Source organism: Pogona vitticeps, chromosome 2 (genome assembly GCF_051106095.1).
Source record: "Pogona vitticeps strain Pit_001003342236 chromosome 2, PviZW2.1, whole genome shotgun sequence".
In the NCBI taxonomy this organism is placed as follows: domain Eukaryota; kingdom Metazoa; phylum Chordata; class Lepidosauria; order Squamata; family Agamidae; genus Pogona; species Pogona vitticeps.
In genome coordinates, this window is record NC_135784.1 from 172144175 (window position 1) to 172259226 (window position 115052).

At 42.5% G+C, this 115052-nt stretch overlaps 2 protein-coding genes across 2 annotated transcripts; both read left to right on the top strand.

The window, feature by feature from the left end:
- Positions 1–4477: 4477 nt before the first annotated feature.
- TESPA1 (thymocyte expressed, positive selection associated 1) lies at positions 4478–31893 on the top strand. Its single transcript, XM_020778978.3, has 9 exons — positions 4478–4792; positions 5605–5789; positions 8955–8997; positions 18400–18449; positions 23486–23539; positions 24999–25035; positions 28130–28228; positions 28977–29185; positions 30174–31893. Exons 1-9 carry the CDS (start codon positions 4737–4739, stop codon positions 30869–30871), a joined length of 1431 nt encoding a protein of 476 aa, XP_020634637.3. The 5' UTR covers positions 4478–4736; the 3' UTR covers positions 30872–31893.
- Positions 31894–61081: 29188 nt separating this feature from the next.
- NEUROD4 (neuronal differentiation 4) lies at positions 61082–79972 on the top strand. The gene is made up of 2 exons (XM_072991246.2): positions 61082–63374; positions 72957–79972. The coding sequence occupies exon 2, from the start codon at positions 72966–72968 to the stop codon at positions 73959–73961; it is 996 nt and encodes a 331-aa protein (XP_072847347.2). The 5' UTR covers positions 61082–63374; positions 72957–72965; the 3' UTR covers positions 73962–79972.
- The last annotated feature ends 35080 nt before the right edge of the window (positions 79973–115052 follow it).

Here is a 115052-nt window from a genome sequence, read left to right on the forward strand (position 1 = left end):
TACCGTGGGACTTTATTATGGCCTGGAGCATTGTTATGTGGAAATATCAGTGTCTCTGCTAAGCTCAGCATGTGAATCAAGGCACAATATGTTGTTTTTAATGGCTGCAGGATAGGAAGAAAGCTACATGCAAAGCTATGCCTTGCATGGATGTAACAACAAAACCAAGTCTGGTTCCAGTCAAAAAATTAATACAGGATAGGAAGCATTGTAAAGATCCCAAAGGAGAGAAACTGCACACAACATAATTGCAGATCCTACTGTATAAAGGTAGCAATTCTTAAAGGAAACAATAATGAGCATTATTATAAAGCTGTCTGTGGTTTGGAACCACATGACTTCTCAGAGCATCTCCCCCCCCCCATGTCATCTGCCCTCGCCACCAGATCTTCCTAGGCCAGGCTTCTCTGTTTTGCCACCCTGAGGGAAGCTCTGTAATCTTCTACAAGGGGCGAAGCCTTCTCTGTGGTGGCCCCAACCTTCCTGAATTAGCTGCAGGAGGAGCTACACTGGCTACTTCCCTGTTGTCATTTAGGAGGCAACTCACAACGTTTCTTTTTTCATGGAGGCCTTTCATACCGATGCTGGTTGATGGATTACTTACCTCCTGTCCTGCTATCATTGGGAAATTGTTTATGGCACCATTGGTTTTTATGCTCTGATGTGTTTTAATTGTACTGTTTACTGTTTATATGTTTTAATTTGCTGTTAAACTGCCTAGAATAGTGCTCTTGGACTAATGGGGCAGCATTAACAAGCAAGCAAGCAAACAAACAAACAAACTAGTGGTGGCAATGCTAGGCATGCTCTGCACATGTTTCTAAGGAAATCATAGGAAGTAACACATGGCCAGAGCTACATGAAGGATCCATGCCTAGGCGCCACTGAATTAAAGATGTGGTGGCAACATATTGGCTGTGCTTGGTGAGTGATGTCCTGACTAATATCACCACTCTTTCTGGGTTATTGGTGTTCCTTATGGAGTGGTGGGATGACTTCTGGCCTGATTTTCATTTTAACCTGCTATGCTGCTCCATATCTGTATCTCCACAGAAAGGAAACCAGTTAATCGGTGGGAGCAGTGGAAGTAGAAGACAGCAGGCCAAGAAAATGGCCATGGCCATAAAGGAATAAGGAATGACCTGTTTGGAAAAGGACACCGAGGAAGGGGTTGGCCAGGAAGGAGGCATTACGATCCCCAAAGTGGTAAACAACATAAGGCCCACCGTGATGTGGGAAGCATCGGAACACCCGCTGATCCAATAATCCGAGACAGCTTTGCCCACTAGAACCATGGAACAACTTTTATCTCTCAAAAACCAACAGTACATTCGAGGCAGGAAACCCCCAAGGAAACGAGGTTGCCTTTGGGCTGCTCTGGTGTGTCATGTGAAATGCTGATAGCGGATGCTAAGCAACCTTGGTGTACGTCCTTGATGTAGATCTGGCCAAGATGTGATAAGCAGAGGCAGCCAACTAGGCAACGTCTGTCTTGGACACTTCCTTCAGCAGAGACCCTGCTGCTACACAGCATGTGGTTAGGATAATTTTGGGGACTTTTCTCTTTCTTCCCCCAGCCCCTTAAAACTCTGCAGTGCCTAGTCTGGACAAGCTTGACTGTTTTTAAGCATTGCAGTGGTCTGATAAAGGTGTTCCCTGCCCTTCTTTTGGGATCTTACAGGGTAAGTCTCTCTTCTTCCCATTTTATAAAGGGACAACCGAGGCTGAGCATGACATGCACAAAACCAAGCAAGAGGACCATGGCAGAGAAGAAATTCTGAGAGTCAAGTTGGAGTTCAGCCTTTTGCCATGTTCCTAGCCTTTCGGGTGTAAGTAATAGAAAACAAGAATCAAAAAGGCATAAACACTTCTGGTTGGCTGACTGCAATAGCATAGAAATATAGAAAACATTAGTCCAATGTTAGGCTATCTGGCACATTCCAGACCTTTTGGACTGCAGCATTTGTAGTCCTGCCTAGGGTTGTGAAGTCTTAGGCTTAGGCCCTGTGACTCATGTGTTGAGATTTAGTTGCTGGATCTTGGGCTTTAAATGTACCAGGAAGCTATGCTGCTGACCTGGCAACCCTGAGCTGTGAGGATTCATCTAAATATCCTGCAAATCACTTAGGAATCCATCAGTAGATCCAGATCACCCTCCTTATGTTTTATCCTCTTGCCCCACCAATGGTTTAGAAAATTTCTTTTGGTAATGCCCTTGCTTCCCAATGTCATTTGTAGCCTTCAGCATCCAAGGCTGGGAGGCTAAACTTTGCTAAATAATATTTTAAGGTAAAGGCAAAGGTTCCCCTTGACAATTTGTCTAGTTGTGTCTGACTCTAAGGGGTGGTGCTTATCCCCGTTTCCAAGCCGTAGAGCCAGTGTTTGTCTGAAGACAGTTTCCGTGGTCATGTAGCCAGTGCGACTAGACACAGATTGCTGTTACTTTCCCACCGTGGTGGTAACTACATATTTATCCACTTGCATTTTTACATGCTTTCGAACTGCTAAGTTGGCGAGGAGCTGGGACAAGCAACGGGGGCTCGCTCCGTCGCTTGGATTCAATCTTACGACTGCTGGTCTTCTGGCCTTGCAGCACAGAGGCTTCTGCGGTTTAACCCGCAATGCCACCATGTCCTGATAAAATAATATTTTACTGGATGCTAAATTCATTCTTGCATTCCATTCTCATCATTCTGCAGTTGTTCCTGAAGGATTAAACCTTTCTGACATCACAAGGGCATGCCCAGTTTTGGCCCTGAAATCTCAGGGAATGAAATGCAGCTGATTTGGTGACTCTACTTCCACCCAGCATAGCTGATAGTCAGGGATGGCGGAATATGTAATCTAAATTATCTGAAAGGTGTCAGGATGCTTGTCCCCAGCCTGAAGCTGTGAAAAATGGGTTTGGCCAACAGTTGTTAGTGGCAAGCCTCTAAGGTGCACTCTATCTACTACCTAGTGTGTTGTAGTAGATAGATTGAATGCTAGGACTCTGAAGAACAGGGTTCGAATCCCCACTCAGCCACAGAAACTCACTGGGAGTGTGAAGCTGGTCAAGCCTCTCCTTAAATATCTCACTTGCCTTGAAAGTCCTATTGGGCTTGCTATAAGTCAGTTCCAGCTTGGTGCCACAGATCACACACAACAAAGGGGAGGGCTGGAAACTTCATGTCTCTCCAGATGTTTTTTCCAACTGACCTACTTGGCACTCCCATCGGAGCCCACATCACCAGGTAGTATACCTTCGGTGCTGGGGTGGTTGACACAATCGCTCCGAAGTGCCCTCTCCATTCACACACCCTGGTTAATGGGTGAGTAACAAGGCATGAAACAATTGAGAGCAACTGGAGGAAAGCTCCCTTGCTGGATCATTTTCAATCTCTGATGCCTGCTGACATGGACAAGGTGCTGGCATGTTGCAAAGCCACATCTTGTCTTTGGGACCCGTGCCCCTCTTGGCTCCTGAAGTTTGCCAGGGATGTAACAGTGGAATGGGCCACTGAGACTGTAAATTCATCATTGCAAGAGCTTTAGGCCTTCATGCGCAAAAGAAACAATAGTTCATCCCATTCTGGAAAAAAATCATCTTAGCGTTTGATAATACCTATAGACCTATCACTAATATTCTGTTTACAGGAAACTGGGAGAGAGAGGATTGTGGTGGATAAGTTGCAGGCATCCTTGGAAAATACTGATGGTCTGGACCCATTTCATTCATTGTTCAGACTACACCATGAGACTGAGACAGTTCTGGTCACTTGCTCGACAACCTGTTAAGAGAGGCTGACTTAGAGAAGTGTAACCTTGTTGGTCCTCCTTGATCTCTCAGCAGCTTGAATTTGGACAAGATGGAGATCATGATGTTGGGAGGGGAGCCTGGCTGGCTAGGAGGTATTTTGCCTGGTTTGAATAAGGTCACATGCCCTCTGAATGCCCAGGGCTGCAGCTTAGGGGTGCTTCTGAACCTGGCACTATTCAGGGACAAGCCCATTTCTGCCATGGCCAGGTTTGCCTTTTTCCATCTTCAGCACATTGCACAGTTGTGGCCCTTCCTGGACAGAAAATCCCTGACCACACTGGTTTCTGCGCTGGTCATCTCTCGGTTCGATTACAAGAACTGAACCAGCAGCTAGAGGTGTGGAGAGTTCTGTTTTTGGACTACATCTCCCAGAATGCTGTGGACCAAAGAACACAAATCCCCCCACACACACATACATCCACAGCAACTTCTTGTATGCAGAATTTGTGCTTACCATTGAGTAGCGGTTGGAGATCCTGGCTGTCGGGTTCAGGGAGTTGTAGCCCAAAAATGGACCTTTTCTAATCACTAACTCTACTCCTTCCCAAGAGAAACGTGTTAACGCAGAGCTAGAAGAGGTGTAGGAAAGGGGTGTGTGTGTTCATGATTGTGTGTATATACTGTATGTATATGTTTTAGAATGAATAAAACAGTACCAGGCAGAAAAAAAACAGTACACAGGGTCTCTCCTCGACTGCCATTGCTCAACAGCTCATTAAGCTTTCTCTCCCTGGGGCAGATGAGCACCGGATGTGGGCCACCGGTTTGAGGTTTGACAAGAAAAGGAAAAGGAAAAAAAAAAAGCACAGATGAATACGAATGTTTCCTCTTGAAAACAGATCAGCTTCCTCTGTTCTCTGCTGACGCAGATAGGAACAGAGGCGATCGTTAGTGCCATGCTGGATTGGCAAGATGAACAGGTCCTTTTCGGAAAGAGATGCCATCTCTGCAAGCAGGTCTTCCTAGGACCCTCGGCGCTCTGCAGAGAGTTGGGTAAGTAAGGGTCCCTGATGAGTCAAAGCATGGCCTGCTGTTGTTTACCGAAACACTGGCTTTGCGAACTGGGATGGGGCCCCTTAAATTTGATAGCACAAGGAGGCAGGAGCTGTGCAGAGCGGGTCTGGAGTCATAACAGCTGGAAATATGAGAAGAAAACATGAAAGGTGAGGTCAAATAGGATGGGTTTGGGGGTCCAGGGTGGACAGTTTTCAGGGTAGTAGGACCAGGTTTGTTTGCTTTCGCTAGAATGCTGAGATCCACTAAAAAGAACCTAGTGCAACGTAGTGATCCCGGTAGTGAGTGAACATGTGCTAAAAATGAAAAAACTAGCTGCTTCCCAGGGATTTGGTATCAGATCCAAGACCTTCCATAAGTTCCATTAAAAAATCTGCTCCAGATTCCCCCCTTCTCTGATACTCTTTTTCAACTCCTTAATGTGTGTGTGTGGCAAGGAAGCTTTTTAGCTGTTGATCTTGATAGACAATTAGGAGTTAGAAGCCTTGGTGGTCCACCCAGAGGGATCATTTGACAGATCAGAATCAACCTCCAGTGTGATCTTCTAACTCTTAGGTTCCATTAGTTGCCTTTTTCAGTGGCCCTAAGAGAGGATAGTTGACCAGCAACCACAAAGTTTCCTTCCTAAGTGGCAAGTGAGGTGTGTCTCCAGTTTTGATTTTCGGTGTGGGAGATTGTGCTCCATATACTTAGAGGACTGATCTATAATATTCCCAAGGGACCAAATCAGAAAAAGTCCTGAGATCTCAGCTCCACAATGTATTTTTTTTCCATTCTCTCTTTCTCACTAGGTTCTCCTTAGCAATGGACAATGAGAACTCATGGCTGAACCAGGCCTCCTGGGAGCGGAGGCATGCTTGGGCCAAGCAGGGCTGTACACATCACAGCACAACTGCCAAAGCAGAGGGGTCCCCTTCTGGAGCACAGGAGGTGTGTGATCTGCAGCTTCCATTCTTGGAGAATGGTCTCTTCCAAGGTGGGGCATCTGCATGTAAACATGGATTTTTTTTACTTCCCCCACAGCCTTATTAATATGTGTCGTAATGTATATCCCCACACTGTTATGTTACAGAAGTAATTAGTTGGAGCAAAAGTCCAAAAAACTCCCCAAATAAAAAGTTAGCAATATAGTTACAATTGTCCCTATCCTGTAGTCTGAAAAGCATGCTAAAGGATGCCCATCTTTTTTTTTTTTTTTTAACAACAGTAGGGCAATTTCTAGCACTGCCCGGAGGGTCACCTGCTCCCCATCCTTGACTTAGCCTTTGCTAACCAAGATCTCTGATATGGAACTAGGCATGCAAGCGATATGCTGTCCCCAAACTAGACAAAAGTTACTTGTATTGGACTACAACTGCCAGACTCCCCCATTCCAGCACAGCTAGTGGCCATGTTGGGTGGAGGAAATTGGATGATGTACCCTGCAAATGGAGATTTCCTAACTTTTGGCTCTGTCACTGTGCTATGTGCCTTCTCCACGCAGTCGGCTACCCGTAGTTTCTCTTAGTTTGTTTTGCTTTCTCCTCTGCTCACTTGCCTCTCTCTCTCTCTCTCTCTCTCTCTCATATTATCTCTCTTCCTCTTTCTGTATTGCAACTGTGCGTAAATGGGCAGAGGGGGGATTTTGTTGTGTGTGAAATAACACTTGTATCACACCATCCAACCAATGAATAAAGACTGCACTACGGAGAAGCCCGGGTGTTACTTCAAGCAGAAAGTCCACCTTGAAGAAGGGGCCGTTGCATCCTTGTCCTGGGCAGTCCTGTCCAAACGGTTTCTCTGTCTGCTTTTCCCCCTTCAGTGAAGGCAATTGCTTCAGGTAGAGCAGGGAAGCGCCTGGCTTGGCCTGGCCAGGTTAGCCTGCTGGGCTTCATTTGTGAAGGAGGAGAGTATCACTTCCCCAGTATTGAGGCAGGTTTCAACTCCCTGTCCTCTGCACTTATGGATGTGGAAACTGAGAAGGCACCACCTGGTATTCTACCTCAGGTAGCAAAATGCCTCAGTCTGCTCGGAGCCTAATAGATAAAGGCTACTGAGGGAAGGAGGAAAAAAGGGACCAGGCAAAAGGTCAGCATCACTTGCCCAGATATTGGTTTTCTTCCTTTGGTATGGTGGTGGTGGTGGTCCTTTCCCCATTCATTTCTTTCCCCCTGCCACTCCTCCTCTCTAGGTGCTTTTTATCAATTGTTCAGCCAAAGCCTAGGAGAATCCCAAATGGGGGAGAGTTGGAGGAGAGACCAGTGGATGGAAAAGGGTTCAGTGTCCTCTTTCTGTTCACTGCTTCTCATGCCCGCACAGAGCATTTCGCATGCCGGCAGCTCACACTGTGTTTTCAGCCTATAAACCTTTGCTTTGCTTTGTGCAAGAGGCTGGGCTTTGCTATTCTAAAAAAATCCACAATCACTCGTATAAGGGGCAAATGATGCCTCATCTGCTGAGTGAGGAGAAAAGGGGTCCAAAGAAGGAGTCCAGTTCATCTACTGCTCTTAAATTGGCTGGTATCCATTCCTGCAAATGAATGAACAAAGCCAGGCCGGCACCCTTCATGCTTCTGCATATGGAGACTTTTCTGGCTCGTCTTTGAAGACAGAGAAGTGGTAAATCAAAACCTCTTCTCTGCCGTGTAAAGAGTTGCTGTTCCTCTGTCAGGGTTAGAAACGTGATGGTTGTCACACAGTTTGGTCCCACATTGTCGCCTCCTCTTTCACAGCTGGCTGGCAAAAGGTTAACAGGATTGGAGGCTTGGTGTGTAGAGAAAGGGTCTTTATCTCTTCTGCCTTGCCTGATGGGAATCATGCCCTCACCTCATGGGTGCTGTGTGCAATGAGAAGAAAGCCCCCATTGGTGCTCATGGGAATTTCTTACCATTGTAAAGAAAACGAGCGGTGGAGGGTGGGAAAAGACGGTTCAAGTTCCATCAAAGCCATGGATGGAAGACCCCTTCCTTCCATCCTACGGTTCCAATATAGCTCTTACCCCTACCAGAAAAGAAAAAGCAAGTTGAGCTCAGCCAAACATCCTGTGTAATTTAGCCTTTAGGTCAATGGGAAGTGAGAGCCTTGGAGTAATTCATCCAGGAGAAGCAGCAGTTTAGGGTAACGGATGCTCAACCCTTCCCTACACCGCTCTCCCACAATCTCCCTCCCTTGTCTACCCGCCCCTACAACACAGAAAACATACATATGAACATTTCAGACTGAGGAAAAGCTGCTGGAAGGAAGGACATATAAGTGGCTGGCAACAGGCAGAGGAAGGATTTAGCATTTCCTCCCAATATCTCCCACATCTTCCTTGAAGATTGCATCTTTACGTCTCAATGATGCAGCTGCTTAGCAGCAAGCAGGTTGATGCATTAGCTACCATTCTAATAAATTAAAGAACTGTTTTTCTGCTTATTGAAAACTGGGCAAACATCATTTCAAGTGTACATTTGGTATTCTGCTCTCCTTGTTCCATTGAAAACTTAACTTCTTTCCGTATATTATTGTTGTGTATTGAATATTGTAGAGCAGGCTGGATAGCGCAGTGATTTAAGTATTTGGCTGCCATCAAGTCAGAACTGACTTTATGGTAGATTATTTTTAATATTACAAAAAATACCAAATAGAGTCAATCAAGATCATAAAAATATTGACTGGTATTACATAACAGATACAAGTTTGAACCAAAAATTTAAGTATCTGTTAAATATGGGCATAGTACATATGCTGTTCCTATTGTTGTTGTTGTTGTTGTTGCTGCTGCTGCTGCTGCTGCTTTTCATTTTAAAAAAAATTGCATTCCTTCTTTTACCTCATATTCATGTTCAACCTGTTATTTTTCTTGCAAATACCATCATAGGTGTACAAATCTGTCACCTCTGGTGGAGGCACCAGCATGTATCATCTCAGCAAGGATTTCCTGGCAACTGCCATTTTCTTTTCCCAGAAAAAAAAGTTCCTCAGCTTTCTCAGGAATTCTGAGGCAAAGGGCTGCCATCACAAGACTGGTCACTGGTCATGTGACATACTTTTCTCCAGGGCGCTCTCATAGGAAAGGCAGATCAGCCCAGTCACCTCTCTGAGTCTTTCACGGTAGTATAGGATAAACCCTCAAAAGAAGGCTGAAATTAAAATGGTCTCTTTTTTTTGGTTCCAAACAGAGACCTCATCTGATAAGATTGAAAGCTGGCTGGCAGAATGCAGGTGAGTCCATTTGGTGGAAGTCATGAATCATGTAGGCATGGTGTGTTAGTGTAGACTAATCTGGGTATTTATGGCACTCCTAAAACTGCTCAACTGATAAAATGGACATTACGACATTGGCTGGAATCCTGCTGTTTTTTGTGTAAGATTTGCAACTAATTGATGAGGTGTTGGGTCATATTTTGGTTGTGTAGTCAGGCACATGACAAGACAATTGACTGAGACATGAGCCAGCACCTCATCAATTAGCTGCAATTATCCCTGGGAAGCTATACAAGCCTTACATAAGCACGAATGAGAGGCTTAGTTTATATAGAATCATAGAAAAGTGAAGTTGGAAGGGGCCTATAAGGCCATCAAATTAAACCCCCTGCTCAATGCAGGAATACAATCAAAGCATATGTGCCAGGTGATTATCTAAGTTTTTCTTGAAGACCTCCAGTATTGGAGCACTCACCAACTCCAAAGGTAACTGGTTCCACTGTTGTATTGTTCTAACAGGACGTTTTTCCTGATATTCACCCGATATCTGGCTTCCTTTAACTTGAGCCCATTGTTGCATGCCCTGCACTCTGGGATGATGGAGAACAGATCCTGCCCCTCCTCTGTATGACAGCCTTTCAAATATTTGAAAAGTGCTATCACATCACCCCTCAGTCTTCTTTTCTCAAGGTTAAACATGCCCAGTTCGTTCAGCCTTTTCTCATAAGGCTTGGCTTCCTGCTCCCTGATCATCCTTGTTGCCCTCCTCTGAACTTGTTCCAATTTGTTAGCATCCTTCTTGAAGTGTGGTGTCCAGAACTGGACACAATACTCAAGGTGAGGCCTAACCAGTGCTGAATAGAATATCTCCCATCTTGTAACAGTGCAATTAGTTTCTTTTTCCAAGGTGCACTAATATTTGCATTGTTGAATATTGTCAGACTAATTTTGAACTTCTCTGTGGAGAAGCATTGTACTTGAGATAATGAGAAACAGGAAATTTCCTTATGTACTGTTTAACTAGAGATGGCTCTAGTTAAACATACTCATATCTGAACCAAGCTCCAGGCAGCTTTGATTCCTAGTAGCTTATGCCTAGTGTGCAATTCACTGAAAAAGGACTGGAGTGAATTTTTTTTTTTTTTAAAAAAAGGAAGAGGAAGAGAGCAATTTGCTTCTATCAGTGTATTCGAATATAGAGTGGCAAAAAGCAATTTTCCAGTTGAGTATTATGGTTGAGTTAGGGCCTGGTTACATTGACAATATCTCATAATATGCTGCAGTGTTTACAAAATTAATTTATAGTCATATGGTAGTCATGTGGTCTTAGAATTGCTGTACGTGCCTCCTGGGACAACTGCTCATCCATTTGTTCATTTGTTTTAAAAAAGGAGCCAGCACTTAGTGCTTTACGGGCAGTAGTGCTTTTCCCAGCAGCTCTGATGGGTAGAGTCGGCACCGACCAGTCATGCACTTGGGTGGTGGCAGCAGCGGCAGCAGTTGCTGCTCCTGTTCTATCCCCCACTGGCTCCTCTGGTTGCAGCTGGCTCTTGGTACGACGGAGCCCTGCCACACATCCATAGAAAGTGCAGCGGCAGCTGCTGCCACCGCTGCTGCCGCTGTTTGGAGGATCACTGTTGCCTCTGCCACTGCTGCCACCACCTTGCCTCTGCCTTTCACAGCTGGGCCACTTTGGAGGCAATGAGCCAGGAGGTGATGGTGAAACCCAGAACCAAGAGAACTGCTGCAGAGAGAAGGCAAGTGCCCATCTGGCTGAAGTTTATTACATACTCATTTTTCTTAAAAAGAAATTGCTATCTGGTATAGCACTTTCTCAGATAGCGGATTTTTTAAAAAAAATAACAGGGGCAAGTGAGAGTCAGCCAGTGGGAGGACTACTTAAAATTTAATGCAGAGGTGATCATATGGGAAGAATTAGTTTCAATGAATCAATTCCCCTTCCACATTAATATAAATGGGTCTCTTGCAGAGGAGTAAAAAAAACATTCCTGCCTCTCCAAAAACCCAGATTCCCTGTCAATTAATCCAGGCTTGCACATGCATCATTGTATATTCACCTAAATTTAAATTGATCTAAACCACACGAAAACTGAGTCAAATAGAGGGTTTGTGGGGGTTTTTTTTTTAGTAATGGGATCAGCCTCTAAGCAAGGAACAAATCAAAATATGAGACAGATAATATGGACCTATAGATAGTGATGGACCATAACAGATATGTATTTAAGTTCCATTTACAAGGCAGACTCATTAGGTCAAATGGCGATCAGCTATTTGTTACCGAAAAGTCACCATGGGGGGATTTTCCCTTTAATGTTTATGTGGACCAGGGACTCTCTGAGGGATGTCTAGCATAGTGGGGTGAAAAGCCCCTACCTGAAAAACTCACCACTATGTTTTTTTTTTTATGACCACCCAGCCACACACATGTGAAAGGAAAATCTTTTCATGCCTAAACACAGAGGAGTTGATCTGCAGTTGATCACAAAACTCTCCCGTCTCGCTGAGCTATTGTGAAGCTCTGTTATCTGCAACAAATAGATGACAATTGTGAATGACTCTATACTTAGGCAGGATAGAGGAAAGACATATTGTAAAACCCTAACTGTGTGACCTATTCACTGAACAATTATGCAACCATCATCATGCCACAGTCATGTACACCACCAATCCTAATGGTGTAATAATGGTAAAATCTACTTGCAGGGTGCCGCTAGCGTAGACTCATTAATCAGTGGAACTGATGGAAGAGTTAAATCATCAAATCCTCACTGATTCAATGGACCTTGTTGTCCCTTGAGCACTGGATTTCAGCCAATATTTCAGCAAAGTTCAAGAAACTGAGCTGAGTCAGAGAGCAGAGAATGAATGTTTCATGGTACAAAAATGATAGGTATAGAGTGAGACCACTCTTTATCAGCCTGAACATTCCTTAGCACATCAGTGGTCTAAGGCAATGGTTCTTAACCTTTTTGAAAGAAACGCCCCCTTGAGCCTTTGAGGAAGTTATCATCGCCCCCCCTCCACGCGGTGATGATATCTATTTATTTATTTATTTATTTATTTATTTATTTATTTATTTATTTATTTATTTATTTATTTATTTATTTATTTATTTATTTATTTATTTATTTATTTAAGACACTTAAATCCAATGACCCATGAAAACAAAATTCAATTCCAAGAAAATGAAATGCCCCCCAAAAGTAACATTTAATGATTTAGTTGCAAGCGAATTTTAAGACACAAAAAAGAAATATAAAAAGGGCATAAAAACAAACTGCAATGCAGGAACTAAAAATTTCAAGACGAAAACTTTGAAACTAAATTAAGATTGGAGGAAAATATATATTCATGCACATTGTAAAAAGGCTGCAGCCATCTTCACAGGTTTGGTTTGCTCCAGCACCCCCCTACCACCCCCCTTCTGCTCCAGCGCCCCCACGCCACCCCTTTTCGTTCTACCGCCCCCCTGAAAAATGAAATTGCCCCCTGGGAGGCATTATCGCCCACGTTAAGAACCACTGGTCTAAGGGAGAGCTTGGGCTTCCTTGGTGGGTTCAGATGTCACTTACCTTCTCCTCTGGGATCAGCAACTTAGTCTGCTATATTACTGTCAATTTCCTCTTCCTCAGTTCAAGGTGCTGCCCATTTTTTAACCCAATGAATGCTGAATGTGATATGAATGATCTGTTGTTGCTCTGCCTTAGAAGTGAACAGCGGATCCCTACTCTGCCCCACAGTTAGCCCCTGATTTGTTCTGGTTTGGCACTTTCATCCCCCAAAGTGCACATACCTAGTCAATACCTCCCCATCCCACTAAAAAGTCATGACTAGCAAGTATTGTATGTATGTGAGAATGAGGACACAGCTAAGAGTTTTGTATCAAGGGACAAAAGGTCATATGCCATCTCTATTGATTTAGAAAAATTGTAAAGTGGATGAACCTTTCAGAAAACCTTGCAAATCAAACAATAATAATAATATTTAAGACATACATGCATACACATGGCAGAACAAAATTAAACTTGTGTTAGATATACACATAGGGTGAGGGGTGGGAGAGACAGAGAGATTAAATTTTAAAAATTACATATTTAAGCAAATAAAAAGGTTTTTCACTTGGTGCTGGAAAGAAAATAAGGAAGTGACAAACCTTATGTGCTAAAAGTAGCTGTTGAGAGTTATCAGCTCATCATTTTTATTTGCCACCTGTTTTTAAATGTAATGTCAATTTAAATTTTAACTCACTTTTAATTATGTTTATTTTTTTGTTATTATCACTGTTGTCTGATAATCAGTCAGATGGGTGGTATAGAAATTGAATAAATAAATAGTAAATAATTAAAAGTAGAACACTTATAACTCCACTTGCTACTGTTCCTACTCCATGTGATGGAAGGACCTGGAGAAATGCTTCTGAGGCTGAAATGAAAGCTTTGGTAGGTTCGCGCTGGAAAATGTGGCACAACGGTCCATTTAGAAACAGACTGAAATCTTTGGTGCAGATATTCCCAGTCAGATACTGACAGAACATCTCATTAATTAAAAGTTGAAATGCTACACTATTTTTAAAACATTGGAACACCCAATTCTCAGGCTCTTGTATGTCCTGCAAAAATTATCAGAGCCAAGGATAGTTTGCCAGAGAAAAGTTTATGGTAATGTAGGGAAACTATACATCATATGAGTGTCACCAGCGATACAAAAACAGACAGCAGCATATCACATCCTCTCTCTCCTCTCTCTCTCTCTCTCTCTCTCTCTGTGTAATGGATGAATGAATAAGCATAGAACTCAAAATTCTGCCACCCTCAATGGAAAATTGTCACACTGGGATACCTGGATGAAAACAGAGGCAGGAGATTTTCACTCCTGCTCAGCAGGAAAAAAACAGGAACAAGTGTTTTTTTCATCTGTGGTGGCGTCAGGGAAAAAGAGAGTTTTCTGTTTAAAACCTCTTGCATTCTTTGCAAAGAAACAAATATTTGTACAAAATGCCACCAGTTGGGTTTTTTTTTGGGGGGGGGGAGTGTACATAAATCCACTTTGGTGATTTCCCCCACACAAAGCCCTGAATTTAAAAAAAAAATAAAAATAAAAAATATGGACAAGAAGTCTCATAATTTAACCCAGAGAGAAGGAGGAGGGGGAAAAAGAGAGAATTTTCATTCTTACCTCTGAGAATGAAATAAATGAAGACCTATGTTCCTTGGCCAGTGCTGCTTTGGCAATGCGTTAAGAGAGGAAGTTCCAAAAGAATGGCTTGTTTCCAACATCACAATTGTTTCAATAACATAAAGAGAGAACAGTGGCAAGAGGATAATGGAGCTCAGCGTGTTCTTGCTGTTGCTGCTGTTTATAATAAAGGTGCTTCTGTTACTGGTAAATTTTCAAAGTGATGCTTTAGCAAATGTTTCTTCTTTGGTTTCTTTCTTATAATTACAGTACTATTTAAAAGAAATAAACATTAAAAATAGAGGGGAATTTTAAAAAAAGAATCCCCAAATGCCCTGAGACAATGTACTGTATAAAGATGATACACATTACCAGTCATTTTGTCTGGAAAAATAAGAATCATTATGTCCTCCTTACCCAGAAGAGTAATAGGTGAAAGGTGATGTTGCTGTAACTTGTTACATTCACACTCTAGATCAGCGGTGTCGAACTGTGGCCCTCCAGATGTTCTTGGCCTTCAACTCCCAGAAATCCTGGCCAGCAGAAGTGGTGGTGAAGGCTTCTGGGAGTTGAAGTCCAAGAACATCTGGAGGGCCACAGTTCGACACCACTGCTCTAGATCATTGCTTCCCAACTTTGGGTCCCCAGATGTTCTTGGACTAAAACTCCCAAAAGTCTTCAACATTAGCTGTGCTACCCAGGATTTCTGAGAGTTGTAGTTCAAGAACATCTGGGGACCCAAGGTTGGGAACCACTGGTCCAGATGCAATACATTTGAATGACTTTTGGAGTATGCAACAAGAACTCAGAGGAATATTGAAACTTGGAAGGGCAGCCATAAAATACATCCCAAAGAGTAAGCTTATCTTACTGGAGATGAAAGGCTAGATCATCCATACTATGAAAGTGGGACAGTAAAGAATGCTGACGGGGGGGGGGGGGAACTTAATCATTTGAAAAGTTGAATTGGAAGAGAGCTCTACTAAAGGGTTCTAGATCAAATCGAGCCTGGACCCTGTCTCGAAACGAAAATAATGAAACTGAAGAAAGCATAGTTTGGGCATGTTGTGAGAAGACAGCTCACTGAAACAAACAAGAGTGCTGGAAAAAGTCGAAAGCAGCAGGAAAATACAAAGACCAAACATGAGAGAGATTGCTTGAATGAAGGAAAGTGTGGTCTTGAGTTTGTGAGACCTGGGCAGGGCTTCTAATGACAGGACCTTTTGGAAGTTATTAATTCACAGGGTCACCATAAGTTGGAAGTGACTTTATGGCACAGAAAAATGACATGGGATTTGCATTCTGACTGGACTGGATCCCACCATGAGAGTACCATCTCAAATTGCCCCGGAGTGAAATGAGAACATACTTCCTCCTCTGACTTAACATTCTTTTATGAAGTTGAGTTGCAGGATCTAATTTCAGTAATCCAGAGCATTTGAAGACATAGTAAATATTTGCAGTTAGGATCTGTGGAAAACTCTGCAGGGTATGTCTAGCATTGGCAGCATTTCTGCCAGTTGTTCATCTCAACTTGAGTCATTCCAGGGGAGTCAGAAATGGACTTGAGTCTAAGGCTGTTTTGTTCCCCAAGAAGTCATGAGGAGTTGGTCCGTGTACTGTGCCAGTCTGGAGCTTAATTCTAGAGTACTGAAAAGTTACTTTTTTAAAACAATATCTCATGCAATCTATCAGCTTGCTTGGTCACTGAAAATGGTTTGAAGTCTCAACATTTGCCCCCATTTCTCTCTCTCTCTCTCTCTCTCTCTCTGTCACCCTCTTTCTCTGTCACCCTCTCTCTCTGTCACCGTACCCAGTTAAAGTTACTCTGCTTGTGCTTGTATTCTTGCTGGAGTGAACATTACAATCTCTCAATGTTTTTGATGACAAAATATCAGAGCAATTTTATACATATTTATTTGGATGCAAGTCCCACTGAATTCCCTGGGACAACATTGCAGTCTCTATTGACATGAAATACAGAAGATGAGAGATAGCATTTATATTAACTACTGGGGGGAAAGAGAGTATTTGTAGGATCTAAATGTTAGATGCTTTCCAGGGAAATAGGTCTTGAAGCTATTATATCTAGGATTTTGGAATGCTATACATGAAACTGTCTCAATATTCATGCTAGGCATCTCCATAGACATTCCACAAGAGGGAGTAATTGCTTAATTCAAAGCAGAAACCAGCTCCATTTTGAGGAGGTTCCTTTGCAGGCAGACAAAATTGTATAAATAGACTAGTACATGCCAAAATATACATGCTTTCGGGAACATTTCCCCTTCATCAGGTGAGATGTTAAACACAAGCAGCACTACTCAAGGAGGTGGAGGTGGGGAACTAGAATTGGGCAGAAAAGTCTGGCTTTAAGTCGTTTTCATCCACACATTGTTCCAAGGTGTGAAGATGTTACTCCACAGTGAAAGTAGTGCACTGTAGAACCTTTCTTCCCTGTCCGATTGAAGCAGGATTAAGTTCTTCAAAACAACAACAACCCCCCCTCTTATTTATGAATGTGGGATATTGTACGTCTGTACCCATGGTTCAAAAAGCCAAGGAATGACTTGATATCACTGCAAAATATGGTATCTGCATTGCCATCAGGAAAAAAGGATGTCAATATTTACGTTACAAAGGGTAGCCTGAATGTTGACAACGATAATGGCAGCAGTCAAGATGATCTACAGGATACCCTCTTGGGCTCACTACCCTTCACAAAGGGACATCAAGCAAGGGAAAATCCCAGAAGTTGACTCCTTTTTCCATCAGTCAACCACTTCTCACCCAAACACAAAGCAATTGTCAGGGCTGTGTTTCAATAAGTGTGAATAGTAGTGAGTAGAAGAGGGTATACTGTGGCCATCCTATTGACTGGAGTGGAGAGACTTACAGTGAGAACAGAAATCCCCATGCTAGCAGCACTGTTGATAGGCATAGATTTGTGGTGAGTGATAATGTCCTAAATGCCTTGGGTCTACATGGTCTGAAGAACCGTATCTCCCTATGTGAACCTCCCCAGAGGCTTTTCTCTGTGTTCCATCATTTTCACAGGCATCTTTGGTGAGGACAACCAAAAGGACTTCCTCAGTGGCTGCTCCCAAGCTCTGGAACTCCATTCTGTGGGAGGCTAGGCTGGAACCTCCCCTTGCTGTACTTCTTGGAAAGCTGTGAAAAATCAAAGGATAGGCGCATCCCAAACTGTCTATTACTCTCTAGGAAATGGAACTTATTTATTTAAATTTTATACTGCCTCTTTACAACCCTCTTTAATGGAAACACTATGGGCAGTTTATAAATTACATATCCCAGTGGCCCATGAAGATTTTTTTTTAATTAACCAAGCTTCAAGTCAATGGTCATAACTTTTTAATTATGGGTGTTTTGCTGTTGTTATTGTGCTGTTTTTAACAAGTTGAATTGATTTTAAATGGTAAACTGTATTGCCTGTACATTTCTAGTCTGTTTACTTAGTACAGTTTTAAGTATTTCATTTATTGAGGGTTTTAGCTGGGTCTTTTTAAAAATGTATCTTGTACGTCATCTTTTAAGCAAGATATTTAGTTAACTGATTCACTAATTAACTTTTGGTTGATGTGCTTGTAAACTTCGGGCACATGAGACATGCCAGAACTCTCTAGATATGGATTTATTTATTTATTGTGTGCTGTGAACTGGTGTTGTTTACTTGCTTAAACAATTTGCCAGTGTTGTGCAGGTCTCATGGTGTATAAATCTTTTCCCTCTCTGAAATGAACTCTTGCAATTCTTTTTAAAAACTATTACCCACACTGTCCCTCAGCCATGTTAATTGTGTCTGAGTTTGACAACTTCCCCTGCTCTATAAAGAGTGCTTCTCTCTGTTTAGTTGACTTCTTTTGCTCATTTTAAAATATTGATTTTCACACTTCAAGCAGGATGTAGTGTAAACCCAAGGGCAAAGAAAACAAGCCTAAAGCTTGTTAATTCTTATGTGGAAAAAGGAATTTCAGCAGGGGTGGTGTGTAAGTGATTCCTATTTCTACACAACTTTCTAGACAACTTTTAAAAGGGCTGTACCAAATTCAGAAAAATGTAGTAGCAAATTCTTCACACACTGTAGAAATTATCTAGGGTTGCTATATGGAGCTTGGTTGCCTTCAGTTTTCCAGCTGTCAGGAAAAGGTGGAATAGTAGAGATCATCTTACTCTAATGATGGAGCTTTCTATTTTGACTTTCAGCTCTTCAGCAGATCCCTTCTCTGAGAGCATCTCTGGTCCTGCAGCCTGTGGTAAGTGGGTTCTACTCTTACATTTTGCATGGGAGGTAGGCAGCCTGCTTTGGCATCCCCAGTCCGTCAAGGACAAGCCCGCACACTGCAAGCAAATGTTGCTAAGTTCCTCTAAACAGAACAAGGCCAAATGATGGTGGTGGAAGTCTATGTCTCCCAGAATTCTCCCAGAATTCCCCAAGCAGAGTTCTGAGAGCCCATGGAACCATATGTACAGACATCTACATTTCGCTCACCTGGACTAGAGACTATGTCCAAGGCTACATGGCTGTCTCTATCTTGCTTTCATTGTTAATATATATACACACAAAAGAAGCTGTTGCAGTGCTTCCTGGGAGCCATCATTTCCCTGCCCTTTAGCCTCTGTAGACAGCACCTCCAAAGAACTCTGACCCAGAGGAAGCACCATGACAGCATCCTTTTGTGACCCAGAAGGTTGATTCCTGCAGCCTGTATAAATTAGACACGTGAAAAAGATTTGTTTGGTTCCTTCTGTTTTATATACTTTATTCTGCTTAACATTGTGGGAGATAAGAAGGAACTATTCACAACTCTGCCCTGGCTCCCCAAACTCTTAGATTAACCCATTTCCCCTCACACCATGGGATTTCCTCAGAGATATGGACCTGGGCAGTCACACTTGCAAATTAAGCCTGTCTTTACCTTTCGAACATCCATCAAAAAAATAAAGCATGCCAAATGCAACATTCATAGGTAAGAAAAATCATACAGTGACAGGCCTTTTGGCACTTGGGAAAGCACCTCTGTTGAAAACAAGATAAACATGCCATTTAGTTGGGCTCTTATTCATAAGTTCACGTTGACTTCTGGAATTTCACCAGGTATTGACTGCAATGCTAGAATCCTATTAACACAAGCTGGGTGCAATTAGACTGGGTTTTTGGGTTTTTTTGTTTTTTAATCGTTGGTCCTTGGTAATGGTCACAAGATCTCCCTCTTTGAGGAGTTGTGGAACGTACAACACAACTCATAATTTCCATAGAAGTAATCATGTTTCAGCAAAAACAAGAAGAAAACAAGAGTGTTGTGGAACCTTTAAGATGAACACATTTGTTTCAGTATGAGTTTTAGAGGAGGTAGCCCTGTTAGTCTGTGCTAGCATATCTGGCAAAAACACAATGGAAAAAAAGACAAAAAATGTTGTGGCAAGTTAAAGACTAACTCACATTAAAATTTAGCAGTTCAGCATTGGCGTTAGTCTTTTTATTATTTATTATTTATTTTTAACAACTAGGGATAAGATAAGGAGTACAAAAGGTAGAAGGGGATATGGGGGGGAGAGGGAGAAGGAGAACAGAAAATGTACTGTCATCCAATCTGTTCATGTGATATCAAGTCAACTTTTCACCTTTCTACAATTTGATTGCCCTCCAAGTTTCAACTTAACAGTTACATCTTAGTTTAAGTATTGAGCTTCCAATTAAATTCTCTTGATTTGCTACCCAGTTGTAATGAAATGGGACTATGGTCTGCAAATGTGTTAGGTACAATATTTATTTGCTCCAATTCTTTCATTAGGCTCGTTGAGATCCAACATGCATCAATTCTTGACCATGATTTATTTCTGTTAGAATAAAAAGTATAGTTTTTTGTCTTTGGGTAACACATCCTCCAGGCATCTATAATACTTACTTCTTCTGCCAATTGTAGAAAATTTCTTGAAATCATTCCTCTCTCTGTTTTTGGTTATTTTATCTGATTTTGTGTCTAGCTCTTTATCAAAAACAGCATTAAAATCTCCTACCCATAATAGTGATCATAATCTTTGTTTGTTAGTTCTAGTTGTAATTGTTTAAAGGAATTATCTTGATTTCCAATTGGAACATAAATATTAATAATTAGCATTTTCGTTGATTCTCTTTGGATTTCCACCATTAATATCCTTTTGTTATCTGAGGCAAAAATTAGTTTTGGTTCCAGTTCTTTCTTTATATACATAGCCATACCTTTCTTCTTTTTACTTATGTCGAAAGCTGCAAACAATTTTCCTAACCTTGAACATTCCAACAGTTTCTGATCTACTCTTTTTATATGGGTTTCTTGTATACAAATTACATTAGATTTCTGTTTCTGCAGTTGTAGAATGGTCTTTTTCCGTTTTTGAGGTGAATTCAGGCCATTTATATTGACTGAAAAGATCTTCATTTGTTTTTTAGCCATCTTGTTGTTGGTTACTACCTTTTTGTTTTTTCCTCATCGTGCCTCTGGTATGTCTTGGCTCAGCTACTTCCTGTTTTTCTGGCTCTATGTCTGATTCTGGTTGTGATGAGTGGTCTGATTTCTTCTGATTTCCCCTCCTTTCTTTCTCCCTGTTTTGTCAGTTTCTTCTCATTTTTTCCATAAAGTCTTGCGCTTTCATCAATGAAGTTATATTGTATCTCTGTGTATCAATTCAAAAGAATAAACCTTCCGGTGTCAGCCATCTATATGAAATTGGATTTTGTTGAAGTAAAGATATAAGGGAGGAGTATTGCTTCCTTCTCTGCCTCATTTGCCAGGGAATTAATGTCTTCTATTAGCAATTGTTTATCTTGTGAGCCTCTTAAAACCTTGTCTCTAATTGATTTCTTCGTAAATCTCACGTGAATTTCTATGGGGAGATTATTTCTTCTTGCATATGCTGAATTCTCCATGAAAGTTGCTTCCATATAATGATGGAAGTCAGTTGTTTCCATCCCTATTTCCACAGCCAAAGCTTTACTCATTAAAATCTCTAGATCCTCCCCTTCTTTTTTCTGGCACATTTTGAAATCTAAGCATCTTCGATGCTCTCTCCATCACTAGCATTATTAATCTCTCATCATTTTGTTCTTGATCCTTCTGTACTGCCTCTAATGTTTTTTCAGTTTGTTTTACTCTAGCATCTGTTCCTCTCACTTTTTCCTTGCGATCTTGTGTCTTAGTTTTGTTTTCAGCTATCTGATGTTTGGCATCTGAAATCTCTAACATCATCTCTTTCATCTGATCTGCTATTTGGTTGAGACGCTCATTTACTTGTTGAAATGTTGCTTTTAGTATATTTTGCATGGTAGTCTACCATTCTTTGTCTGGTGCTTGTGACACTAGTTTTCGCAAACTTTGAGACTGGGCAGGAGAGGTTCCAGACGTTTGTGGCTTTGGTTTTTTGTAGGCCATTTCAATCTTTTCAGTACCAATATCTCAATTTTTCCTCCTACTGTATCTGAATGGACTTCGTATAAGTTATACATTCACCAGAATGTCCAACCCTCAAATATACCACATGCTCTTTCAGATGTTTCTATTGTTTTAACCAACAACCAAAACCCTTCCCCAGGTTCTTCCTCCAATTCTTACACAGTTATTATGATATGTAAATCAACTTTTAGCCCAGCAGTTTAAAATACAACTGTGGCAACAATTATCCTTTATCTCAAGAAGCCTAGCAGAGTTATCTTGTCTCTTGACCTCTATTACCAGAGTCCTATGCAATCCAAAGAGAAAATCCAAGCTAACAACAATCACAGGCTTTCAGACCTCAATATTTGTACAGTTCCAACCTCCATACGATTTTCCAGAATCCCAAACAGCTTTCCACATATCAAATCAAATCTAGGAAAAATCTCAGGCTTTCCCGTCTCAATATTTGTACAGTTCCAACTTCAGTGCAATGTTCCAGAGTCCCAAAAGGCTTTCCACATTACAAACCAGATATATTTGTAATCCAACCTGCTCCTTAGGCAATATAAGAGGTGTGTTGCAGCTGTCATTCAGCTTTTCCTCCAGTAGGTGTCCTCATAATCCATCGTATGTTCTTTCCATTAATCCATAAATCCAATCAACAACTCCAGTCCTGGTTTTCCCAGTTCCACAGTCCACCCTCAGCAACAATATCTCTCTCCCCTTGGAATGAGTTAACTTCTCCCAGTATATAATATAGCACTTTATAGCCATAACCATTTTGACAGCACTCTGTCTATATGTTGAGAAATCTGGCAGCACGATATTATGTTTTTCACTCTTTCCTGACTGATAACAGTTTTGTCCAGTCCGTAGTTGTATTATGTCAAATTATGGGATTATTTCCAGAATCAGTTTTTTCTCTCAGTCTCTCAGGGTTCGGCCTTGACCAGCCTGCAAACTAGAAGTTAGTTTTGCTTTCTAAGGCAGCAGTTACTGGTAAGCAAGCAGCCACTTCTTCCCTACTTTTGATCAAAGATTCTGCACTCTAGTTTCTCTTTCCACTTTATGGGGCTGTTCATAAATCAAAGCCTTCAACATATTTTATTGTTGTCAGTTTTCAATGCAGTATCTGTTTGTTTTTTCTTTAGGGGGTGGGTTACTCACAGCTTAATTGCCCAAGATGGCTCCTGCATCCAATCTGAGCTCAGGTGATTTCTTCAGAGGGAAGAAATACCAGGTTGCTGACCAACTTCCTTTGTTGCTCACCAACTACTTCAGGGAGACTTCTCGTAGTCTCCCCTTTCGCCCTTCATCTTCTGAAGGATCCCCAGACCAGGCGGTTCCTGCTTTCCCCGGGAGCTTCTCCAGGAGCTGCTGGCAGCACTGCGACTAGCCCCGCCTCCAGAATAGGTGTTAGTCTTTAAGGTGCCACAATGTTTTTGTCTTCTCTAATTTTTATTTTTCTTGTGCCTTTGCCTAATATATCCGTAGGAGTGTCCAACCTGCTCCTTCAGACATGCATGCTGCCCATGCTTTTATTCATAGCTGTACACATGGCTTTGAAAGTGTGCTGTGGAGAAGGTCCTCTCCTTAACAGCTTTCTTCATGATTTCAGTTAAAAGCAGAGAAGCACCTCATACTAATTTTTGGGGCAGGGCAGTTTGCAACTCTGACACACACACACACACACACACACAGAGAGAGAGAGAGAGAGAGAGAGAGAGAGAGCGCTACATCTCTGTCTGTGAAGCATCACATGGAGTCAGCTCTTCAGTAAAGCTTCACAGAGAAATCCACTTGACCTAACAGATATTCAGCTGTTCCCTCTGAGAGACCTGGGTTAACTGTGTTTCTGCTGTGCTTCTGTTTCATAGGATCCTGTAGCAACAGAACCAGCTTTGAAGATGACCTTAGCTTGGGAGCAGAAGGTAAGGGATGACAGCTGCTGGACACTAACAGGGAACCTCAGTGGATGTGCGGCAGGAGAATTAATTTTGCTGAGTGACCAGCAGAGAAGAAGTGCAAGGAATTACCATAGTTTCATTTCAAACAGTGGCTGTTCCAGTCCAGACCTATCTGGAGATGTCACATACCGAATTAGAGATTTTCTGCAGGTCCAGCAGGTCCTGCTGTTCAGCCAAATTACAGCATTTTCCATCTTTACAAGCATCTGTATAGTCTGTATATGCCTTGGTTACTCTTAGGTGTATTCCTTTATCAGTGACTCATGCAGAGGCCCAGCATGTGTCCTAGTCTGCAGTTAGTTCTGCTGTTCCTTTATATGAGCTGAAAATGACAATCCAGTCCCATGAAATAGAATTGCCCTGTTCCAGGGAAAGTCAACCGGAAAGAGGCCAGCACAGAACAAAATTTTGTGCCATGGTGGAGAAACAGTAATACTCTGGCCACGAGAGAGAGCCTTTAACTATTTCATTAATTTACTTCTCTTGTCACACCTGTAGTTCTCTTGTGGCACACTAATGAACTTCAGTACAATAGCTGGCAATTACTGAGTGTAGATAGATTTGTGTGTACAGTGGAGTCTTGACTTAAGAACGGCTTGAGTTAAGAACATTTTGACTTAAGAACCGCTCTCTTAGGAAAATATTGACTTCACTTAAGTACTTAGATTTGAGTTAAGAACTGAAAAAAAACCCACGTGGGAGGCAGGGAAAGTGCAAAATTTGAACTTTCAGTTAACTGTTGGCCAGTGAAAAGGGTGCCTGTCTGCTTCCTCACTCCTCCCAGCGTTTAGAGAGTGGATCGGGAGACAGTCTTCAGACTGCCTGGTCCTGTCCTGCCTGGACTGTATTTTCCCTGCCTTCCCTGAACCTTTCTTGACCTAAGAAAAAAAAAAGAAACAAAATATCTCCCTCTAGTGGTCGAAGGCGGAATAGCAGCTTCCCATTAGTTTCTATGGACGGAAAAGAGCAGATACGGATCAAATGGTTTTCAATGCATTCCTATGGGAAATGCAGATTTGACTTGAGAACTTTTTGACTTGAGAACCGCCTTCCAATACGGATTAAGTTCTCAAGTCAAGACCCCACTGTACTTTGTTCCTGTGGGATCCCTCTGTGCACGTGTGGCTTTTGGTCATGGATAAAGGATTCAGCATTCACAAACTGTTGCCACTAGATGGAAAGCATGTTTCTAGACTTTATGGTGGCAGTAAGATTGCTTAGTGAAAGTCAATAAAGGTCAAAGTGCCTAGAAAAAAGTTAGACAATTGGCATTCAATTAACATTCAAGGTGCATAAGTAAGAAATCAATTCTCAGATCAGACCTTCGCCATTCAAACTGGAGTTGTTTTTATTAGTGCGATGCTCTTGGCTTATGTGCAATATATTCCTCAATGACAAGAGTCTTTCTTTTTCGTTTTTGCAGCCCCATTGCTGCTGCACAAAGACAGATCTGAATCCAGGTATGCTGCACGAGATGGATGCTTAGTTTTGCATATGACTGATGTTCAGCAATATTTTGAGATTTAAAAGTGATTCGTACATTATGTTTTCAAAAAGACTTGTGTGAAAATTTCATATTAAAATTGCAATGCTTAAAAAGAAATCAAACTTAAGTACTTAGAAGTAGTATTTAAGATTTAAGAACAACCCTAACAGTCAAATCCTAGGCAAATCTACTGAGAAAAAGGGTGTGGTTAAACTAGGAATAACCCATGTTTGAATTGGGTCAGCATGTTTTAAAAAGGAACTACACAACTGCATGGAAGTGCAGGTTTTTCTTCCGGGGAAGGGTTTTTTTTGGAGTTAAAGAGCGAGGTATTTTACTGGGCAGCAAGAGGATGATTTATTTTAATTTGCCTGTGAAATCAATTTAGTTTGAATAATTTTGATCTATGTAAATGCCTCTGGTGTATGTAAACATCTCCAATTTCTGGTTTTATATCAATTTAAACATCATGCCTCCTGCAAGGAATCCTGGAGAGTCTAGTTGAATAAGAGTGCCATTGTTAGAGGTCCCTCAGAAAATGGCAGTTCACAAGATTCTGTAGGAGGAGGTAACAACTATTAGGCCACTGTTTCTCTCCCCGCCCATGCCAAAATATTATTATTATAAAAATTACATCTTCCTGTAGCAATTCATATAAAGCAAACGGGTATGTCAATTTCTTACTTTTTCATTTCAACATATAAAAATATAGCCGACTACCCCTTAAATTTATGTGTACTTTGCAAATAAATTGCTTGCAGCCACTGATAATACGCTGACTGAGGCCGCAACTACACTGGCAAGCTAAATTGTAGCGATTCAGCATTGCTGGAGCTTGCTTCACAGACTATTTTATGCTTCTAAACAAATGCTGTGATCACAGGGAGACTGTGGATTGGTTTGGTGCCAATGTCCACACTGGCCCTCAATCGAACGTGGTTCATTCTTCCCCACAGGGCACAGCCCCGCTTCTTTTATTGCACTTCTACTGCCGATATTTCCATAAGAGGGGATGAGAGTTTGGCTCTCCACAGTGCTATATCTTCATCTTTTTCTCCTGGAGGTTTAATATAAAATTGTCTGCCTCTGTTTGTGGTTCTAAAAAGCTAATTTCCTGTCACAGTTCTGTTTTTCCCCCCTGTTCACTATAAATTCCATTTGTGTCCCTATGTCTTTAATTTGTTCAAATAGCTCAGTGGTTCTTAACCTTTGTTACTCGGATGCTTTTGAACTGCAACTCCCAGAAACCCCAGTCAGGACAGCTGGTGGTGAAGGCTTCTGGGAGTTGCAGTCCAAAACTCCTGAGTAACCCAAGGTTAAGAACCAGTGAAATAGCTGACCCATCTCTGCTTTTATCTGGTGTATTCCATTAAATATGATGTTTTGAATATTCTTGAGAATATCTTGTTCCATTGTTGAAAGTATTGTCTGGACTTCTTTCCAGCAGATAGTAAACACAGTAGATATTCACAGTAGCAGCTTATGTTTTGGGGCAGAAAAGGTTTACAGTTCAATCTCTCTCTCTCCAGCCTCCATAATTAATAATGGTTTCCTAAGACTCTTTCTGGCTGTTTCACCAATATAAACCCATCAGTAGTTTAGTTATATTGTCTTGTGGAAGCAAATTTTATTGCTGCAATTCAAGCAAAGTCATTTTCTCCCCTCCCTTTTCTCCTTCCTTCTCTTTCTCTTTTTCTGTCAAGCCTCAGATGACGGGGGTGGGTGAATGCTTGCCGGTCTGGCCAGATATAGATCTAGCCACTTTCTGTGACAGATTGCACCCACTTTCTTCATTGTTTAGATCCTCAAAAGTTCCATATGTAAAACAAGCTGCTTACTTTAAGTTTTGGTCAAGATTATTTTCCAAAATCCTTCTGTACTTTTCTGCTCCCTGTCTTTGGATCATTCACAGCTTTGTGCCAAAGATGGTGGCCAGTTGGTTTCTGCTTTCAGATATGACTCCAGAGAGAGGCAAATCCAGGAATCCCCTGGACCTCCTCCCTTCTCAGTCAGATTCTCTTGCTTCAGACTTTCACTTCTCCTAGTAAAAGCCCTTTCCCCCCAAGTTTGGAGTGGTCTCCGTCAGTTTCAGGAACCCTCCTGAAATCTGACTAGTCTTGGTGTGACGAAGCCCTGACTCCACATATCATTAATTAAGTTAATGACATCATGCCCCAAAATTCTTTTTTTTTCGAGCAAGACCTAAATACATGCAATATATCTGCATGGTGTGAATTCTCTCTCTAGCATGTATCCAACAATGTTTTTAAATTTATAATTGTTAATTTATGATATGTAATATACCAATGAAAGAGTATTTTGCAAAAATTCTGTCTCAAACCCATTGAAATTAATTTTGAATATATGGCTTGCCAAATCCATTGACACCATTCTCACAATACAGAACTTATTACCACATTGTCTGCTATAAATCCACTTTTATGAAACTGTATCAGATCTCCAAGCCTTCAATTTGCATTTAGAGTAGACTCTGATAGTGGTATATCTTTCCAGTACCGCACCTTTATTTTTACTAGTTTAATTGCTCTACAATATAGTTTAATGTTTGGTTCTCCCATGTTAAATAAATAATTTCATGCTGTCAGTCATCTAGATAGACATGATTTTCTAGGTATAGAGTACACAGAAGTAGTTTACTAGTCCCTTTTTCTGGGGGTGCTCCAGGACTGTGTGGCTTGTTCAAGGCTACGCAGGCTGTCTATACGCTTGGAAGGCACAGTGGGGAATCAAACTCTGAACCTCCAGGTTTGTAGTTAGGTACCTAACTAACTGAGCTATCCAGCCAACTGATGCCCCTAGGCCATCTTTGATGCAGATCTGCACTTGCTAGAGGGATGGGGAAAGTGTGTCCTTCCAGAAGATGTTGAACCACAACTCCCATCATCCTTCACTACTGATTGTGCTGCCTAAGGCTGATGGGAGATGTCATCTAGCAGTATCTGAAGAGCCACAGGTTTCCCACCCTGACCTTAGAGAGCATTTTCTTCTGAGCATGAAGAGTCAGGGCAAAGAACAACCAGCTCACGGTGTTCACTTTTCCATGACAGGTTCCAAAAAGGCACCTGCTGGCCTTCCCAGCCTATCAACCTGGACCATAGCATGGCTTACAGTGCCATCTCGGGAAGCACAAACAAGACCAGCTCCAGGTAAGCAGGGTCCAGGACAACCTCCATTCAAGTCACAACAGCCTCCATTAAGCTTAACACAAGCGTTTCAGCTAATCACTAACTTTCAGGATCAAGTAGAGTAAGGAGGGAATCCCATGTATGTTTCCTGTGGTTCTTTGAAGCAAGCAAGAGTGGGAAGAGAAGACAATAAATTCTTCCATTGCCAAATGAGTGCCATGACAGAAGCAAAAGCCTATGTGTGCAATCTCAATGAGCGTGTAGCTACAGATGAAGGGCAGATTAGTGCAGGAATGAAGTTTGAGGCGGCAATCCTGTACAGTATCTCAAAGTAGAATAATTCCAGCCACCACCACCCACATGGATGCCAAAAACCAGTGGATAGTGAACCCTATACATAACATGGTCTCTGGCTCCCTCTAGTGGCCAGTTCTGGGAAGAGTATCACGAAAGTCCACATTTCTGGGTTTTTTTCCTTGCAATATTTTTAATAAGTGAAACTGTGGATACAAATCCCACAGAGATGGGGGTCCTATTATAACTTAGTGAACTCAGTGGGACTGTGTATGTCTACTTATAAATATGTAGGTCACAGGTTTGTGCTGTTACTGTGTTCTGAGTATGTCAACCTTCAGTCTCCCTCTACATGTCACTATTGTGTGTGTAGTTGTTCCCTGTAACAGTAGCAGCAGCAACTGAATAAAAGTAAAGTGTTATAATGAGTTGGGACCCCCTTGCATCCACACATTCCTGTATTTCTCTCCATTAGTATCTCAGAGGTCTTGGACCTCTGTGAAGTTGATGCCGAGACCATCCTCTACAATTTGGGCTTCATCCAAGAGGAGACACAGGACACCTCTTGGATTCCACCTCGGTTCTTCTTGGTTCCATCCCAAGCTGAGGGCATCGACTTTCAAGCCTTCCTGAGAGCCCAAGTGCGACGGATAGAGATGGAGGATCCCTGCCTGATGTTAGCAAGTGAGTACTGGGCACTGACTGTTTTAGGGATGTGCTCTCCAAGGCAAGGATCACCTCTTACAGCCTTTGTGATACATGAACACTGCATTCAACTGGAGCCCATTAGAGTTCTTTGTTATAACAGCTAAGTGTTACACCTCAAGGTGCAGTTCAACATGGTGGCTATGATCTACAAAGCCCCGTATAGCTTAGATCCAGGACATGAGAAGGACTAGATCTCCCGATATGAGCTTGCTTTTTAGATCTTTTGGGAAGGACTTTTCTTCTGTCTGAGCGCATTTAATTGTGTTTTTTTAAAAGCTTAATTACTATACTTTTATAGTACTTTGTTAAATGCTTAATGCTTCATTTTGAAACACTTCAGTAAGTTTACATTATGTGACATCAAGTCAATTTTGACTTAAGCTGACCCTTTTCAGGGTTTTCCAGGTAGAGAATACTCTACAGTGAATTCCCTACCTGGAAAATACTCCCTTCTTCTGAGAGTGACCTGCATCTGTGCAGCTTGCCAAGGGTCACTCAGGCTGGCTCTTCTCCCAGGAGGCCCAATGGGGAATCAAACTTCCAACCTCTAGCTTCACAACCAGATGCGTAAGTCACTGAGCTATCCAGCTGAAGTCAATAAAGGTGCATCTTCCCTTAGGGAAGATGCTCAAGCATCAGGCCTTCTAACCTGACAGGTTGACTCATGGCAAGCATTTGAGTCAAGTAGGGTGTAGTAGGATGGTTTGAAACGTTCCTTCTGACCAATACGGAATTGAGGTAGGGCTTTCTGCTTAGCAGAACTTTTCCTTCCATATTTTTCTTGACATGCCTGGTTGCTGAATAAAGTTGTTGTTTATTAAAAGGGATGTGTACAAATGAGGCCTAGGATTCTGGCATGTCTTCAATCCTCATCATGAAGGTTTGAGACCACGAAGGTGTGGATATTTGAATCAACCTTGAGTCAACAATTTTCCTCAGGTATTTCCTATCCTTCCTTTCACAGATCGGTTCAAGCAAGTCCAGAATCTGGCTGTCACAGCAGATGCTTTCTTCTGTCTGTATTCGTATGTCTCTAAGATGCCCGTGCAGAAGATTTCACCTACACCCTTGTTCTGGAATCTTCCAGAAACACTACATTCCTGGAATCTTTCCTCTAGCCCCAACAGTCTTTCATTAATCCAGCGTTTGCAACAAGCTGTTTCCAGGATGTGCTTGTACACTGCACCCAGAGAAGGAAGTCCCTCAGGGGCAACCGGCGTGCTATCTCCTACGAGATGCCTGGAAAAGGTTGTATGGGAAGTGATGGAAAAGATGTTGAAAGAAAGGAGCCTCACAGAAGTAGGGGATATGAAAGATGAGGCACACACAGTACCTTCTGGAGACCTCAGCAAAATGGCAAATGCCTCTTCAGACTCTACAGCAGTGGCGGTAGCTCCTGAGACATCTTCCTGCTTGAGCCACAAACCTCCATCTCATTCAGAGGAAACAACAGATCTTATCATGCCAGGACCGGAATCCTGGTTTTCTCACTGCACCGGTGAGGCAAGAGAGGATAAAACAGACCATCCTGGCTATCCAGAACATTCCCATTCTCCAAAAGCAGCTTCATCTCCAGATGAAAGCAGCGAAGAACCCGATGGAGAATGGTCAACAGAAAAGGTCTCTACCACCGAGGAGGAGGATTATATGGATTTGCCTTGACAGAACTGGGGTAGGGCTGTGGGTAAAAATGTGGTCAGCAATGAGCCAGATGTATGGCCAACCAAATACTGCTTGGACTGTGTGCCTCAGCTTCATTCCCACATCTGCACTAGGAGGGCAAATAATATAGGCCTAATTTTACAGGGTTTTTGTAACACATGTAAGGTGGGTTTGTCCACTGAAAAGAGCTATTTAAATGCTGGATGTTTTTCCTGTTATTATTATTGTTATCACCATTGCTATTATTTATACGATCTGTTTCAGGGACACAGATCCGTTGGGATCCACAGATCCACACTGAGTGTCAGGAAAGCTTAATAATGCCTCTGAGAGGAACCATGTGATTAATGACCATCAGAGCCTTCTGTTGTTGACTCTAATGGACAGTTTGGATTTCAGGCAGATAACATTTCTAGCTTTGCCTCTAAGATCTTTTGAACTGGCAATGTTAGTGGGGAATCAAAGACTGGACATAAAGAGCCTGTTCTGCCACTGAGCTAAGATCCCACCAGCACATAAGCAAATCACTAAGCTTCCTGGACTCTCCTTCCAAGGCTTTAGAGGGCACAGTGTGAAATTTCCAACAACACTTTCTTGCTTTATCTGGGTATAGAGTAGGGAACAAACTACTCAGCCTGCTAGTCTTTTCAAGACAACAAAACAGATCTCCATGTGTTGAAGGTTAGGAAATGTTTTTGTGGTGGAGCAATGTGAGGAGAGAGGCTGTTGAATGTTCTTCATTGCACTTTTCCAAGGAATGGTGCCTCTTCGTGATACTTTGGTGTGCTCTAGTCTTCTACTAGTTTCAGGTTTGCAAATATATTTCAAAGCATCCGGTATGCTTTGTTAGGTTTTCGTTTTCGCTTTGGTGATGCTTCACATTTCTTGGGAGCGTGGGGGAAGGAGCTTCCTTGTTGGTTGCCACTGGGGTCTGCCTCTCTTCCAAGTGTTCTGATTGGTGGTGCCATCATGTAACATGATAGCTTGCAACATGTATTTATTAAAGTCTGGTGATGTCATCACGTGTGACCCAGTGTGCCGATGTCATTTCCACTCAGTATGTTCTCCCTGATGGAAGGGATCACGTATCAGACTAATTTGGGGGAGCGTATTAAAAACAGCCTAAGAAGGAATAGTTTTTATCCCAGAGCTATAATTGCAATTAATAATGAGCTTAAAGACCACCAGTAGTGAATAATTAGTTGGACTGTGTTACTTGGCCTGCGGTGTAGATGTTTGTATTTTTAGTGGGGGACTTTTAGTGGGTGGGGAGTGTTTGGGGAATTTTATGTGTGTGCATGTGTCTGGTCTCTGGGTGTCTGTGAATTTCGTTGTATGTGTATATACTTACAATGACAATAAATTATTATTATTATTATTATTATTATTATTATTATTATTATTATTATTATTATTATTATTATTATTATTATTATTAAGGGATTAGTACCAGAGAGAATGAATGAATAAGAATCATGCTGTCTAATAGTGTCTCCATGTGCATTTCTTTTAGGAAATGACTCCCATAATGTTTATAGGGCCTGTTCTCAAGGTCGTTGATCCACAGTTGCAGCAAAAGAAGCTGCAACCCTAGACACAATGCTACTGCAGCCTTCTACTGGCAGAATGGTGGTGTTTGTTTGTTTGCTGGTTTGCCCTGTGTGCAATTGTCCCATGTAAGCAGGGTTGTTTCTCTCTCTCTCTCTCTCTCTCTCTCTCTCTCTCTCTCTCTCTCTCTCTCTCTCTCTCTCTCTCTGTGTGTGTGTGTGTGTGTGTGTGTGTGTGTGTCCAGGAGACTTTGTGTCCAGTCTGTGTCAAGAAAAAATTGAACTCGCAACCTCTGGCTCTTCAATCAGATACCTAAACCACCCAGCTATCTAGCAGTTCTTTTTAGCCTCAGCAATGCTGGGTTTAACAGGATGGCTTGTGCAAAGTACATTTCCACTCTATGAGAGAGTCTGAGCTTTTCGCTCCACCCTGTGGTCACCACAGAAATCCACAAATAAACCTGATTCAGTTAGTGTTTCAGCATGTGTCCAAATGCAGTATGCAACCTATATTTGTAATCCCATAAATGTTAAGCACCCGCAAATGTATCCTACAGAATGGCGATGAAAATCAATGTCAGCTTTATGGCATAAGTCAGTGGTTCCCAACTTTGGTTCTTGGACTAAAATTCCTAGAATCCTTCACCACCCGGTGTGCTGGCCAGCTTTTTGGGAGTTGCAGTCCAAGAACACCTGGGTTACCCAAGGTTGGAAACCACTGCCCTAAGCCATTGGAAAGTTGTTTCTGTTTGCTGGAATTGAAGTCATCATCCCAACCTAGGCTGTTGTGAAAAGATTTGTAAGTTATGTATAGAACACTCTGCAACTGCCATTTATGCATCTGTAGGAGTTTATGAGTTTTTTTAAAATTGCATTTATTTATTTAGTTCTCCATTTAATTAGCCATTATTGCCATCTAAGCCACAAAGAGATAGGAAAGGCCAAATGCTTATGACCAGTACTTTATTGATAATCACAAAGTTTATGGCAGTATATTGGAATATCTTGATGCCAAGGCTTTCATCCTTCTCCATTCCACCCAATATAGGAAAGTGCAGTCATAAAGCTATTGTGCTACAAGTCTGAAATGGGACTACAGATAAAAGTCAGCATGCTTGTCACAGGGAGATTGATCAAAGAAAGGTCAATGAAAGTAAGGATGAGACAATTCTAAAGAAATTCTGGCAAGCTCATATTGATGTTTAGGTCATGTCCATTTCAGCAGAATTCTCATCCAGGCTATTCCACCCACTCAAGCAAATAGAGGTGGGTGGGCAGTAGTGCAGTATTCTTTTTAAGGGTGATACTTGTGATATTTTGGAAATGAAGAGGCTGATTATTCCATTAGATGGCAGCAAAGGATAGCAAATATTCTTGTAGTGCCTCTTCCTCCTCCTCTCCCTCATCTTTGCATTAGTAGTAATAATCTTAGCAGTAATTACTGCAGAGCTAGAAGGGACCTTATGGATCATCAAATCCAACCCCTGCCAAGGAGGACAGTGGGGAATCGAACTCTGCCTAAACTACTGAACTGACCAGCAGTGAGCTAGAAAAACTGCTGAAGTGTGCCTATATTTTAAAAGTTTGTAGACCCTAATAGAATACAGTATTGTCAGTTTAGAATGGAGCACTGATATCAATGATGGGACAGTGAGATAGCAGCTACCTGTTTAGATCTACATCAAGCAGGATAAGTGTATTTTTATTAAGCTATGATTTCAAGCAGGATAACAATATGTTTAGAATTAATGCCATGCAATCCATGTTTATACAAGTATGCACTTAGAAGGAAAGGTAAAGGTAAAGGTTCCCCTTGACATTTTTAGTCCAGTCATATCCGACTCTAGGGGGTGGTGCTCATCCCGTTTTCAAGCCGTGTAGTTATAGCTTTACAGCTAATCCTTGGTGTGTTATCAATAGCATGGTAACTGCTTGTGCCTATGGGTCTTGAAAATAAGATCTCTTTTCAACACAAATGTGGCTGGGATAGTTACCAGGAATTTGGAGGGTTTGGAGGGAAGAGAGGGGGATTGTGGCTTTCAGAATTCCACATGCTGGCTAGAGATTTCAAATGAGTATCATCCAGAACAGTAAGTTTTCTGAGCTCTGTTAGCTTTCTGAACCAGATTATAACTTCATTTGGGAAATGATGCCAGGTTTGTAAATACAACTAAGCATTCTGGGCTAGTGAAATGTGTACTCCAAATCTGAATCAAATAATCATACACCACTTGTAAGATCAGGTTGTTCTTTTCAATGGATGCGCTCTATGGGGCATCCATAAACATACGGGGTTATCACGCCAGGACAGAAGCCATTCCATCTGGAAAACAGTTCAGGAGGAGACCATTGCTTCCTTACCTCCAAAGTCTAAAGCCCAGGTGGCAGCTGCCAGCATGAGCAGCATCCAAGGAGCCTTCAGCTCCAAAGCACAGAGATCAACCTGCAAGCTTCCTGACACACAGGGTAATGAGATGGACCTGAGAATCTGGATGATACGGAGCACTACACTCTTATATAAGCAACAAGCACTAATGATTCCAGGATGAAAATTTTATCTACAGATGATTGGCCAGGATTACGATTGACCAGGATATGAGGCTCTGGGACTGGCTGTTGTCTAAACACCAGGCACCTGAATGAAGGTAACAAGTCATTTCGGTGTGCCCCCAGCTTGATTCTATATCCAACCTTGTGTTCCTCTTTACCAGTATCTCCATTTTCAGCAGACTCTCTTACAAGGAATGAAGAAAAAAAATCTCTATTAATTTAGGCTGTCAAGGAATCACATGCCAAGAAATCACAATGAAAAAGATTCTATGCCAAGAAAAAGTGAACTCACCATGGAAAAAGAAATAGAGGGCCAACTCCCATTCTTAGATGTGATGGTCCTACACAAAACTGACCTCCGACTGGGACACAAGGTCTACAGAAAACCCACCCACATAGACTGGTACCTACACAAAAACTCCAATCACCACCCACAGCAAAAAAGAGGCATAATCAAAACACTGGTAGGCCGTGCAAATTGGAACTGTGAAACTCAATTTCTCAGCACTGAACTTAACCATCTGAATTGGGCCCTACAGGCAAATGGCTACTCCAAGAATGAAATCAAAAGAGCCATCAAACCAAGAAAACAATAACAAACTGAAGAAGAAAAATAGCCACCCACAAATAAAGTATTTCTGCCATACATCAAAGGGGTCACGGACTGCATGGGGAAACTTTTGAAAAAACACAACCTACAAACAGTATTCAAGCCCACCACAAAAGTACAACAAATCTTACTGTCAGCAAAGGACAGAAGGGACCCCCTCACCACTGCAGGAGTATACTGGATACCTTGCAGTTGTGGCCAGGTATACATTGGAACCGCAAAATGAAGCATCCATGCCAGAATCAAAGAACATGAGAGACACTGCAGACTAAAACAACCAGAAAAATCTGCAGTAGCTGAACATGCCCTGAAACAAACTGGACATGAAGTTCTATTTCAAAATACTGAAATACTGGACAACACCAGCAATCATTACATCAAACTACACAGGGAAGCCACTGAAATCCACAAGCACCAGCAGAACTTCAACAAAAAAGAGGAAAGTTTGAAACTCAACAAAACTTGGCTCCCAGCTCTGAAAAATACAGTGTGCAAAAGGTCAACAAACTCTACCCAGCCACAAGGACCGGGGATCACTACACACAAAGGACCAGCTAATGACACCCATCAATCACAGTGACAGATAATCTCTCCTCCTTATCACAACAATACACCCACAACAAGACACACTAATCACCCATCTCCTGAAAAGGGCAAAAGCCTATCTCAGAGCCATAAATACTCAACTCCCAAGCAAACTACACCAGAGCACAGAGTGCTGTCCTCTGAAGATGCCGGCCACAGAGACTGGTGAAACATTAGGAACAACAACCTTCGGAACACAGCCAAAGAGCCCGAAAAACCCATAACACCCAAAAAATGAATTCTTCAATCTATATGTATTAAGTACACTTGCATCATATTTGAATTTGTTGCTTAGTTTAGTCTCCTTCTGTTTGTGATAAAGAGAGGAAGATACCAAAGTGCACAGGAAGAAAGACAGGAAACTGGCAATGATTTATTCATAGCATTGGACCATCTAGCAGTTGTCCAGTGTTCATTATCCAATAGCTTTTCAGGTCTTGGACAGAGGTTTCTTCCAGTCCTATCTTGAGATAACAAACATTCCTAAACACTGAGTTAGAGGCTTCAGCTTTGGCCGTTTCCTTTTTTGTAGTATCAAAGCCCTTTTGCTCCATCTCTCTTTTAAGCAACTACTGAACAAGTAAGTACACCACCACTGGTAAATTCCTGGTTCATCAGCCTGAGAAAATATACTGAATCACAATGGGTCTTTTGTGACATGGCACTATGTTAATAGACAAGGAGTCAAACAATTTTTTAAAAAAATGTCTCAGGTGCATGTACAACAGCCTGGACTCATCCTACTGTGAGTACTTACAAGGAATCAGGCAGATGGAGATATTTGTCTTTATGTTTTCTCTGTTGTTGAACTTGTGTCTGTGTTCTGTGGTTTCAGCATTTGGATGGGAATCGAAACATGGCTCGGCCAGTTCAAGTCAGGGTTTCAGCTCCTCAGTTTTATATAGACTGCGTATTTTGCTTTCCCAACTAGTCAGCATCCCTGGTAGATGCTGCTGTTATGCAGTCTTAATTTTATACTTTAGTTATGGTCAGTTGTAGATAACAAAAATGTTTAAATTAGATTATTGATTATGATGATGATATGAAGGGGCAACCGAGGACTGGCTCTTGCAGAAATAATATTCCTCAGGTTTCAGACTGGTGCTTGAAAGAAGCCGCTCTGAATTTTATTTTCCTGTGGGAGGGGGAGAGCTGAAAGAAAGAAAGAAAGAAAGAAAGAAAGAAAGAAAGAAAGAAAGAAAGAAAGAAAGAAAGAAAGAAAGAAAGAAAGAAAGAAAAGTCTTGATGACAAATTGTAGCACACTCTACCACTGTTTACAATGTGGCTGTAAAGGTTTATAAATATCTATAGCGCCACCAATATTTCTTTTAAAAGGCTACAAACAAATGGTTGCTCATGGTTTCTGAATGACAACCTACTACTTTGAACTTACCCTTATCAACCTCACTCCAGCAGGATCAATGGGCATAAATAAATCCCATTTCTCGACATCATTGCCTGCTGTATTTCACCAGGTATGCTGCACAAGATTTAAAATGTCATGGCAATATGAATATTGGTGAATCAAGCTCACCCCAGAGAATGGCTTTTCTTTATCTGCCTGGCACTGCCTCTTATAAACCAACCAACCAACCAACCAACCAACCAACAAACACACACACACACACACACATACATACCTATTTCTCTGTATTAGCATGATTTTACCGGCAGATGGTAGTGCTAGCCTACAAAAAGGGCCATACCAGCTCAATGCTAAGTTTCTCAGTTGCTAACAGTACACATGTTCGAACAGTGTTGGTGAACCTTTTTGAGCCCAAGTGCCCAAACGGCAACACAAAACCAAATTATTTACTTTGAAGTGCCTACACTGCAATCAAACCTGAATACTGAGGTTTTAGTTTAGAAAAAACAACTCATGTCATTTCCACATTTTGTCTGTCTGGTTCTTTATTGATTCCTCCAATTGACAGCTCTTTTAGAAAAAAGTCCATTGCAAAATGCTACACTGAATTAAATGCATTTTATTTATAAAGCTTATTAAGTACATTGAAACCTTGAACTTGCTTCCTCCAAAGTAAGCTACCCTCAAAAAAGCAGCTATATATAGGAGTGCACATTTTTAAAGTGTATAGCTACATTTTATACACTACATAAATAGTATATACACATTTCATTTATTTGAAATGTAGTGTTGGAAAAGAGATTTACAGATATCATGACTTGACAGAAAGATAAGTAAAGCAAATTAAGTGTGAACTTCCACTAGAAGCTAAAATAACCAAGCAAAGGGTACTGTACTACATTGGCACCATGAGAAGACAAACTCACTGGAAAAGGCAGCAATGCAGGATAAAGTGCAATGCAGTAGAAAAAGAGGAAGACTGCACATGAGATGGATTGACTCAATAAAGAAAGCCACAGTCTTTTGTTTGTAAGACCTTTTGTTTGGAAAGCAAAGCAGGACCAGGAGCAGAGAGACTGGGATTCAGATTTGGGGAATAAACTATGATACTTTTGCCTGCTCTGGGGATGAGAAACAGAGAAACGCGATTGCTACACACTTCAGAAATCTAGTCCCAGGTGTGTTGGTTGTCTTCTACTAGGTGTTTACTTTTAGTGAGACCCTGCTAAATATTCCAGTTCTGCCCAGTTCAATTTAGAGTCTAAACAGAATCTTGAAACACTGTACTTGCTGAGCTAAATGCAGTGGAGATGAACTTTGGAAGGTTTATTTTTTTCATGGTTTCATTTATATTTATTTATATTTAAATTATATACCACCCCATTAGTCCCAAGGCACTATTCTGGGCGGCTTACAGACAATTACAAAAGAGGACAAACAAACTATGGACACTAAAATGCAACAGAAACAGCAATGACAAATCAAAACCATAAAAGCCAATGATACCAACAAATTTTCACAATAAAGAGGACCAGATGAAAGGCGTTCAGACAGGGATGGATTGAAAAGTCTCCCTAAAGAGAAGTGTTTTTTAAAGCTCAACCTCCATCTCTGTTGTATGCTTTTCTTAGAAAAGCTACTTTTGTTTTCACTTCACCAGTTTGTTTTGCAAAGTACCCCGTGACTGGTCACATCCATCATGGCAGTGTTTCTCAATGTTCCCAGTTTGGGGACCCTGGAAATCAAAAACAGAGTCTGGGGACTTTGCTGAAGCCTCAGATGAATAGTATCTAACCAGTATCTTAACGAAGATCACCTAAGGAACCTGATAAATGGCATAACTGAATTCAATTAAAGATAGGTGGAGGCATTCTGAATGTTATACTTAACCAATGAATGGATGAAGTACTCATACTGTTACTTCATCCTTTAAAAATCCAGAAAGATTAATGAATAATCATTGATCAAGCCTGTCTTTCTATATAAACACCCTGGAAATAAGCACCATTGACTACAAGGGACTTGCGCTTGTATAAACATGGATAGCATTGCATTTTTGAAGTGTTACATCATAGGATTGCAGAACTCCATCCCATAACGTATGCATTTCTGATATATTTCTATAGTACAGTGGTGCCTCGCAAGACGAAATTAATCCATTCTACGGTTAATGCCATCTTGTGAAAAACTGCAGCATGTTTTCCCATAGGAATGCATTGAAATTTAATTGATATGTTCTTATGGGGGGGGGAAGTCAGAAAAACGTCACTTACCAGGTAGTACGACCAAGTAGACTGAGCCCTGCTCCTCCTTGGTAGCCCCAGAACAGCCTCACACAACTCACATTGTGTGTGAGCTCACAGAGCGCCAAACAGCTGACTGTCGGAATCATCAGAGAGGCGGCAGCCATTTTGGAGAGGCAGCAGCCATTTTGAGAGGCAACAGCCATGTGGTCGCATGTCAAAATGGCTGCTGCCTCTCCAAAATGGCTGCCGCCTCTCTGCTGGTTCCCGACGGTCAGCTGATCAGTGCTAGAGTCCTGCTGTTCCAGGGCTACCAAGGAGGAGTGTGGCTTGGTCTACTTGGTCTTACTACCAAGTAAGTGACTTTTTCTGTCTTTTTTTCCCCATAGAAACGCATGAATTAAATTTCAATGCATTCCTATGGGAAACCTGCCTCACAAGACGAAAAATAGTGCAAGACGGCCCGTCTTGCGAGGCACCAAAAAACTCGCAAGACCTCTTCGTCTTGTGATATTTTTGTCCAGCGAAGCATTCGTCTTGCGAGGCACAACTGTATTATAATTTTTCAAACCTTAACCTATTGCTGCCAAGTTAAAAGTCTTTCTTTCTTTCTTTCTTTCTTTCTTTCTTTCTTTCTTTCTTTCTTTCTTTCTTTCTTTCTTTCTTTCTTTCTTTCTTTCTTTCTTTCTTTCTTTCTTTCTTTCTTTCTTATATATATATATATATAAACATTTGGTATGCTGGGGGATGCTGTATTTTGAGCTGCTGGGCAGACCACATGCAACTTTTAGGGTTCATGTAGCAGGGATAGGGGGTCTTGCTGCCAAATCGGACAAGTTGCACTGGTGATTTGACTCAGACTCGACTCAGTTTTTTAAATATATATATTAAATTGGCCCAGAAAGTCCCTTTCTGCCCTGTAGTGAGTGTGTGGGCTATGTTCTTAGGGCAGCCCATCCACCCGAAAATGTTTTAACATTTTTTAAAAAAATTACCACTAGAGGGCACACAGAGGCCTTCCCTAGTTTGTTTCTTATTTAATTTAATTTTTAATAAAGTACTTCAGGGAGTATGTGCAGCCCTCCAAGCTCTAGGGATGGTCTGGTCTGGACCCTGGAATTCTAAAAGTTGCCCATCCCTTAGCTAGGCAGTGACAGTGGTAGGGCTTCCCCATTTAACATCAGGGAGACCCACAGCCTTTCTGCTAATAAACCTCCCTTTTTGTCTATGAAAAGGGCAGCCTCAACTCCCACCCTCCTTTCAGGTACATGTAGCCCGTTAGTCCAGACATTTCCATGTAATCTGGAGCATCTAGGATTTTTCAGATATACTGTATAAACCTTTTTCACTTCCTCTTCCTTTTCTACAACATACCACCTGCCTTCAGTGAAAAGCTCAGTTTTTCTTACTGGTCTTAATCTGTAGTATTTCACCTCAATATCACGGTTGCTCAACCTATATTGAGTGTACCTTATGGATTAGTGGATTTAAGAATCTCTGCACAGGTCACCCAGTCCAACCACAAAATCTATATTTGAAATCAAGAAGTGTGCTTAATGTAGATGTTTCAAGTAAATAAAAAACAAAAAAACAAAAAAACACAGATCCTCTCTTTTCCCAAAAAGTCAAGTGAAACAGAGTAATGATATATGGGCATTTTGGTGATACAAAGTTGTATATTTTCCATTACAGAATTTGGATAAAATAAATTTAAGCTTTAAAAACTTTGTATCAATGTTTTTAGGGGTGTACAGTGTATGTGTGTTACTTGATGTGTTGCACACATTTCAGTAATGTTGTTCATGCCATTATATCCCTTTCTGCTTATTGGTGATCCTATGAATTAATAACTTTCAAAAGAGCCTGTCATTACTAGCCCTGCTTAGGTCTTGCAAAGGAAAGGTTGTGGTTCTGTTGTTTCAATCCATCTCATGTTCGGTCTTCCCCTCTTCCTACAGCTCTCAGCTTTTCCTAGCGTTATTGCCTTTTCAGTGATGCACAACATGAAAGACATCCATCTTCAAAAAGCACATTCTTTAGTCAGTACAAAAATGTGTACTCAGTGGCTAAAATCTTGCTGCTTAGCACAGAGAATTGCACTAGAGAAAGCCCATTGAATCAGTGGGTATTTGATGAGTCGACTCCTTAAGTACTATTGATGCAAATGGATCTACTTTAACTTACGCTGCTAAGCACCAGGATTTCAGCCAATATGTACCGTAAGAACATGCATGCAGTCATATTGCATGTACTTGGAATTTGTGTGCAAAATGCACATGCATTTTAGGGTGGGATGGGAGAAGTATTACAACCCGACAGGAAATTAAAACAGAAGAAGAGTATTCATGAGGAAATGAGAGACTCTGCAAGAACGACGCTGACAGATTTGCCTGTCTCTGTTCACAAGTCAGAAGGGCCTTTGTGCCTTGGGTGACTCTGCTTCTCACTCTCACCCATTAAAATCTGAAAAAGCCGATCCTGCCCAAGTGAAACCTAGCCAAGTAGAAGAAGGGAGATGGCAGCAAGGGACTCTGCCTCTTTTCCACGGTGTGCCAAAAGCAACAGAAACAGTCACTTATGGCATCTAGGCATCTATGCCACGCGAGCCCATGGGAAATGCCAAAGCAGCTGCCAGAAAAGCATGCCAAGTATCCAGATAGTGGCTAAACTATGCCCACAGCTCAACATCTGGGGCCTATGGTTCATGTGGGGTTGTTGTGAAGAGGGATGGGTTGAAATGAGGCAAAACATTCCTTGCCAGCTCCCTGGCCTTTCTAGTTCTAGTCACCTTTCATCTAATCTGCTGGCAGTAAAACAAACAAATTAATGCTCTATCTATCTATCTATCTATCTATCTATCTATCTATCTATCTATCTATCTATCTATCTATCTATCTATCTATCTATCTGTCTGTCTGTCTGTCTGTCTGTCTGTCTGTCTGTCTGTCTGTCTGTCTGTCTGTCTGTCTGTCTGTCTGTCTCTTTGATTTTCTAATAATCATGGTTTCTAAAAAGCTGAAATGCCAACCCTTAGATGTATAACTCATTTGCTTCAAATAATCTGATCAATGTTCAGTTCTTAAGCATGTATATACTGTCCATCCTGCTAACACAAACCTTGTGTTTTTTTCAGGGCAGTATCCGTCTACTATACGTTTTACACAATTCATGCCTTGACATAGCTCAGTGAATTGGAGTGTCTGGCTGCAGAGCTAAGAGCTGGGGGGGGGGGATCCCACTGTGCCTCCCATGAAAGGGCCAGCCAAAATCATTTAGAATCGTGGTGCTCAACCTTGGGAAATCCAGGTGTTCTTGGATGTCATCTCCCAGAAACTCTAGTCAGCATAGCTAGTGGCAAAGGCTTTTGGAAACGGCAGTCCAAGAATTCCAGGGATACCCAAGGTTGGGAACCGCTGATCAAGAGCATGTATGGCTGATGGGGTTACATGCCCTGCCACATGTGCAACCATGGGCAAGCTACATGGTCCCAGATTGTGATCAGGAGGAAGAACTGGGTCATGATGTCTGAGTACTTTAGACCTTGAAAACTCTAGAAGGGGTCCTCAACGTGAGGACTCATCGTCATCATCACACCTGCAATGACAACAATGACTATCCCATTTCCTAATGGGAACACTAAATCTAAAATTTATTGTACACTGCTTGTTCTTACCAGTGGAGGTGACCACTACCAAAAGCAATGTCCTTAAGTCTCCTCCTCCTTTCTCTGCTGTAAATATCTGCCGTGTCTGTGGTATTAGATACAGTAGGACCACCTTATCTTCAGGATCAGTCTCAAAAATATGGCCTTATAAGACCCTTAATGGAATCTGAACAACACTGTATACAAAAATATAAAAATAAAAGGATACAATTGACCTTATTAGTATATAAAGGTATTATTGAGAAAGAACAATGGTAAGGACCGAGGAGCCAAAGCATCCTGGGAAACAAATTTAAATATTAATATACCTGGACACGAATATGGAATAAATATCCATATAAATCAGTATCAGCTAAAATGAAATAAAAGTTTCTGAAAGTTGTTCACAGATCATTCACACAGAAATCGCTCCTCAATTAGTGAGCCACTTCAGGATATTGGCAAATTAATCACTTCCTCTGCTCCTTGCCAGTGGGGCAGGGGAAATGGTTTTTTTGTTTTGACTGTATATGAACTACTTCTGATGTGCTGCCCCAGTTATTTAATTAAAACTTCTTTTCATTGCCTTCTCTTAAAAGGTGAGTCAAGAAACTGCCTGCAGCTGAAGCTACCACCATAGATTTGACTATCCATGGTTTCTCAGCTTGCCCTTTAAGATGAGGCAAAGAAAAAAATGTAACTGATGTAGCGCATCTACAATAGTCTGTTGTACAGTCAAAACAAAAATTTCACATCTGCTACCCCTTTCCTAAGGAACAGAGGAAGTGACTAATTTGCCAATATCCTGAAGTGGCTCGCTTATTAAGCCACTTCATGATATAGGGAAATTCAAACTGGAAGGCTTGCTTTATATCAGTTCCAGCAATCAGAAGTGATGGAACTAATCCATACCACAGTGATTCTGCCCACATTAAAAATGTAGACACTTAGAAAGATACGGATAGGACTGTTCTGACAGAGGGCTGGTTCTTTCCAACAGAGATGTCATCTGCTCGCCATCTTTAAGAGCAAACCAGTCCATTCCCTCAGTGGACCAAACAGCGGGCTAAACACCCATGTAGTCAGCCTCTTAGTTGCCTGGGCAAGGAACACAAAGCAGGAGAAAAAAACCAAAATTTTCTTTCCAGCAGAGTAAAGCAAATTCCAGTTTCCTTAAAAGCCAAAGAAAATTCAGCAGAATATGAGGTGAACTCTATTAGGAAGGAAGGATTAAAAAAAGTCAGTTCTACTCTTCACAGTAACTTTTATTCTAGGTGAACTGTCCAAAGTCCATTCTTTTAAAACTCATCATTTTATGGATGGCATTTGTTTTTGGTTTTTTTTTATTTAAAAACTCTTTTTAAACTGCCCAGTGTAAGCTACTGAAATCAAATTGTATCAGGTGCCCTTACAAATGTCAAATATTGAGCAAGTATTTGAAAAATATCCAGATGATATTCAATGTTAACATTCATAGTGGGGAGTTTCAGATCACAAATGCATTCTACTAGAGTACAGTGGGGTCTCTACTTAAGAGCGTCCCTACTTAAGAACAATTCCACTTAAGAACAGCTCCATTTGCTAAATTTTGCTTCTACTTGAGAACAAAAATCCAGATAAGAACAGGAAAAAAAAACTTTTCTGCTCTTTTTTTAACCTTAGGTCATCTTAGGTTAAAAAAAAGTTCTCCCCTTAGTGGTAGAGTACGTATTAACCAGCTTTGCATTAGTTCCTATGGGAACTAATGCTTCAATGTACGAACGCACCTCTACATAAAAAAAACAGCCAGAACGGATTAATTGGTTTTCAGTCCATTGCTTCAAAATTAGCTTTGTCAGAAGTGCTTTTAACACTGTTCCCTGACCTAAGGGAAAAAAAGAGAAAAAAATCCCCCTCTAGTGGTAGAAGGCGGAATAGCAGCTTCCCATTAGTTTCTATGGACGGAAAAGAGCAGATACGGATTAAATGGTTTTTAGTGCATTCCTATGGGAAATGCAGATTCTACATAAGAACTTTTCCACTTGAGAACCACCTTCCAATACGGATTAAGTTCTTAAGTAGAGACCCCACTGTACGATCCTATGCAGATTTGTTTGAAATTAAATCCTGTTGCACTAAGTTTTATTTATTTCTGGATAAATGCATCAAATGAAAAATGAAGTGTATTTAAAAGGCAATTTCTCCACAGTGAACCAATTTACAGGCTATATCAGTACTTTGAACATGACACTGAATCATAACATATACAGACTATGAAGCTTCAAAACTTAGGAATTCTGTTCCACATTTTATAGCTAATTTTGAATTTCTGGGGGAAAATACATATGATTCATAGAGTTAAGGATTGCTGCCCTCCCAAAGTGCACACACAACAGGGTTGATTCCCACTACGCTCCTCTTGGCCACTCATCCGATGGTGTGTCATTCGTCTCCTACTTAGTGCGCCTTACGTAAGAATCATGCCAGCTTGCAGAGCCCCCAGGGACCAATCCCAGGACACAATGCACAACCATTTGCAGATGGGAACAATTAAACCTCAGTGAACTGCTCTGTGCTCAGAACAGCCCTTGGACTCAAGGCAGGTGGAGTTAAGGTTATCTAAGGGCTTCGGCCTCATTGAAAACTTGAGGGTGAAGGCCAACTGCATCTGGACATGGGAATCCTCATCTGAGGCTGCTGGAAGAAGACTGGCCGTGAACTCCAATTCTTTTGTAAATCAGTCAGCTCTGCAAGGTGGATTTAGGTGTCTCAAACTCAAACCCAGAGGAACTCATCTGACCATTATCACCTAGGCCCAGTTCTCTGAGGAGAACATAAATATGTTTCACACAGCATTTCTGCTGTGTCTTACTACACTTCAGATTATCTCTGCTTTTCAGGAGGAGTATACATTATTTGTTTGTTTTTTTAACTTACAAGTCTTTTTATTAAATTATTTTGTCTATTTATAACCTTCATTTTTTAAAAAACAGCAGCGCAAGTATCTGTGAAGATTCTCAGTCATCCAGGTTAGATTACCAGGAAGTTGAGTCATGGCAACTGGACTTCTTTCTTGTTTTACTACTCATCCAGGAAGCTTCTTCAGTCTGAGGAGAGTGACCTCCTGTCCTTTGTCTTTCTAACGAGGCTATTCAGACCAGAGAAAAAGTGAAACCAACCTGGAGGATATATCAGGGGTCTCCTACCAACTCTCTTCAGACTGAAGAAGCTACTGAGATGAGTAGCGAAACGTTTCAAACCTAATAAGAAAGATGTCCAGTTGCCATGACTCAACTTCCAGATCAGTGCAAGTAGCCATATTGAAACAACAAAATGCAATCAATAATATTACAAAATTAAGTGACAAGATATCTAATAATACAGTACATATGAATAGAATTAGCCCTTGCTGGCATTGTTCAGACAGCCGATTTACAGGCTACATCAGGGGGTTATTAATTTGCTTCATGGAAAAAGAATTGTCAAGTTTCATGTGTCATTGCTGGTTGGTAGAATGTCTGACTGACCCAAGAGGAATATTTAATAAATCTTAAAGCAGAACATCTCAGCTTCCACCTCCTTTGCTACATTTTATTTTAATAGATAGAAATCCAATCACTCACTCACTCACTCACTCACTCAATCAATCAATCAATCAATCAATCAGTCAAAGATCCTGTTCTATCTGTTATTGTTATAAATGATGTGTTGGAAATAATTAGCTCTATGTTTCTAGGGATCCAGGAGAAATGTGTCTGAAGTGCTGTAAAAACCAGATCAGTAAATAGATACAGACGGGCACACACACACAAACTCATGCAGGGTACACCCATTGGATTGTTCTACCATAAATCATGGAGGAACGACTCCGAGCTTTTGCCTTGTATTTAGTGATGGATCATGTGACCCTTTGCAAAGAGTGAAAAGAGAGGCCCTCTTGTGAATCAGCTCCTTAAGGCCCATGGGACTTCCTGCCTGTGAGAGAACATTGTTTCGGCTATTGAAGCCCTTAAATCAAATCATGTTAAATTTCTAAAGCTCTTTCAGATGCTAAACAGGCTGTCCCGCCTGGTGCTGGGCCATTGGACACTTGCCAACTGATGAAGCCCTGCGGATGTGTGTTGGACAGCCGCAGCAAACATGAAAGAGCTTCAGGAAAAGCAGGTTGGCTGCAGCTTCTGTCTTCCTCAGCTGCTTAGCTTGCTCATAGACCATGGCAAGAATGGAACACCATGTTCCACCTATGCTGTAAAACAGTCTTTAACACAATTCCCAACAGAGGAACACCAGAACATGCAAAAAAATATCATTTTTCAGCTACACCTCCCAGAATCCCCCAGCTGGAAAATGGGGTTTGAGATTGCTAATCTGAAGAATAACTTTTCAGAAGTCTGATGATTGCCAAACTTAATCTTGAAAAAACTTGGACATTCCAGAGGTGTTATACCAGATAACATATCTCATCATGTAAAATCAGTGGCTCCCCCTGTTAGGAAGGTCCTTGCCGTAAGGCATGCACAAATGTTCCAGCTAAAGAATTTCACTTTTTCTGGGGGGTGGGGGGAAGACTTTGGGTATCTTTTGTAGTCAGATCATTTGCTTCTTTGTGAACTCAAATCTCAGGAGATATAAGGAGGCAATTCCACATGTCTTCCCTACATGTCAACTAAGTGTAGGAGCTTCCGTCCGCATGTGGTATTTCACATATGGCTTTGGGCTCATCCCAGTTGTTCTGGGGTTCTAGTATTTTTGTTTCAAGTGTGAGTCAATCATCTTGGTATTTACTTCCTCATTCGAAGAGAGTATTTATCACTTGGATGCACAGGGTCCTCCCAGTGCCACCTGTCCACAGGCATTCAGTGTTGCTCCCCGAGATCTCATTCCCGACACAGGTTGCTCTCCCCTTTTGTCTGTCTTTCCCACTCTCCCCCTGCCTCCTTCCCTCTGTCCTCTCTTTCCTCCCCTATTTTACCCACCCGCAAGGCATGTGAGGCATAGAGACTGACCCATAATTGTGTCTTTTCCTTTTACAATGGCCAAAACTAGTTGGCTTGTCTGTTTTGTGAGTAATCTATTTCATCACTTGGAAATCATGGGAGACACAGGGCAGAAGGAGGAAGTCTTTAATAATTTTTTAAAAAAATATTTCTTCCTACATGGTGTCACAGGCAGGGAGAGATTTTTGGTCTGCACACACAGACATGCTCAGTAGTATAGCTAAGATTTTAAAAAGAAGTTGGGAGGCAAACTCCAGTGTCCCTCCCTTCACAGATGGAAAGAGTGACTGCTTATAGCCTTGTGACTTTACTTAGAAACTTGCCCTAGTGCCTCAGCATTTGGAGTGTCCAAAGAAAAATAAATCTTAAGCTTTACTGCTGGATAGCTCAGAGGCTGAGGTCTCTGGCTGTGGAGCCAGAGGTTGGGAGTTTGATTCCCCACTGGGCCTCCTTGACAGGGGCTGGCGTCAATGATCCATAGGGTCCCTTCCAACTCTGCAGTTCTGAGACTAAGATAAGGGGTGTGCAGCTGTCACTCTTTTACCACCAGTTCAGCGTTCCTGATACTATATGTGTTAGGTTCACTTTTCCCTATTGCCGCACAACAGATCCTTATAGTTTTCTTTCCCATTTTAACCACCAACATAATAGGCTGACAGGAGGGATGGGGAGGCACTTAGTCCCCTGGGCAACTAGGGGGCTACTTGTCCTGCTCCATGATCCCCATGGGACCAAACAACCCTGATTTGGTCACTCTTTACATGTGAAAGCAATCTACATTTGTATCTTTACACGTGAAAGCAATCTACACTCAGCTTCAACACTGAGTTGGCATGGGTGCTCTTGTTTTAGTGGAAAGACCAGGTATACATTTGATCAATGCAATGCAATGCAACACAATACGAAAGAAAGAAAGAAAGAAAGAAAGAAAGAAAGAAAGAAAGAAAGAAAGAAAGAAAGAAAGAAAGAAAGAAAGAAAGAAAGAAAAAATAACTCTGATGATTCTCCAGTGAGCTGCCACTTCTCAGCTTCCCCTCTAGCCTTTCATATTACCATTAGGTAATATGAAAATTTATTGATAAAGCAGACACTGGGGTTAATGGGGGAGAGGTCGTCTGTCACTCTTGTCTCTTTCTGTTTTAGGATTTCAGTTCAAAAACTTTCCCAGCCAGCATGGGCAGTGGCACTCTGGATAGCTGAGGCTGTGGTCTGATTCTGCACAGCCCTGTATATGCTTTTGTGATACATAAACTGCCCCTATTCTGTAGCAGATCCTGTTCAATAAAGTGTCCCCTTTGAGTGCAAATCTTGCCGGTCTCTCTTGTCTCATCCTTCTGCCTTAGTCAAGGCACAACTGTGTAATCTTCTCATGGGGCCTCCAGCATCAGGGCTACTCCCTTGAAAGCTCAGCCTCCTCTTGATCCTTCCTGGCCCTGAGGCTAGGAAATATAATAAGCGTTGGACAAGGGACTGTGCAGGGTATTTTGTGCTCCTTTGAGCCTCCTGTTTCTTTAAAAGCTGTAAGTCTCCCTTCCATATGACAAGACGCACCTGCAATGTTTCTTCTTCTTCTTCTTCCCAGCTACTAAAACCACAGGGGGACCCTGTGCTCCTTGGCCATCAGGTCACCCCTATAAATCAAGTCCATAGCGCTGGTTTCTTCCAAAGATTTCTGCAATGTAGTTTTCATGCAGACTGGTCCCTCTCTCTTTCCCTACAATTTCACCCCAGCAGAGGCTAATCCAATTTCCTACCAAGCCTCCAAATGGAACCAAATTACACAAGCAAATATTGGGAAAAGGAATTTCTACCATGGGCCTCTTTTGAGCTTTCGCCCACCCCCTGCAACCCTACGCAGGAGAAGCCCTGAGACTCAGCATAGAAATAGAATTACCCAGTATTATGTGACACTCCTAATTGAATCTAGGCAGCTGCCACAAATGGGCTCCCATTAGCATGACACTGGGGTGGGGAGATGGGGGGAAAATACAATTAAAGAGGGGAATCAGGTGGGAGCTGATCAGAGTGAGGGGGGATGATGGTCTCCCCACATCTTGGCTAGTGATCATTCACCAACCTGCCTTGGCCCTGGCTTGTCAAGTTGAGTGATTATCCTGCCACATGAGGGGATGGGGTAGGGAGAGAGGCAGGGATGTGTGGCCTCTTCTGCATGACAAAGGGCAATGTCCGGAGGGGTCCTTCCTGATAGATAAAGGTGCCAACGCTCTCAGCTGCATTCCATGTGGCAATAACAGTGGACAATGCAGCAGTGTGCAGGGTGGCTCACGGAAGCACTGGGAGGAGGGAGGCGGGCAAAAGGTTTTCAACAAAAAACACAAAACAAAAGCAAAAAAAAAAAAAAAGACCCTGTGGCACCTTTAAGACCTAACTGTCATATTTTAATGTAAGCTTTCATGGAACATTGTCCACTTCTTCAGACAAAAGAGTAGCTTCAAGGCATCATAAACAGAGGAAGTGGAGCTCAAAGACAACTATGGAAGTGATAATGGATGAGGGTGAATTTAAAGTTGCAATTATGTTTTCTTCCCTTTTACATGCACATGAATTGTGACTAGACCAGGGGACTACCACCGCCCCTAAAATTTGAAGAGATAGCCCCCCTCTCTCAGCCTATGAGCTACTCCAGCCTGTAGCAACCAATGATGACAACATTCTGGAACAATCTCTGAGGAACAATAATTATAGGAAGAGGGCCACTCAATAGACCTCTAAGTACATTGTGTGTATTTATGGAGAATGTCTAGCATAAATCACATATTTTTGCAGACTGCACCTTGATCTTGATGTTTTGGCATCTCAAGGACATGTTAGATAGGGCGACACTGCTTGTTACTGGATCAGAATCATAAGGGCTGCCCTCTATGTTGGAGCCCTTGCTCCTGCCCCTCACAGAAGATTTATCTTCCTACAGACAATAGGAAATGATAAACCGCTTTCCCAGTCCCAGTGACAGGCTTCACCTGCTGATCCCTGCAGGCAGCATGCCTGTGAGAGGAGCAGGAAAAGGTCCGGCCAGTTCCTCTTGATCAGGTGGAAAACATCAAGATGCTGTTAGAGTTGGCATCCTCTAGATCTGTGTCCACACATTCTGAGAAAGTATAAGAGCTCTTGGAAGCTTGGTAGGTATATCTCTAGGAGGTTTGGCCCCGGGAACTCACAGACACACAGCTAACAGGGCAGGAGAATTCTGGGAATTGTCTGAGGAAGTTCCCCCCCCCCCCCATATGTCAGGAAGCCACATGTATATTGGTGGCATTTCTTAGAAATGTCTTGCTTCATATTTCTTTATTTTTTTAATATTGAACAGAATAAGTGCATTAATTAAATCAATTAAAAACATGGATGTTTCGGCAGGCCTTCCTTCCAGTCAATTCCTGATGCCCTTTTTCCTCCCTCTCCCATTGTTTGCTCCCATCTTGTTCAAATGTTTTCTACTATGTAAAAACTGTTTTTAGATATATTTATTGTGTTATTTTATGTTATTAGTCACCTAGAGTGGTCTTAACCGACCAGATAGGTGGGATATAACTAAAATAAATTAATTAAATAAATAAAAATAAATTAATTAATTACCTTGTAGAACTTTATTGTACAAGCTTGTAACAGTTACAGCATATAAAATGTCTGATATCTCCTAAGCAAATGATCTCTGTATGTAGAACTGTGGTTCCCAACCTTGGGTCCCCAGATGTTCTTGGACTGCAACTCCCAGAATTCTTCACCATCACCTCTGCTGGCCAGTTGCAGACCAAGATCAGCTGAGTTAATCAAGACGGAGAGCCACTGGTGTTGAGAAATAAAAACCCAGCCCCATAAACTATTTGTTGCTATGTGTGGGGGAAATCAGCTTGATGAACACAATGGCAGCAAGAAGACAGTGGCACCTGGAAAGGTTTCAAAGCAGCTGATGTTGACTGCAAGGCCAGTCCAGGCTAGAGGGGTCAAATTTCAGTTCCACAAACTAGGGGTTAAAGCCAAGCAAATTCTGGATCTTCTAGGAGAAGGGAAAGAGGACCCATGGATGCCCTCCCCTCCTTGCCGGTCTTGTTCAAAAAGAGGAGTTTCCTCTAAAGCAAGATGCATGACCTCCATATGGTGTGTGGGTATGGATGGTTAGGGGGAGTGGGGGATCAAATCTGGAAATAAATTCCTGATTGCTTTCATTTTCAAAACACCCTGACATTTCTGAGCAACAAAGCTGGTCCCCTCAAATGCCAGAGTTGGTGCCTTTCGACTCAGGACATCAAAGATGACTTTGTAGGAATTTTATTGGGTCATTTTTTTGAGGGGGGGGGAAGCTGGAGAGTGGAACTTTGGTTACTTCTGTTTACATTTTGATAGAAATGCTCCTGTATTCGGGATGTAACTTAACATTCTTTTTAAAATATTTTATTGCATTTATGTTCTTATATTTTTCACTTCTGTATATCAACACTGCTTTGTTTTATGTTCAAGTGCAACTTACGTTGCCTTTTCATATTTTTAAGTATTTGTACCCACTGCTTTGTTTATAGCTGTCAGGATGACTTATGAAAGATAAAGCAACGTACCTTTGACTTCTCAAAAGTTACACATCTTGAATACTTTTGGATTTTATGTTTTACATGTGGAACCTAGGAACCTTCAGCCGTGCGTCTCAGCGAACGAGGAAGAGAGACCAGCGGACTGTATGGCCTTGCCAGGGAAGGTGCCCAGGCCTCCCGCCTGCAAAGGCAAGGAATGATCTGCATCCAGGACCCTGGCTGTGGTGGTGGCATCTCTTGCCTAGCTCATCTGAGGGGTGTGTTGAGGAGAAAGGTTTCTGCTTCCCACTGTAAATCCCCCTCTCGGAGACCTATGTAGAACTGGACAAGAGTGAACTGAGCTCTCAGGCACCCTATTGGCCTGTAGTTAAGCCAGGCCCACTCGTCCTTTAAGTATTGTTTGTTTACATAAAACGTTGTAGTTGGAGCAACTTGTGGTGTTGTCATGGAGGGGGGCCAGGGGGCTGCTTCTTGTTCTGCTGTGTACTGTAGCATTCTGAGACCAAAGAAATACTCCTGAATTGGCCCATTTTGCTCTTTCCACCCAAACTGACTGCACATTCCTCTTGTCAATCCGTGCCTGCTTCCATTTTGGATCTTCAATCACATTTCTTGGGCTGCTTGCTTTTTAGTAATTCTCTGGTGATGATTCATTCCTTGGCGTTCTGGCTTTACAAACCACCTAAGTTATCAGCTAGCAGTACTGTGTCATCTGCATAGTGGCTGCTGTTGTTTGCCTTAAATGATAGTGTCATTTGAGCCAAATGCTTCCCAAAAGTTGTTCTCAATGTGCAAACAGAAAACTAGTGGCAATAAGAGATATTTGTGTCACACTTCCTATTCCTTTGTCCTCTGACTTCTGCTCTTTAACATTCACTGCAGATTGGAACTCTTTCCCACTCTGAGTTATACATTTCTCCATTTCTGAAAACTCAAATGCTTGCACACTTCTTTGACACTTTGTGATGTCCTAATGAAGGCATTGTCTAAGCGTGGATCAAGTTTTGAGGAAGAAGAAAAAGTTTTCCTTATGTTGCTTCCACTGGCTTAGGAATGTTGGTATTTGTCATATTGGCTTTCTTTTTGGGGTTTTGTTGGTCAGTTGTTTTTTCCCCCTTCTTTTTTGTACCCTACAGTCCTGCATTGTTTCATTTTGAATTGTCTCATCAGAGGGTTTTTAAGGCACAAAATATTCAGAGGTAGTTCACCAGTACTTTTTTTCTGCACAGTACTAACAAGAGTTAGCTTGAGTGTTATTGCCACTGTTTGCGAAAGATCCTCCACTAGTGTTCCCTTCCATTACTACTGCTGCTATCCACTAGCTGCCCTTTAAGAGTTTCTCAGCCCCGATCACCATTGGGATTGCTCATCAGTTCTCTTCCACTGATGTGACTGTTAATCTTGAAGAGGGTAGGTAGATACATCTTAACCTAGCAAATCCGAAAGGGAGACTGCAGTCAAAAAAATCACAAGACTGACATCCAGAAAGGCAGCTAGGAAGGAACTAGAAAACATCCTCACCTGTAAGAATGTGCCACTGGAGACTAAGGCCAAGTTCATCCATACTGTAGTCTTCCCAATTACTGTGCACAAATGTGGACACTGGACAGTGAAGAAGGCTGATGGGACTTGACTGATTCAAAATGTGGTATTAGAGGAGAACTTTACAGATATTATGGACTGCCAGAAACAAGTGAGTCCTAAATTAAACCAAGCCTGATCTCTCCCTGGAAACAGCAGTGATGAAACTGAGGCTGTGATACTTTGGGTACATGATGAGAACACAAAACAGTACAGAAGATACAGTGATGCTGGGGGAATAGGAGGCAAAAGGACAAGACTTGGGGGAGGAATTGAGTCAATAAAGGAAGGCACAGCCTTGAGATCGCCAGACCTGAGGGGGGCTGTTAAGGACAGGCAGGACCTTTTCGATGTCACTCATTCAGAGAAGACGGGACGGCAATACAGCAATAACAATTCTCACATGCCGTAACACCATAGGACAGTTTCCAGATCAGCAGCTGGCCTTTCACAGGCTATAAGGCCGCTGCTGTCTGTGGGTGTTTACAAGAGGGCCCCCCCTCCTTTCCTGCTACCAAGCCTGAAGCAGAGGCCACCCCTTCCCTGGGGATGCCCCACTCCAGGCCAGGTCTCTGCCTCTTTCATCGGTCCTCGACGCCCCCTTCCTCCCCACCCTCTCCCGTCCCTGCTGTTGTCTTCAGACAACGGGATAATCACTGCAACTAACTCCCCCTTTGTCGGAGGCGACGTGTGTTTTTTGTCTTCTTCGAGTGGGGTTTGAATTTCACACGGCACGAATGGTGTCAACGATGCTTCATCTTGACGACACACCCTCAGGGGAATCCACGGGTGGAGGGAAGGAGGGGGGGCAGCTCCACGCGCTTCCCCCCCCCTCCGCCCCAGACGAGCTGTCGGCTGACAGATGGGCCCCTGGTCTTTTCTGAGGAGGTGCCAAAAGGAAGACAATGGGGCAGCCGGGAAGAAGCCCCCTCCGGAAAAGCCTGCCCGCGGTTGCAGAAGGGGGGGGCGGTCGCTTTGGGAGGGGTGGCTGGCTCAGCGTCACGGAAAACGGGGCTTGGGGGCAAGGGTGCTCAGCTTGGCCTCCGAAAGGAGGCAATCCGCCCGGGAACGGAGTCAAACATGGCACAAAAATGTGCATTGCAGGAGGCGGGGGGGGGGCGGCGGGATGCGCCTCCAACCTCCTTTGCAGCTGTGCGCCTCCACGGAGAGAACCGGCCCGAGGGGACTGATCTAACGTTGCAGCAGAAAGGGAAGGAACTTTTCCGAAGGGAAAAGAGGGAGATGGAAAAGAGCATTCCCAGGAAAACCGAGCAGGGACACGGGGCTTGCAGAGAAGGGAGGAAGGAGACGCCAATGAATGCGCACAGATCAACATTTAGACCCGCAATTGTAGGCCAAGCTTTACAGATGAAACCCCATTCCGATTAACAGAACTAACGCTTTGCAAATTAATCTTAGAGCTGCCGAGCTGGAAGGGACCCTATGGATCACCGAGTCTGGCTCTTGTCATGGAGGCACAGTGAGGAATCGAACTCCCAGCCTTAGCCAGATGCCTATCCCACTGAGCCATCGACTGGAGCGAGTGCTTATAGAAGGGTCAAACGAACCAAGAGGCATGTCTCACCCCGCAACTCCCAACCCAAAGCGCAGCCCGGTAAGAATTAAGCACATTTGCAAGACAAGTAAATCTGAGTGCCCTCTGGAAAAGAAGAAAGGGAAACTGGGATGGATTTAGGCAGTTTGATGGTTTGCTGGAGCTTCTTCTGCTTAGACTCCAAGGCCAAAAGCTGTAGCTTACTTATAAATAATAATCCAGTCAATTCTGACTTACAGAGACCCCTTTTGAGGGTTTTCCAGGTGGGGAACATTCAGAAGAGGTTTCCCATTCCCTTCCTCTTGGAGGCATCCTGGGACAGTGCAGCTTGCCCAAGGCCACCCAGGCTGGCTCTGCTCATGGGAGACACCATGGGGAACGGACCTCCCTGCCTCTTCCTCCTCAGTTCGATGCCTAAATCACTGAGCTGTCCATCTTGCACCTAATGCTGGCAATGGCATTTGTAGTGGTAGTAGTAAATGATAATAGTAGCTGGTGGTGGTAGTGGTAATCATCCTCATATTCATAACAAGCAGCAGCAGCATAGGATTCCATCATTTTGCAGGGTACACTTTGCAGTGTAAGGTAACCGGCAGGGATGGGAACTTAGAGTTTGTTTGTTTTTTCAATGACTCAAACTTGACTTGTGAATTGGAACCCACCCAACCCCTACCTCTTTTCTGGAGGAGAAGAAACTTGTTTTTAGTAGAGACTCAGATGTGAGACTCGGGACTCGGACTCAAAAGACTTGACAGCATCCCTGACAATCAGTAGGAAAAGCTACCTCCCAAATACCATGCAAACTAAATTCAGTGCTAGGGAGTAGGGAGAGACATAAGTGGAAATGAAAAGGAAGACTTGGCAGTCTAGTGCTATCAGTGAACAAGAAGACCACACAACAGGGACGCAGGATGTGCGGCCCTTCGGATGTCACTAGCCTATGGCTCTCGGCACTTCTGACCAATGGCCATGCTGTCTTAGGAGTTGGAGTCCAGCCACAGGCCACGCAGGTGATCCACCCACAATTTATAAAATAAGCAACAAAAACAGGTTCCTTCACTGAAGAGCTTCCAATGTAAATTTGCTGTAAAATTCATTTCCTAAGCTCTGGCATCATTAAATAGCTAGCAGGTGAGTAAAATCTGGCTGGAGACATGTATCTGGCTCCAGAACCAGATGTTGGAAGTTGAATTCTCTAAGGGTCTTCTGGGAGTAGAGCCAGCCTGTGTGGCCTTGAGCAAGCTGAAGAGTCCCAGGAAGCCCCCAGAAGAAAGGAATGCGAAACCACTTCTGAGCATTCAGTGTCTGGAACCTCCTGGAAAGCCAGAATCAATCTGTTGGCACAAAGTGTTGTTATTTATAATGTGAGTAGATGGGGTGGGGGTGGGGGGAAGGGGCAAAACCTTTGAGATCTTTGGAAGCACAAGCCGTGGTTAAGGATGAATAGCTGCTGGAGAATTTCCAAACGCACTTTCTCCACCACAAATAGGGTGGAAAATTTCAAGAGACCTTTTCTGAATAGTCCTAGTCTACTCCTCCCCACCCCTTTGCAGCAGCTGCCAGTGTCAGAAAACAGAGATGGGAAACAACCTGTAATTGCCCCCGCCCCATGAACACACATACAAGGCAAATGTTGCTTAATGAGACATTCATGGTGACAGCCAATTCAGGATGCTTTGGGGGGGGGGGAATGAACATCACACCATTGAAACAGTAGCAGTAATGCCAACTAAGGATGGGAGAGGGGGATGTTGCAAAGCACCTTCACACCAGGACTTTGAACCCCCACTATGCCAGCACCACTACCTCTAGGATAGTGGTTCCCAACCTTGGATAGCCCAAATATTCTTGGACTAAAACTCTCAGAAGCCTTCACCACCAGTTGTGCTGGCTGGGGTATTTGGGAGTTGCAGTCCAAGAACACCTGGGTTACCCAAGCTGGGAAGAATTGCTATAGGAAGTGTCAGGAACTGTGAGCAAGCCAACTGTCCACTCCACCTGCTAGAGATCAAACCACTCGCTGTTACTTGCTCCAGGTTGCTGAATGACTTTTTTCTGGGATGAGGATATTTCTTGTACCTCCAAATCTTTGAGCAAGGTTGGCCACTATATGGCCTTCCGGATGTTTGCGATGTCATCTTTAATCATCCTTGGCCATTGGTCATGGTGGCTAGAGCTGAAAGGACTCCATCTGGAGGGAGACTTCTTACAGGTCAGAGACTGGAACAGCTCAACAGTAACTCAAAAAGATGGGGAAAATAGCATGTCCTTGGAACTGAAGTGGGTTAGAATGTCAGGGAATTCTGATCAATTTAAGTCATTTAGTTTTTTGGTTTATGATTACTTACAGTGATAGTCCCACCTTTCCTCCAATGAGCTCAAAGTGGCACAGTAGACTGTGCATGGGGAAGACTGTCATGTTGCCTATGAAATTATCATGTTAGATCTGGGTTGAGTTTAATCTTTTCATTGAGGTGCTGGATTTCTACAATCAGGGAGCGCTTCTCTGCCCAGCTCACCCTACTGCTCCATGGCTGAGATTTCAAGCTAGTAAACCCTGCTTGTCAACTGTTACACAATTCAGGCAAGGCATTATTGCCTCTAGTTCCCGAAGTGGCTGGTAAGGAAAGCCCAGGTTGAACCAGCCTTAGTAGTAAGAGGGAGTGGGGGAGGGGGAGAGCCATGAACAGCAAGAGCAACATCTTGACTGAGAGCTCCCGCGAGGGAAGAAGGATTTCCCCCTCCTTAACTCTGACAGATGTGAGGCTTCTTGACAATAGGATTAAGTCGGTGGCACGTGGACTCCTCAAACGAGGCTCTGAGAGGGAAACAATAGGAAGCCGTCTCCTGGTTCAATTCAGCCGGGTCGCTCTCACAGACAGGGGATCGAGGGAGGTCAGCGTTGAACAAGGCTGCTTCTGCAAGCAGAAATGCCTTGCATATCCACATGTGAGTGCATATGCAAGGAAGGAAGGAAGGAAGGAAGGAAGGAAGGAAGGAAGGAAGGAAGGAAGGAAGGAAGGAAGGAAGGAGATACATTTTTAAAAAAACCAAAACATTCAAACAGCCGTCCGTCATCCATTCACAGATCCGAAGGCACACAGAAGGATGCTCGGGGACCCAACCGCCAGCTTCCTCTCATTGGCGGATGGCGATCCCGCTTTTGTGTCACTCTCCCTCCTCCCCCCCTTCACCAAATCACGCACACGAAAGAAAAACCCCGGGTCTCTGAACCTGTTGGAACCATCTGCCGGGAAGTGGGGCGAGCGGGTGCCGCAACAGGCAGATTGATGGGCTGCGCAAGCTGTTCTCCGCAATCCCCCTAGCCGCCCCCACCCCCTGCCGCCGCCGCCGCCGCCGCTGTCCAAGTCAGCAGAGAGAAGGGACATAAGCCATCCTTCGACTAATGAATTAATTAGTATTGCTGGTAATCCCGTACTCGCTCCTTGTGAGACGGGGATTGAGCGTGTCCCTGGTGCTGGCATGTGGCGGGCGGTGGGGGGAACTGACAGCAAAGGCGTCCTCTTAGAGAACCCAAACCAGTCATTTACAGAGGTGGGGGCGCGGGCTGATAAATCAGTCTGATGCTACTACTAGAGAGGCTGGAAAAAGGGGGATAAAATGTTCGTCAAGCCAGCCCACCCGCTACTCACCTTTCTGCCTCTGCCAGCCTCCAGGAGTTTCGTCGCAACCAGCCTTGGTCAAATCCAGTGTATTTCCAGGGAAACGCTCCATGCCCATCTCATCCCAGTGAGGATGCAACTGCACATATTTTGCATGCAAAAGGACCCCCCCCCCCCGTGGCATCGCTAAGTGGGGAGTGGAAAGAGTCCTGCTTCCGATCCAAGAACACCGCTGCTGATCAGGGCTGGCAAGGTCTAGCTAGATGAACCAAAGTTCTTGACTCAAAAGGAAGTCTCAGTGTGCTCTATGGGGCTTTAGTTCTTGTTATTATTGTTGTTACTTGCTGTTAAGTTGCCTCTAATTTATGGCAGCCATCTGAATGAATGACCTCTGAAAATCCATTTATTCCTCACGTCCATTGCTTACTTTATTATTTAGTTTTCATTTCCATTTCTCCCATGCCTTTTCCCCAGTGAGTCAAGAGCAGCACGCAGGTGGCTGTATTTCTCCCCACTACACCCTAGAATGATAGAATAGTGAAGTTGGAAGGGGCCTATAAGGCCACTGAGTCCAACCTCCTGCTCAATGCAGGAATACAGATGGAAGGATACCTGTCAGGTGGTTTCCTAGGTATCTCTTGAATGCCTCCATTGTTAGAGCACTCACCAGTTCTCAAAGGAATTGGTTCCACTGTCTTACTGCTCAAACAGCTAGGAAGGTTTTTTTTTCTGATATTCACTTGAAATCTGGCTTCCTGTAATTTGAGTCTATTGCTGCATATCCTGCACTCTGGGATGCTTTGAGAACAGATCCTGCCCCCCTCCCATCTGTAGGACAGTATTTCATGTATTTTAAAACTTTTATCATATCACCCCTCTGTCTTCTTTTCTCAAAGCTAAACATGCCCATTTTTTCAGGTGGAGGTAGGTCAGGTAGAGGAAAAGTGATCGGCCAAAAACCACCCGATGATTTTCAGATCTTAGTGAGACTTGGTGATGGTTCTCCTAGTTACCAGTGCAGCATTCCAACCACTCTCTCTCTCTCTCTCTCTCTCTCTCTCTCTCTCTCTCTCTGTGTGTGTGTGTGTTTTATGTGCCATCAAGTAAGAACCAAGTAATATTGACTCTAATAAGCTTTAATAAAGCTTTAATAAAGCTTTAAAGGTAAGTGAGATATTTAAGGACTGTTTTTACTGATGCCACCATGTTCTAAGTGAGTTTTAAAGGCAAAGCAAAGATTCAAGCCCAGGTCTCCTCCTGAGCCCTAGTCCAACGCTCTACTGGGTATCTCTTCTAAACACCGAGCCTCCTCTGTTAAGAGATGCATCTGTGGTTGATAGTCTATGTCAAGCTCCACAGGATGCAGTGGCTTCGTTAATAAGCAGTTGCCATTTGCTGATTCAGCTTTCACCATTTAAGGAGACAAGTTTCTAGTCCTCTGCTTAGCCATGAAGAAATGTATAGTGGCTTGTAGACAACGGGTGGTGCAAACCCTACAAATATGGATAGGCAAGAGTTGTAGCACTTAATTAGAGGAAGGTAGAGCTGACTTTATAGGATCATACTCCTTCAGGATCATCATCAGCAAACAAAGAACAAATAAAATAAAACTCACTAGTTTGATTTACAGAATGCAGAGATATATCAGAATTGAAATATTTGGAGTATGTTGTTGGGCAGAGACTGCCACAAAAGGCTATTCTAAAAAAAAGAAAGATACTGTACTTTGACTTTATGTAGTCCTGATTATAATCTGGTTTATATGGGTTTACTTGTAAGTGAATTGATGTGAATAGGATCCAGCCAGAAGTTTAGGATCATGAAGCTACTGTGTTTCCCTGAAAATAAGACAGGGTCTTATATTAATTTTTGCTCAAAAAAATATTAGGGCTTATTTTCAGGGGATATTTTATTTTATAGTCATGTCATCTTCTGGTTGCTGCATAATGCTGTGCAATAGTGGAGGGCGGGGTTTCACTTAACTAGGGCTTATTTTTGGCGTAGGGCTTATATTACGAGCATCCTGAAAAATCACACCAGGGCTTATTTTCAGGTTAGATCTTATTTTCAGGGAAACAGGGTAACCATCTATTACAATTGCCCAGGCTGGATAGAGGCTTTTAGGAGGTGAGGTCTAAAATAACTGAACAGACAAGGTTCATCAATTTTAGTTTTAACATGATAGCAAGAAAGGAGCACAGCCGAACAAGTGATGTAATAAGTCCTGCTGAAGCCAGTGGGAGGTACTTCCAACAAGACAAGGGGCACAAGATGCTCCTGACACCACCTCTGAGAAAGCACACTGTGATATTTCTGGAGCAACTTCAGTGAGAAGGTGTTCCTTACAGAGGAAGCAGAGGCTCTGTTAAAGCTCTGTAGATTCTATCCTACAAAACGAAAGTTGGTTTTTAGAGCCAGTATCCTTCAGAGCTTCTGCTGAATAAAAAGCTCTGTCAATGTAGTAATATGGGGTTGTGCCTGCTGCATGAGTGTTACTGTTGTGCAAGCAGAGGGGGGTTTTCTTCATAGGGATCACCATTTCTGCAACAGCAGCTCCATCACAAGCAATACATTTCTTTATTACCTTGTGCACAATGCAGCTTCCCTTGGTGGACACCCAAACCCCATCCACTAGAGTTGGTGCCTTTGTCTCCTTCGGTGCAGAAATAGGTTTCTAGGTTAATATCTACAGAAAGACTAAAATTTACAAGTACAATTAGAAATGTAGAACTGGGTGGAATAGAGTTTCACTGAATATAATCAGAGCCTCTACAAAACTTCAGATACAGATAGCATGCACTGATGTACGCATACAAGCAGCAGAATATGCATTTTCTATCAGTCCTAGAGCTGAATATGACACAAGCCCTGTTGCAAGTGTACTCATTCCACGTTATCAATAGGGAGCAATAGAGTTTGGGGGGAAAATACTTTTTAGAGGACGAAAGAGAACTTATTGCACATGTTACCATTTTGGTCCCAAGGATGCGGATGAAAATGGTCCCTGACCGTGTCTAATCCCTTTCTATGTCACCCTGCCCCTCTTCATCCACCCTCTAATGCGCTTCTGGAAAAGTCTTAACTCTTCCCCTGTTTCACCAATTAAGACGCGTCTGCAGTTCTAAAATCAGAAAACCTGCGGACTAGAAAACCCCTCTCAGGAGGTGTCACTACTGATCGCTCCTGCTTCTCTCCCCAAGTGGGAGGAGCTCCCGGAGCCAGTTCAGCCAAGCAGAAACTGAGAACACTAGAAAGCTTTCAAAAGTGTCGAGTTCCCGAGGAAGAGTTCGCCAGAAGCAGGGAAAAGCCGCCTGGAGAACTTGGGAGTCTGAACATTCCCCGGAGAAGGAACTAACTTGTAGAAGGAAAAAATAATAGGATCGGGAACGGAGACCTAGGAGAGTTTCACACGTACACACACCGCCTCCTCCAAAACCATCCTGCAGAGCGAGAGGAAAGAGCGAGGATCAAAGGCGATCCAAATCCAGGACTCCAGAGAGGGGCGCTTTCTTCGCTGTGGGAGCGCGGAGGAAGGGAGCTGGCCACGGCCCGTGGTGCTGAAACGTCCTGCCGTGCGGGAACAATGTTCGGAGACAACTGAAGCCCACTAGGCATTTGGGTTGGTTTCTGTTCCAAACCAGGATCAAGCCCCAGGTGGCCAAAGCTGCCCTTCCCCACGGTAAGTTGGAGTGCGGGCGCGGGACCCCCTTGCCACAATCTAGGGATAGACGTCTTACCCAAACCTTCCTTTTGCACCTCAAAGACTGAAATGAGGTTTTATTTCTGATAAAAGCTACCAAGTAAAGTCCTGAGTTCATGCGTGCATTCTACTCCTGAATGGTTACTCATGCACAAACCTGCAGTAAATGTTTTAAATATGCACGTACAGTAAGAGGGATGATAACCATAGGATTTAACCAGTCTTTACTAAGAACTTTATGTCTATAAAAGAGAGTTAAACGGTCATTAAAATGCAATTAATCTATATTCATCAATTTTGTCTATCTCTCTTAGCCTGACCTGTCTTCCAAAAGATGCATAATTAAATCACTTAGTTCAAATTGTTTCCTCACACACATACAGTTAAAGGACTTCTGTTGTACTGTCTTCGAATAGCTTGATAGAGATGATTGTTTAAACTATTCCTTCTACCACACACTTGAATTTAATGTCTGATAAAATCCCCAACATATGATGAGATGATACAGACAATCAAGCTATCCCAGATTGAGAAAATTCACTTTTGATGATTTGGTTTTCTGAACTGGGTCTAATTTATGGGTTAAAATTATGTCTGTTGGTAGAATTAGGAATTAAATCAGAATAAAAACTATGTAGAGAAAACAGAGCATAATTTCAGGATAAAGATTTATTTATATTTATATGACACAGGAGAAGAGCAGAAGTTTCTACTTTCCATTCTTATTCAACTGCATAGTGCAAATAAGGGTACATTCTGTAATTATTAATTTATAGGAGAAGGGATGACTTCAGATATATTTTTATTTTTCCATCCTATCTGAAGACTTGAATATTAGCTGGAGACATCTGGATTCTTATCTCAAATTGTGGTCCTATTTGGTGAACTTTATAAAAGTTTTTGATACTGTCTCAGTTACTCTTTTGTAAGATAGATATGCTATTGATTTCTTTGTAAGAGTTTGTGTTTAAAGTACTTTATAAAAAGAAAAATTGTGATGCCCTCTTTGAGAGTTAGGCTGAAGCCAGATTACACTGCTAACCTAATTGAATGATAATTGCATTGCAACTGCAAGGTTTCTCAGCATTGATATATATATTTGTAAGGTCTTATTTTATAAATTTTGAGGAGCAACATTCTGTGAGTTCCCCACACCATTTGTTTCATTCCTCCACTTTTGTTTTTAGATCTAGTGATAGCTGAGTGGTTTAGGTCTCTGGATACGGAGCCAAACATTGTGAGTTCAATTCCCCACTGTGCCTCCCTGAGAGGGGTTCAACTCAATGATCCTTACAGATCCTTCCAGTTCTGCAGCCCTAAGGTTAAGGATAATAGGCACAGAGGCAAGGAAAGAGCAGTGGCTGAAAAGTTGAGCAGCTGCCACTGATGGCAAACTAAGTCCCATTTATTTAGAATCCAATAAGAAATGGATGGAAAATTTATTGGACATTTCAGTGGTCTTAATACAAAGGTTTAGCCCACCATTCATTTTGGTTTTGGACTACAACACCTGATGTCTTCCTAGCCGCCTAGAGTGGTCGCAATGACTAGATAGGTGGGGTATAAATGGAATAAACAAACAAACAAACTAGCTAATATGGGCAGCTGGGGATTGTACTCCAGAAAAATAACTTTTTCAGGTTCTGGAAATGTAGGAGGATTCAAGTGAGTGGAACAAGAACCTCTCTCTCAAATAAACTGGTTCCTACTAAAAAAGTATAAAAAGAGGGGGGGGGGAATGTCATCCAGAACCACAGATCTGTTTGTTCACAGTTATTTTCCTTGCCCTATGGCCATGCCCCATCTGGTTGCATTTTCCCCCAGACTTTCCTGAGTGCACTGATGGACAGCTCATAATTCTCCAGGAATATTAATGAGATACACCGACTCTTCAATCCTTTTGCAAAGGGAAGAAAGAGAGGAGAACCGAGGGTGGGAGGGTTTTGTTTTAAAACTTCTTTCTTCTATACAAATATGCTCCCCTAAGACATTTCTAGTATGGTACAACACTGCATGAGCATATCACAGGGTTGGCAAACATGGGTTCTGATCAATGATATTCTGTTGGCAAAATACAGAATCAGACAGAACTTCAGATACAACATTTTAGGTATGTATTCCTGGAAAATTGGGGTGGGATAGGAGTACCTAGAGCTCTTATTGCCAATTTTGGCAGCCTGGACAAGAGACATAATAGTCCACCATGATGTTGGGGTGTGTCTCCCCCCAAATAGAGAATGTTGTACACTCCCCCCAAAAATGTTTATGCTTCCAACAAATGAAAAGTGAACTTACTAGTGAATATTTTCCTAATATTCACTAGTAAGTTCAACTCCAAATTTCAGTTTTCGTATTCTGGGGTAAAGCCTCAGTTGCCCCACCCTAGCTGAAACCTGAAAATGTTCTAGGACAATCCAAATCAGAAATCAGATTCTGCTGAAGATCAAAAAAACGCATGGATATAACCAAGTAAGACAAAATCGTATTTCCCATGTAAGTAAAATTAAGTTTAGCAACCAGTTCAGGGTGGTAGGTTTATGTTATCATGTTTATTTTGAGTCTCAACGCCATTATGGTGAAGGGTTCCAGATCTATTTAAGAGACCCAATTGGAATGCTAAAGGTCTCAGAATCAATTCCTCTTATCTCTGAATTGACCTAGGAATTGTTCCTGCCTGAAATTCTAGAGTAGCCATTCTCAAATCTGTTTTGGCCATAAAAAGGTAAAGGTAAAAGTTCCCCTTGACAATTTTTGTCCAGTCGTGTTCGACTCTAGGGGGCAGTGCTCATCCCCATTTCCAAGCCATAGAGCCAGCGTTTTGTCCGAAGATAATCTTCTGTGGTCACATGGCCAGTGTGACTTAGACACAGAATGCTGTTACCTTCCCACCGAGGAGGTCCCTATTAATCTACTCGCATTTGTATGCTTTCGAACCGCTAGGTTGGCGGGAGCTGGGACAAGTGACAGGCGCTCACTCCATCACGTGGATTCGATCTTACGACTGCTTGGTCTTCTGACCCTGCAGCACAGGCTTCTGCGGTTTAGCCCACAGCACCACCACGTCCCTGGCCATTGACATGAACAAAATATGAAAGAAATATGGGCAGAATCAGGATTGTATAAGTCGCATAACAAACCTTATAAGGTGATGAGTGAAGAATTGCTTCTAGTCTGTGGCCCCCTTCACATGGGCCAGAGCCTCCCAGGGGGCCGTATAACCCCTGTTGAGAATGGCTGTGCTAAGGAACCATCGTCATTGGACTAGAGGCTAAAAATGATATAACACCACTTTCTGAGTAAACTTCAGATCCATCTACTGAGATCCAGAGAATCAAAGGTCCACAGTCCAAGGAGCTTCCCATCTGTATTCTCAAAATATATCCCTTGGGGGAAAAAGGCAGAATCACTTGTGCTCTTGTTGTAAGTAAGGAAATCAAAAGTCCCATTGGACTTCTTATCCCATTAGACTAATTGCCTAAGGGCAGTTTAAATGCCCCCTGAGCTAATGGGACTTTTGGATCTTGTCTATTGTTTCTTCCTATCTTCTCAGGGAAAACATAGAACTGCTTAGGACTGACCTGAGTGTTCTTGTCAATCAATATTTTATATTGAAGGTAGCAAAATCCTCTCTATCCCCCTCAGGTCTTTCCTCCCCGCCTCCATATTGGTAGTATATGGTCAATCACAACTGTTCACAGCTACTGTGTACTGTTTGTTGTTGCTTCAGTGTCATTCTTACCTCTGCTTCCTTCATAAAGTGATTTCAGCCAATTGGGAATGATGTAACTTGAAGTTATGGTGTCACAGCACTGCATGGCTAGTATGACTGAACTGTGTGCTGATGTCACAATATCAACAAAGCTTCTAAATCAAGGGTTCCCTACATCAGGTCCCCAGATGTTCTTGGACTACAACTCATAGAAACCCTGGCCAGCACAACTAGTGGTAAAGGCTTCTGGGAGTTTTAGTCCAGGAACATCTGGGGACCCAAAGCTGGGAACCATTGCAAATGAAGCTGTTTAGAATGGATGTCATGGTTAATCAGAGCTCACTCTAACAATCAGACACACGAAGCATTTTCCATGTGAGTCCTGAAAAAGTGCCTAAAGTGGGAACTTTGTGTCAGTAAAGTTGAGGGGTTTTCAACAAATACACAGAATAATTGCTCTTCTTTCAGGCACCTTTGAAAATGCAAGTTATGACTTGCTTAAGGTTCAAATTTGCATCAGATCTGGTACGTTATTACACCACTGGAAATTTATGACAAGGGCAGATAGAAATATATTAAGTTTAACCAGAACAGTGAATGTCACAGATAGATAGATAGATAGATAGATAGATAGATAGATAGATAGATAGATAGATAGATAGATAGATAGATAGATAGAGAGAGAGAGAGAGAGAGAGAGAGAGAGAGAGAGAGAGAGAGAGAGAGAGAGAGAGAGATCTTAGTAACATTTCCCCTATCCTGAAAATACCACTGGCCTTTCCAGAATTCCTTTAAAAATCTCCAAGGTGAATCTTGAAACTAGAATTATCAGCATTATGATGAATAAATGGAAATTTGAATTAGACTTATCTATGTCTGATCCTGATCCAAACAGGACATCTGCAGGAATTTCTGAAGTAAAATAAAAGAGAAACAATTGTTGTTGTTGTTTAGTCGTTTAGTCCTGTCCAACTCCTTGTGACCCCATGGACCAGAGCACACCAGGTCCTCCTGTCTTCCACTGGCCCCCAGAGTTGTGTCAAATTCATGTTGGTAGCTTCGATGACACTGTCCAACCATCTCATCCTCTGTTGTCCCCTTCTCCTCTTGCCTTCACACTTTCCCAACATCAGGGTCTTTTCCAGGGAGTCTTCTCTGGAAAAAAGAGAAACAATAGAATTTGATAAATGATTAGAAATTATTGGGAAGTTTTGCATGAGATGCTTAAATACTTCCTGCTGCCTACCCTCCACCCAGATGATCAGCATTGTAAATGGCATTCCATGGAAGAACATCACAGAACAAAATGTGATATGTCAGCTCCAAGTACAGAAAACAGATACAGTCTAATTAAGTTTTGGCTGGTGAGACTAGCCATCGTGTCTGATAGATGCTGTTGCATTACAGCCTTTGACAACATGGGCTAGTATCCTGTTGCCTGAATACAAAGTGGTAGGGAAACTTAGTAAATGTTCTTTGCCCCACTGGGTTCCCTATAGCATGCTAATTCTTGGGCTATTTGCAAAATGAATCATTATGTACAGAATCATAGATGCAAATTAACCATTGAGATTATAGGACAGGTCACATCTAGAGTTCTCTTTTCCTTCCTACTACAATAGTCTTCTTTCTGTTTCTGCTGAAGAATAATTAGGTTTTACCAGTCCTTCTTCCTATTGTGATGCTCAGACTTATTGTTTAGTCATTAAGTCATGTCCGACTCTTTGTGACCCCATGGACCAGAGCACACCAGGCCCTCCTGTCTTCCACTGCCTCCTGGAGTTGGGTCAAATTCATGTGGGTAGCTTCGATGACACTGTCCAACCATCTTGTACTCTGTCATCCCCTTCTCCTCTTGCCCTCACACTTTCCCAACATAAGGGTCTTTTCCAGGGATGCCCAGACTAGAAGGGGTAAAATAGCAGAATGGAACTAGAAGCAGAGGCTGACATGGAAATGATGGTGAACCCACTTTCCTCATAATAATGAGAAAGATTTTCCCTGTGGCATAATAGGGGACAGGGACAAGATGTAAAGACATGGGTAAGTGTTTCCAAAGTGGTGTAGAGGACAGAGTGATGGCCTGGGACTTAGGAGATCAAATACCCCTTCAGTCATAGGAACTTATTGGTAGGGGGAAAGCCTTATTAGAATCACTATATCTGTAAGTTGTTTCTGGCTTAATGGCACATGATATAGAGCTTTTCACGTCTCCCATAGTTCTAAATTAGCTTACTTTGTTTTGTGATTGGTCATCAGGTATGGACTTTGTTTGCAAGTATGGGCTGTTCAGATATGAAAATCTGACAGAAACATACCTCTAGGAGACTAACTTGGTTTCAGTTTCCAATGATATGTTAACTGTAACATATAATTGACCATTGGTGCCCATGTAACTTGTTTATTTCATCTTTGTAATGAATGGATAAGAATTTCCTTTGGTTCATTCTTGGATAAGAACGTTCTACAATGACCACATTTCTTTATACATCCAAAGGAAATTTTAAGAAAAGATTGAACATGGAAGAGAAACACAACTCACATGTTCACCTGCGGAGGCAGAGGGATTTTCAGTGTTCGGTTCTTAAAACTCTGGGTTTGAATCTATGTGTATTCCATAAACCAGCATATCAGTGATACTAAATTAGGGTTGCCACTTTTCGTGTGGTTTTTTGATTGCTTGTTTTTTGTATTGATCTTAGTTTTCCTTTTGTTTTTTAACAGTGCCTTTTCCCCCTAACATTCTATATATTTTCCACATGATCCTGTCTATAATGGGAATAAATATACTTATTAAATTAGGGTTGAAATTTGAATCTGGCTTGTTTTTGATAAAAACTTTCTTCCAAATTTAATTTTTTTTCTCATATTCCATAAAAGTACTTGTGATTTGGAAAAATCTCTTAATGCATACCTGACACGTTCATTCACAGCCTAATGTTTATCCCATCCTTCCTCTAAAACTTTGAGACTGATTAACAGGATTTCTCCTCTTTTCCTTATACTATCTACAGAACAACCCTGCAAAGGAGGTTAGACAGAGAACTTATAACTTATTGGAAACTGGCTTGAGACTACCCAATGAACTTTGTAGCTAGCTGGAGATTTGAATCAGCATGCTCCAGGTCATAGTATTCTTCCATCATACCATATAGTGACCAAAATCCTGTTGCATAGCATGATAAATTGCACTAGCATAGGCACACTGAATCAATGGGGACTCAGTGGGTCAAGTCCTCCATAAGTTCCATTGATCCAAATAGATCAATTCTAACTGAATAGTAACAATAGTATTCTATTGTTACTATTCAGTTTGGGCAGGCCCACTGGAAAATGGAACTTACAGATAAGTGGATGTACCAATTCTCCATTGATTCAATGGGCTTAGTTTAGTGCAATTTACTATCCTAGGCAACAGGATTTGGGCCACTGTCTCAAAGAGCAGTGTGTCTTATTGTCACAGATCAGGTGCATGCAGGTCTCTTTTCTCACATGCATTTCAGAGTAAGGCTAAGCTGTTTATATTATAATTACTAAAACATAATTAGTCTCTGCTTAGAGCCTGCAGGACATGCTTCCCATTTGCACAACAATTATCACTGTAATTCATTATACAAGTCCCATCAAGCATATTAAAAGTAGGATTTGCTATATTGAATGAGGCGACGGCCAGTTTGACCGATTAGTCGGATGGCACATTTTCAACAAAGCTGCTTACACATTAAGCTTTATTAAATGAGTAAGTCAAGCTGACAAGCAGTTGATCATCATGAAACCTGGTCTGTTTTTCCTGTAGTGTGGTTGGAGCATGCATTATTCACCAGAGGTAAATGAGGTTACCACAGAAAGAGCTCAAGGTATGGAAGTGTAGCTAGAACATTAAACAGGCTGGAAAGGAACAGCATCTTGAATCAATAATTTTATACCCCCCCCAAAAGTGTAATGAGATCCTTAACCACGTCCCAGCTTTAAAATATCTGTCCATGAAAATTAAGATGGAACAGAAACAAATATTTACATGTATTCACGAAATTTCATGCAAATCCCAATGTATTCCCATTCTGATTCCAACGTTTCCCATCTTGAGGGTCATGATCCCCAAGAGGGTCACAAAATGTTTTCAGGGTACGTATGTGTTACCAGTTGCTTTATACATACCATATAGCCTTTGTTGAAGAATGTCTTACTTGAACTTTCAGAGTGAGATATTAAAGTTAGGATGTGCATGTGTGCATGAGAAACAGACCCTTTGGGAGAAAAAGAAGCCTCCACTTTCTGAGAAGGGTTGACTTTACCCCATTCAAAATGCCTTTTTCTGCAAACATTTCTGTGAGGGGGGGGGGGAAACACAGGTTATTTGGCTATTATAAAAGGGGAATGCAACTTGAAATAGGTCGGAAAACCCTGTTATATAGTATAGTAGGAAATTTAGAGAAACTTCAAGGGCTGCAGAAGTATAAAATAAAATTAAGAAAAAAACACTTGGGGAGGGGAGTAATAAGATAAACATTTCTATAAGGACCTCATGTGCTCACTGCTATAGGATGCTGAGTGAGTTTAAGGATATGTAGCTATAATGAAATGTCATTAGAGGGACATAATTGTTAAGTTGGTTCAATTCCTGTGCAGAAGCACTGTACACTGCTACTTTTTACTGCAGGCCCTACTTGACAAACATCTGAACTTTCAAATCAGATGTGCCGTTTCAAGTCACAATTCGAACAAGAGAGTAAAAATGTCAAATTTACAACATTCATGGAAGTTTTCCAGGCTCTGCTACTGGAAACAGAATGGCAAGACTCAGCATGGTCCTCTTTAAAGCAATGAGGAGAACATTAACCAAAAACGAAATTTATTCCATTGATTAAAACATGTATGCCACCCTAACCATGACTAGCGTTAGCTGAACTGCAAGATTTCGCTACAGCTTATTTTGCTTGCACCTCCAGTCATGGTACAGAGATAAGACAAACACTAAGAAATGCCTCTGTCCTTCTGTGGTAGGGGTTAGGGAGCCTCAAGGAGTAAGGCAGCCAAATGTTTTGACCCCGCAAATATATATATTTTAAAATCTTTTAGGTTGGAACATTTTGGGAGGCCACAGAATGCCTCTGGGAGCCACATGCAACCTACAAACCATACAATGGCCACCCTAGCTCTACAATTTCTTTGTACTTCCTCTCAAGAAGAGCCTTGCCCAATTGCCTTTGATTTCATTTGAGGCACAGTTTGATGGCAACTTGTCTATAATTCAGTCACGACTTTTAAGAGTTAAGCCTTCAAAGTCTTGAGCCAGGATGAATGAATCAGTTTCTGTTTCCTCCATGTATTTTTTTGAGACCTCAAATACTTTTAATCATGGATGTTAAGAAATGAGTGCTCTTTTATAAACTCTTATACAAAACAAAATGAAACAAAATTCCTATCCATCTCTACCTGAAAAACCATAATTGTAAGTAGGGCGCCACCTTAGGATTGTATATTCATTCATTCATTCATTCATTCATTCATTCATTCATTCATTCATTCATTCATTCATTCATTCATTCCTCTCTATCTTGCCCTACAACGGATCTCAGGGCATGACCACTCGTAGAGGTCTGTGCTTCTGGAATGGCTGTGTCAGAGAGACAGAACTTTTTAGAAGTGACTGAGTTCCAAAAACTATGATACTGTACGTTGGTTGGAGTGAGGGGAAGGGAGTGCCATGTGATACACTAATTGCCATACAGCACAGAGTAACTTCTACTGTTTATTCCCTCTGCTGTAGTTGTTCAGTTGAAAAGGATTTTCTAGATCTGAATTTATCTGGGTTTGGTTTCTCCTCCCCCCTCCCCCACTTCTTTCTGCAGGTTAAAGGGATGACAAAACTTTATAACAAGCCCAAAGAAATGGCTGATCTCATGTCATCTCAACCATGGATCGATGAAGCCCTGAGCAGCCAAGATGAGATGAAAGAAGAGGACAGCAGACAAGCTTCGTATGGAATCCTGGCTGGGCTCAATGAAGAACACGACAGCATTGAAGAAGAAGAGGAAGAAGAAGAAGATGGTGGAAAGCCAAAGAGAAGAGGCCCCAAGAAGAAGAAGATGACCAAGGCCAGACTGGAGCGGTTCAGGGCCCGCCGAGTGAAGGCAAATGCTCGGGAGCGAACACGTATGCATGGGCTCAATGATGCTCTGGATAACCTTAGGCGTGTAATGCCCTGCTACTCTAAAACTCAAAAGTTATCCAAAATTGAGACCCTGCGCCTAGCCAGGAACTACATCTGGGCTTTGTCAGAGGTGCTGGAAAGTGGGCAGACTCCAGAAGGAAAAGGTTTCATAGAGATGTTGTGTAAAGGTTTGTCCCAACCAACCAGTAACCTGGTTGCTGGTTGTCTTCAGCTGGGACCTCAGTCCCTGTTTTTGGAGAAACATGAGGAGAAAGCCCCTGTTTCTGACTCCGCTGTGCCCACTCACAGTTTTTCCTACCAGTCACCAGGGCTGCCCAGCCCACCATATGGAAGCATGGAGAGCCATCTTGTCCACTTAAAGCCCCCCACATTCAAGAGCTTGGTGGATCCTTCCTTCGGCAACCACCATCAAGACTGCACATCTCCACCGTATGAAGGTCCCTTGACACCTCCTCTGAGCATCAGTGGGAATTTTTCTTTGAAGCAAGATGGTTCTCCAGACCTGGAAAAATCATACAGTTTCATGGCTCACTACCCGTCCGTTACTCTGGGTAGTGCTCACGGGCACACCTCTCATTTCTCAACTACAGTGCCCAGGTATGATATCCCCATAGATATGACCTATGACTCCTATCCTCACCATGTGGTTGGGGCACAGCTCAATGCAATCTTCAGTGAATAACGCAAGAGGATGAAATGTTCTGATGGATAAAATAAATATGATGGTTTTGTAGAGATGCTGTGACAGCCATAGCAATAATACAGTGAAAGGAGAGATTTGATCGACTTCAAAGCTAATACAGGGAGATAAGGATAACTATAGTTTCACACAAAGCTGTTTGGGAAGGAAAAAGCCCAAATCATATTTTAGGGGTTCTGTTTTACAGGCACTAAAATTGGTCCCCATTTGTAAAGAATATTTCCTCTTGCCTTGGTTTTTAGTCTGAAGACCCATGTTTGCATCACTAGGTCAGATTCCAAAAATGGTTCTGCAAGTTTGCAGCAAAATTAGACCACCTATAGCATCAATTGGCTTATTGCCTCTGACATTCACAAGACCCTTTTCTATCTAGTCCCCAAAGCAGTTTGAAAGGTTTCCTTTTTTTAAAAAAAGGGAAAGATCAGTAGATTTAAGTATATTTGGTACTTATTAAAAGCCCACTTGATATCCCATTGATAATGTTCAAGTAAGGCTCAAGGGGTGGTTCAGTCCTTTTCTCTCCATGGAACCGAGGAATAGTGCCATCTTGTCTTTTAATTCAGCTGTGGTAGTAGAATGGAATAAGGGAATGTTCATCTTCTGTTACGGAGAGTGAACATTTCCTTACAGAATCCAGTATCAGCAACCGGCACATACACGCAGGTATATGTCTCTGTGTAGAGGAAATCACCAGGGAATGCTGCTAATATCACTGAAACTCTTTATACTCCCCCTCTACAACCCGGAAGATTTTTTTCAATTGGGCACAGTATATCAAATCTGTTCCAGGTTTTGTCCCTGCCTGCAGCAAAATTTGATGTCCCTTCTTCCTTTCCTCCTCTTGCCCACCTCTTGTTTGTTGCAAAAGACAAAATTCAGCATCAGTAATTTAAAAAAGAAATGTTAGGGAAGTTCCTAGAAGTTTTTATAAGTTTGCCACATTTATTTTCCATAGTAATCCTACAAGTCAGTGGAAAGGAAAATGCAGAACAGAAAAAGCAGAGGCTATAAGAATTCTGCCCTCTTCCTCTCCTGTCTAGGAACAATGTAGAAAAAGAACCATACTCCTGCCCATCCACTAGGAATTCTAGATTTTAGCTCATGAAGGAAATTAGGAAGCTCATCAACTACACAAGTGGTTCCCAACCTTGGCTAACCCAGATATTCCTGCACTGCAATTCCCGGAAGCCTCCACCATCAGCTGTGCTGGCCAGGGTTTCTGGGAGTTGCAGTCCAAGAACACCTGAGTTATCCAAGGTTGGGAACCACTCAACTATGTGATTGGTGAGCAAAGCACAGTCCTCAAATATTGCTGAACTGCAACTCTCATTTGCTCTAGCATTGTCAGTGGTAAGGAACACTGGGAATTGCAGTGCAACAACATATGGAGGGCGACATTTTGTCCACCATTTGTCTACTCTAACCCAACACCTGGAGTCTTAGATACATATCGCCAGAGGCTTGGAGATGTATGAACACACACTAGTGCCCCTCAGAATGCTGACAAGTCCACATGATTAATGTAAATCTTGCAACCACACATTTTAGTTGCATGTATTCCATCACCTGAAACCCTTGGTTATCTTTTCTAGAATAACTAGGCCAAGGTTGGGGGACCTGCCTGCCCTCTGAATGTTAATAATCTGCAACACCCATCATGCTTGGCCATTAACCATCTTGTCTCCGGCTGAATGGAGCCCAGATTATTTCTGGAAGGCAACTGGTTCCTCATCCTTGAAATATGCAATGGTGAGTGTGGAGGAGCTTCGTGAGTTCACCCCAAAGAGCTTTAATAAGACAGAAAGTTGTTAAGAAACAGTAACAAGGCACATGGATCTGACAGTAAGGAAAAAAATGTAAGTTGCCTTCCTCAGTGGTACAGAAATCAGCACCTTCTCTTACACTGGGCAAATTCACATGCCAGAGCCCCGCACTCTACCACCTTCTAGAGAGGGTACTCTTAGATCAGGCTGTCTTCTTAGTTACTCATAGAGCCATGGCAATCCCACCTGTTGGACATTTTAAAAAAAGGATTGATACTTTTGAAAGAAATGCAGTGCTGGCTATTCATCTGGCTCCAGTGAAGAATGACTTCTGTGTATTTTTGTGAAACATAAATTTGCTGATACTCAGGACCTTAAAAGAATAGCAGTAAATTAAGTGCTGGCATGTTGCAGATCACTTATATCATCCAATCTTCCTTGCAAAACTAAACTAAACTTGCAACATATATTTCCATGTTCCCAATGTCACAATGAATTCTCTCAATTGGGAAAAAAAAGATTAACCCTTCTCTACTTATGCTGAAAGAGAAGTCGGTTCTTGGTTCTGTGGTGATATCCATGTCTTTTCTCCCAGTAATAACCAATAGAAAAATACATCTTTCTTAGATGCTGGAGGCAAATTTGTGGATAATAAGGAACCAAAGGACTCCATCTTCCAGCAACAAAAGCACCTGCTATCATATCTTCAGTGAGAGCAATCAGGGGTGCTCATGCAAACAAAACCACAGAAGTTCAAGAGCTGGCTATGAGTATTTTCAGTATATGTTCAGGTGACCTCTGGCCAATGCATGACCATGTTTTATTATACATCCAAACCAATGCATGAAACACAGTAGACTCAGGCTCCAGGATGCAACTGTGTTTGCATGGTTGGTTCCCCAAATTATTCTGAATGTTAATCATGTGTTGTTCCCAACTTTGCCATCATCGGCCCTCAAAATACAATTTCTGTTCATTTTAGTAAAGCTGCTTGATGATAACCCTTGACATTTGTCCATTGAAACTCTATGTACTGTTAGTAGTTACCATAAGTTTTATGTTTATTTTTATTACTATGGGGTGCAAACCAGGGGAAGTGAGGACGAACTTATCTTGAGGCTGATAGGAAATCATGTTTTGGCATTGAAAGTAGGAAAAATAATATCTGAGTTTTTCCTGAGGGGGTAGGTCGTGTAGAGCCCAAGTAGCAAAGCTGAGACAACGTTTCTCAAAAAAGATTTTTTTAAAAAAGAAAACTATGTCTGATTTTACTCCCTCCTCAGTCCAGTCCTGGGGGTAGGGGGAGGATGCACTGAAGAATCGGCTAAAAATATTCTCCCACAATTTCTGATAGTGACTTCTTTACAAAATCCCAGAAAGAGACTAAGTCTCAGACAGAGCATTCTGGAACACCTAACATGGTGGCCATCTTGCCTATGCTGTGACTGCTATTGTCACTTGTGTGAGTGGCAGAAGCAATGACAAAAACCTTAGGAAAATGCCATTTTGCTGGCGTTGCTAATGCTAAGCAACATCTCCAAGAAACCCTTTGTCTTGCTCCCCCTCAAAATCACTAAACAATACGAATGCTGGTATTTTTTTTATCCTTATTTCCATTTTGTTTTGTGTGCTACCAAAGTTATCCTCGAGTACATTACAGAGTACTGTTTCAATAAGTAAATTCTGGTAACAATGTTCAAGGTAGCCCCCTGGGGATACTAGGGTGTCCCCAGAACTACTGAAGTCACCAATGAAATGTTGCCTGTAATATAATTTGAAAACATGATGTGGAATTTCCTCCTCAACTGAAATATTCCAGTGAAAAAGTCTGATAAATTACTAGCTAGATGGTTCACAGGAGGTTTCCACACATCCCATCATTTGTTTCGGCAATGTCGTCTGCGGTGAAATTGAAAACTCATGATGTGATTCCTTCTTAAGCAAAACATCTGAGACCTTGCAAAGGGAGTCAACTCTCCAAGTTGGGTGTCTCATGTTTCTGCTTGGGATGCTTTCAGACTGTGATTTATAAAGAAACCAACAAAGCCGCACACAAGATGGGAGCGTTGCCTATTGTACCTATGTGTGTACTGTATTTTAGATTAAAGCCAGCCAAGAGAAGCCATGTCTTAAGGTCCCTTATTTATTATTTATTTGAATTTTAAGTTATTTTGATTTTACATAAAATGTGAAACATGCAATATGAACTGGGTTTTCATTAACTGATTTGAAGTATGTAGTTGGAGGTTTTAGCACTGTGGGGGTAAACTTGTGCGTGTAAAGTTGGTTTTCTCCTTTTCTTGTTTTGTGGTGCCTTTGCTCCATGGTTATTTATTAGCAATTATTTATTTAACTTATTCCTCTCCCTCTCTTTTCTGGAGAGAGTGCCAACCCCTAGTTTCACCAAGCAATAAATATATATATTTGAATGCTGTTTTGTATCCCTTTCAGAAGTAACTTGCGTGTGACGTCATGACTGGCTGTAGCAACAGCAGTATAAGCAATAAAACTATCTGAGGTTATGCATATCAGAGAACAATCTTTCACTTCCCAGTAAACAAAGGATGGTACTTAGACAGCTGAAGGTTTCCCCGTACACAGGTAGAAATTCCACTGGTGGTGTTTTGTCCACAGAGGAGCAAAAGAAGAAGGAGCAGAACTTGGAAACATTATTAAGATGACCAATTTATTAATATTGGCATTTCTATTAAAATGTACTTTTAAAAGTAATGGTGCTAGTAAAAAAGAACTAGGCAGCATATACGTAGTACCATTTTCTGTAGGTACGTCAGGAAACAGGGTGACAAATTGACACAAGTTCACAATCTCTCTTTTCCAGCCCTTTTAAACAACATTCAAAAGTACTGTTGCTACTATTTCCCTACCCCCACTTTTTAAGTAATGAGAATCAGCATCATTACTTTTAATTTAATAATATTAATATCACCTTTTTCTGTAATAAGGAAAATGTTACTAAAACCATCATTTTGCCGCATTAGCGGTACTTTTTAAAATGATGCTGACACTGAAGGAAAAAGTGGCCAAACATATTGGTAAAACCATCTTGTTACTATTAGCATTACTTTAAAGCATTGTCCATGACTCATCATTCATTATTTATTTATTTTATTTATTTATTGGACTTATATACCGCCCCATAGTGCTACAAGCACTTTCTGGGCGGTTTACAATTTAATTATACAGGCTACACATTGCCCCCCCAGCAAGCTGGGTACTCATTTTACCGACCTCGGAAGGATGGAAGGCTGAGTCAACCTTGAGCCGGCTACCTGGGATTTGAACCCCAGGTTGTGAGCACAGTTTTAGCTGCAGTACAGCGTTTTAACCACTGTGCCACGAGGCTCTTCTGAGGTGCCTTGAGTGACAATACTCATTAATAGCAGAGTACTATTATTTTATGTTTTAAAAATTAATTAAAAAAAAGAAAAAACCAAATGTTATCCTAATGACTCCCCAAACAAACATTCCAGGAGAATTAGTACTGTTTCTTTTATTATGGAAAAAAGGAATGCTAATGTTAAAAGAAATGAAGTTGACTCTCCAGTAACAAATAGCATTACTTTTAGCATGTTATCTCCGAGCTTTTGAAATGGATGCATTGTGACTATGGTCCAACATGTCACTTCCAAAATTCTGTCCCCCAACATGTCTACAGAAAATGTCTGTATCAGATCTGCCTCTCTCTTTTTGCAACTGATCCATAGGATTGCTCCGACCATTTTTTTCCTTTCAATAATTAAAGAAGAGTAAGAGAATTATGCTTTTTAACAGTCATTGACCACCCTCAGGCCAAATCCTTTCTGCAGAATTCTGCTTTCCTTATCCATCTATTTGCCAACTCCGCTGTCTCATTGGCGCAAACCATGTTGTCAGGAACTCACTAGACAACTGTGTTAAGAAACAAGCCTCACATTTTGTAGAGGATTTATATGTGGGCAGAGATTAGAATTTTGGAAATCTGTTGTGCTTCAAAAGGAATCTGTTAAATAACAATAGCTTCTGGAAGAAATGCTTCTGGAACATGATGGCTGGATTTATTTCATGATGTGTATGTTTTGTACTTATATATAAATATACATATATTTTATCCTTTTGTAAAGAAAACAGAATTGGCTCTTGAGCCTGAATAAAAGTGTAAACCTTGTTTCAACTGAAAGACTTGTTTTATTTATAATTGAATATAATCTGCAGGCCTCTATTCCATTGACTACACTTTAAAGAGATAAAGAGAAAATGAAAATACATTCATATTTTCTGTTTTCCTCTTCTTCAGAAAGGGGGTACTTACAAAATATCTGCTACCTTTTAGTGAATGCTAGAGATTTTTGTTTCAATCAATTCTTGAAGAATTTATCAGAATTTGTATACTTTTCCATATTGGGAGCGGAAGAATTTAGTTTTAAAAATTATTCACTCTGGGTATAATCAGAACTGAAATATTTTCTTATCCATTAAGTTGGATTGCCTTTTCCAAAGCAACACTCAATTGGCTTATTTGGTGTGGAGGGAAACATGGGTTCTGGAAGGCAATGGCACTGGACTGCGAGACCTAGGAGATCCTATAGGGTTGGTAAGGCCTTGAGAACAGCTCAGGCAGTAAGCTATGTGTCCAAGGTCCACCGTAAGTAAGCCCCAAGATCTTCATCAACAGAATGATGGACAGCAGCTGATGAATAAGCCACAGCAACAATGCAGGGAATGTATTCGTGAAGGCTTTCATGGCCGGGATCTAATGGTTGTTGTGGGTTTCTCGGGCTCTTTGGCCGTGTTCTGAAGGTTGTTCTTCCTAATGTTTTGGCAGTCTCTGTGGCCGGCATCTTTAGAGGACAGCACTCTGTACTCTGGTGCTGTCCTCTGAAGATGCTGGCCACAGAAACTGGCAAAACGTTAGGAAGAACAACCTTCAGAACACGGCCAAAGAGCCTGAAAAACCCACAACAACCAATGCAGGGAATAGTTACAATCTGGGTCAGCGGAGGAAGACCAGCTTTGGTGAAATCATCCATCCTTAAAGTTTTTCAGGTAAGTTGGACTGGAGACAAGAAGGGCCAACTGCCTCTCCAGCTGCACAAATGGCATCTCTTATGCAGACCTTAATCTGCTGAGCATGCAGGCAGATACAAACCTCATCTTTAAAGCAAAGCACATGGTCTTGGATGATTACATGTTAGCCTGATCTGGGAAGCCACCAGTTGGGTAAGAGGCTGCAGGTCTTCCCTCGTGTTTCTCAAGCAGAAGGGTTATGGCTGGTAAGCCCCCAACAATGCAAACTGTGTGTGTTTGAGAGTTTTCAAGTGACTTCCACTCATTGAAGCCTGCAGAGGCACTCTTGCCCTCTGCCATTCTAGGGTTGGACTAAGATATTATCTGCATGTAGCAAAGGACAGGATGAAACCCTGTCCCCTTCCATGTGTGGAAGATGAGTGATTGGACAATTGAATATGTCCAAGCAAAGGGCAGGTCATGTGATGCATAGAGCTCTTGTCACCTAGCAAGTCACTTCCTTTCTTCACCCCCCACCCCGCAATCTATTGCCCGAAGGGGTGCTCCCCTTTGCCTAATGGAAGGACCGGCTCTGCTTTGTATTCAGGCTCTGTGATTTTGTGCTGCTACAAAATCAAATGAGACAGGAAGAAAGACGAAGAGGAGCTGGGAAAGGAATACAAGAAGGTGCCTGACATGCTGGAGTTCGAACACACACACTCACACGCAATATTATAATTAAAGTCGAATGTGTGGTAATTCTCAGAAGTTACATAAGAAATTAATCTGAGAAATAGCCCAAAGGTCAGACATTCACCAAGGAATTTCAGTCACATTATACCTGATTAGACCAGTTGTCCCCCTAGGACAGCATGATAAGCAACTATCATCACATCCACTACATGAGACCCTAAGAGATATTTGCATCTGGTTTAAATCTGGCTTGTAACGTTGTCCCACCTAGAACAGACCCATTGAATCAGAATACTGTACATGTGTGTTGATTTATCATTCAGCTTTCCATTCAATAAATCGGCTGTAGTCGGTAATGGCAATCAGATCCAGGTCTAATGAGTTTCATCTGGCATAATTTTTTGTGTGTGGCCTGAAGCCTGTTTTGCCTGTGATGATGAAGCTTGTAGCCCACAAAAGCTCACCTCTCTTTCCTTCTCCCTCCTGCTCTCTCTCTGTCTCTCTCTGTCTCTGCTAGTGCCAGCCCCTCCCTTGACCTCTTCCCTCTTGCCTAACCCATTGTAAAGTGCAGCCTGACCTCTCCTAGGCAGCCGCCACCTTCACAGCAGCAGCCCCAGGGCCAGCCTCCTTGGCGGCACATGCATCTCACACAGCTGAGTGCCTCCTGCCAGCTCCCTGCCTATGGAGAATTAGAGGAAGAGAAAATGGAGACACTGTGGCTACTGCCCCCCCCCAAGTGCTGAGCCCAGGGGAAGAGAAAGGCAGCTTGCTTGTCCAGGGCACATACAAGAGATAGGCAGCTGTGAGGCAAAGGAAGACTGGGAGGTAACAGGGGGAGGGAAAAGAGCAGCCTAGGACTGACGCTGAGAAGAAGCCCCTCTTGGCCAGTCTCAGCTGCTTTGCATTGCTCGTGGCCATTTCAGGCCAGCCGTCCTCCTCTCCCCCCCCCCCCCCCGGTGCTACTGCAAAGCCAAAATATATGCTCTTTTTGGAACACAAGGAAGATCTAAAATAGTCAGCAAAAGACAACCATTCCAGAATCCCAAGGAAAGAAGAAAAGAGGAGACAAAAAGATTCAGGATTCAGCCCATAGCTTGAACGCGGATGTAAACATCCAGAGGAAGTCAAGGAGGTTCGTTCTTTCTCCCCTGCAATAAGCCATCCTCCCCAAATTCACGATCCTTCTCCCCGCTTAAACAGCAGGCCTGCCTTGCAGAAGCCAAGATAAGAGACAAAATGTGCAACTACTACTCAACCTGCTATAAACTACAAAACAGTAGGTCAGTTTAAGATAATGTAATTTAATGTTAATAGAGGTAAACTTTGAAGTGAAGGAAACCATTGCAATAGCCCCCACACCCAGCTTTCTAGTCTGCAAGGAGAGTTCTAAAAGATCTTCATCTAGGCACTCAGAGAGAGATACATTGCAAGCCACCCTGGATGCATCCTGACAGAACAGAGCATAATTTACACAACACCCATTTTATTCAGATCAGTTGACAAGTCACCCCAATGTAACTGTGTCATTCTCTAATTCCCTCTGTGCGAATTTGTCACAAATGAGGGTAAAACTTTAAAATCTCATCAATGCCTTTTGCAACACAAGAAGCGTCTGTCTGTCAGTTACCCTGGCAGATTATGTCACAGTTCATAATAGGAATAAAGTCCCAGAGCTTTGCTTCCACATCTTTTACCTCTACAACATCACTGCTAAAACTGTGAACTGTACACAGGACCACTGATTTGGTCTGTTGACCTACAACTCACTTTGGAATGAATCCCAGTTTGGTCTGGACTAATTCATGTCCTGCCTGACTTGACTTGTGCTCTTGTTCAGGTCAGTTCATAAATTTGGATTACCAGTCCACCCCTTTGAGCTGCACTGAAAACCAAAATGGCTATAACTTAATTTTTCTTATTGCACAGAAGTACACAAAATTTGGACATAACATAAACCCTAAAAAAAAAAAGAGAGAGTAAATTTGCCACAATTTAGACAATTTTGAGTTTGGGTACTATGCACCTTTAAATCTTGTCCCTCCAACGTTTGTGATGGAAGTCGAATTCAGGCTTCAGAGTATATATTATGGGCACCACTAAGTAAAACCTAGCTTCCACCCCTTCCAGTCACTCATTCATATGATGCCTCCTCACAGTGGAGCCTGCCTCCTCCATTTTAGAAACACAACTTGCTGAATCACACCAAACAGCCTTCACTTAACTACAGGACAAAATCTGCCTGCTCTGCTTTGATCCTAACCTTGTACAAATTGGCCAGGATTCTGGATTTGACCAAAGGTCAAAGATAATGTGCAGAGATAATGGTTTTCATGAAACACAAATCCCCATCCCCCACACTTTTCAGCACTGATTTCTTCTTTTTTAGCCTGCCTATGAAATACATAGGCCTTTTTAGACCACAATTCAAAACATAATAGCAAAGAAATAAATGTGATTGGGCACAGAGAGGTCTTTTAAATAGTTTGTCTGAACAAATTCAATTGGAGCAAGGTGGAGTGGGCTTAGCGGGGTCCTCCTCCTTCTGAGGAGTCTGGTATGAGATTTTGTCCTTCCATCCAAATGGCATACACACCTCAAGTGCCCTATTTGGTCCACCTCCCTGTTGAAAACAATTTTTTTTAAAAAAAACACACACACATCCACTTCCTTGTCCCCTCCTCTCTCCTCAAGGTTCTGAGAGGAAGTTGTCAAGCTTTAAAAAAAATCTAAGTGGTATAGCTCATCAGCACTGCCAGAATAGTCTTTTCAAAAAACATGCTTCTATCCTCTGCAGTGTTTGATTTCCCAATATTATGAAGCTACTTAACAATATTGGGGAATCAAAAGCTGAAGACAAATGTAAAGCCACAATTTCTGCTTTCATTCATCTCCAGCAATCACGTGTGCTGGAAATAAATCAAAACAGAGTGGCTCTATCTATACCAAAGATGTAGCAGCCCCTGATAGGGACCCAGAAAGATGCAGATAGGAACGCTCAGGGACAGACTGGTTCGCTTCACTAGTTACATCATCTGATTGCTGGAAAAAGGAGTGAATCACCCCGCCATTGCAGTCGGCCAAATAGCAGGACAAATGCCTGTCTGATCACACCCTTAATATGCAAGTTTGCACAGCCCATTTTTAGATCTGTGACCAGTGAAGAACAAACTAGGCTCCCTTCCAGCCACAAAACCATGTGTTTTTAAAGTTGGGGCCCCGGACATGAGAAAAAATGCTTGAGGGGCATCAAGCTGCCTGGCCCACAAACAGACCAGAGATATGTTACTATGACAACTGAGGTGGTCTAGGAAGGCTGATTGAGATGGCTTTTGATTATTCTTCCTTTTAGCTGGGGGAAGAATGGGCAAACCAGGTGTAGGTGTAAGAAGATAAAATGGTGCTCTCCACAGGAACTATGAGACCACTTCCTGGGTTACAGAACCCAAGGGAAGGATATTAGCAAGTAACACTAATGTAAGAAAACTGTGAGGTGATTACTGGAAAATGCTCCGAGATAAAAGCTGACCTACAGTGCAACATCCTGGCATTAAAGCAGATAAAAAGCAAAGTTCCAGTGCATTGTGCTCTTCCTAATTTTCAAAACGGGAATGTGGAGAAGTAGTTGACGGACAATGGCCACAATCCCCTTCACTCCCTTGCCTTCCAAGACAAAAAGTGTGTGCTTCTTCAAAAGCCCTTCCAATTTTCTGGTTGTGAGGGGAATTTTGTGATACACAAATCCTTTAAGCACAGATTTCCTCTATGTGTTACCCAAGGAACAAAGAAATAGCCCTTCCTGTCCCTCACCCTCCTGACAGAAGTGCCACCGGCCTGCCAGTTCTCCTGATTCAGCATTCAGTCACTGGAAACAGCCATAACTCTTCAAATAAAATTGAAACCAGATAGGTTCAAATAAAATTGAAGCCAGATGGCTAAATTAGATTCAACCATATACCAATGAGGCAAATCATAGATCATTAGGTTCCTTCCCCATGAATAGCACAAAGTCAGTGAAAAAGAGTGTGTTACCTTTGCAGATGTGGTAACACATCCCAAAGACATAGACCAAATCAGGGGTGAGTGGGGAGGGGACGGCACCTGCCTGCTGGAAAGTAACTCTTTCAATTTTGATGATGATAATAATATTAGTATTAGTATTAGTATTAGTATTTAATAATAATAATAATAATAATAATAATAATAATAATAATAATAATAATAATAATAAGAAGAAGAAGAAGAAGAAGAAGAAGAAGAAGAAGAAGAAGAAGAAGAAGAAGAAGAAGAAGAAGAAGAAGAACAACAACAACAACAACAACAACAACAACAACAACAACAACATTGTAAACTGCTGGGCTATGGTAACAAAACAGCTGAACAATGGGGCCACACAACTATGTAATTATAAAAGTTACTAAACCAATTACAGCTGCATTGCAAAAGGACGTGTGTTATCCCTTATCATATTGCAATCCCAATGTAACTTTGTTATGCTTTAGCTGTAGCAAAAAAAACCCAACGGAATTAGTTAGCTAGAACTATTTATTTATGGCTATTTACTTCTTAGCTTTACAACAAACCCTTCAAGTCAGGTGAGGAACAGGGAGAGAAAGGTAGAAAAATTGCTCTCTGTCCCAAGCCAGCTGCCCTATTCACATCCACAACCAGCTGGTTGGGGAGTGCAGAGCTACACCATTGCTAAGCCTTTTAAAACCCTGGTTTATGGCTATAATTCTGATAGTTTTGTAATCTGATAACTCCCCGAGCAGTGAGCTTCTAATGTGCCCAAGCTGAATGAGCCCTGAGGATTTCATCTATTCTAAGCTAAATATCAGACTGATGACTCTTGAATAAATCATCTTTTCTTTTTAAGGAAAAGTGCCCTGTTTCCCTCCATCTTTCCAGTGTCAAATTTTGACCATCAGTTTTCAAGATATAGATGTTTGAAGAGGAGAGGGGAGGGATAAATAGTTTGGCTACTGGAAGTTCCAGATATCACATATCACTTTTATCTGACAGCTGATGGTGCCATTCATTTTCCCTGATAACTCTAAGTTGCAATAGGAAGTGAAGTGATGCCATCCTGCCATCCTGTAAAAACCAAATTACTCTTTCTTGATCAGGGAGACTATCTTGACATATTGATGTGGCCTCTATGAGATCTCTCCCCTCCATCCTGTGAACAAGACAAGGAATATGGTGATGGGGTGAACCATTCACAGGTTTTGCATGGAATATCTCTGTACAAAGCTTTCCCATTTGCAAAGAAAAGTTACACCCACCCAGCAATCAAAGGAGGATTGGCTGATTAAACAAGAAGATTCAAACAACCCATCCAATGCTTCTGATATTGAAATGTCCAGACAATAAGGAAACATAAAGAGTGAGGCCCTTTAGGCAGCAGATCACTACAGAAGTGTACAGGGATCTCAGGACAGGATATTCATACACTGTGGAGCTGCTACCAACACCCATACAACCCTTTCTGTCTGACTGCCAACACGACTCCCTTTCCTTATATAACCATGTCCCAACTCCCCAGCATGTGTCCAGCCAAGACATTTGTGGCAGAGTGGCAAAAACATTGCCGATAATGGTAGCCACCTGGTCGCCATCTGCATCCCTCCTTGTCCTGTGCTGTGCCAAAATTTGCCCTCCAGTTCCCCAAAAGATTATCTATCTGTCTGTCTGTCTGTCTGTCTGTCTGTCTGTCTGTCTGTCTGTCTGTCTGTCTGTCTGTCTGTCTGTCTGTCTGTCTATCTGTCTGTCTGTCTGTCTGTCTGTCTGTCTGTCTATCTATCTATCTATCTATCTATCTATCTATCTATCTATCTATCTATCTATCTATCTATCTATCTATCTATCTATCTATCTATCTATCTATCTATCTATCTATCTATCTATCTATCTCCCACTCATCTGGTCTATTCGATCACTCTGGGCAGCTTCCAATGAACAGATATACAATAAAACACAGAAATTTTACATAAACAATCCAAACAAAATATGGTACTAAAAATAATAAAGAAAGAAAGAATAAAGGAAAGTTAGGTATTGACAGGAGGGAAGGCCTGAGTATACATCCATGTTTTAAGTTGTCTCTTAAAGGTGCCCAGCGTGGGGGACCCACAAATCACCGGAGGAAGGTTATTCCACAGGCGAGGAGCCACCGCCGAGAAGGCCCAATTTCGTGTCTTTTCCTTCCGGGCCTCCCTCGGCGTTAGGCTCCTCAGCCTCACCTCCTGACTCATGTGAATGATCCGGGTAGATCCTTTCCCAATGAAAGATGCTTCAGTTTTTCTCCTGATTCTCAAGGAGGTGACTGCATTTTCCCGTTCTACCTACATGTTTCTCCATCACACTGTAGGTTCTCTGGCTGCCTACACTTCCTGATCTTAAAACACCTTGTGTGAGTAGTTACTTTATGACATCTTCTCATGGGAGAAGATGTCATAAAGTAACATGAAAATAACTGAAAATATGTCATCAAATAACTGAAAAGTGGGAGCTGGGAATGCTGCAAGTGCCATGGTGTGCTTGTATGATAAAAGACAGAACATTCACACCATGTCATGAATAAGGTGAGCAGAAGAATCCTGAGAATTTGTATGAAATCGTCCCCTATTTTAAATTTCTTTTGTATTTCCTATCAGACTGACTGAAAATGGTCAGAAGAAACGTGGAAGATATCTTCAGCTCAGTAGTGCTTATTTGACCTGGGAAAAATGCCACTAGATCTGGTCCTGGACTGGACAAATAATTAATCCTTCTATCCAGACTTCCACTCCCGAAGCTCTACAGTGTATGAATGTCCTGTCCTTGTCCTCTGATACCTGTACATCTGCTGCCTAAAAAGCACCTCACTCTTGATTATGCCTTATTGCCTAGACATTTCAATGTTAGAATCATAGGATGGGTTGTTTGCATCTTTTCATTCAATCAGCCAATCCTCCTTTGATACTAGAAGAAAGCATGTCATGGGAGCATGCTTTTGTTTTGTCCCATGGGTGCTCACATATTCAGAAGCCCAAAGGTGTCAATGAAAGCAGAGAACACTAAGGAAATGGCACTATGACATAGACGGAGCCTCCCTGAAGGGCAGAAAAGCATTGTGAATACACTTGGGCATCTCCTGGGCAACCATGTGCAGTGGGCAAACCCTTCACGTCCAGAAGCACTGCGCTGGAACCGCCCTGAAGCCACCCACTTCATGTATGCCAGCCTCCTGGACAACATCTGAAGTCAATGGAACGTTTCTCCACACATCTCAAATTCTGACTGCTTCTGGTCAAAAAAACAGTCTGATTGTCTTGCCATTTTAATTGGTTTTGAAATTTGCTTATACTTCATGTGCGCCCAAGATTTTGAATTGTACAACCCTCTGATGTGAATAAAGAAAGAAATATGTGTTTCTTCAGCTGGGCTTGGGTCCAATACTTGGTAGAAAACGGCAGAGATGGCATTTCGATCACAAATGTGGCAAATATATATATTTGAGAGAGGGAACTTATCCCCAGCCATTAACTGAGAAATAAGTAGGAGCAGTTCCTCTTAACACTACAATACAACTGTCTTATGGCATCATACAGACAGTCATGTTTTGTCTCTTTCACTAGATTAATCCAGACCCACCAATGCTTTGGTGTCTGATTTGGAAAGAAGTGTCTCGGGGCATAACCTGACTGGCCCTTTTGATATGGGCTGGTGCAATCCAAATAAGAAAGCTGAACTCAGTGGGAGGAGTGAAATGCCATGTTGTGCGATCCTCACCTCCAAATGGTGGAAAGGGAGAGAGGAAAGCTATGCACGGTGGTGCAAGGAGAGAAAAAGGCACTGATAAAAAGCAGAGAGACACCTTTCTGTCCTTTGTGCTCCTGTTTGGCTAGTTTGGAGAAGAGGGAGGAAAAAGCAGAAAGAAAGGAGCAATAGATGCAGAGAAGGGGTGTGTGCCATTTCCCACCCACCCCAGACATGCTTTCACTCTGCTAGTCCGTGGTGAGCTGCTTCAGCTTGGACCAAAACTATGCATATCTTGGAAAATATAATTTTAAATTATATTAAGTGTTATAATTTCTAAGCCCCCAAAAAAGTAGTCTATTGCTCTATTGTGCTGTATATATGAACAACATATATAATAAATTTATTTTCCTGTTCTTCAGAAATAATTAGATTTAGGTACCTTTCAGGTACAAGAAAAATATCAATGACATAAACCAGTAGCCTGCAGTAGTAAATATACTCTCTTCCCATCCATCTTGCTATCCACAATAGAGAATAAGGTGGCAGCATAAGCCAGCACTTGAACTGTGTGATGTTCCTCCTCTCGCATTTAGGGAGGCCACAGTACCATAACTATTGAAGTAATGAAAACAGTTACAATTAGCTCACAAAGGGACTGAAATCACCCTTCATAAAACTGCTGCTATATAGTAATACAGTAGTTATTTCTTCTAATTCTATTTAACTAATTCTATTTAACTAGCTATATGTCACTAGCTACTTCCCAGTTCTGGCTTACACGTACGTGAGATGAACAGAGCAAGGCACCAGCAGAGAAGAGTTAGTCTAGCTTGAGATTGATTTCAGCAGGGTCATCCTTTCCCTTCCTTTTCTTTTCCTCTTAGAAGCTCATGATAAACTCTTGAGCAGCAAAAAACCAAAATATTTAAATAACATGAGGTTTAGTCATCTTGGAGGACTGAATAGCAGCAACAAATTTAGCAACTACTACAAAGAAATAAGGATTTTTATCTTCTAATAGGACAGGGACAAGGTCTTCCAAAAATGGTACAGTGGTCTTTTCCTTCAATAGTTCTGTTCCTTTTGCTCAACAGCAGAAAATGTTGTAGTGGTTGACTTTTTTTGGGGGGGTGCAGTGTCGCAGTGGCTGAAGACATCCTTTTCCAGGGACAGAAGAAAATTTGCTAGTATTAATTATATTCTTAAACCAAATTTCTTAATGTGAAATCCTTTCCTGATCTACCTGCTGCCTAAGCCTTGTGCCAAAACCTTATTTAGGAAAAAAAAAGATTGAAATCCTGTTGTAGAGTTATGCAAAAGACATAACTTTTGGAAATAAATTAAGAAATCTCCATAGACATTTTCTGTTGTGCAACTCAGCATGCAACAGGGGTTTATGAAGATTGTGGCAATTTGCTTCCAAAAGTTACACCATTTGAGTAACTGTACAACAGGATTTCAGCCAACTTCTTGCGAGGAAACCTCTTGGTGGCTACACGTGGATAGTCCTAGTGGCTCAGTTTCCATCTGGGCAGTTGCAAAAGTGCAAAACTGGAAACCCGATGATGGCCCCACCCATGCCACGCTAAGCCACCAAAATATTTGATTCTGAGAAAACATGACCTGTGCAATGCCTCCCTGCTTTTGTACTTCACAGCCATGACTAGAGATTCCATCCAATAAATGGGAGGAACAAGCCGGTAATTCTGGTAAATCTAAGCTACGCTCCACAAACCCCCTGTAAGCTCCAGATCAGCCAGTATTTCAATCTGTTTTTGGAGAAGTACAGAATGTTTGCTTAGTTGTGGCCAAAGGCCAGGAGATTAATCCGTGTTTTCCCTCCTCCCCTCCCCTCCTCTCATCTGATCAGGCAACCTACAAACAAGACACCCAGCAATCCTAAAAGGATTTTTTTTAAAAAAGCTCTTGTTGCTTATTGTGCCTGCAACAGGGTGGTCTCTCTCCCCCCCCTCCGTATGTGTGTGCATGTGCGTGCATGCATGTGTGTGTGTGTGTGTCTGTGTTTATTGTCAGTTTCCTGTTCTTCTAGGATGCTCAGAAATGCTCAACATTAGCCTGCATAGCTGGTCCAGGTGAGGAGGAACCTGCTTCCTAGAGCAGTGATGGTGAACTTATGGCAACTGTGCCACAGCTGGCACAGAGAGCCCTCTTTGTGGGCACACGAGCCGTATGTTGCTGGATTGCTACCCCCGGCAGCCAAACCTGAGGAGCAGCCGTGGCACTAGGGAGCAGGCCAGGATCCGGAGCAGCTGGCGCTGGCAGCGGGGGGCCAGCAGAGCTATAGGCAGTGGCGGGGTTGGGCACAACTGGAGGTGGATCCAGAGTGAGGTCTGGAGGCACCTCCATGCCCAGGATTTCCCCTTCCGCCACCACTTCCGCTTCCGCCACTGCCACGTCCACTTCCATCGCCACCAGCCAGGTTGTTTGTGTGTTTTGGAGTTTTTTTTTTCAGTTTGGGCACTTGGACTCAAAAAGGTTTACCAACACTGGGTTAGAGGAAGAGTTGGTAGAACACACAGAAACCTCCTGGAGAATCTCTGTGCTGCCCTTTGTGCATAAAACTGCTCAAATCCACTCTGACTTGGGTAAGCCTGGTGCTACTGTTGGGCAGAGTGAGATAGCTGCTTCCGGCTGCAGATTCGGGTTGTTATGCAAGGGCAGCAAATTTTGTATGTACTATATTTTGACTGTCAGGGATGGAGAAAAAAATTCTTGTTTGCTTGTTTTTGTCTTGGATGCCAAAGTAACTTGACTGGGTTTGGGTACAATGAAGCCTTGATTCAGATTATTGTTGGGGGACAGTCAGTGGGGGCTGATGACTCCAGTTTCATGGACACAGTGAACCTACTCGTTTTTATTCTGAACTTTATAGCGGCTGCCCAAGATGTTAACTCTCTTTGTTGGATAAGATTCTTTCAAGGATAACTTCTAGCAACCAGTTTGTGCAGGGAGAAGTTCAGCACACAGTGTGTTTCTCAGAGATCTAGTGATGGGACAACTTTACCATCTCTGTTTCAACCAGCTATGATGCAGTTCACAAAGAAGTAGTGACAAGGGTGGCCAGTTACACATCATTGATAAAGGAAGACCCAAGTTAGCATTGATTTACACATAACTGCATGTGGTACTTTTTGTATACACACTTGGAAATTTGATTTCTGGCCCATGCTTAAAAGGTTCTTGTCTTAAGTGCAACCTGCTTTAATTCTCATTTGAGCGATCCTTCCATCCACACTGGAGATTTTTCTCCAATGTATAATATATGGTACTCTTCTCTCATGCTACATGTCTATCCAGAGCAAGGTTTGCCCAGTTTGCTCATCAGTAGAGATGGGCATGAATATGAAAAATGGCAATTCATTTTGATTCATGATTCATCAAAGTCAATGAATCATAAATAATGAATATATTATTTTTTCTGACAAATTGACAAATTGATTTTAAACCCCCAAGCACCCAAAGACACTAAAATGGAAGAGAAACTTTCCCTGACTCTTCTCTACAAGCTCTGCAAGTTTGGTGATGTTTGGGTTTTGGATGTAAAAGAGACCCCCCTCCCCAGGCACCAAGAGACACCAAAATCACAGGAAAGTTTCTACTGACTCCCCTCTATAATCCCTCCAAGTTTGATGAAGATTAAGTTTCGGACATCCAAGTTATATGCTCACAAAGTACAGTAGTCCCCACAGGAAAGTGGCCTTTCACAGCTGGCTTGGGGAAACCCAATCTTCACCAAACTTAGAGGGATTGTGGAGGAGAGTCAGGGGGAGCTTTCTGATGTCTCTAGGTGCCTGGGGGCATTTTATAGCCCAACCAATCAAGGAATCAAAAAATTGCAAAAAATGCATTAATTTGTATTTGTTGGGGGCATTGTTTGGACAAATACGAACCGACAAATTAGCAATTTTTGAAGTATTTTGCAATTCACTGTTTAATTCATGCCCATCTCTACTCATGAGTAAGTTTAAGCATTTTCCCCATGAGTAAGGAGGCTGCAGCAAAAGCAGCTGAGGAGAGCTGCAGCGTGAGCAGAAATGTTGGAGTTAACATTAGGGGGAAATAAGGAAGGCAGCCGCCCCCATATCTCCTTGCCTTTCTCCTCAACTGGGCCCCTGCAAGGGCTGTGCCTCCTTGTGAGGCAGAGCCCTCGGAGTCAATATAGTGCCCTTCCCCTGCCTTTTCTCTCAGCCACCATAAAGGGAGCTGGAGTGACTTTCCTTTTTTGTTTGCTTTAAAAAGTTAGTGGCACATTGAAATGGCAATGCATCGACCTGGCATAATTTAAGAATCTCACTGCCTTGGTTAGGGAAATATTTAAAAAAGGCAGGGGGTGTCTCTGTCTTCCCTTTCGCAACCACAACCCGCCTAATATGTCACAGGGTTGTCACTGTATTTAACGCTGCCCCCAGTGCCACTCTGGGGAACAGTTTATGTTTGTGCAGGCTAAACAAAGAGCAACATTGGATTGTGCTGAATTGTGCCAAAAAATAATCCATGCCCTACCACTGTGATGGAAAGGTGTCTTAAAGAGGAAGGATGGCTCATTCTAAGCATGTGTGAATGAAGTCTTTTCTTCCAAACTAAACAGCGCTAATAATGATCCATATGCTAATCTGTATGCCAGTGTGGACAGGCTGATGGATGCAGAATGAGAAATAACCAATACATTTTAAAAAGAAACACTGTACATGCCGCACCGTAGTGGGAAGGCTGTGAGGGGTGTACCTGCTGAGTCTGCAGTCCAGATGCTCCCTCTGGAGGGCCCTCTTTGAAATCCCAGATCCCTCTCCATATGGTCCTTTATCTTTGAATCACACTCGGGACTGTGGTTTAAATGGAAGGCATCTTTAAAAAGAGGACTGTCTTCTGGCAGCTCTTCAAACGGAGGACCCTTTCCCCTAAAAGAGAACCTGTGGGCCCCTTAGCAGCAACCGCAGTGTGCAAAGCAAAGCAATCAATTTACACGCACACACACACACACACACACACACACACACACACACACACACACACACACACACACACACACACACACACACACACACACACACACACACCTTTCTGGCTTCCTTGCAACCTTTTAACACTTTCTGCTAGAGTTCTTCTACTTCCTGTCTCCTTCAAGCAAGCATGGATTTGGTTCTCTCATTCAAGGATGATGATGATGATGAAGCCACAAGGAACAGGGTGGCCTGTCCACATCCTAATCCCGCCCCCCTCCATTGCTAGCTTGCCTGAGCTGTCATTGTCAGCTGGTGTCAGCTTTCATGGCAGATGGTGCTTTCCTAGCAAAGGGGTTGAGGCCCCACTCGGGCTATTGTGCTGCTGGAGATGGCTGGGGCTCACTGAGCCCATTGAGGTCAGCAGCAGCAGCAGCAGCAGCTTGTGGAAAAAGCAGCACAAAATCCTAAGCCTCATCATCGGGGGGGGGCTAAATGCCCCAGGGATCCGAAGCGCAGCATTCAAAAAGTGAGGGGGAAAGGTGCCTTAGTAGACACTCTGTGCTCAAGGATTCCTAAAATCATAGATGTTGATCAACAAGTAAGCAGAAAGTCCAGAGCTTGTCTGGCAACCATATTTTATGTCCTGGAAGCCAGGATTACCTTATGGACTAGTGACTTGGTTACTCTGTATTTATTTATTTATTTATTTATTTATTTATTTATTTATTTATTTATTTATTTATTTATTTATTTATTTATTTATTTATTTATTTACTTACTTATTTACTTATTTACTTATTTACTTATTTACTTATTTATTTATTTTCTCATTGCATTCTTATCTCATGTATTAGTATGCAGAAGACCTGCTCCTGGTGTAGATGAAGGCTATCAGGAGAGGTTTGTTGATACAGATTTCCAACCCATCTGCCTGCATTTTTGGATTCTCGTACATCTTTGGCACTGGGGTTGCTATGATGAGCATTCTGCATTTTAAATTTTATCACAACACCATTAAGGATGAGGAAGGAAGGATGAAGGATTGCTTAAAGAGAAGATCTTGAGAGGACGATAGCAGCCTTACTAGGTTCACAGGGAGCACCTCACTGGGAAATAGGCTCGGTGTCAAAAAGTTGAACAATATGGGGAAAGAGGGGCAAAAGTTCAAAGGGACCTGATGGTCGGTATGCAAGAAATACTGTGATGTTTAGTCCATATAAGCCACTAGCATTGGAGGGTGTAAGAGCAGAACATGTTCAGTGTCCTAATGCCAGCTCATCTCTTGAAAATGCCTCCTCTGTTGCCACGATAATCTTATGCAGCAATGATAGGATGTGAATGTGAAAGGCAAACTATTTGTTAGACCAGTGCTTCCCAACCTTGGGGCCCTAGATGCTCTTCCAGAAATCCTGGCCAGCACAGCTAGTGGTAAAGGCTTCTGGGAGTTCTAGTCCAAGAACATCCAGAGACACAAAGTTGGGAACCATTGTGTTAGACTAATAAACAGAGACAAGAAAAGAGGCAACATCCTCAAAATCTCCACTTCTACAGAGTGATTAATGGCATAGAAGCCCTCCCCTCTGTTGAGATCAATGTCTCCCAGCTTGAGAAGACTGTACCTCATACATATACACACATGCAGCACCATCTGGTGGAGTCCATAGCCAAACCCTAACTGAGGTCCAACTCTCTTAGCAGATCTATCCACATAACCACAGTGGCTTTTAGGGAGTTGCCCACCATCTTTGATTTCATGGTATTTTCATTTTGTTTGTCAGTTCATTAAGTAATTTCTTCCCTATGGCAGGCAGCCAATATGGAAAGGTCTCCAAAGGCACTAAAATATAGAGTTGGCCCATGGAAGATTTCCTTTCCTACTAATCTCATGCTTGGAAAGACCTATCAAGTTCTTCATATGATACCTTACCATATTATAACCCACTGAGTCTACTACAGCAATCATGCTCAAAAGGGATTAGCATTCTTTACACACCATCACCAGAACCTGGGAAAGTTACTTTTTGGAGTATAATATCCAGACTCCCCCAGTCAAAATGGTTAGTGCTGGATGAAGGAGCCTGGGGACTGTAGTCCAAGAAAAATAACTTTCCCCTATCCCACCACTCAAGCTCTCGTTTTTCCCCACTTATGGTCAGCTAAACATGCTGAAAATCCCTCATATTCTGTTAAACACCCAGAGCAGTGGTTCCCAACCTTGGGCCACCACATATTCTTAGACTACAACTCCCAGAAATCCTGGCCAGCAGAGCTCATAGTGAAGGCTTCTGGGAGTTTGAGACCAAGAACATCTGGGAACCCAAGGTTGGGAATCCCCAATCTAGAGGAAGCCATGTTGTCCTGTATGGTAGAGCCTCTACATGTTTGGCTTTGGCCACATGCCCAACTCTAGAAAGGACAGTCTTCTTTTGGAAAGGACTATTCACCCCAAATCTGGATAAATGACTAGATGAAGGAAGAGCAGCAGAGGCCTGGAGGCTGTCTGTCAAGAGCTACCAAATGGACAAAGAGATTAAGCAGGTCATCTGGTTAGTCTTTCCACCAGAGTGAGAGCCCGATAGTGAGAACATGTGGGCTGTCGACTGGAGCTGGACAAATCCTAAACTGCCAGTTGAATTGGCCAAATTTGGACCAACTGGTATGAGGTCTGGATTAAAGCAGAGTTGCTAAAATGGGTTCCGGGGCAAAGTGAAGCAAACTTAGAAAATGATTTGTGTTTTGAGCATAAATCAAACTAGATGGGTCTCAGATGGTTTCTGTAATTCTTTCATATATTTCAAAGCCAGATTTAGTCATGAACTAAAGCTAGGTGTCTGTATTTTGCCAGTTTTGTTCACAGCCTTACGGTCTGCTCTGTCTCCACATTGCATGCGCATCCGTGCAAAACCAAACAAAACGATAGCTGTTTGGTTTTCCTGTGCAAGTCAAAGGGAGGCTTACAAATCAACATGAATCCAGGGTAGAAATCAAATTGGATGGGGCACAGACCACTCCAAATCAAATAGGATATATTCCAAAGCTCTCGAGTGGCCTCCAAATGGAACTAGAGGACTTGTGTATAGCCCCGAGGAAATGTATCTTATTTCAATTTAAATTACAGTAATTATTTCATAATTTGCATCTATGCATATACTTGCATGTGCAGATGCTAGACATCTCTTTGCACCTAATTTGATTATGCATTTAAGTTTCCACACACAAGAGGATATATGCAATTTCCCCAGTGGAGCCCACTACCCCTTCTCAGAGTTTCCTCCTATAAGCTTCGACGTTACACCATTGGGGGGGTGTTTTGTGGGTGACTGAATCTGCAGGACAACCTGTGCTTTAGTGTTGATTACTGGGGATGGCACTACAACAGGGGGAGGCTGACATGGAGAGAGAGGGTAAAATCAGAATTCCTCTCTGACACTCCTAAAGAGTCTTCCTCCTGCCTCTGCTCTTGCCCTCTCCACCTCTTTACGTCTGTGTCTAAGAACATCTTGCCTGATTACAACTTTCTGGGAGGATTGTTCTATGGGACGAGTTTAAAGACAGGATTAGTCCTGCGCAAATTCTCATTAAACCATCTCCCGAACCCTCATTGTACAAGATTAAGTGGAGCCCTAATCTGGTCATAGCAGCAAGATTTTGCAAATCATTCCAAATCTCTCCTCTCTTAGTTTATCTGTTGGGGGATTAAGCTGGGTGGGCTCCTGAACTGTGTCGAATAATAATAAAACTGGTATGTCTGCTGAAGCTTTTGCCTGACAGCTGTCATGTCAACAGTCTTTGATGAAAGAGAGGATGGGAGCCCAGGCCTTATCAGAAACAAACTTTTCTCTCTCACTTGTGAAGATTCTGTCCCACCCCCCACATCCATACCTTTATTTTATAGCAGCCTTTCCCCAGCATGGTGATTTCTATACATGTTCCATGTATTCCACCATCCTGACCCGCCATGGCTGGCTGACTGATGGGATTTGTAGTTCAACACTGGAAGGGAAGGTGTCAGGTTAAGGAAGGCTGTCTTATAGGATCCACCTCCAGTTGCTGAAGAGTTCAGATGTAATCTCAGGACACCTCCATGGTAAACATGAAGCACAGTTCTTAACGCTAGAGCAGTGTTTCCCAACCTTGGGCATCCCAGGAGTTCTTGGACCACAGTTCCCAGAAGCCTTCACCACCAGCTGTGCTGGCTGGCGTTTCTGGGAGGTGAAGTCCAACCTTACCCAAGGTTGAAAACCACTACTCTCAAGAATCTACATAAAGTCATCATCACCATATTGTTGCCTCCTGTTGTGTTTCCTCTATGCTCCGTTGATGTTCTTTTTAGAATGTAGAATTTATTTTCTTTCATCCCAAAAGATTGGGAACTTAGCACAATCACTTGTTGCTGTACAGATCCTTCTTAGTGCTAAGCTCTTGTCTTTTTAGACAGGTGTGGTTTTGAACAGAGGTGGGGAAAAGTTGCTTTCTTAAACTATAATTCCCAGAATGCACCAGCCAGCCTGAGAGTGCTAGTCCTGAAAAGTATTATATCCTGTTTATTGTTCTGATATGCCTGTGGTCCTATCACCAAAGATGGATGGTTCAGTATGCCTTCCTCTAACCATTCTACCCTGCTCCACTTCTTTACGTTGCCTGAGAGGCCTTGTGTAGGAATGTGAGGAGAGACAAAGAGACAAAGAGATTGGAATGTTCATGCAGTAATATTTAAATAAAAACATTTTAGCATAATTAAAAAAACAAAAACAAATTGAAGCAAGAGTGTGTTCAGTTGAATCCCCTCTTCCTTGGCCAGGTAGCTCTGTGTCACTCATAATGGACACAACCGTTCACAATTACCTTGCTACTATATTTTCTAGAGTTTAACTTGCTACTATATTTTCTAGAGTTTTCCTGTCATACTGGCATACAATTTAGTCAAAACTCAGGTCAGCCTCTGGAATGAGGAAACAGCAAGAGTGGTGGACACAACCCCAAATCAGAGACTACGGTGGCTTCTCATCTCTAAGGGTTCCTGAATGAGACAGATGAGATAGATACATGTCAGTCTGGCTCCAGGTCTGTTTGTAGGATGGAAACACCTTGGGTTGCTTCAGTTCATGGCCTATGCCAGGAAATGGAAAGGGTGAGCATGTCCTCATTGGTTTGGTTGGCACTCTTGGTGGCTTTGGATACAACTGACCATCCTTATGGCTCACCTCCCTTAGGATGTCTTGAAGCCAATGTTCTATGGAATAGAAGGGCAAGCTCAGAAGGTGGGGCTTGAGAACTCCTGTATGACACCCTGAACATTGGTCTGTGGGTCCCTTCTGGGTGGTGCGCCTTCTCTCATATTACTTAACATATACCTGAAGCTGCCGGAGATTTGGAACAAAAGGTTATAGGTATTACACTCAACTCCATTTCTCCTTTCCATCCAAACCCAAGAAAACTATTTCACTTCTGGCAATGCTTGAGGTCAGCCACAGACAGAGTGGATGCTGGTGGTGAGTATATTGAAGCATAACCCAGATAGGACAGCGATGGTCCTGTTCAGCAGAAAGGTACATCAGGGAACAGGAATTAAATCTGTACCAGATGAAGTTACACTTCTCCCGGAGAATTGTTCTCGGCTTGCATGTACTCTTGGATTCAGTACTAAGACTGGATGCCTACATTTTTGCATAATTTGCACAGTTAAAGCCATTTGTTTGTTTGTTTATATCCCACCCATCTAGAATGTGTCTACCCTGGGTGGTTTACATATAATATAAAAAAATAAAGTAAACTAGAGCATCATCTGTGCCCATTTCTGAGAAAGATGACCTGGCCATGGTGGCACATGCCTCAGTTACATCCCATTTTGATTTCAGTAACATGCTGTGCATTGGGCTCACTTTGGGAAGCATTCAGAATCTCAACAGGCTGTTGAGCAGAGCTAGAAAGCTTATAACACCTTCACTGGCTGCCAGGCCATTTCTGGACACAATGCAAAATGATGTTTATGACTGATCAGGCTCTCTCTATAGCTTAGGTCTAGGCTATAGGAATGACTATAGTTCTCCTTATATGCCTGACTGAGCCAGAAGAGCTTCAGGGGACATTTTTCTTTTGTTCAGCCAGCTCCACCTTTGATGAAGGCATAACTCATTTCAGTGGCAGTTCCATCCTGTGGAACTTTCTTCCTTCAAGGCCACACTGGACCTCCTCCCTGCTGTGCTTCCTCCACTAGGCAAAGCCATATTTATTTATACCTATCTTTGGCCCTTCCTGTTGCGAAGGGAAGGGTCTTTGAATTGTAGCTATAATGCCTCTTTTTATTTTTTTTTTTAAACTTTAAAAACAGTGTTAATTTGATGCTGGTTTTAACATGCTGATCTGTTTAATAGCATTCTAGTACTAGAATTTATTGTGTTCTTTTAACTGCAGCTGTTTATTTAATTTATGTGGTAAGCCACCTTGGTTTGTGCAAATAAATAATTGCTGAAGCACTATAAGTGACTGAGGTGGGGGTCACTCCTGCCAGGACCTTGAAAAGGGGTTGTCAATGTCACAGCCATGCCACAGACCTGCAATGGGGAAATGTGGGTCAAGACTATCTGCTCTGTCTGAAGGACACATACACCCTCCTCCTCTTGTGTAGGTTAGGAAGAGCAAAGGGGGGGCAGCAGTGAGAGGGGGGACAGGGCCATCTCAGGCTGGAGCCAGTGTCATCAACCTTTGCCAAGTGCAGTTACCCTTTGAGGGCAAGACAAGAGTAACAACGTGGAGGCACAGATGGCCTCTTTCAAAGCCGCGTTGGCTTCTGTCGCTGTCTGTCCGTAGGTCCCGTCCTACTTCAAAATCCCTTTTAATTGAATCCACACTTTTATACTTCATTACCTCCCTGATAGATTGGATTAGGACAGAGGCTGCTGCGGCCGCCCAGAAACCCCACTGCAGGGAACAGTTGGCTGCTTTCAGTCCACCACGCGGGCCGTGCATGAGGGGTCAGGGAGTGTCAGGGAAGAACCAGTCATTAGGAGAAGCTCTGGCAACACCATTCTCCTTTCATGTATTTGTTATTAATTCCCCCCCCCTCCGGGTGGTGTCACCCTTATTATTTGTAGGCCATTGGCCGAACCTCATCTTCCACCTCTCCTTCAGAGAGTCAGTGATCCATCTCTGCAACAGATCCCATCTTTGAAATGGACAATTTTGTTCAGCCTGCTTTATAAAGCGAACCAAGGTGGTCTGTATCTTTTAGGGATGTGGAAATGTCTCATACTCAGGGGAGATGGTGGTGGTGATGATGGTGATGATGATGATGATGATGATGATATTTCCTTTTAATCCTCTCTTCATTTTCTCCCTATCTTCATTTCATACCAGACTCTGAAACTTGAAGGTGGGGATTCGCATGGAAATCTGCACACATTGTAATGTATTTTCCTAATATATCCATGTCATGAAATTTTTGTCTATTGGCTCAAGTGTGTTCATCTGTAATTTTTTTCCAATTCAACAATTTTAACTGTTCTTATTTTCATGCATCCACACTGTTTTGTGCTTCCTTTGTCAATCTGAAGCCCCTCTTCAATACAGTTCTTTCAGATGTGCACCTTGTCTTGCTGGTGTGTTTTTCTTCTCACAGCGAGGTGTCAGACAGGTTTTGTCCTGAGTAATGTCTGAATCAAAATGCAGTGCATGATCGTGTGTGTGTGTGCATGTGCGTGCGTGCACGCGCGCACGCACACACACACACACACACACACACACACACACACACATCTCAATAATAAAATATTTGTTTCCTATACTCCCACCAGGATTTATAAACAAAATACCAACAATTCCTAGCCACTAAAAATGGCTGAAGGATCAACACATTCCCCATCCTCTTTACATAGAAAGAGGTAGGGAGCCAGTCTTACCTGAAATCCTTTGTTACAGCCAGAGCAGCCTCTCTCTCTCTCTCTCTCTCTCTCTCTCTCTCTCACACACACACACACACACACACACACACAGACACACACACCACAAGAACAGTGTAGGGTTCAGCAATGGTGACACCCACATGGAACTGCAGGAGACAGGGGATGGCTATGGACTCCTCCTCACTGGCCACTTATTGGCCTGCAAGTCAGTGAGTTTTTCAGATGGTTGCCCATTGACCAGTTCCAGAAGGGGAGGTGGTTCAATGATGAAGAATGCCAGGTGAGTGGACTGCAGGAGTCAGATTTCCAGTCCAATCTGCTCATCTAGCATAGGAAGAGGCACCTGGCTCTGGCGAGAGGCAGTCCATGGCTGGTGAATTTTCCCCTTCCCACCCTTCCTAATTTCTGATGCATGTTTGTTATGAAGGATGACAAGCAGGAACATTGCATGCCCAAGTTGATAAGAAATCTGTACAGGGGTGGGATGGGGATGGGCAATGGTCCAGCTCAGCTGGGAGGCCTAGCCCCACCCTCAGGTGAAGATAGACAAGCAGTGGTGCATGCCCAGGTTGTTTTCAGAGGTTTGGTGCACCTGATGGAAACTTCAGTGGCTGCTGAAGGATATAGTGGTAAGCATCATGGAAGAAGGTGGGCCTTACAATGCAAGGGATCCGAGTTTCGAATGCAGGGCCACAGACTGCTACTGTAACCAACAAAGCTGTGGCCTTTTTGTCTACAAGCCAACTGTGTGCTGTATCTTGTTTACAAATGGATTCAAAAAAAATGGGAGGGGGGCTACTCGCCAATAGGCCAGTCATCACTGGTCTTCTTGCCCATTTCCTGGGCATCAAAACAAACATGGGAACAAAATATAGAAATTAAAATAACTCTGCATCTGCTTAAGCCTGGCCTAGATGGGGGAAAAGCAACATTGCAGGTGAATGCAGGCGGAGGCCAGTCTTCCCACTGAGGCAGAGACAAGCAGCTGCCAAAAGCAGCTGGTTTTTGACGGTGTCAAAAAAGAACAAAGTGTTACTTCTTTACCCCTATAGTGTTTTTCTTCCCTGCCAGAATTTAGAAAGAGGCTGTTAGCAATGAGCCAAAACAGCTTGACTAACCTTGCCTTGAGAAACTAGGCAAGCCTCTCAATCTTGCTGGTCGGGCTCAGGCAGCAAAATGCCACTGGGCAGCCTTGTTTCAGACCCCTTCAGCGCATCTTTGGCTCACCTTGTCCAAGCTGGACAACCAAACTGAACTGTAAGGAGGACTGTGCCACGCGCCCAATGAAGGGGCAAAGTATAAGACACCAAATTGTCCTCTGTCTGAGCTCTTGGTTGAATGGAGCTAGAGCTGATTACATTCATATCTCAAATGTCCTTCGATGAGCTTGTGGCAGTGAGCAAGGCCCTCTTCCTCCCCACTTTATCCTCACAACCCCTCTGTCAAGGTGACAGACAGAGTGACTGGCCCTGAGGTCACCCAGGAAATTCCATCCCCAAATGAGGGCTGGAACCAGGCAGGGATGTTGGCAAGTCTTTGGGTCTAAATCCCAAGTCTGAAGTCTGACTCTTTGGTTCCAAGTCCCGAGTCCCAAGCCCTAAGTCCAAGTGCCTATTAAAAACAAGTCTTTCCCCCAATAAAAAAAAGGGAGCGACTGGGTGGGTTCCAACTCTCAAGCTGAGCCCAAGTCGAGTCACCACTGCGACTTAAGTCTGACATGACAGTGAGTTCCACGACTCAAGTCCCCATCCCTAGAATCAGGCATAACCTCTGAGGTCCCTATTCAACATTCTAACTGCGCCACAGTGCTTTTACAAACCGCAGAAGCCTCTGTGCTGCAAGGTCATGAGACCAGCAGTCGTAAGATCGAATCCACGCGATGGAGTGAGCTCCCGTCGCTTGTCCCAGCTCCTGCCAACCTAGCCATTCAAAAGCATGCAAATGCAAGTAGATAAATAGGGAGCACCTCGGTGGGAAGGTAACAGCGTTCCATGTCTAAGTTGCACTGGCCATGTGACCACAGAAACTGCCTTTGAACAAACGCTGGCTCTACGGCTTGGAGACAGGGATAAACACCGCCCCCTAGAGTTGGACACGACTGGACTAAATGTCAAGGGGAACCTTTACCTTACCTAAAGATGAGTGTCCGGATGGGGCCCTGGGGAACATTTTTGTCAGCTCACCCAATGGGCAAAAGATTAGGTAGCTAAAACCATCCCTGTTCCCATCCTGCCACCCCGGTCTATAGATACACAGAGCAGCCTCCTGCCTTCCCTCCCTCCTTCCCTCCTTCTCCTCTGGGAGCTGCTAAGGGAGCTTCCTCTATCCATATGGGGTAACTGCCACACATTCTTCTGTTCAAAAGAGCTCCGTTTCCTCATTAACCTTTGCTCCGAGTTGCTTTGTTTCATGCCCAGCTGTCAACAAGCTGCCAGCCGGGGCTCAAGAGACCTGCTGCCTGCCCACCCCGCTTGCCTGCCTGCCTGCCCACCCCCCCCCCCACCCCTTTCCCTCTCAACATAAAAGAGCGGGAAGGGGAATGCACATTGTTTGTGTAATGTGCCAAATGGCCCGACCCAAATGCTAAGGGAGCTCAGCTGCCTCTCCTTTTCCCCTGTGGTTGGCAAGCCAAGTGGTGTAGATGTGCCACAGATTACAACAAGTCTTCGCACGAGGACTTAAAAGGAAAAGATGGGCTTTTTGATTGTTTTAATCAGAGAAATGGGGAAAACTTGTCTTTTGGATTCCAAGTCCCAGAATATCACAGTCAGAATGGCCACGGGCTATGCTGACTGGGTATGCTGGAACTCATAGTCCAAAAAAACTAAAGTTTGCCATTTCCAGCTTCAGTGCATAGAAATAACTCACATTCTGTGCCGGGTGATTCCAACCTCGAGGGAGGGAAGTTAAAGAAGGTGACAATGACTGGCCTTGACCCGACTTCTTTGCAGCGAATTTGGGAAGGGGCAGGGGCTGGACTCAATGATCCATAGGGTCCCTTCAGGTTCTAAGATGAGGATTGGTGTGAAGTCATAATGGTTGGCAGCTCCCATCTAATGAGATGGAATAGCCAATAAAGTGGGAAATGGCTTCCAGTGTAAGCAGTTGAAAAAGCAATGCACTGTGGGGGCAAAACAATTTCCAGAGGCATAATTTGCATGGGCTCAGCTAGTGTTGAGTGCTCAGAAAGGCCACCTTCTGAAGTCACCAGTCAAGAAAGAAGGCCAGGATGTGGCAGCTGACACACCCATGCCTGGAATCCCTAGCAAAAGGGTGCAAAACAAAACTGATATTCTCAAGATGCCTTTCTCCAGGTTTATGGCCTAGATCTAAGAAAGAATATCATATGATCACAAAAAACATGAAAAGGCATAAGAAAAATGAACAAGAGGGAGTAGAGATGCATTCTTATAGGGAAAGCTTGTTTGGGCTCTTTAAAAATACATCAGGCATGGAGGCACATGATAAATGTGCCTAAAAATCATGCATGATGTGGAAAAAGTGGAGGAAAAACTTACTTTAGTTCATAAAGAGGGCTCTGCATACAGAAATGATAGAGTGAATTTTGTGGAACCTGAAATGTCAACCGGTGGCAGCTACATGAAAGTGACATGAACTGAAATGTTTTTGCTGTGGGTAACACAATAAATATTTTTATCTGTTTGTTCCAAGCCCCCAACCCTACAAGAAAGGTTATTTTGTCAGTTGAAAGTGTCCAGTTCCCTCTTCAACACAACAAAAAGTCTCTCAACCGGTTACTCTACCTTGTTCAGCCATTTCATTGATGCTGCCCTCTCTCAGCAAAATGACAAAAGTGTTCCATCCCAGAAATCTATTTCTGAACCTCTTACAATATATCTGTGTGTATCTAAACACTCAATACACAATGTGTGATAGAGTATGTTTGTGTTTAAACTAGGCTTCCCCCATGTACTGTGCTACCAGATGTGTCCAGGGTCCCAATCAGGGTAGTTAGAGCCATATCGCTTACGGTAAGGGATTAGCAAACAGCCCAAAGGCCTTCGGGATTAGCGTCTAATGCAGCCAGCTTTACTCAAATCAGGCTCAGAGGAGGCTCTTCATCCTCACTTTGCTGAAGCTGTAATAGTTAGGATTCTCTTAGAATGTGAGAGAAGGAAGACAGCATTTGATGTCTGCTGCTCTGATTCCCTAACAACAACAAACAAGAACAACAACAAACTTAGAAAAGCAGAGCTGGAAGAGACTCTATGGATCCTTGAGTCCAGCCCATAATGGAGGCAAAGTGGGGAATCAAACTCCCAGTCATACCTCAACCACTGAGCCGTCCAGCAGTTCAGATGACTATGCTACTCTGCTTTTAAACTCTATGCAGCTATAACTGAGAGGGGCATGGAGTTCTACAGCAAATACTTGTTGATGTAGATATAACTGCCAATGACATAATACTCCTCACCAGCTAGAATACAGGCAAAAATCTTAGGTTCTGCTGATAGTGTGACATTAAGGTTGACTGATCCCAGGGCATGGGCTGAAATCTTCAAGAACAACTACATTTCTCAGAATCATCAAAGGAAAGACAAATTTCAGAGCAAGCAATCTTAGACAAGAAGTTTGACTTCTGTGTGTGGGGTGGCTTTCAAGCCTAGCTGCCTGTCTCCACTATCTCCCAGCTGGCACCAAGCCTCAATGACTCAGTATGAAGTGTCTGCAGGTGTGTTGTGCTTGTTTCCCTCCCAACCATTGCCTCCATGACATCAGAAAGGCTCTATGACATCACAAAGATCTACTTCCTTGAAATATATGGGGATATTGCTGGTCTAGACTATACAAGCCTAATATGGACAGTGAGCATCCTCAGGTCCCGCGTTCTGTTTGTCCTGCTTTTCATGATATGTTGTTTCCTTCTGCTGCCTATCTATCTCCAGAATTGATCAAACCTAGATAGGTGAGTCCTGGGTCTGAAAGTCATCTAGGGTTGCCAGAATCAGGGATTTTAGGGGCAAGGTCCTACCAGTGGCATGGAAGTGCTGGGATGTTCTAGCAAGTTTGTAGGGCTTTGAGAATGGTCCTAGTGAGGAATTGGTTGTCTTCCAGGACCAGTTTAGCTACGTATGGTGACACCCTTTGCTAGAAGGCTGGCCACTAGTGATGAATGGACCAAAGTGACTATGAGAACAATGGCAGAGTAGAAAAATCTTTGATTTTCATCATGGGAAAGATAACCTGAATCAATGAAATCATGGAAATGCAACTTATTAATTCAAAGTTTATAGGAATAGATGCAGCTTTCAAAATAGTGACTATGCTTAAACAAGAATAGAATGCACTTCACCATGATGGGGAAAGTGTGAGCAAGTGACCTGTCTACCCGGCAGCTAAGTCTGCTGTCCAGCCACCAAGTGCTTGCCCTCTGACAGCCCTTCAAATAGGGAGGTCTCCTTTATAAAATATGGCCCATTGCCCCTGGATATTTTTGTCCCTCCCTTTTCAGAGTTTGCTCACTTCCCCAGAAGGGGTTATTTGCAGGCAGGGCTCTGTTTTGTTTTGTTTTCCCATCCGTTTGGTTGAGGATATAGGACATCATTAAGTTCATCATCTAACAAGAATTGTTTACAAACAATGATGCCTAAGTGCTGGTGTTGCTCCTGGGGTTGGAGTGCCGGGGGGCCGGGATGGAGTTTGAATTCCCACTGTGCTTTCCAGGGTCAACCAAGGTCACCCAGAGCATGTGCTACGCAGGAGGTTAAGTGCCCTGCCAAGTGTGCAGGTTTGAGGAACCTGCACAATCCCAGAAGACCACCATAAGGAGAGACTGGTAAAACCCTTTTGAGTGCTTGAGAAGACCTTGGGGGAGGCCCCACAAGTCAGAATTGACTTGATGGCATATGATTAATTAATTATGGTTGGTGATGGAGCCGGCTTGTCTGAAATTAAATATCCCCAAAGAGCCTAAACTGAAACTATATTTAAAAGAAGACAACATGGGATGGGTATCATCTGGCCATCACAACAGTGGCCTTTTACTCAGGCAGATGAGCCATTAAAGAATTATTGGACACCTGCTGAATTGGGGCCTTGTCAGTAAGCAGGTACTAGAACCAGCCACTTCCCTCACAGATGCTCTTGGTGGGGACACAAGAGAGGGACTTCTCTGTTGCTGCTTCCAGACTCTGGAACCCCCTCCCACAGGAGGCCCAGCTCACCTCATCTCTGTTGTCCTTTCCCAAGCAGGCAGAGGCCTTTCTTTTCAGGCTGGCTTTTCCTTAGTGATTGACCATTTAGGAGACAATAAATGAGATGGTTTATATTTTGTTGCTTCTGAAATGGTTGTTAGTAATGCTTTTACCTAACATTTTAAATACAATTTTATTAATTTATTCTTTATATTTGAACAGTTTTTCCTATGTTAAGCTTTTAATATTGTGTTTTTAATGATGTATGCTGCCTTGGGTGATTGTTTTAGGAGAAAGGTGGGGTAAAAATATAAGAAAGAAAGAAAGAAAGAAAGAAAGAAAGAAAGAAAGAAAGAAAGAAAGAAAGAAAGAAAGAAAGAAAGAAAGAAAGAAAGAAAGAAAGAAAGAAAGAAAGAAAGAAAGAAAGAACAGCAGCAGCAGCAACAAGAACAACGGTAATTAATAATAATAATAATAATAATAATAATAATAATAATAATAATAATAATAATAATAATAATAATAATAATAATAATAATAATAATAATAATAATAATAATAATAATAATAATAATAATAATAATAATAATAGCTGTATACTAGAATCTGTTCTAAAGGTCAAATATCACATAACATGGGTGGCCCAGCCAATAAATAATCTGTGAAATCATAGCAAGGAAGTGACTACTCAAAAATGCTCTCATACTTATTTGAGTATGACTTGGAGGATGAGAGGGTGAAGGAGATGATGGTAAAATGGGCAAAAAAATTGGACATATATCGACATTGATGATTAGACTAAGATGTGGAAAGAATGTCATAAGATGATTAAGCTAGTAAACCTTAGGGAAAATATCCTCAAAATGTTTTATAGATGGCATTATACACCTGTAAGATTGGCAAAAATATCAGAGGGTAACAGCAATATTTGTTGGAAGTGCAAAAAAAAACATAGGGACCTATTACCATATGTGGTGGTCATCCAAAAAAGTTAAAAGATATTGGACACAGGTGTGGGAAAATAGTAAAAGAAATTATTCAACAAAAAATAGATATAAAACCAGAAATAGTATTATTGAATATTATGCTGGAAATTACTGATAAGAAAATAAAGTATTATCTAATGTATATACTCACAGCAGCCAGGCTACTCTGGGCCCAAAAATAGAAAAGTGAAGAAACACCAACAACAGAAGAGTTGATAAAGAAGTTATGGGACATAGCAGAACTTGATACACTTTCAGAAGCATTGCGGGAACAACCAAGAGACTATGTAAAACAAAGCTGGAAACTAATATATTTTTGGGCCCAGGAAAAGACAGGAGTTTAAGGTAAACTTGATCATCTATGTACCCAGTTCTCACTGGGAACCAACTGGAGAAATCTGAGAGCCAAACAATGTTGGAGTCTCTGACTCCAAAGGGGGGAAGGTTTAGTTTAGTTAGTAGTGTTTCCCCCCCCCTCTTTTGTTTATTCTTTTTATTTGTGGTTATTTTGTAGTGATTGGTGGGCTGCTGTCCCTTATTCTGTCTGTTTGTAGTGTTTTATTTTAAATACAATTTTACTCAAAAAAAAATGCTTTCAGGGATTCCATGGGGCTGTGGGTGAAGTTTCCACTTGATGTCAATTCCCAGGATTATATCAACAGTGGCCATGCGTTTTGGTAGGACTCTCCTACTGCTCAAGGCTGCCCTGTCTCAGGTGCTGGATGAAGTCTCTGGGAATTAATGTGCTTCCCCTGTTTCTCAGGAGAAGAGACATATCTCACGGGGAGCAGCTCCAGGGGAGAAGATCTCTGAGTGTGGAGTAGTTTTAATGCCTGGATATCCATCTCTGCCATTTCTAGTTAGTACAGGGGTATAATTAGTGAATTAGACATCTACATCCCCCCCCAAAAAAAAGATTTGTAGTAGGTTGTAGACCAATTATGGACCGATTTACTGTACTTAGATTCTTTTCATGCGCGCACGCACGCGCGCGCGCGCGCGCGCACACACACACACACACACACACACACACACACACACACACACAAATCTTGGTCCACCCCACCTCTGTGACACCATAAGTGCCCGTCCTCTGCTTCAAGTTGTGGCCCACATATAAGAAATAAAATGGAATGTTCCAGAATGGAACCCAGATGTTGAACATTCAGGGCGGGTCCAAGACATTTTGCTGCCTGAGGCAAGGGACTCAGGCAGACCCTCTTTTCCGTTCCAGATGCAAAAACTGATTCGACTGCAAGCCCAATCTTACTTTGACACTGACAATTGTGCAAGGTCTTCCACTACACCAAAGAGAAGCAGGCTAGTTTAGGGCAGACCAGGGAAAAGTTGATTTTCTGAAGTACAGCCCCCAGAACTCCTTAGTCCATAAGGCTTATTCAGGGGGTGTAGTAAAGTTTCCAGAGCACACACAGCTCCATCCCCAACAGGCAGCAGTAGCCACAGGGCTCCAAACAATGACTGAGTTGCTACCACTATCACCTGTCAGCATCTTCCTAGCTAAGGGGCTGCCCTGTCAAGATATTATAATTTTATAGGCCTGAATATGTATTAAATGTAACATTAATGAGCTGCCATAATGAACAGCTGTGTGACTGCTGAGTCACTGTGACAGAGGAGAAGATGATGCAATGTGTGGAGAAGAGGTGACACCCACATGGAGAAGATGATGCAATGCGTCCTGTGATTGTACAGAAGAAGCTGTGTAACTGTATATAAGTGAACAGTATGAACATTAATGTATCTTCTCTTTCTTTCTCTTGCTACTATCCTCTATGCCAGGTTGTCTATTGTTTGCCTGCTATGCCGAAGTTCTGCCAGTTTGTATATTTGTATATATTTGTATAATACACGTGTCTTATTACAGAAGAAGAGCGTGTGTGTGTGTCTTCAATCAGATAACTCTGCGTATTATTGCAGCGCGAAGCTGACGTGCCCCTCCCACCTAAGAGTAAGGCTACTCCCATGCATGATGATTGTTGTTCCCCGCCAGCATCTTGGTGGTGGTGGGCATGAGCAATGACTTTCCACAGCTACAAACTGACTATAGAGCTGTTGGTAAACTGGAGGCCGAGGATAAGGCAGCATTATATAATGCTTAGTTCTGATAAAGTAGATCAGTGGTTCTTAACCTTTGTTACTCGGATGTTTTTGAACTGCAACTCCCAGAAACCTCAGCCAGCACAGTTGATGGTGAAGGCTTCTGGGAGTTGTGGTCCAAAACTCCTGAGTAACCCAAGGTTAAGAACCAGTGAAGTAGATTAACAGTGAGATGCTGCTGCGCCCGGACAGATTCTTCAAGCCTTCCATTGGGATTGGGGAAATCTGTCAGTTTCGCATGTTTACTTAAAAGAAGAATTTAAAAAACCCAGTTCTTTCTGTACCAAAGATAAGAACATCCTGTATTTTGGGAAATTCTTCCAACACCTGATGATGCAGGGATCTGCTTCCATCCGTACAAGCCAAACTGAACAGGTACAACTTTTTTTCCAGGATGGAGAACCATGTTGTACCTGTGAGCCAGTTAGCAGTTAAGGACACTGGGTGTTCTCAGAAAGGAAGACATGGCGACCCTAATTCAGAGCAAACATGATTGAATCCACTGGGATACAAGCACAAGTATTTAAGAGTTATGGTTTTGATGTCCTAGAGCTAAACATACAACAAGGAAGAATGTCCGCCACTTGTAAATGGAGCTTCAACAAGTCCCATGAAGGTACCGTGGGACCACCAATCATTGGGGGCCATGATATGAACTGTATGCCAATAGTGAGGATGAAAGACCCTGCTTTTCTCAAACATGCCGTGGAGTCCATAAATTGTTCTTGTGAAGAGGAAGCACTTGGAACAAAAGTATTACATCTCTATCCAGGAATTTCTGGATAGCTCAGTGGTTTAGGTCTTTCATCTTGGAGCCGGAGTTAGGAGTTTGATTCCCCTCTGTGCCTCCTTGACAGGAGCTGGGCTCAATGATCCATAAGGTCTCTTCTAGCTCTGCAGTTCTAAGATGATGATGATGGTTATAAATCAAATAACTACATGGATGGGATTACCAGTGTTATGTAGTAGATAGAGTGATGGACTGCGACTCTGGAGAACAGGGTTGAAATCCCCACTTGGCCATGGAAACTCACAGGGAGGGGCGGGGACTGGTAAACTGGTTAAAACACTTCCTAAGTATCTCAAGTACCTTGAAATCTCTATTAGGGACTCTATAAGTATGGTCTGATTTGATGCCACAGAACACACACACACAACTGAATGAAAAGCATTCTGGTTTGACTGAAGCCAAATTCCAATTGTTTTCCCAACCCACATAATACCTTGCTTCAAAAATCTGGCTTTGGGTGACTACGATTCTGTCTCCTAGCTGCAAAAGTTGTAGGTTTTATTAGCTAGAAAATTTTAAAACTAGTGAAGTTTAGAACAAAATGTGTGCTTTCTGTCTCTCTCTCTCTCTTTCTGATTTTGTCCAAGGCACAGCGCAATGTATTTGGTGGTGGAGAATGGAATGGAATATTTGGTATGGTTTTGTTCACAGAGGCTAAGTGCTCACATGACGGCTAGGCTTCCTCACTCACAGAAACAGAACCACAAACATGTTGCTTTTAGCACAAGTGTCCCTTTTTTGTGTTATTGAAAACATACATGAGTCTTGGCTGAAGGCACTATCAGGCAAGGTGGTTCTCCTGCCAGTCCCTTAGACTTCCTGTTATCAGCATTACTGCTGGACCCCCATGTCAGTAAGCGAGATTTTGCATCAATGCACAATAGAAAAATCAGATCTCTCACACGTTTAAGTCAAGGGTCATTCATTCTGGGAAAGCTACTGTTTCCTTATACGAGACTTTCTGCCAAATTTTTCCATGTCAGGTCCAGCTCTTTGGGTGACTTAACTCATAAGTCACATCGCATGCTTTTGTCCCTTTTTTAAAGCTATGAGGTTTGGAAATATACAAGGTCTCGGGTTTTAGGTCTGAGTCTTGGGTTCTATATCTAAAAATAAATGTAAACCTCTGGTCCATCAGCCATGCCTAAATTTTAGGATTTCTCCAGCAGTGTGATCAGCCGCAGCATGACAATTCTAAGATACTACTTTAAAAAGGGTGGCGAAATCCAAATAATTTAAAAAACATGCAACAAGAGGCTTGTGTTTGACCAAAATGTCCCGTATTTCAATAGTAGAACCAGGCTTGAGAGTCTGGAGAAGCATTCGGTCCTTTTGATCAGCAGGGATGATGTCAGAACCATTCAATTCATCAAATGAAGATTTTCCAGGACCCTTGCTTTTGTATGGAGCCTACACACAAGTGAGAATCTCTCTTCTTCAGACTTGTGATCATTCACATGGGAAAAGAAACAACAGAGAGCAATAGAACTAGGTGCATCCTGGAGGTTGTAACACACTGAATACCATAAGAATCATAGGATTCTTTGTTTATTTATTAAGAGAGAGAAAAAAAGAATCATAGAATCCTGATGTTAGCAGGGACCTATAAGGCCATCAAGTCCAACCACCTGCTCAATGCAGGAATACAAATCAAACAATGTTTGTCAGGTAGTTGTCTAAATTGATCATGAATGCCTCCAGTGTTGGAGCACTCGCCACCTCCTGAGCTAATTGGTTCCATTTTTCCAGATATTTTTCCAGATATTCAACTAATATCTGACTTCCTGCAACTTGAGCCCATTGTTGTGTGTCCTGCATCAAGAACAGATCCTGCCCCTTGTCTGTATGACAGCCATCCAAGTATTTCAAAAGTGCTACCATATCTCCCCTCAGTCTTCTTTTCTTAAGACTATACATGGCCAGTTCTTTCAGTCTTTACTCATAGGGCTCGAGGCCTAACCAGTTCCAAATAGAGAGGAACTAGCACTCTACAGGATTTGGGGACTATACTTCCGTTCATGCAACCTAAAATAGAATTTGCCTTTTTTGTAGCCACATCACACGGTTGGTTCATATTCAGCTTGTGATTTATGATTATTCCAAGATCCTTCTCACTTGTAGTATTGCTGATCCAGGTATCCTCCATCTTGTAATTGTGTGTTTGTTTTCTTTTCCTAGGTTCAGTACTTTGCACTTATCCCTGTTCAATTTCATTCTGTTGTTTTCAGCCCAGTGCTCCAGCTATCAATATCATTTTGAAATCCCCCCCCCTGCCTTCCATGGTATTAACTATTCCATCCAACGTTGTGTCATCTGCAAATTTGGTTAACATTCCCTGCACCCCCTGATCCAGGTCATTAATAAAAATGTTGAAGAGCATTGGGCCCAGACTGAGCCCTGGGGTATCCTACTTGTTACCTCCTCCCAGTCTGAGAAGCAACCATTAATCATCACCCTCTGAATATGATTCTGTATCCAACTGTGTATCCAACTCACAGTTGTTCTATCCAGCCCACACCTAGTTAGCTTGTTAATCAGAACATCATGGGGCTGTTTTGTTGAAAACTTTGCTGAAGTCAAGTTATACTGTATCTATAGCATTCCCTCTGTCTATCAAGGAGGTTACAGTACCTTGAAACAGCTATGTAAGGTTGAACCCCAGGTTGTGAGCAGAGTTTTGGGCTGCAGTATAACAGTCAAACCACTGCACCATGAGTCTCCTGTAACTTTCCTACAATCCTCACAGGGGGGAATGAAAGATTTTCTAAGCAACAAAATATTTGTGAACAACCCCTGTTGGAACAAAAAGCCTTTTAAGGTGGTGTGGCCTTGAACAGACAATGAAGCACAGTTGGCTTCATAGAAAGTTTGCTTTTGGTGGAGATGAAAATCATTAGAACTGATTTTATGATGTTGGTCAACACACCTGCCAGAATTGTTGTACTTTCCTTGGGAGCAC

Coding starts and splice junctions, on each gene's coding strand:
- TESPA1 (XM_020778978.3), top strand. CDS start 4,737: ATGCCATCTCTGCAAGCAGGTCTTCCTAGGACCCTCGGCGCTCTGCAG. Junction 5,790..8,954: donor GGAGAATGGTCTCTTCCAAG/GTGGGGCATCTG, acceptor GGTTCCAAACAG/AGACCTCATCTGATAAGATT. Junction 29,186..30,173: donor TCCCTGCCTGATGTTAGCAA/GTGAGTACTGGG, acceptor TTCCTTTCACAG/ATCGGTTCAAGCAAGTCCAG.
- NEUROD4 (XM_072991246.2), top strand. CDS start 72,966: ATGACAAAACTTTATAACAAGCCCAAAGAAATGGCTGATCTCATGTCA.